The following is a 144,179-nucleotide window of genomic DNA, read 5'->3' as shown; positions in this document are numbered from 1 at the left end:
TTATTCTGCACCATTGCTGCTGCATAAGCCCCTTCCACATCCAGAAATCACAAGAGGCTTGGTCCTCATGCTGCATCAAGCTTCAAGCTGCATATAGAGATGATCACCTCTGCTCCATGACTAGACTTAAGTTACCATTGGTGGATTCCAACCTGGTTTACTTCAGATAATATTTGTCTGTTATGGAAGAGTGTGGACAAAAATGTGTAAAAAGTACTGTAACATGTTGTAGATTGGAACTACAGTATTGAAATTATTTGAAGGACACTTCAACTTTAAGTCAGTTCAATCTCACCTCTAGTTATAATGCATGACTATATGCTAATATTAAATGTTATATGTTCTGATGTAATGAACAAATAACAGCATCCCAAAAATAATATCTCAGTGGAAGCTATGTATTGTAGTGTTTGGACTGGGTGCAATGTTTATGCATCAGTTCAACCAAGACAATATGCTGTGCATTTGTTATATTTGACATTACATTAATGTGGTTTGTGTGGTATTCTGTTAACAAATTGAGATATGGAGGGGGAGACTTGTCAGAGCCTGACACCTGCTTACCATCTGCAAGAGGGAAGTATTTTAAACTGAGGAAAGCTTAAATTGAATCCCCGTCACAGATATTGTGATGCTGCCAATAGATGTAGTCCTGCATGCCTTGTCTTCCAGCAGGTTATTAGCTGTATTGTAAGTGTGAATGACAGCTGAAATAATACATTTTAATTTAAAAGCCAAAATTAGAAGCATATGAAAGCAGCAATCCTCTGCTCTGGCACTGAAAATGAAAGAGATGAGAAGAAACACTGGACATGCAGCACAGCGAGGTGCAAAGTGCACATCAAAATGCTGATGTGTAAATTGTCACTAAAATTACATATGAACATAAAGTGAATTTTATGCTAAACTGTGCAGCCATGCTGCTGCCTCACCCACAAAACCCTGCCCGACATGTTTCTGTGCTTTCACTGATTTATCAGAACTAGAATAATAAAATAAGGAATCAGACCTGGCTCTGTGATGGACTGGCAACCTGTCCAGGGTGTACCCTGCCTCTCACCGAATGATTGCTAGGTTAGGCTCCAGCTCCCCGCTATTATTGATTTGACTTAGCGGTTAAAAAAATGAATAGATGGATGGAATCAGATGTTTCTCTGAATATATGGGACTTTAAGCATTGTTGAAATGTCTTTGTGTTCTTCCTCAAATCTGTGTCTCAACACAATCTTGTCTTGCAGCTCTGTAGATAATTCTCCTGTATTCCATCAGCTCTGTGACTTTATATGGACAAGTTAGCAATAAATGGTTAATTCATTGATACAGAGGTGGATTCAGGGCCATTGATAAATTACATGCTCACGTCACAGGGATAAGGTAAAGGGTCTGAATGTTTGATGACCTAAATGGGGTATCTCCATGTATTTATTCTAAACATCTGACAAAATATATATATAAAAAAAAACCTCATGTTTGTTTCTTTTGTTATGGAGAAATCTAATTAATTTTAAGACAGCTCAGAAATGTAACAAATTGTGGAAAGGTCTGATAATATCTGTCCATTGGTACATTTAGCTAAATATGGGTTGTAATTATATGTTATTATCAATTTATGAAGAAATGTAGTTGTTTTGTTGGCTGGTCAAGATGTTACGCTTTACTAATTTGTTAAGTGTGGCCACCAGGGGGAATCTGTCAGAATGCACAAGGATGACAAGTTCCTTCTTGGTCTGGGTTGTTTATTACTTTAAACGTGGAAATAACTGTTTGGGTTGACTTGTAACTGTCGGTTTTTGTTGCATGAGTGCACGCAGACTTGATACAGTAGAAAAAATAACCCAAAACAGGAACAGTCATTTGTTTTTGTTTTTTTTTTTATTAATAAAGACTGTCCTCCAACTGCTGCACACTGTGAATCAGCTGCATCCCTCTGCCACTGAAAAAATGCTGCAGCTCCACCTGCTTATTAACGAGCATCAATAAAACCCACCAATAATGAGCACTCTTTGTTACAGTCGTTGATAAGTTATTAGTTTGGGTCAACAAAATACAGTCAGTAGTCATGTTTCCAGTTGAGCTAATCTGTGTAACTGCTAATTAAAACTACTTTTATCAACTTCTCCATGGTTTTCACTTCTCTTATCTGTCCCTGGGTACATACTAAAGCAAAGAGAAAGGCTTATGTTCTGTCTCTTTGGGTGGGCTGACTGTCAAATTCTGCAATGCTAGCATTCTGGATAATTTTAAGAATCAATTTGTCCTATTTTTTTCATTAGTTTACAAAAATTAGAATGACCTACATATAACGGAAGTATAAAATACATAATTAAAACATGCCATCTATCCATTCATCCATCATCCATCCATCCATCAATTTTCTATAACAGATTATTCCAATGCAGGGTCGTTAGGGGGCTGGAGCCCAACCCGCCAATTAGCAAGCCAGAGGCAGGGTACACCCTGGACAGGTTGCCAGTTCACTGCAAACATCCCAACTAACTGTTAGCATTTGAAGATCCTGATAAAGATCCAAACTATTTTTGTAACCTACTCATAAAGTAAATAAATAAACCAGAGCTTAAACATTGATTAAATGTGACCTTACAGTCTTTGTGGGGCTAATGCATATTCAGAGAGACATATACTCAACTTTGAAGAAGGTTCAGAAATGATTTCTCATATTAGCTGCCAAAGCAGCTAACATGAGAAAATATTAGAAAAGAAGTGTACTAAAATTTATCTTCATTATTAAATGAAAGAGTTGGCTAGTGTGTGAAAAGCTGCTGAAGCTGTATAGCTGGTGGGGATCAGTCTGCTATTGTTCGCACCAGTGTAAGTACAGAGTGTACCCTGGGCTGCCTTCGTAATCATAGTCTTAATAGATAACTGACCTGAGATAGTGCAGGTGCTATTCTGAAGTGATGGAGGATTGTATCAGGACTGTCACACACAAACACACACGTCTGGTTTATATACTGTGGAGACTCTCCATTAGAACACATTCCTAATGACTTACCCCAACCCCAACCACCCAAACTGAAAACTCCTATTGACCCCAAACCCAACCTAACAATCAATTAATTCCAGTCCTGATCCTAAAAAAAAGTCTTAACCTTTAAATATCACTCTTTCCCAGTAGGAAAGAGTTGTGTTCCCCATGTTCCCTCATGCACACACATCTTAGAGGTCATCTTTCATAATCACACTTAATGGCTTACCAGTGCTTGTTGTTGATAGTGCTTGTCTGTTTGCTAATCTAAATTGGACATAAAGCTCCAAGAGAAAATAGAAATGAATATTCAGTGTGATGAGATGTGGCAGTTTAAATAAATGCAATCTGATGAGCAAACCTGATATGCACTGTGTTGCATATATTACATGAAATGACAATGTGAAGAGTGCTTGCACCGCGAGAGAGTGCAGCAAAGGTGTTATTCCAGAAGCAAACCTGTCATGGCAGTTCACCACTGCATCTGTTTGGTTGTAATATAAATTAACCATTTCCTATTCTGGGCAACTGTTCTCCTTGGCGCATGGTAGCTTGGTAAACAGATATGTTAGCCTAAGTTCCCCTAAAGTAATTCAATTTTAGATGCAGGATATCGTCCTCGAGTGTTTCTTCTCATCCATATCAAGAATTTTAGTTCCCACTCAGGTGAAGCATCCTTCTTTTTAAACCCCTAAGGAAAAAATAAGGGTATTTACTGATCATAAAGAAAAAGCTCAAACACAGTAGAAATGGTCTCCATTCTCCCTTTCTCTGTTTTACAAATAAATATGCATTATGTTTATTTTCTTCGATTGTCACAGGTCTTCTGGAATTAAATACCAGCTACCAAAGCACCCTCGAGTCAAGTCCAGTTATTTTACTAACCATTGACCAAAATGCAGTTGTGTTATTTTGCAGGAGTCTTTGTAATTCAGTAACTAAAATTTGGTGTTTGTTACTACAATGATGTGACTTTAATGGTGACAAATTCTTTGCTTGAACAGTGTTATGCAAACAGGTTGCCTCAACTTGCTGTATTAATATTTAATTAGATTATTTATTTGATCATGCTTTAAAGATGAGCTATTTACTCTCAGTAGGCGATCGTGGTGATCTAATTTTAGCTGTCAGGTTCAGAACAATGAGTCTCCCCACAGTGCTGGTAGAGACGGAAGAGCCATCTGTGTGATTCTGTACCGTCTGGTCCAGTCACAATTTTTCTGGCTTCCAGTTTTGGGCCTATAAAACAGATGTCTTATAAGTTACCTGTCAGCTTGTTGAACATTTCAGGGTATAATTTCTGTCATTCCCGCTCCCAACCAATCTAACATGCTTTCTTTTGGTCTTTCATTCAGTCCATTTAGGTTTTCCAAGGCTTCTTACTCTTTTGCCGTTTCTTTTCTCCTGCCTACTTAGCATATTTCTATTCAGATAGGTTTTGGTTTGTGTTTTGAAGGGTCACCTGTTGCTTCTGTGACAACTTGCAACGGCTTATGAGATACTTTGTGCCCTAGGGCGTCCTTGCTTTTGTAAACAGTGTTTTGTTAACCGTGGCTGAGCTCAGTGTTTGGTCCTTTCCAATACTAGAAAAAAAGCTCTGTTGGTGCAAACATAATAAGCACTCAGATATAATGTGCTTATACTGTATGTCCTGTACCCTCTGGGAAGACTAATAACCATGTGAGAGAAAACAGAACTCAGTAAACGTGCACATGAGTTTGTTTTTGTGCACGTGTGTCTGTGTGTGCATAACAGCTGGAGAAAAGATTAATCTACATTGCAGCAATGCAGGTATAGAGAAGCAGGGGACTGTTTTAATTGTGAACAAAGCTTGTGTGCCATCCTCAGTCCTTCTAATGAGACAAAAACCCTGCATGAGACTCCATCTGAAAGTATTAAGTCATATTAGAGCCAAAGTGCCTGGCTATGCTGCACTCACAGAGGTCAAATCTGGTCAACACAGCAATGCCTGCCATAATTTGCAACACTAACCATCCATGCCACCACAATCTTTGTAGTCTTTGGTGACAGGCAGGTTCAGAGAAAAAGGGATTGATCACACAATTAAGTCCTCTTAGAGATTAAACAACAGACAGCTCTCGCCATTATCTGTCACCTGGTAACCATGGAGACAGATTTAATTCATTGTCTAAAGTTGAAAAATGATTGCATATACTCCTAGGCCATCTCAGGAAATGAAAGACAAAACAAAAGGCAAGAAAAGTTAAATATAGTTCTGCAAACTCATGACAATAATTCAAGCTTGTCAAACTGTTCTTTAAATAGAAAGGGTTGCATTTAAGAGTAGGAGAGAAAGTAGATCCACATCTGCTGTTTATTCTGGAATGCACTTTCATCGCTTTCAATCACTTTGGTACCAAAGGGTCAAGTATTACATAAACAGCAACAAATAAGTCTCATTCACCATGACAAATTCACATAATTATTTTGCTGCTAATCATAGATATGTATGCACCCTGCAATCACACCACAAAGGAACCATCAGTTCCTATTGTTAAACGGCAGCTTGCATCCTGGACCATCTATTTAAAATCAGCTGAGAGAGCTCTAAAAATATTTATCATTTACAGTTTAAATGACTGTTACAGTGCAACATGTCAAACATGTATACATGTACAAAATTTCTTTGATCAGGTTACAATTCCAATCAGACTTCTACAGTTTACATGGACCTTGAAAAAATTATTTTTTTCATGGCGTGTTTGAAATCATTTTTACAAACAAAGAATTGTATTGCTGGTGATTTCTGATGTAAAAAAAAAACAAAAAAACACTTGTGTGTTTGTGTAGTTATTGGTAGTTTATCAATTCAGCTTCATAATTTTAAATTCTTTTAAAATTTCAAGCAATGTACTTGTAGCGCCTTATGATCAGCTCTGTTTTCTGTTCTTTTCTTTATCTTCATCTTCATCTTCTGCTGCTTATCCGGGGTTGGGTCGCGGGGGCAGCAGCCTAAGCAGGGAAGCCCAGACTTCCCTCTCCCCAGCCACATTTGCCAACTCTGCGGGGGGGATCCCGAGGCATTCCCAGACCCGCCGAGAGATATAATCCCTCCAGCGTGTCCTGGGTCTTCCCCGGGGTCTCCTCCCAGAGGGACGTGCCTGGAACACCTCACCAGGGAGGCATCCAGGAGGCATCCTGACCAGATGCCCGAGCCACCTCAACTGGTTCCTCTCGATGCGGAGGAGCAGCGGCTCTACTCTGAGCCCCTCCCGGATGATAGAGCTCCTCACCCTATCTCTAAGGGTGAGCCCGGCCACCCTGCGGAGGAAACCCATTTCAGCCGCCTGTATATGAGATCTCGTTCTTTCGGTCACGACCCACAGCTCATGACCATAGGTGAGGGTAGGAACATAGATCGACTGGTAAATTGAGAGCTTCGCCTTCTGGCTCAGCTCCTTCTTCACCACGACAGACCGGCGCAGAGTCCGCATTACTGCAGACGCCGCACCGATCCGTCTGTCGATCTCGCGCTCCATCCTTCCCTCACTCGTGAACAAGACCCCGAGATATTTAAACTCCTCCACTTGAGGCAGGACCTCACTCCCGACCCGGAGAGGGCAATCCACCCTATTCCGGCTAAGGACCATGGTCTCAGATTTGGAGGTGCTGATTCTCATCCCAGCCGCTTCACACTCGGCCGCGAATTGCTCAAGTGAGAGCTGGAGATCACGATCAGATGAAGCCAACAGGACCACGTCATCTGCAAAAAGCAGGGACCCAAACCTGAGGCCACCAAGTCGGATCCCCTCAACACCTCGGCTGCACCTAGAAATCCTGTCCATATAAGTTATGAACAGAATCGGTGATAAAGGGCAGCCTTGGCGGAGTCCAACCCTCACCGGAAACGAATCCGACTTACTACTGGCAATGCGGACCAAGCTCTGACACCTGTCGTACAGGGACCGGACAGCTCGTACAAGGGGGTCCGGTACCCCATACTCCCGGAGTACCCCCCACAGGAGCCCCCAGGGGACACGGTTGAATGCCTTCTCCAGGTCCACAAAGCACATGTAGACTGGTTGGGCAAACTCCCATGCCCCCTCCAGAACCCCAAAGAGGGTATAGAGCTGGTCCACTGTTCCGCGACCAGGACGAAAACCACACTGCTCCTCCTCAATCCGGGATTCGACTATCCGGCGGACCCTCCTCTCCAGGACCCCTGAATAGACCTTACCAGGGAGGCTGAGGAGTGTGATTCCCCTGTAATTGGAACACACCCTCCGGTCCCCCTTCTTAAAAAGGGGGACCACCACCCCAGTCTGCCAATCCAGCGGTACTGCCCCCGATGTCCACGCGATGCTGCAGAGGCGTGTCAGCCAGGACAGCCCCACAGCATCCAGAGCCTTAAGGAACTCCGAGCGGCTCTCATCCACCCCCGGGGCCTTGCCGCCAAGGAGCTTTTTGACCACCTCAGCGACTTCAGCCCCAGAGATAGGAGAGTTCACCCCTGAGTCCACCAGCTCTGCTTCCTCAGCGGAAGACGTGTGGGTAGGATTGAGGAGGTCTTCGAAGTATTCCTTCCACCGACCCACAACGTCCCGAGTTGAGGTCAGCAGCTCCCCACCTCCACTGTACACAGTATTGATGGAGCACTGCTTACCCCTCCTGAGCCGCCGGATGGTGGACCAGAATCTCCTCAAAGCCGTCTGGAAGTCTTTTCTCCATGGCCTCGCCGAACTCCTCCCATGCCCAAGTTTTTGCCTCAGCAACAGCCGAAGCCGCATGCCGCTTAGCCTGTCGGTACCCATCAGCTGCCTCCAGAGTCCCACAGGCCAAGAAGGCCCGATAGGACTCCTTCTTCAGCTTGACGGCATCCCTCACTGCTGGTGTCCACCAACGAGTCCTGGGATTACCGCCACGACAGGCACCAACGACCTTACAGCCACGGCTTCGGCTGGCTACCTCAACAATAGAGGCACGGAACACAGCCCATTCGGATTCAATGTCCCCCGCCTCACTCAGGACATGTTCGAAGCTCTGCTGAAGGTGGGAGTTGAAGCTCGCTCTGACAGGGGACTCAGCCAGACGTTCCCAGCAGACCCTCACAACACATTTGGGCCTGCCAGTTCTGACCGGCTTCCTCCCCCACCATCTGAGCCAACTCACCACCAGGTGGTGGTCAGTTGACAGCTCCGCCCCCCTCTTCACCCGAGTGACCAAGGCATATGGCCGCAGGTCCGACGATACGTCTACAAAATCAATCATCGAACTGCGGCCCAGGGAATCCTGATGCCAGGTGTACATATGGACACTCTTATGTTGGAACATGGTGTTCGTTATGGACAATCCATGACGAGCACAGAAGTCCAATAACAAAACACCATTTGGGTTCAGAGGGAGGGGGACCATGCCTCCCAATCACTCCCCACCTGATCTCACTGTCATTGCCCACGTGAGCATTGAAGTCTCCCAGCAGAACAATGGAGTCCCCAGAAGGAGCACCCTCCAGCACTCCCTCCAAGGACTCCAGAAAGGGTGGGTACTCTGAACTGCTGTTTGGCGCATAAGCACAGACAACAGTCAGGACCCGTCCCCCCACCCAGAGGCGGAGGGAAACTACTCTTTCATCCACCGGGGTAAACGCCAACGTGCAGGCACCAAGCTGGGGGCTGATGAGAATGCCCACACCTGCTCGGCGCTTCTCACAATGAGCAACTCCAGAGTGGAAGAAAGTCCAGCCCCTTTCGAGGGTACTGGTTCCAGAGCCCAAGCCATGCGTCGAGGTGAGTCCAACAATATCTAGCTGGAACCGCTCAACCTCGCGCACAAGCTCAGGCTCCTTCCCCACCAGAGAGGTTACATTCCATGTCCCTAGAGCCAGCTTCTGCAGCCGGGGATCGGACCGCCAGGGTCCCCGCCTCTTGCTGCCGCCCAGCTCACACTGCACCCGACACCTACGGCTCCTCCCGCAGATGGGGAGCCCACGGGAGGTGGGGCCCATGTAACCCTTTCGGGCTGAGCCCGACCGGGCCCCATGGGTAAAGGCCCGGCCACCAGACGCTCGCTCACGTACCCCACCTCCAGGCCTGGCTCCAGAGGGTGGTCCCGGTAACCTGCGTCCGGGCAAGGGAACATTTCTGCCCGAGTTTGTGTACATCATAGGGGTCTTGTGTTCTTTTCTGCTTTTCACTAAATGTGAAATAAAATTGTGAATAAAATTTTTTTCTTGTTTTAAATAAACTATTCAGTAAAGCAAAAAGTACAAATCAAGCAGTAATGTAAAGTATGTGATAATGCTCATTTTACTCATGACTGTTGCAACAGGCATGTGCAGTACGGATCATTTATACCCAGAATATGATTGTATTCACACCAATCTGAACAACAACCGGCATCACCTATACCTCTTGATCATAGTTAGATTTTGATCTGAATTAGTTTGATCAGTTTGATTAGTTTGATCAGTCTATCCTGAGTGGTATGCTGACATGAGGCATTTTTATTCCAGTCAGGGTTTTAACCTGAATAGTGTCCATATAAACATTGCTATTCTTCCATTGTACAGTTGCATTTTCTGACATTTGATATTTTTTCAGGGATGAATGAAGGAATCAAAGATTTGCACATTCTAATTTCAAGAGTTCTGAATACACATCCATTCATACTTGTTTTCCCCCGTTCAGAGTCGCAGGTGCTGGAGCTTATCTCAGTTGTAATAGGATGGAATTGGGATACACACTGGAGAAGCTCCAGAAAACAACCATATACTGTACACATCCCCATCTATAGTTAATGTAGAATCACAAGTTAACCCAATATGCCTGTCTTGGGGCTATGGGAGGAAACCAGGGGTATCCAGAAAACACCACAGAAAAGAAAAGCTTGCACAACTCTTTGCTGAATGTACGGGGCAGTGATATGAAAATGATAACACAGGAATGGCATTTGAAATATAGAATTATGATTTAAAAAATAAACTGTGAGAAGAAAATGCATTTACTGGAGTATAAACAAAAAGATAATTTGCCATCTAAATTCCATTTTTTGTCTTTACTGTAAATGACTTTTATTACTCCAGATATCGACCATTCTCTAGCAAGCTGCTGTGAGGGAAATTGCATACTGTTATAGTGTGTGCTTTCCTATGAGAGAGTGGAAGGAGATGGAAGTCAAACTGTGCCAGATTTATTTCACATTTACATTTCAGTGCTTTGCTTTGGTGAAATAATGATGCAGAAAGCAATGCATAATTAGTAATTTTCAGTAGCAGTGGGATAGGTGTAACATTAGCTACTGTGGGAAATAAGACGTATTGACAATAATGGATAGAACACGATGCACTGTCAAGTACAAGACACTCATCTCAAACAGATCTAGGGCTGGATCTAATATCCCAATTTGTGAATAGTAATTTGCATGTCCAGTCTAGAATTTTGCACATGGGACTGAAGTGATTGCGTAATTGGGCGGCAGGTGCAAACATGTCAGAGACACCCTATCTAAATGAAGGTTTTCTGCAGGTCATCATTTTCAGCATGGCAAGTTTGGAGAGAAAACATTAAGTACAGCAAAGAAATCTGACTGCTACACAAAGAAATGCTATCTGGGAGCTAAGTTATAAAAGTGTGACAGCCTGGTTTAATTATGTTTTTCTTTTGTTCGTAGGTGGGTGTGCTATGGGCGGTTCCAGTCATCAGAGCATCTGGCTGTAGCGCACCTGCCTATATAAGGGTGTGGGCTGTTTGCTCTCGGCTCGCAGCCCACAGCTTGGTATTTTGTTAAATAAATACATCCTTGTGTATTTGCAGCATGGTCTTCCCTCATTGTTGTCACGGCCTTCCGCGCTGGTCGTGACAAATTGGGGGCTTGTCCGTTTGTTGTTGTTGGCGTGGTTTTGTGTGTTGGTTTTGTTCGGTGGGGGAAAGGTCTGTGGTTAGCGGGTTTTGATTGTGTTTTGATCTGCTTCGGTGGTGTCTACTGTGGTTGGTCACTGCCGTGTGGGGGGCTTGAGAAGCTTGGTTTTGATCGATCCGATCTGGTGGTTTGAGTTGAGCTGGGTGAGCTGTGTGGGGCATCCCTGACAGGTGTTAGCGACGTTTGGATTTGTTGCGGTTGGGGGGGGGGGGGGGTAGTGTTGTGGCCGCGTGGGTAAAGCGTTTGCTTGGGGGCACATCGTGGTTTTAGGACGGGTTGCTAGCTTGCTAGTCGCCTATTCCCTCTCCAGCTGGCTTTAGTGCGTAAATACCTCCCACAGAGCTGCATGAAGACTAGGGGGGGAGCTTACGTAGAGTCTGGGGTAGGTAGTTTAGTGGGATTGCGCCATACTGTGTGTGGTGTTGAGTGCACGCTCGATTCACTGCTGTGGATTTTGTTCTTGGGCATTTGGTGTGTGGTTGTGAAATCTCATTTGGTTATGGCGGATGTGGAGGCATTTATTGCTGATCCATCTGAGGACGTTTTGAACACATTAAGAAAAGAGCAGCTGTTGCGGTTGGCGGAACATTTTGAGATTGATTTGCCTGATAAATCTTTGAAGGCGGACGTTAAGGCTGCTTTGCGGACAACACTAGTTGGACTGGGTTTTTTGCCGATTGGTTCGGGGGACTGGGAGTCTGGTTCGGACCTTTTAAGCTCTCTGTTCCAGCGCCAGGTTTGTCCTTTGAGCAACAAAAAGAATTGTTGTTGTTACAGTTGGAGCATGACAGGGCTAGTAGGGAGTCTGAACTTAGGGGACGGTTGGAGATGGAGTGCTTGCGCCAGCAGACGGAGAAAGATAAATTGGAGCTTGAGGCGCTGCGCCTGACCCTGTGTCAGGAACGTTCATCAGGAACCGATTTGTGTCGCTGGTGGGTAATGACACCAAAGTTCCCATTAAGATCTTGAGGGATACCGGTGCGTTTGATTCGTATCTGTTGGACTTTGTATTACGGTTAAGTGCGGATTCTGATACCGGCGAGCGCATTTTGTGTCAGGGCATGGGTTTAACAATTTTACCTATTCCCATACACAAAGTCTGTTTAGATTGTGACCTTGTTCGGGGTAATGTCTCTGTAGGGGTTCGTCCTGGGTTACCTGTTGACGGCATACATCTTATTCTGGGCAACGGATTGGCGAGTGGCCGCGTTTGGACTGATGTATCTTCAGAAATGCGCGATGGAACTGAGACGGACGTTGATTTGTCTGTCGGCTGGACGTCCTGTGCACCTGTTGTTTCCATTTTACCATCCGATCAGAACACTAGCTCTTCTGCTTGTGCAGTCACCCGGGCAGCAAGCAGGGCTGCAAAGATTTCTGCTTTAACTTCCCAGCATGATGCGTGTGAGACCGGTTTAAACTTGTCCGATTTCCCAGTATCAGTGTCTGGGGATGATTTGCGACGTGAGCAGAGAAATTATGTAACGTTATAAGATTTCTTTGTCAGCGCAATGCCATCATCTGATATAAGAAGTGCCGCATATGGTTATTTTGTGCGTGACAATCTGTTATTTAGGAAGTGGGTTCCTTTGGGCGACAAGGCTGTGGGGACCCCAGTGTTTCAGTTGCTGGTCCCCAGTGTATTTCGCCCTTTGGTGATGAAAACTGTGCATGATGAAGGTGGTCATTTTGGCATAAGAAAGACACATCACAGTATTCTTAGGCACTATTTCTGGCCTCGCATGAAGCATGATATATCTGAGTATGTTAGAACGTGCCACGTGTGTCAGATGACTGGTAAACCTAACCAAAATGAGCATGTTGCCCCTTTACATCCTATCCCTGCCGTAAGTAACCCTTTTGAACACCTAATAGTTGATTGTGTTGGTCCATTGCCAAGTTCTAAGTCTGGGTGTAAGTATCTGCTAACTGTGATGTGCCTCAGCACACGTTATCCTGCCACATATCCCTTGCGGTCAATCACCACTAAGTCTGTGGTTAAGGCTTTAACTCAGTTCATTTCTATCTTTGGTATTCCTCACATCATTCAGACCGATCACGGGACTAATTTCTCTGCTCACATGTTCGCACAGGTGTTAAAGCTGCTGCGTGTTGATCACCGCAGGTCTACGGCTTACTATCCTCAGAGCCAGGGGACCCTAGAGCGGTTTCATCAAACGTTGAAGTCTCTTCTGCATGCATATTGCACTGAGTTAGACGTTGACTGGGAGGAAGGACTGCCATGGTTGCTGTTGGCTGCAAGGGGGGTGGTGCAGGAAAGCACCGGTTTCAGTCCAAATGACCTTGTGTTTGGGCATTCTGTTCGAGGTCCCTTAGGGATTTTGAAAGACACCTGGGTGCAGGGGGATCCTCCGAAGAACTTGGTGGATTATGTGAACGGGTTTAAACAAAGGCTGATTGTGGCGTGCAATTTAGCAAAAGAGCGGTTGGACGTGGCTCAGGATAAAATGAAACGCATGTATGACCGTAAAGCTGAGCATCGGGAGTTTGAGCCAGGTGATCAGGTGCTGGCTTTGCTGCCTATGGTTGGTTCCCCTTTTCAGGCGAGGTACACGGGTCCTTTTGTGGTGGCAGAGAAATTGTCAGACTTGAATTACATGATTGAGACTCCTGGGCGCAGAAAATCCAGGCAGTTGTGTCATATTAACTTTTGGAAGCCTTATTATCAACGTGAGACTGGGTTCACCTGAATGGAGTTAGTCCTGCTGTTGCTATTTGTCGAGACACTGAGGATGACGGGGTGCCTGAACTCGATGATGGGTTACTTGTTGGTCGCCTGAAGAACTCTGCAGCGCTGGGTAATCTGGAGATGCTTTCATCGCATCTCCCAGGTCTGCAACGCAAGGAACTTGGGGCTTTGATACGCCGTTATCCTGGTTTGTTTGGGGATGTCCCTTTATGTACAAGCTGGGCAGAACATGACATTGATGTTGGGGATGCATCACCGATTAAACAGAAATATTACCGTATGTCGCCTCAAAAGCGGACTTTGTTGGAACGTGAAGTTGACTACATGCTCCAGAATAATATCGAGTTGGGCATCTCCATGTATTTTAGTGCCAAAACCTGACAACACTCCACAATTTTGCACTGACTTTAGGAAGATAAATGCAGTAACTAAGGCAGATTCTTTTCCGTTGCTGCGGGTCGATGACTGTTTTGACCAAGTAGGCTCTGCCAGGTTTGTTAGCAAGTTTAACTTGTTAAAAAGATATTGGCAGATTCCTTTGTCCCAGCGTGCACAGGAAATAGCGTCCTTCATTGCTCCCTCGGGACTTTTTTCATATAAGGTCATGCCTTTTGGGCTGCGAAATGCCCCTGCAACATTTCAGTGGCTAATGAATAGAGTGGTGGCTGGTTTGGATAGCTGTGCTGTCTATTTAGATGGCCTGGTAGTCTATAGTGATACTTGGCATTCCCATCTCCTGAGGATTCGTACACTGTTTGAGAGGCTGTCAGAGGCACACCTCACTATCAAGTGCGAGTTTGCCAGGGCCACCGTTGCTTATCTTGGTCAGGTGGCTGGACAGGGTGAAGTGAAACCCATCGCTGCAAAGGTGGAAGCTATTGCAGGTTTTCCTCAACCAACTACAAAAAGGGAGCTTCAGAGGTTTTGGGGGCTGGTGGGGTATTACAGAGGGTTTTGCCGTAATTTCTCCACAGTGGTTTTTCCGTTGTCTGTGCTGTTGAAAATGAGGGCTAAGTTTGTTTGGTCATCAGCCTGCCAACAGGCTTTTGACAATGTAAAGTCTCTGTTGTGTTCATCCCCAGTGCTGTTGGGGACCGACAGCACTGGGGATGCATTTTGACCGACCGTTTGAACTCCAGGTAGATGCCAGTTGGGTTGGGGCAGGCTTATGAGAACCCCCGAGTGTTCCTTAAAAATCATTTAACCTCAGTGTCAGCGCACAATAGTAAATGTTGTAAAAAGGTTGTATTTCATGCAAAACTGTTATTTTTGTTTGTTTCTCTTTGTTTTGTCTTTCCTAAGCGCTCCTCCCATGATTCAGCATTGACAGAATGGGGAGGCCATTTTCCAAGAGGACTGATTGGTCGGGGGGGGGGGGGGGGGGGGGGTTGTTTTATACTCTCTTGTTCTCTTTTTCTGATCTCTTATTACCAGGGTGATGTATCCCATAAAGAAGTGAAACAGCGTCGTAGTACAGAAAACCCAGGGTGAATACTGAAGTTACATTGATAAGAGGAAATCCAGTTTTGGATTACCAGCCTCAGATTTCAGTCTGATTGTGATGAGATGGGATAAGCCAGCAAATTCTATTTATGAATTTCTTCCCATATCTCTGTGGAGCTAAATGCATATGTTTATAAAATCCAAGCATTAGACAACACAAGAAACTTAGGATGCATCAGTATTACATCTTTCCCAGCTGAGTACTTACATTTGAGTACTTGCCAACACTGAGTATTGTGTAGCGTATTATCATTAACGTTAACCTGGGATCCAATGTCGGAGCGACAGGGGGTGTTTTAATTATTATTTTGCTGTGTCCTTAGACAAGCAGACGATCTCAGGGCACCACCCAGCCCTAAATTTGTTATACGGTCAGGCAAGGAATACCGTAATATGACAATGATATTTGTCTAATAACAGATAACCATCAGTCTCAAAATACGCTTACTGTAAGTTCTCGTCAGAGGGAACGAATCACTTCCTTAAAGATCAATCACGCTACCACGACTTCTTAAAATATAACACACTTTATTAAAAACCACACCAGTTAAAATCATCAGGCATAAATGAAATTAATAATGTAAACCAGAAATAACGTCAGCAAGCATCAAATACTGAATTAGCCAAGATGAGAGAGAGAGAATGGAAGCTCGAGCCAAGCCAACAACAAAAATGTATAATAAAATTATTAAAGGTAAAGTTATGTAAGCAGCTTACATAACTTACACAACTAGAAAGGTTGGAAAGATGGCAAGTCTAATGAAGTTAACTAACTATGTCAGGGTAGACTATCAGGAGGATACCGGGGGAATGGATTTAAAAAGGGCAGCTTCTGCTAAGACACCAGCTGGATCGGAGACAGTGGAATAATGGGTCGGCCTTACTTCAGCGCCTTGGTGGGCGAGAGCCCGAACCTTGGGTCCAGTGGGCAAGGATTCAGTGGTTGTCCTGATACTTGTCCAAAGGGGACCTCCACAGAAGTCAGGAGCTCGCCTGGAACCGCCCGGTTCGACGTCTGAAGCTGGGCCCAACTCCGATTAGAATCCATGGGTCACGGGAGCCGGCAAAGTCCTGGGATCAGCTGGAGCAGTAACGTTCGGGTCTTCCATGCATTACTGGTCGCAGTCTTTGTGGGCCGGGAGAGCAGCTTCGATGGTGTGTCAATAGCAAAAATTGTTCAGCCAGAATTGGACGAGTTTTTTGGTGTTAAGCAGTCGAGCGAGTGAGCTTACTTAATAAAAACAAACACAACGCCAGACGGACAAAAACATGACTAAAACAAAGATCAAACGAAAATGAAAAAAAAAAGAGAGAGAGAGAAACAAAGAAAACGAGAGAGGAAAAAACAAGAGCAGAAAAAAAGACAAAAGAAGATAAGAGAGGAAGAAACAAGAGGGCGAGTTCCGGGAAGACCGGCAGTTAAATTTGCCGGCGCTCTGGGGCGGACTTTAGACTATCCAATCAGAGCGCAGGGGTCAGGACATGGGGTCTGGAGGTTTGGTCAAAATACTAAGTTCTTGGGAAATTAAACTTAACATTTTTCCAACCTCAAAACATGTCTATAAAATCCATTTGTAGATGAGAAGAAGTATGAATGATCCTTATAAACATGAACCTTAAAACAGTTTTGCTGCTGTCAAAAAGGGAAAAGGTTTGTTAACAGGTACAAGACATTTCATCAAGACATTTCAATACACTTCAACAATGATTTTCACTTTCCACGGACCTGGTGGGTCAAGAAATCATTTCCACACAACAAGTTCTTACTTTGAGTCAGAGTTGTTAATAACAACCGCATATAATGTTAATCACTGTGTATTTAATCAGTCTGAAATGCATATTGCAACCTGTTTGAGGGTGTCTGCTAGATGGCGCCATTGCTCCATCCAAGAAATCACAGAAATTAACTAATTTACTAACTTCTGTGGATTTTACATCTGAAAAGCGGTTAAAGTCTTAGATTAATTTAGAAAGGAAGTAGAGTCCATTTATCCAGGTGTGCTGAGGATACATCCAGTATTTTATACAGTTTAGAATTCAGAGCTTAAAGGTTCTGCTCTGGAATTTGGTCTTTGTGTGCTGTGGATAGAAAGGGACCTCCTGGGGTGATGGACAACAGGCTCTTACCAGGGTCCAACTTCAAAAGGGTGCCACAGTCTGTCTGTGTAGACATTTCCTACCAGGAACAAGATAAAACCAGCAGGGTTCCTGGTTTAAAGTGGAGGTCTGTCTACCCGGATTAAGAAGGATCTGATTTTTAGTGCTTTCATTGAGCTCTGTTTTGGAGATGTGTGAATGGACTTCCTTTTGAAGTAGAAAGTCCTGAGTCCCTTATCTGATTCGGGGGTTAATTCGGCCTTGGGAGGTTGCTACAATTGACATGAGTATTAATCCTGCAACAGTTCACTGGTAAGGCATGTGGACTAGAATGCCAGATGCAATATATATAAATGGGTCATCTTCCATGTTTTAATTGTAAGACTTTACAAAATAATGAAATTATCATAAATAAGGAGGATGAAGTGGCTTTGGGGAGCATTTGATCTATTGCTGTGCAGAGAATCCAGGTGCCATGAAGTAAAAATCCTGCCATGTTTTTGGACATACCTGTGCATTTAGAACAAGTTTTTTTTCTTTTTTTAGTAACATGCTCATCTACCTTGCAATAGAACTGAACTAATTAAATTCATCTGGTTTTGTGACTGGTTGGAAATAGCTGATGGACAGGATTTTTACTCTATGGCACGTGGATTATACAACTCTGTGACAAATGAACCTCTATGTCCACAATCGATTTTCCTTTCTGAGATGTTGCCTAATTTAATTATGCTGTTGTATCCTCTTCTGTTGTATTACAACAATTTTGTGAATACTGTGTATGAGTAATTCTACACAGAAACAATGTGACATGGTATCAGGCTAATATCCTATACTGATATCGGTATCCATGCATCCCTACAGGAAATCCTCTCATATCCAAGACAAATAAGCCAGTGGGGCATATTTCTTTTGGCAACATGAGCAGAAACCACACAATAATGGGTGGTTCTAATGTTTGAGGACACTATTCAATAACTTGATATTGTTGACTGTTATCAAAGAAGATATATTTAAGAAAGCAAGGAGTTAATGAATTCAAATATGTTATATGTAAAAAGTGCCTCTGCAAATTAAGCATGGATTGACTTCACCATATACAACCATAAAGAAGGGAAAAAAGCAGTAATCACGACCACCCATGCTCTGACTGTGCTTTTATACAAAGACAGTGTGGGATGAAAGCAGTGCAGGCTGTGTTGTTAAACCACATAAGACCACATCTACTCACCCACTGGAACTGGTTATGTGTTCAGTGAGTCAGTGCTTGGTCAGGGCGCAAGAAGCAATGTAGTCTCACTATTTGAGGTGTTGATGATACTTACACTTGACAGTTTATTTTAGCTCCAGGGTTCGAGGTTTTGTTTCCTCATATGAAAAAAAGAGGGCGCCACAGGAGTGCAGGGCATTACTTCAACATGGAACCAATGCATCACTGAAGCACACTCTTCTATTTGGCTCCTGTCTGAAAAGCTTTGACACTCTGAAACTATAAAAAATGAAAGAAAAAAAAAAAAAAATCTCAATTACACATAGAACTCAAGCACAGACACAAGCACAAAAACATAGTTCACTAACCTTTTTGGATCATTTCAGAGTAAGAGTTTTATAAAATGCACTTTTTTTTCAACTTTATTGTAATGTTATAAAACCAATTAGATGTATAGAATAGCAATACTCTGATGGCTGCATCCTAACTTCCACTCAACATAATTATGTCAGTCATTTGTCTTTATGAACCATCAACCTGAATTGAAAAGACTGTACTGCTTGATGACACTGATATTAACATTAATGTTTCTTCAGATTGCTCATGTAGCCTGTGATTGGTGCATTTCAGTGTATCATATCAATTCAGCACAGTCACACTGTCTATGAGGTAAAAATGAGAGCATGTGGCGTCCCCAGTTGTGAACAGAGACCCATCCTGTTTGCTGAATATTAGACATCAGTTGAGATAATAAGGGAGCCAGAACCTTTCTCCCAAGAGCAGACACTTTGAAAGGAAAACATATCATGTAAGTCATGTTTCTCAGTTAGATAAATTCTTGATGGTGTCAAACAGTCAAGTTTAGTAGCAGGGATAGCAAAGATTCATTGTCCACCTCAAGCTCAAAACAGCTCATGCTAGCTCTGTATTTCCCAGTGTTTAAAATAAAAAAATCATTACCTCAGTGTTATGTTTTGAGGACCATCTTATTTTTTTGAGGGATCTTTATATTTGTTCATCTATTTTAATCCATGGTTGGACTAAAAAATAATTGAGTGTTTCATACTGTCTGGTACAGGATATAATTTTATTTCCAGTTGCCTGGCATCAGCATCGAAATGTCACATGCTGATTATTTGTCAGTAGACTTTTTTTTTTAACTCTATTTTTTTCTTGAAGAAAAAAAAAACAGATTTGATTTGTTTTAAACACAGGTGATGTTTATTAAGAAGAATAAAACTGTCAAGATGCGCCAATGATGGCATACAGCAAAATTAATTGATTTTAAGGTAGAGTCCGTGTCATCAGAATGGCAACCATGTTTCTGTCAGTCTGCAAATTTGTTTAAAGTCCTTTGAATGCCTTGAAAAGTGCGATATAAATCTGATCCATTGATATTTTTTTTAGTTTCTATGCAAGATACACAAATGCCAAATGTACAGAAAAAAATTATTGAATACCAAGCTGGGTTTCATTAACATTTTTTTTAGAGAGGGAGTTTGAAAAGAACATAATTCTGGCAAATCTGAATCACCTTCTTAGAAACAGTGAGAAATTGCCCTGGCAAGATGCACATTCTGCACACTCTTCAAGTTTTAAACATATTATATGTCCCACACAAGGCTTCAGTTAGAGCAATTAAAAATCCAATGCAGATGTGAGTATGCAGATGAAAATCAGTGGAGTAATACTTAATTGTAATATTGAAATTGTTGAAGTAATATAAAAGTTCCCATGGAATTGTCATGGCTTTCACCAATCTACAAAAACAGTTCTACTTTACTTACAACCAAAACGTTTGTCATGTTACAATTGCTAGCTAATCTTAATGTAGCCCCATTTCAGTGCCTCCTACCAAAAACAGTTTCCAAGCAGTTTAGATATCCACAGTGGCTGACCATATGGCTGCCTAATCCCAAAATACTTTCTTTAAGACAGCAATTAGTGAAAATTTTGGGAAATTTAAAGTGGAAATGAAACAGTCAAGCAAACTAACATTATTTACTAGACTCAGTCATCATCTCATTGATAATAATATTCCAAACGTGAAAAATATTAACATATACAAGAAAACCGTAGTTTAGTTTTATCTTTTGTAGCAAGAGCGCTGCCATCTTGCATTACCGTAAACGGTGATGTCACGGGGTTGGTTGGTTTCACAGTCCTGATGAGAATCCCATTGTGCATCAAATTAAGAGAGACAACAGAGTAAACAATGGAGACTTGTGAACCAAAAGAGAAGAGGAGCCAGAAGGGGGGGGGCACTACTGCATTGCTCCCGGGTGTAAAATGAGTTTTACAAAGTTCGGGCTGAGGGCAAAACAGTTCATTTTTACAAACTTCCGCTAAAAAGAAGAACTGTGCTTCTGCGCTGGTTGCCAGCACTGAAAAGGAAGAACCCTCCGATTGGCCCCGAGTCTTGTTTGTATTTGTTCAACAAGCTAATATAAATTTAACTTAAAGGGTTTTTTAATCTTTAAACTTTATTGTAATTACAAAAGTACAATTTTTATACACTAAAAATGTTTTGACAGCAGGAAACAACTTCACACATAAGACAAACTCCTAATGTTATTGTTAGCTAACCCTAATGTTTATCTAGTAGTTAGCTAGCAGCGTTAGCCGGGAGAAAATAAATCTAGACGTTTTATTAGCTAATTGCAAATGGAAATATTGTTTGCATCTTTTCCATCATTTTACTGTTTCACTGCACCGTTTATTTTATTTGAGATTAAACCACCAGTGATTACTAACATTAGCTAGCTTTTCTAACAGTTACCCATGTTAACTGGATGCTCCAGTGTCTCCGCTCAGACATCCTTCAGGGACAGCATGGCCACCTCCAACACGTCTACATCCCGGCACAGTAGATCAAACGTGCGGACTTCAGTTATGCACGATTTGCCGCGCAAGACATGGTCTAAGTCAGCCTCTTGGCAGCAGATCGACTCCACTATAGTGGGCATCGCAGAACAGCAGCCACACCTACACCAGGTGGTAGTGCCGCCACGCCCCATAGAGACGCACCGGTTCCTCATTTTCCTCCTCCCTCCTCATCACTGCTTGACTCACCTGGCGCTCGAAAGCGCAGGCAATGGGATTATTATATTCACTCAGTCTTTCAGTTTTGTCCTCCATTTGTCTTCTTAATTGTGTTACTGCTTTAGGTAGAATAGATTCATTCAGCTCACAGCCAAAGAACCGACCGACCCTGTGTCATCACTGTTTACGGTACTGCAAGATGGCAGCACTCTTGCTACAAAAGATAAAACTAAACTACGGTTTTCTTGTATATGTTAATATTTGTCACGTTTGAAATATTATTATCAATGAGATTATGACTGGGTCTAGTAAATAATGTTAGTTTGCTTGACTGTTTCATTTCCACTTTAAGCAGTGCATCCCTTAACTAATGGTACAAGTAATTTCTGCAGTTAGGAATCCAATGAGTCAGACATGACTGACAAACACAGCTGGTCAACTGCAGGATTAAATGGACAACATTCGTTCATGCATTCATTTTCTACATATCATAGTCCAATTAAGGTTTGCAGGTAAGTCAGAGCCTGTCCCAGAAATCATCAGGTGTGATGCGGGGTACACCCCGGACAGGTTGCCAGTCCATCACACGGAAATGAGCAACATTCTGTATGCGGTGTTGCAATGTGGACAATGATCAGATGAGAAAACAGTGATGTATATTTATGAAGCTGATGGGCCCTGTCAGGTCCAGACATTTATATGTAAATTCAGTGACAGACTATAAAAAAAAAAAAAAAAAAAGATAATACTTGTTCCAAGTGAAGCTTTGCTCCACTTGCCAGAGAGAAATATCTTCTTCACAACACAATACAAAAACCTCCATTTTGTTGGCTATGATGCTGGAAAACAAGTTTATTAAAAGAAAAAGAAACATTTATTCATGTAGCACATACAAAAATGTCCAGTATGCCAAAATACATAAAAAGCAATTAAGACAAGCAAATAATAATATAAATAATAGCACTTTTACTAAATCTAAAAATAAGTGAATACTTAATGACTTAAAGGAAGCAATTACTTTGTAAAACAGTTAAATTGAGCAACTGTCTGAAGCAAACAGGTTTTGGTGTGAAAATAACTTTCTAAAAACTGACAGTTCAGCTACATTTCCTAACATTTAATGGCCTTCATGCAAATGTGTTCTGAACATAAAACACTGACAATTAGACAACATAAATAAAGTTACAGAAATTAACACACACACACTCATATACATAGACAGATAGATGGATAGATGGATAGATAGATATATAGATGGATAGATGGATAGATGGATGGATAGATATAGATGTATGTATAGATATATATTCCCTTCAAAATAGATGAATCCTCAAAGTCTTATCTCAGTAAGTTTTTCCTTACAAAAACTAAAGGAAAATAAACAAATGTATCCCACCAGCCTATTGACATTCTGTTATTTTACAGCTTACACAGTGGCACAGATAAATATGATCTCTTGAAGGAATATTCTCTAACTTAGTGTTGTTCAAGTGTTGTAGTTTAACAGTGCAGTAATGTTATAAATGGATTGGAACATGTGAATATAAAAAGTTTGGCACTGATAAATGGGTCCTTCATCGTACTGCTGATTTTGTGTTGATATTTCAGACAGTAAGCGTTGTGGTTAAAGATGCTGAGACGAAACGGAAAGCAAATCTTAGGCATTTCCTCTTGAAGAGAATGTAAGGGGGATGTTTTCTGAACAATTAGGCTCAAAAGGTATATGCAGCCAGTTATCTGTGATATCATAATGATGTTAGAAAACATAGAATAGGACATCAAGAAAGTAAGAATCTCACAGCCCCGGTCAACTATTTCCAAAACAAAATTCAAAGCAGGTTTTTACTTCTTCCTTCATGACAATTTTATTGATTTGTCTTACTCCATATTCCCAATTTTTTTCTTTCATAGTTCAACCATATGTATTAAAAAAATAACTGGTATTCTGGGCACGAAAATACATATCTTTCCTTTAAATTAAAAAAGCTGGCAAACACCAGTTTGATTCAACAAGCACCTTCTTCTATCATGGCCCCCTTCAGTGGAGAATTCTACAAACAGGTTCAAATACATCTGTAAATTAAGCACTACTTGTCAACGTAAAAATACACAAACATGTATTATGTATGAATTACATCCACTTTATTTAGACTAAACATGAAAAAACAATGTTGGTCCAGACAGTTGCTCTGTTCCCTACACAGATGCAGTTTAGGTTTACTTTCATCAGTACATCTTCAGATATTTTTTCAGAGGAATGAAGCTCATTCTTAATATGGTTGAACTGGTCACAAATATTTGTAAGGTGAAGAAATGCATGGTGGAATTTGTTATTACAAGAGTGTTTACACAAGAGATTGCAAGTTTGATTGAAGTTTTCAGTAGTCACTGTACTTCCATCTTTTTTCTTTTACTGTACTTTTACCTGAAACTGATTACACAATAAAAGTTACAAATACATGGTTAGGGGTTATAGTTAACAATCATAATTAGAGCTACATAAAAAATGTAGAAAATATGCCGTGTTACAAAAATGTATATGTCATGGCTTATAGATTTTCCAATGGATAAACCATCATTTATACCATGTGCTGTGAGCAGACACAAATCACTATTCTATGGCCTTGTGGATAAATGTATGTATTACATTTTTCCAGATGAGGAGGGTCTTTATCTCATTTTTTTTCACTGAGGAAAAGTGAAAAGGTTTGTGCAAATTTCATCTGTTGCTGTCTACATGAAATCTTAAAAAAAAACAAAACATAAAAAACAGGTAAACATTTAGAAGGCCATTATAATGTGTTAGAAGTCTGTAAGCTGCCACCCAGGTGTATGACGATGGTAAATGAGTTGCTTTCAGTATTGATCACTCGAGAAAAAATAAAAGAAAGTGACATACCCAACTCTAGTATTGGTTTCTGCAGTTGCCTGGACTGATGGCAGTTTAGGATGTTCAACAAAATTGAGGTCAGGAACACAGCAAGACCAGCCGAATTATTAAAATGAGGCCATGCCAGATCTTTGAAGTTTCATTCTGTATCTGATGAGCTACACAATAATCTGAGAGAGCACTGTTCATACAACAAACTCCTCACTTTCCTGTTGGATCTTATTATTAAAATCGTGTTTTGAGCTTAATTTCACCATGATGCACAAATAAGAAAAGGCATACTTGAATAATCTTAAGTTAAAATTGTAGGTGATTCCTTGCCAGTGTGAAGCAGTAGCTGGTTTCATCTTAGAGCCACTGGGTGTGTGTGTGCCTGTACTGACATACAAACTAAATTAAAAGGCAGTTTGAAACATGATCTTGGCAATTAGGACAAAAAATAGTTCAAGAGTCAGCTAATGTTGCCATGCCATTAGGTTACACAAATATTAGAGACTGAAGCACTTCAGAAAAAACCAGTAATGAGCCTCAGAATTTTTCAGACTTTGGACACGTAATGTCTCCAGTCATTAATCTCTTGTCGAGACATACTCAAAGTCCTTTATATTCAGGGTAGCACGGGGGCTGGAGCCTATCCTTTCTGCCTCTCACTGGATGCAGCACAGACCCAGATTATGTTGTCTATCTATCTGAGGGCTAACACAGATGTAAACAAAACAAACAACCACTCACACTCAGTCTGAAGGTCAAATTAAAATAATAGAACCTGCACATCTTCACATGAAATCCCAATCTAAGGTTTAAACAACGATCTTTCTTTCTGTGGGGCAACTGCGCTAACTTCCACACCAACATCCCTGCTGCTGTCTGTGCACCATCCATGCTGATGGATTAATTGAAGCATACCTACAACAGTGACAGTTCTTGCCACAGCAAACACACAATAGAGGCACACCATGTGTTTTAAATATCATCAGGGAAGTAAAGCATGGGATCAGAGCTTCTTATAAAACATGTCAAATTTCTCTGACAGTTCTTAATAGACTAGCTGTGCATGGGAGCTGTCAAATCACATCATATATCTACATGTTTAAATTAGCTTGGCAGGCGGTACTGGGACTCATAATGGGCTGTTTCCACAGGTTTTGTCTACTTCCACTGAATCACTTTGTTAGAAAGGAGCAATGAAAATGTCAGAATGTTTTATATTACCAAGACGTTTTCCTGTGTTAAAATTTGACATTTGTCCCACAACTGATCATGACTGCTGAGCCATTACCTCTTAAGTGAAAAAAAAAAAAAAATACAGTATGTGCTGAAGTGACTGAATGTTAACAAGAATGTGACAAAAAAGAATTTTGTCCAATTTTTCCTCATAGTACATTCAACTGGATTCAAACACTGTGATGGACTGGCAACCTGTCCAGGGTGTACACTGCCTGTCGCCCAAAGCCGGCTGGGATAGGCTCCAGCTTCCCCGCGACCCCCCTGGATGGATGCAAATATCCAAAATTACTCCAACGAATAGAAGTTGAAAAAGGCTTTAAACAGTGACCACTTCATACAATTCCATCTGCGAAACACTTGGAGGGATGTGATGGCACCATACAGCAAGTATGTCACCTGTGTCACAGGATGATTAGTATTACTGATGAGATAGAGGGCAAAGGAATATACTGTCTGCTTAGGTTGACCCAGATGCACCAAAATTCATTTAATGGTGCATCACAGAACAGATCTACAGTAACCTAAAATATAGTGAAAGCAACCCATGTGTAGCTGAAGGAAAGCAGGTACTATGTGTTTACTATGGCCTATGAATTACAGAGTCTAAACCAGAAGAAGTTGTCCTACACAGAGAAAAACAAAGCAGAAAAGAGACTAACAGATTTTTCCATGGGCTTCAAAGTATCCATACGATTCTTAAGTTTTTAAATAAGTATTAGAGTGCTAATTCCCTCCTTTGTTCCTCCAGTTTGAAAATGATTAATCAGAATTTAAAGCCAAACCTTTAAATTCCCTCCTTTGTTCATCCAGTTTGAAAGTGATTAATCTGAATTTAAAGCTGAAACTGTGTTCTTTGAACCCATATATTTTGGTTGAAGTTTAAAAAGTTTCTGCATCCAATCATTTAAAAAAAAAAAAAAAAAAAAAGAAAAAGGTAAAAAGATGCTTTGATGTGTTTAGGCCATGGTACCATTGTGACCATCTTGAACCAGGCAGGGACTGAGAATCAAAAGCTGAACCAGTTGAAAGCATCTGGAAAGTAGTTGCCAGTAAATATTAAAGCTGACTCAGGGAATTTAGTCTGAGCCAGCTGCCCTCTAGGAGATGCGGTGCATTACATATGATACATATGATTCAATCAAATGAAAGCAGGTGTGTCTCTTACATACTCTTGCCTTAATGAGATTTTTTTTTCACTTTTACAACTTTTCTTTTGCTTGAAGTTATTTCAATTACATATTGAGATAATATGGAGATGTGCATCAGCTTATTACTTTCCCCGTATCTCCTTTGGTGCAGCCGACTGTAATACATAATTTTCCTCTTTTGATGAAAATACACCCAGTGGCTCTGGGATAATTTTAATTTTACCTGAACACAGAGCATTTACTGGAATAAGCTTAATATCTGTTAAAAATCTATTATGTTTCTTGTTTAATCTCTTGTTTTTCATTTAATTTGACCAGGTGTCAGATGGTTCAGCGAATACAGCAAGCACTTTACCAGTGACAATCCCCTGAAGTGCAAGAACAATGCCACATGGTAATGTCTCTGATTAAGTCCAAGAATGCACTTGAAAAAGGAAATACATTTTCTTTTCAAATGGACAATGCACAGTAGATATGCTTCCCATAATAATAAGCAACAGCCGTTGAAGTTAGAACAATATTGTTACTCTTCGTCTGAGCGAAGTCTTTGCTGCGCTTTCATATTGACAGAAAATTATATTTTCAGCTACAATAATGTTTAATCTGTTTTTTGTTTTTTTTGGGGTTTTTTAAAGAAAAAACAAAAACACTTGCTGAAACAAGCTACTTAAACCCGTTTCTTTCGGCAGTAGTAATAAGTTTACATAACTGAACTAATGGTTTGTGTTTTCAGAACCAGCAACCTCAGTGTGTGTATTTGGCCATAGTTTCTGATAATCAAGACTTGCTGAAATAGTTAAGATGGATTTTAATTTCTCACTAGAATGCAGATGTCAGCTTCATACAGATGGATTGGCAGTAATGTGTGCTGATGAGCTAAAAAGTAAAATGAATAGATGTAGTCTCTGCTCTAAGTATTCCAGTTGTTCCCATTAGTTTCTCTGTAGCACATGTTATTTTCTAGTAAAGTTAGTTACAGCCACTCTGTCTCCACCCAGTGTGGCCTTAAAATGAGACAGAAAGCTGGAGCCAATCACTATCCATTACTGCTGCAGTTACTTGATGCAGAAATTAAGCTAATTAAACATTTTCCCCACTGTACCGCTTTTTTTTTTTTTTTTTGTTCAATTTGTTGTAGTTATCTAATTTCCTACCAGAATGAAAAGGTCCAGACAGTCCTGTGTATTAAAGGACAGTGACAGTGCATCTGTAGCTAAATGCTCTGACATTCACTGGCTACAGCCCCAGAGGCTTAGGAATTCTCTTTCCCTGCTGAAGCTGAAGAAAGAAGAGCCATTTAGGCTGCCCTTCCTCTGCCGGTGTTGCAGTTATTTTTTTTTTTTCATTGTCTTTTGACCATTATTGCACTATTCTACTCATTTCCTGCAAGTCCATCAACCCTCTGCAAGTTCCAGTTTTTGCCTCTGGAATACAAAGGATTAAGTAACGTAATAGATTTTAATAGATATTCAGCTGATTCGGGGAAATATTCCACATTTACTTGGGCAACTCATTTCCTTCTGAAAATATGATCAATATCAATATTATCAAAAAAAAAAAGAAAAAGAAAATGTCACTATTATATTTCTATTATTTTTTACTATTATTTTTCTAACTAAAACTTCTTGTTAGATGATTCATTTGCATGGCTCAAACAGTGTTTGTCCCAGTAATTCCCTCCAGTAAGTCACTGTCCACCAGCAGGAGTAAAAGGACAAACGGGATTAGATTAACCTTTTCACATAGCCTGAGGTGCAGCAGACCCGATTGATAAATTGATAATAAGAGTAAGTTTCCTTTTGCTCACTTTAGGAAAGACATACATAGTGACGCTGAGCAATTTTTTTTCAAAGTTTTTCATTTTTAAAGGCTGAAATGTTTTGCTAGCTCACTGCTTTTATTGAATTACCTGTCCAAAGTCAGATCACCCGTGAAAAGTGACTTTGAACAAAAGAAAAACAGTCTTACATCTTGAATAAGCCTTAAGACATATATGATCAGTGAGAAACAATGTTGTTATTATGTCACGCACTTAGTTAGTTTAGTTAAATTTTATTAGCCAAGCTGAATGAAGTTCAGTTGTTTTGGAAGTCTAAAGTGTGAGTGTGAATGAAAATAAAAGGCATGATTTATAACATGAGACTAAATGAGTAAATCATTAGGAATTAACCGTTTTATTTTAATTATGCCATTTTGGTGTGGTTGGAAGGCAAACTCATGATTGAAAAGGAATTTTAATTATTTGCCACCAGTGGAAATCAGTATAGACTACGATTTAACAACAAAGTACATCCAATTATTTATAAGTTATTGAAACCTGATAGCTGCAAGAAAACAAAGCAAAACAAAAAGGTCAACAGAAGTAAGGTTCCATCTTTTTGACAATTTTATCTCAGATACTGAAGAAGAAATTAAGTATAATTGCCCCCAAAATAAATAAATAATTATAATAATATTGTTGTTTACCCCCTCGAACATATAAATTGTAAATTGAAATGTGTTTTTTAATTTTTTTTTTTTTTTACTATTACACATTTACAACTTTTGCATTTGCTTTAGTATAACACACACACACACACACACACACACACACACACACACACACACACACACACACACACACACACACACAATGACAAATTAATTATGTAGTGCATGTTTCTATTTCAGAAACTGGTCATTTCCATGCTGATGATGTTTTTTGAGATGCTTGAGAAAGCTCTCTCTTTCCCAACACCAGATAATACTTTTTAAATATTTTGCTTTTGTTTTGTTTTGTACCCACTGATGGTAATTATACAGTAATATCATCATTATGCAAGATGAAGAGACGCCTGGGGAACCGAGGCCCTTCCCCAAATCTGCAGAGAAACAAGGAGATGTGATGAAAAGGAAACATATTGTTTACTGAAGATTTCACTATAATCTTTGATACAAAAAACTTTAATACTATGAAATAAACATCTCTGCATGTGCACATGTAATGGATAGTAGCTAAAGACACTGTCTGCTGATACACACTGCAGATGTTGTCTTATATTCCCCTGTGAATTTACCTTCCACATAATTTATTACATTTTTCACACCATTCACTTTAAGTTTTGTGTCCTGTGGACAAAAACTCTTTTCTTCACCAACTATTGCTTAAGTGTTGTAAAAATAAGTATTTGAATTCCTATAACCTACCCCAAGACACAATGGCCATCTGTAAAAGTGTTTTTATTTTATTATTAAAGTTTTTAACAGTAACAGACTTGTTGATGATCCAATCAAAACACACTAGAGGGGAGGGGGGAATCACTGCAAGATCATCTCAAATAGTAACAACACATGTTCAAGAAATTTAATGTAACACATGAATAAACACACAACACAGACAAATTAATTCTTTTATTTATTTATTTTTTTTGGTTTAAGAAACGTCTGGAGCCTTATGGAAAATAACCAGAAATGTAACCAGAAAGTGGTCTATTTTCAGAGCTCTTGCTATGTGTATGTAGGAGGCTAAATACAATTTTTTGTATTAAGAATTTAAGTTGTGAATATCGGCACTTTGTGTTTGTTTTTGATGTATTTGGAATGCATGTCATTTAATTTTTTATTTGAATTTAAGATAACTTGTTTAGACTAGTTAATTTAATGTAAGAATGGCCGGCAGTTTAAGAGAGGATACTGTGGCTCTACCTTGATTTGCATATTACTTGGCACGCAGTAATTAAAGAGGGACTGTAATTACCAGGGCAGACAGACAGAGACAAGTGTGAAGGAGAGCCGCGCAGTATTTTGACCTCTCATTCTCTTGTTTTATTTCTTCTCATTTAATTTTTTATTTTGTTTTCTATACTTTTATGCTACTGAACAAATTGTTGTCTAAGTTTTAAGTAAAACTATTCATCTGAATCCCGTGGATACTGTGGAGTTTTGTTTTTTTTTGTTTTGTTTTGGTTTTTTTTGGCTTTTTTGGTGTGGATTACGAGGGATTGGAGCGTCAAACTAAGGCTTTCTTAAGGACACTACAGTGTCTGAAGGGAGTGTATTCATCAGGGCCCATAGCCTCCCTGTAGTTCAGTCCATGTAAAGCACAGATTTTAGTTTTGTGAAACTACAAAGTTTATGTTGTAAACAACACAGCTTTCACGTGTCGTTATAAGATTAAGTACTCATAAATAACCTACAGCAGGCATCTGCTTTGCATGTATTGTTGGTGTGTAAATATTACAGTACTGATTACTTATCAAAGATGTTTGTTCCCCGTAACGTCTGAGAAGACGTTGTAGACACTAACAAAACCCCTTTCCTTCTGTATACTTTTAGAGGACTATCATTTATATGTTAAGGGTGGCCTTCCTCTTTCCTGTTGCTCTTCTCCATGCTCCACAAGCAGGATGAAACAATCAGTGCAGCTTGAGCTAATAACTGAATGTGTCTTTCTTTTTTTTTTCACTAAAAGCAAGAAGGAGAAGAAAAAACATGAGACATGACTTCCATCATTGCAGCTTTATCTGCATCATGATTGGATTCTTTGTCTGACTGATACCTTCGAAGAGGTCGATAGGGTAATTACCATGAGCCGCCCAAGGCATCAGTACAAACTTGACCAAAGGTGGTGTTTGTGTGCCATGGGATGATCACAATCGTGCACTGTCAGTATAGAACAACAAGGGTTTCATATCTGCTGATCTTGATTAAAACACACACAAGGACTAATTCCGTCTACATTGTTTTGTGTTATTTTCTCTTTTTTCTTTAAGCTGCTTGAAAATTTTTATTATTTGTGGTCCATATAAAGAAATGTGGAGCATGGTACTTGAGAGACAGGATACTGTTGAATTATCAACAAACCTTAAGCATTTTTTTTTTTTTTTGGCTAAGTGATGACATTAGTGACAGTTTGTTGAATTTAGGAAAAAAAACACACCGCTGCGATGACATTTTGACAACATTTAAACTCAGGACCTATGGGTGTTCAATAAAATTAAAAGAAAAAAAAAGAGTTTAAGTACTCAGTATAATGCAATCTTATAACAATATTACTGAGAAAGAAAATATAATATTATGGTAAGATGTTAATAATAAAATTTTGTAATAAAGTAGGAAAAAAAGGAGAAAAAAAACAGGGTCTTGTTCGCAGGGAGCTCTTATATCTATTCACACTAATTAGTTTGTACAATCAAATAAACACAATCAGTCATTGCTTGATTGCATTTATCTAGTTCTAATTTTGCTTTGATAGATATTGCCAAGGTGAATCTTAGGATGGAATTATCAGTATGTTCCAGCATCAACAAAGGTAGCACAAGTGAATGAGTAACTAACAAACGTCTGCAGAGCTTGATTACAAGCTGATGTAGTGATCTGTTCAACAGAATCTGCTGTCTTGGTTTAGCAAAACATCTCGTGGACAGTGTAGTGGAGGTGCAGGGGAATAGAATCAGTTTAAATGTGTGGTACTTGTAATCTCACATTTACCAAGATAATTGTATTTTCTTCTGCTCAAAAAACTGTCACAAGGGCAGAAATTCAGGGAAAATACACACTGATAAAACTGCAAATATGTCAATGTTGACACAGAGAGAGTGGAAAAAATAATCAATATCATTCCACTTTGTCGAAAAGTGGAAAAAAAAACAAAAAAAAAAAAACATTCGAAAACAAAACAACTATACATATAAATAAAAAGACAAAAACAAAAACAGAAAAAAAAACAACAAAAACATGGTGTGTGTGTATATATATATATATATATATATATATGGTATATATGGAAGAACTGTGTGAAAATGAAACACTTATGTCTGAATTTCTAGCATTTCCAAACTACAGCTTCACTTATTTTCTTTGTTTAAATTACCAAATGAAATCAGCCAAGATCAACTCATGTTCAGCATATTTCCTTACAGTTTTATTTAATTATTGAAAAAAAAAAAAAAAAAAAAAAAAGGCTAAATAAACCACAAACACTAAATTCACTGCTGCAAAATCCACTTTTCTTTCTTCCATATGGCTCTATGGATATAATACTCATATCTATGGATATAATACTCAATCCTATATCAAACAGTAGAGGACATCGTAGGAAGGTGCTAGTGGACTGACAAAATGTTATGCAATATTCCAGGTCTCATCAGGACAAGAAAGTGGTGTTGTTATAATTTATGGATCATAAACTTGTTTACATTTTAAAATGCTTTTCTAGTAAAACTGTGACAAAGAACTGCATATACAGAGGGGGACACACCAAAAGATAAAACATAAAACCGACTGAAATATAAATTCATCCGTTTTGAAGTTGAACCCACTTTGGTGTATAGTCCATAACACCCTTTGAGATTTGTTATTAAACTGTATATATATTCATTATTATTACATATTTTTTGTTGTTCCTCACTGATTTAAAACAATGTATGATTTGTGTAATATAAAGAAATTACTCCAACTAAGACTGAAGAAAGTGAGTCAGTTGTCTCCTAACTTTGAACATGCCACACATGAATATTTCACTTTGGTCCAATTAATTTTCTGCCGGCAAAGTTTTAAAAAGTTCAGATCAAAATATTCCAAGGATCAGAAAACAAAGCAACGCCTGCAACTAGGGTATCATTTCTGCATTTTAAATAGAGCTTTTGTTGGTCCCATGCTCAGCGTGTGTGGCGAGTGTTGCACCTTTGAAATGACCAGCAGTTCGGCAACTTCTTTCTTCACCTTTATTTGTCTTTCCTCAAACACGTTCATTCCAAATACATAGCCATCAGTAGCTCCCACGTCCCAAAACCTCAGCCTAGCAACTACAGCACAGTACTTACCCAAGAACACTGTTGGCCTTGTATTTAAAAAAAACTCTGAAGTTGCACACTGGCTTGTCTAGTGACTTCCGCTTACTTCATAATAGGAGAAGTTTCTTTACAATATGACTATTATTGTTCACTGTGACCAGAAAACACGAACAGAAAGAAAGGAAAATGGGCTGGCAACACGAGCGATAAACACTGTTTACAAAAACAAGAAACTGAATAACAAAAATGAAATAAATAAATCAATCAATAACAACATTGACACTCAAGCAAGACAGTTAAACATTTTGTTGAATTAATTTGAATATCTCAACAGCAAACTAAAGGCTGAAAAACTACTTGACATGTAAGCCTTTCGGATAAATAAAGATCTGTGAAAAACACCTCAAGTAGGCAACCATAATTTCAGTAAATTATCCTTAATTGCATGTTTGCAGGAATAAATTGTGAACACAACAACAAAAAACTGAGGCAATCCAAACAAATTGTTTAATCTTTCTTTTCTCCTTGCATATCATCCTTGTTATAAAGTAACTGCAAAATAAATGAGAAAAATACTAAACAAATGTGATGTTAACAGTATCACTTCAATTTTATTTTTCATTTATATATCTTTATCCTGGCCTCGGTTTTATCAGACTCACAATTATTTTACAATTGATAAATATAAAATAGCACAGTTTTTCTTTGTTGAAACTCTGTGACACAGAAGAGGTTATTATCTCACAATATTTTCCCAGAAGCATTTTTTTCCAGCTCCTCGTAGACTTTAATTACATATCTGTACTCGAAGGAGATGCCTCTCAGTGCTTTAACATGACATTTAGCCTGGAGAAATTTTAAGACAACATCAAACAACTTTTTAAAAGAAACTTATTTAAGATTGAAATTGGTATAAAATGTGCATTTCCTTCTGATCTTTTTTAAAATAAAAAAAAAGGTTGTGCGGGTTAATGAGCATATTCTTGTACTGGTGGGAATAAGGGCAGAGGAAGGGAAGGCAAGATGGGTGCCAACTTTCAACAGGATAATATAGGGCGCTTGGTATGATATGTAAAGGAAATTATGACAAGATAAAGAATGACTGAAACACAAGGGATTATTGGTTGGCACAAATAGGTTGAAGCTTTGGTCCCTTGGGGGTTGTTGAAAACGGCCCACAGTTGACTGCCGACAAGTCCGTCAGACCGCCCACAAGGGTTGCCGACCTCTGACAGTGGAGGTGGCTGATTGCAGACGGCCGATTAATATGTCTGCCATCTAGCAGTAGGAAGTTGTAACAAATTTAATTTCTCTGTCCTGGTGCTTGTCGCAGTTTTGGGGCTTTCTGCTTAAAGGGTTAACAGCACTGCTCTCCCAAGGAAACTGAAGCTTTGGTGCTTTGACTTCAGCCAGTTCCCCCATTCCCATCTCATGGCTTGTCTCCATGTATGAATTTGCCCTTTCACATGCCAGCTGCCCGGAGAGACTGATAAACAGGCAAGCAAGGAAGTGGCTTGGACTACAAAGACGCCTCAGCAACACAGGCCAGCATGAGAATGGGGCCAATTTACAGGAAATTTCAAGCCTGGTGGAGGAGTACAAATGTGCCAAAGCAAGACTGGATATGACCCTCACAGAATCCCAGAATGAATTGTGAAAGGTGCTGCTCCCACCACCAGGAAAGAAATGAAAGTCAGGCACAGCAGTTTCTGAAGCAAATACAACCCTGAAACTCTGGGACATAGTGGGACAAGCCCAATGTGGCAGATGAGACCTTGGGTTGGAACTTACAACACATACATGGCAAAAGGCTACTCCGCCTGAATTACGTCACCTGGTGGTGGTGGAGATCTGCTGCAAAGACGTCATTAACATATGTGTCACTGCTGTGTCGAAAGGAAAAGGCTGTTACCAAACTGATACCCAAACTTGGCAGCTGAAGCAGAGGACTGGTGCTGGAAATAGTTGGAGTTGGGCTGCGGGGGCTTTGTAGCCAGTTCCATCACAAGGCCACTGAAGGAGTTGGAAAGCAGAAGGCAAGCCCAAGGAAGGCCATGTAAAAACTTCCCGGTGTTGCTGAGAGACACAGTTACTAGCTAAGGCTGAAGGGGTGGAGCATGAAAAGTAATAGGCTAAGGGTTCACGTACTTTTCCACCCTTCACTGTGAATGTTTACATGTTGTGTTCAATAAAAACATGAAAACATGTAAAGTTTTGTGCAGAATCAACTAAAGCAGACTGTGTTTGTCTCTTGTTGTGACTTAGATCAGACAACATTTAAATTCCAGTTAATGCAAAAATTCAACTAAACCTGTCAGATTCACATTTCTTGCAACTGTATGATATTGGTGCTGGCATGTGGTCATTATTGATAACAACCCACCAAAATCATCTCCAACTGGCAAATTTACTTCAGGGACAACTAGTCCTAGTAGGTGTTCAGTAATAAGCTTCAGTGGATAGGATTAAAGACACACAACAGAACTTTTGCCAATTCCCATGTCATACATATCAACGGCTAATTCGGCATCTATCTTGCACCCTCCTGACCTGTTAGCTCTCTAGAGCCAGCAAAAGACGACGTTACAATAAGTCTTGTTTTGTCTTATTCTCTCTTTTAATCTTCTTGTGTTTCTGTTCTAAATCAGCAACGTTGTGTGTTTGAAACAGCCAGTGTGATTTCTAGTGTGAAGCGAAACTCTGCTGCAACATCACGCAGCGTTCCAGATGTGAAAGTTGTATCGTTTCTCAGGCTCGGAGCAGCGGCTCAAGAAATACACATCATAGATGTCACCGTGTCGTCAAAAAAGTCTGGAACACAAAGTTTTATGGTCAGAAAATTACGTAATGCATCTTTAAGATGGTTAAAATTAATCAGGACTCTAAGAATTACACTACAGTTAAAATGTTAAGATAGAAATATTCAACTAAATGATATCAAAACTCTTAAAAAACATTTGATTAATTGTGTTAGACTAATAAAAGAAAATTACAAACTGCACAGTACAACTGTAGTTCCACATTAACACAATTTACCTTTTTGCCAACCTTGTGACAGTGTACTTGTGAGCAAGGTTCACTGAGGTTACCTACTTGTGGATTAGATTGATGCTTTGATTAATTTCCTGGGTGTGGGATTAAAGGAAATCAGTCTCCTGTGACTGGAAAATAAAGAAAGCTTAAAAATAGATGCTTCCTGAGTTGATATTCTTTGGAAGAAAGAAATGTGGAAAGAGGGCAGTCACAGAAATCAATATTTCTAATTTAGTTGAAGGAAGGTTAGAAATTACACAGCATGTCTGTCAGCGAGCACAAAACCAAGCTCTTCCTACCAGACTCAAAGAAAGAAGAGCACAATGCTGCATATATATATATATATATATATATATATATATATATATATATATATATATATATATATATATATATATATATACAATCAAAGAAAACAAGCAGTTTCAACCATGTCAATACTCTTGCTGTCTGTTATGCCAGCTCCCAAATTAGCCTTTAAACTACTCATCTGGTGGTCCTTAAGGAAGGAGGTGAAACAGGTGTCAAGACCTGGTTCTTCCAGCTCCCTTGGGGTACAGATGCTCCAGCATCTAATTATCTGAGAGGATCTCTCATTAAACAAATATACACACACCGATACTTGATGCATACATATGGGTGCCGCCTGAAAGTCACACACACACACACATATGAGGGCACATTGCACCTCAAGGGATAACAGTAGCCTTAGCAAAAAATACGTTAGCAATTTCACGGTCATGAGCATATGGGAGCAAAAATCCCAAGTGAACAAAAAGCATTAACTTTGTTTTCATAAAATAGAAAAACGTGTATTTTCCAGATACGTGTTTCCTAATCAGATTTTAAAATGCTGAATTGTTAAGAGAAGTCCTTTGATTTATTTAATTCCCGAATGAGTATTATTAGTCACAGTACAATGTACACCGTAGTTTTTACTTACAAAGGTAAAAACAAAAACAAAAAAAGAAAAGAAACACATGTAATCATATAAAGTCAGTCACAAATCTGGTATATCAATCTGTCCAATTAAGAAGAAACACTTGTTGTGAACCAATTTCACTTGCTGTTTTACAAGTGGAAATGAGAGGCAGTTAGCAAGACAACCTCTGCAGAGGAATGATCACACAGGTGGTATAGTCCCCGGCCCTTTCACTACCTTCATTCCGTCTGGCTGATTTTTTTGGTCATGTTTGTGTTTTGCTAGTGTCCTCACCACTAGAAATAACATGAAGAGATGTCTGTAACACACAGACATGGATCAGAGTTGCTCACCCAGGATGGCACATCAACGTGTGCTGTAATAAGAAGCTTTGCTGTGTCTCTCATCACAGTGTTGAGAGAATGAAGGAGTTCTCTGACCAGTACACCAAGAGATGTGGAGGGTGGGCCATAGGGGGACTACAAGACAACAGTCCTTTGTGCTACGATAGAAAGAGCACTGCCAGAGTCATACAAATTTACCCCCAGCAGGCCAATAATGTGCATGTTTTGTAGTGGGTTAGTGATTATCTGGCGAGGCATTTCTTTGGAGGTCCACACAGACTTCCATGCGCTAGCCAGAGGTACTCTGACTGCCTGGGATACTGGTACTGGGATAAGTTCCTCGAACCCACTGTAGACCACATACTACTGAAATGAGACCTGCACAACTTCTGATGGATGACAGCACTTGGCTGCATGTCGCTGGAGTGTATCAGCAGTTCCTGCATAACAAATGCATCCCTACTATGGACTGGCCTGCCATTCACCAGACCCAAAACTGATTGAGCACCTTTGTGACATCATGTTTCATTCCAGATACCCCCACCACATCACACTTCGGGGCATCAGTCAACCAGGGAGTTGACTGATGCCCCGATCCTTGTCTGGGAGTAGATCCCTCAGGAGAACATCCGTCTCATCAGGAGCACGCCCAGACATTGCAATGATTTTGATTCCTATTGATCATTCATGTGTTATTTTGTTCTAAACACTTTCCACTATGTCATGAAAAAATATTATATTATTATTATGTACTATTATTATATAACAGGACTATTTCATTCATCAAGATGTGAGATTTGTTGTATCAAGTGAAAGTATAAAAATGCTGTTATCCTAACACTGTTAGATGCCAAAACTTCTCTCATAAAATCATTCATTCATTCATTTTCCAAACCGCTTAATCCAATTCAGGGTCGTGGGGAAGCTGGAGCCTATCCCAGCTGGCTTTTGGGCGACAGGCAGGGTACACCCTGGACAGCTCGCCAGTCCATCGCAGGGCCACACAGAGACAAACAACCACTCACACTCACTCCTATGGGCAATTTAGAGTAACCAATTAACCTAACATGCATGTCTTTGGATGGTGGGAGGAAGCTGGAGTACCCGGAGAGAACCCACGCATACACGGGGAGAACATGCAAACTCCACACAGAAAGGCCACAGACCAAACCAGCCAAGGATCAAACCAGCGACCTTCTTGCTGTGAGGCCACAGTTCTCACCACTGTGCTACCGTGCAGCCTCTTATAAAATCAGTAGCTTGAAATTAAAATGACTGTTGGTTTACAGTCTTGATTGGTGTCATGTCTGTAAATGTTTTTTATTATTATTAATATTCCACACAGTGAAAAATGTGCCAATGCTGTTTTATTAGGTAGTTTTGGTTGGAGATTTATTATAGTTTAGCAAGATACAGACGGTGATTAATCTTGCAAAATAATATTTCACGAGTCAGACATAATTCAAGTATTCTTGATTCTTCAAGCCACACTGGTTCCTTATACATGCAGCTTAATGAACTACCTTTCAGTAATTTCTTTGAGTGTAATGGTTCAGTGCTTCTTCTTTTGTGTGAAGATGACAGAGAGGAGCAATGAAGCTCCGTAAATTAGGTCTAATGGGGTTTTGAGACCAGCACAGGCTAATATGTGTGTGTGTGTCTGTATGAGTACATGTTCAAACTATTCTTGTGCCCAACAGCTTCTTCACTTTGTATAATTGATTATAGTTTCAGAGAAAATAAAATAGTTAAAAAAAATCCAGTCAATGACCTCTTCAGAAATACTCAATAAGCATAAAATAGGATTTTTATGTTATGATGAAAAATAGATATTTGTAAAGGTGAACCAATATTGCTGTTATAACCTGTATGAGCTATAGGGCCTGGTTTAAATGTCACAAATGCTTGTGACTGTGTGTCACATCTCAAATGCAACAGTAGATGTGGTCAGAAAACAGAGCGTCTGACTGATGCTTATTTAATGGTTGGGAAGATTGCATTGCCCTTGTGGTCACATAGCCTGCCTTGCTGATTTGGTTGAATACTGATGCTTCAGCACTGATGTCACAGAAACCCACACAAACAGTTAGTCCATGAGATTTGTGGCACCACAGAAATAAATTTGGTGTCATATCCTGTATTCTATTGGCCAAATATCAGCACGGTCTGAAAAACTGGAAATGTGCCAGAATAAACACTGTCACACATCTTGAGGCTACTGACACTGTGAAACAACTGTTGTTGTGGAAAGAATCCTTGGAAATAACCACAGTAATGTCAAGTGTTTTGAAGTCAAGCATTGCTGTATGCAAGCCAATAGCTATGCATAATGTTAAAACAGGAAAACACTTGATATAATGGTGCAGCAAATTCATTTTAGTGGATGAAGGAAGGTATAAACAAAACAAGTGACCTTTGAAAAAAGCTAAACTTTATGTTAACCAATATGAGACATAAAACTACTTCACACAATTAATGGAAAGAATTAACGCACAAAGCAACATAAGGCATAAACATTAAAACTTAATACAAATACAAGGGAGATTGTGTGGAAATAAATCTAAACAATAAACAGGGACCATTTACAGCTGGTCGACCATTAAATATGTTTTGAATAAATTGGTTTATTTTGTTCCGGTAGTTTGTTCCAGATATGTTGTAAGAATCTGAAATCTGTTTTTCCATGTGTAATTCAAGATGTGATATGAGCAAACCCATCCTAAGGGATTTAGGTCTGCCCTGTTCATAAGCACAGATCAAAATGTGTTTTTTTACCATATGGATTAACATACAACCCAGTATGAATGTAGTTTCGTCAGTGACAAACAGAAAACCAGTAAAAGACCTGTGAACAGGACTGACTTCAACCATTATGTTGGTCACAGGAGATACAGTGTTAATTCCATTTAAAATTTTCTACTGTTTGTCCAGATGTTGGCAGATCCCATTACCAATTATTTGAAGAGATAAACAGTTTCTATGTGTTATATGCTGAATCGAGGGACTTTCACGGGAGGAGAGGGAGCTCGGTTCTTCATCTTAAACCCTGATTATGCCTGCAAGCAGCCACTGGACTTCCACTGAAGCAGCATTACATGCACATTTCTGTCTGTGTGGTTCTCACTCCATGAAGGGAAAACTCTGGGAGTTCATCCAAAGCAAAGTGAGTTGTGGGCAGTCCTCCAAAAAGCTAACAGGCCATAGCCTTTGGAGTTTATGCTACTTCTAGGTAAATGCTGGTTAGTTTATAGTTTATTAGATTAATAATGGGAGCAAAACTGATTTCATAGCAACAAGGATTAAGTGTAAAAAGGAGAAGCATGGATAGAAAATAGACAAGAGCTACACTGGCAGATTTTGTCATTTTTAGCACTTAGATTGACTCCAGAAAGAAGATCTTTATCTAATATGATGTCTCTGCAGCAAGACTAAGTTGAAGAAATAGTCAGCATTTTTTTTAAAATGCCTTGCAGGATGCATAAGTGATGATACCAGGTGACATAGTCCTCATTTTAATAGCTCTGTACAGTACAGATCTCCACAAAGTGTCTGTCCTCAGGTTTTGTCAGGTAATATAGCCTCTAGTAGCCTTTCTCATTATTTTGAGCTCTGGCATAAATTATTTTAGAATATAGATGGTTTGGTCTCTTGCTGAAACATATTTTTCTGAAGAAAACACAAAATTGCATGCCAGCCTCTCCAGCCATGATATACTGGCATGAAGTCTCTCTGTGTACTGCCATTCACCCAGAGGATCGTGCAGTGCTAGTCCAGCAACTTTAATTTGAACTAGCTGAATCTTTGACAGATGTTTTTTTATTTTTTATTTTTTTATTTTTTTGCTGTACTTGACCAGGAGACAGGAGAAGAATAATCAAAATGCAATAGTGCTGCACCTTCCACAACATGGGCAAGTCAGGTGTAAATAATAGTGTTCATTCTACCAATTAAACCACAGTGAGTGGTTTTTGGTTTTTTTGGTTTTTTTTTTTTTTTTTTTTTGTGAGGGAGAGAGTCAGACTACAGAGAGAACCCACACATGCATGGAGTGAACATGCAAACTCCACAAAGAAAGACCCCCGCAGAAATTTGAACCAGGAAATGTGCTAATTACCATACCACTGTGTGACACACATGTGCGGTGATTGTGGCTATATTGACATGACTTACAATAGCTTTTCTAGGCTGATAAATTTGTTGCTACTATTCTTGAAACTAATTCACTGTAAGAGACTTAAAAGTTGTTAAATCTAGTTACTAAATCCCCAATTTGGCAACATCACCTGCTGTAGATTAGCAATATCTGTACAGATGACATTTTTCTTCCGACTGAGAGCAATTTCTTTGGTGATTCTTCCTCACGATTCTTCGTGAAACGTTTGGATGTTCATGCATGCAGTCATGCTTGCCAGTGTAAGTGCATTTGTGCACTTAAAATAGCAAGTATAAGCATGAAAATCTGATTTAGAGTAATGCAGTTTAACCTACTATAATTATAGAGAGAGCAGATACTTCCATTTATATGGCATTTGAGAAGTTGCTGCATAAAGCCTTTGGGGAAAAAAAGGAACACTCAATGACATTTAAAAATTGAACCCCATGATGGCACTTTCTTGTAGTTGTGATGGGATGCACTTTAGTGTGAAGTATGCCAAAACACTTCTTCACAGTAGAGACTACACTTTTATTAGTTGTCATCCTTAAGTTATTTAACCGTCAGCCAGCAAAGGCTTAGAGAATTATAAGTTTTTGCAAATGTACATTTAAGCAATTCTACCCCTGCCCTCCTTCCTTGAACACACACATACACCACTGCTTTGTTCATCATAGTGACTTTAAAGGCAGAAAAAAACCCCCATCCAATTTAAGTAACAGGCCATGCAGCAAAAGCTGAGGATGAAAGATAAAGAGGAGAATGGTCTTACAGAATGCATGTGCAATGTTATTTTGGAACCTACTGAGATTTGTTGCACAACCATTTTCTTCTGAGCCCTGATGATGATAGAATAGAGACCACAAAACCAGAAAAGCAGCCAAGTGTGCGGCTCTTTCATTACCTTTAAAGTAATATAACACAATGCATTTCTGTCGTTGGCATTACTTTAATAACCAGGCTGTCATGTGTCTCTTTTATTATCCTACAAAAATCATTGGGGTGGGAGTGGAGGGCTTTCATGTCCTTTAAAAAGAGCAGTCAAAACAAATCAGAGAGAAATCAGATAGGTCTTTAAACATCTCATGCTTCCTTATAAGTAAACGAACACAGAATGAGCCATTCGTAGCTGCAGATAACTGCCATGCTCCTAACAAATCACTGCAGCGAAGTCAGTGCTGTTGCACAGCGGTATGGGTCCGGATTGGTGAACATCCTGTACTCACAGCACAAGTCTGCACTCTGAGACAATTTGTTTATTCTCTTTGGGGCCTGGAGAATGATACCTGAGCATATGGAGATGTTTCTACTGCTGCAGCTTGTGGTTTCATGGGAAGAGTCTGTTTACTTAACCTTGGCATCATTCATTCAGTGGAGCTCTCATAAAATAACTACAGGGTTTTAAAGCTGAATAGAAATCACATTTCAAGGACCCGCTGGAACTGAAAATATGCATAATTCACAACATTTATAAATAATAGTTCCAGGTGTTTATAAATAAACAAAAGTGTGACAGATTTTAGACCTGCTCTGAAGTCAGCAGCTAAATTATTTCAACTTTGAAGAATTTAACTTTACTAAGTTAGATAGATAGAAGTTAGTTTCTAAGTTCAATTCAGTTTTCTTTTCTTTTGTTCTTTTTTTTCCTTTTATAATAGTTTACTAAGGATATTTAATATTATAAAAATTTTTGTGATCATTCGTATTGAATTAAATCTTTTAGCTGCTCAGCAGTCCATGTTCATCAGTGTTGAATTCTTCTTCACATGCACCATAGATTTCCAACAGCAGACAGCTCTAAGCTAGCTAATCATGCACACACACGCTTGTGTGAGTGCTTGTGTCTATGAAGCCACGCTGTTGTAAATCATGTAGAATGAGGTCTGGCATTGTCCTGCTGAAATAACCACAGACCTCCTGGGAAAAGATGTTGCCTTGATGGTTGCATATGCCTGTCCGTTATATGCCTCTTTATCAAGGATACCTTTACACGCATATGCAAGTTACTTATATCATAGATACAGACACTATGCATGTGTATACATCCTTAATGTTTTTGTTTTTTGTTATCCCTTGTGTGTAGAATTCAAAATCAGTTCTTCCCCAAAAAAAGCTCAGATGTGACATCTCACCACCGAGTATGTGTGTGCGCATTGGTGTGTCTTTTTCTGTCCATCTGAGATGAGCTCATGTCCCCAGAACCTGGTGGTGTTTCTGTAAAGAGCTGATAAATGGCAGGGGTTATCAACTCTGTCCTGGAGGGCTACTGCCCTGCATGTTATAGATGTTTCCCTGCTGCAAAACACCCAATTTAAATTAAGTGGGTCTCTAACAATGCATTGTCAAGTTCTACTCAAGCCTGTAAATGACTCTGATGTCCTGAACTCATGCCACATGCATCTAACAGTTGTTCCAAGTCCTTGACCTATGAGACTCTCTTGAGTTTTTTTTATTTTTTTGTAGTTTTGGAAGAATACATATATATTTTAATTATTTTAATTATTTTACTGTGTTTGACACAGTACAGTGAGTTACAACTTGTATTTACTTGGAAAAATTAATCATTTGGTTATTAGTGGATGGGTTAAGCAAGATTTATACCCAGATCTGGCAACTTCATCTATGATCCCTTATTCTTTTAATTGTAGGATTTTCCAGATCATTGTTACCTTTGTATTCAATAAACATTTCTATCTGTATTAGACTCTGTCCTGGTTTTCTTCTTTTTAAATAAGTTTCTGTCAATTCGAGAGTTCCGTTTGTATTTATTTCTCTTCAAGGTTCCTCTTCTACAGAAGTTCCTTTTCTAGGGAGGGTTTGTATTTCAAATTAACCCTGAAAAACAAATGCATAGTCATATATAACTCTACTGTATAAACCACTTGGTGAATATAACTGAACAAAGAATGGGGAAAAAATAAAAGAACCATCACAGATCCAATTAGAGGTGCACTACTGAATTTTGCTATGCGACCGTGAAAATCAGAGCAGAATACATCATTTATGTGATCAAGTTAGAATACCTCAGAAAACCACCAAAAAAATCAGCTTAGGATTTTCTGTTCTGTGCATACAGGCTTTGTTCAGAAAACCTCCGGAATGTGTCTTTGTTTTATCATTATTGATTAATAAATGGGTCAGGTAGATTTAGATTTTTCAGTTTGGAGCCACAACACAGCAAGTTTCTGTCTTACACTGCTTTATTTGCACCAGGGGCTTTGGTTAAAGCTTTGCACTTTATAAGTCCTGCCATTTACTCCGACTTCCTTCAGGCAATTTCTGTGGAAAATAAGGTTGTCACCCTTAATAGATTAGACTTCTTGATTTGATCGAAAAATCAAATCAAGAAGACAGAAAACAATTCAAAGACCAATTAAAGATATTAAACTAAGTACATATATTTTTAAAGTTTATTCATTTAACAATTTTCCCAGTCACTCTGTGTCGTTGGCAGAAAATAGAGTTTTGAAATGAACACATAGTACACAGGAATGTACTACTGTTGTGAAGAAATGCAAACGTGTAACACTTGCCTTCACTGTGTTACTCAGTCAACGCTCTTCTGCTTCTTTTTAATTTTTGCTTACAGTGTCTGTGTCTCAACGGCCTCAGATAGGGAAGGCAGATCAATTTAATTACCCAGTAGTCTCTAAGAGAGAGCATAATAGTAAAAAGAATTTAAAGAGGGAAGAGCCACACTAACCTCAGGGAACTCCAAATACACTGATGCAAAATATAGCACAACTCCCACAGATGCACCCAGGAGAAAAAAGGGCTTATGAAAACCTGTGAGTTATATAATGGTTACGCTGACAAAAAAAAAAAAAAAAAAATCTATACATAGCATAACGTAACTTCATGAAAGGATGACCACTTTGTTTTGGGAGATTTGGAGAAGGTGTGGTTGCCACTGTGTGTTCATTGAGATGAAAGAGAAACAGGTGTACACTTCTGTAAGAGTGAGTCGAGTCCAATTCTTTGTCAAGCTCTGAACAACAGTAGGATTAACCTGCAGCTTTGTGACACTGTGAAGGAAAGATAGGAATAAGAAAACAGGGGGGCATAGGAGACAGATGGAAAAACTGGGACGCTGGAAAGGGAGATTTCACTGCCAACTGGATGTTTGTATTGGAACAGAAGACATGCTACATTTCATAGAGGGTGCCTGTTTACTCTGTAGTGGCATATGAAGTCTGCCCCACATTCTCTGGAGCCTTCACATACCTTGATGTGAATTACACCATCTGTTGAATCTCATGGAACTCTTGATGGCAAGGCTCCCCAGTTGTTTGGAAATGGGGAGATGCGAAGCCATACTGTGATTACAATGGAGCCCTAATCAGACTAAATCAACACTCTAATTCTCAGATGCAGCAAAAGCAGCAGGGTAATTATCTGAAATAAGCTTACCAATATCATCAGCAGTCTTTTTTTTTTTTTTTTTTTTTTTTTTTGCATTCTGAAATATGCTTTTAAACAGCAGGAAAAAATAACGTCAGACGAGGGGAACTCTTCTTTAGAAGACTCCTGTGTAAAAATAGATACGGAGCCTTCTGCGTCAAAATCCCTCTGCTGCAGAACTAGTACCGCGTTTCCCCTGGAGGAGACATTTAATCAACCACTGCAAGAAATGTTACCTTCATTAGGACAAAATGTCTGCGCTGTCATGAGACACCTTTAAAAAAGGAAATAAATCAATTAAAGTGAAGCAAGTTGAATCATCTGTTTTTGCTTTATACATCCACAAGGCATTACATCTTGTTTAAATGGTTATAATCAGTCTCTTCTCAAATTCCCTTTTATGGGGCAAGAATTAGCTTCGGGGCTATTTTTAGAGCTGATGGTATTTTCAAACCTGTCAGGCACCGATGTTCAGCAGTGTTGGAGTTATTTTAATGTGCTCCATTTTTAGCCAAATCCATCTTTGCCTTTGTATAAAAAATCCCTAGCTGTGTTTGTGTCAATAAATTAAACATAATTTAAATAATGTATCATGGTAGAAATTTATTTCCTCTGCTCACGGTCAATATATTCTCTATGTTCTCTACATGTCACTGTACACAGTGTGAAGTGTAAATAAACAAATCACTTGACTTATTGCATTTATTTATGTTTCACAACATCTGAATTGGATTTATTTTCTTAACCATTTTATTTCCATCAACACGAAGCATTGCTTTATTTGTGAGAAATATTTCAAATGAAATAGTTTGTAACTTCTAAACATTTGTCAGGAGTGGAACAACCAGTGGCTGGACAGGGGGCAATTAGATTTCAGCAGGGGTCAGTGCTCTCTGGCACCATGCTCCCTAAGGCTGATTATAGGCTAATACTTATTGCTTCAACCCTATTAATGAAGCAAAAGAGTGAAATGTAAAGGCTGGAATCACATTAAGCTGGTTCATGATGCTGAGACAACAGCCAATATTCTCCCTGCAAGCTTCCCAGCAGCTCAGACCCATAATTCTATACTCTAATGTTTCTCTTCTTTTCTGTATTGCATCGTTCAACATTCATTAGCTCCCCATATAGATTCATAGACCATGCCCTGCATGAATGTGGCTTCTAGTTGTATTTAACGATTGATTTACAGATTTTATAACTACCAAGCCATGTTTCAAGGCTGTGGTGTGGTGGCACAGAAGTTGGCACTGCAGCCAAGAAAGTTGCTGGTTCAAGTCTCAGTATTCTCAGTATGAATCTTTGTATTCAGGGTGGGTTTCAAAGAACCCTTTTATCCTTATCATAATTTAATTTGACTTTATAGAATACATCAAAGAATTTAGAAGTAGCATCATTATTATGCTACTTTAATTAAAAGGTTTGCAAGAACATATTTTTTCTGTGTATAATACTCTACAATATTCATTGCTGTTGATCATGCATAAAGCAAAGAAATGTTACAGTAGGAGTGGAATGGTTATTTTGACATGTGAAAGGGAGAGAAAAAAAGAAACACTTGTTTCTGCTTTAATATAATCAGACAGGAGAAAAAAAAAAGAAAAATCAAACGTTTTCTGTGTCAAACTGTTTCCTCTGACATTTAGATGTGACTAAACCTGCAGTGCAACATGGTTTGAAATGATGTAAAGTGCCCTGTGACAACATTGTTGTGAAGTGGCACTATACAAAGATGAATTGAATTGAACTGAATTGAACTGAATTGAATTGAATTAACACTCAAATATACATAGCCATCACACACTCACTCACACACACACACACACACACACACACACACAAGGGATTAGTCTGGTCAGGGTTACTAGAAACATGCCACAGGACATTCAACTGCATTGCACACTATTAGTAAGACTTTACAACAGTGACAGGCCATAAACAGAAAGAAACAGAAAATTAATGTTTACAGTATGTGTTTAAAGTGCAAGCAACTAATTATATATAACTTAAACTCCAAACAAGTGCACTGTGCAGTTCACTGCTAAGCCAGAAAGGATGGCATCTACAATATGCTTTACAAGCAGTGTAAACGGGAACGCTCGATAGATGCCAAATTCAATACCGTTATAAAGTCCTAAATATTTATGAACGAAATAATTCAGTAATCAAATAATAAACGCCACAGTGTGTTTTAATCATCTACCCTCTCTTTCTTTATTTCTTTTTTTTTTTCTTTTTTACCAGTTTAGCATGAAATAAACAGAGAATTTGCGCGTTTAGATGAAATTGCAGAGAGAAAGACCTTCCATACTGTTTGGATGTTGGCTAGACTAAAGATCCCCAAAACTGACGTTCATTCTTAGACCACTTTAAAGTCACTGTGTTGTGGAATTATACATGGATGTTGGATCTTAGTTTTATCTGTTTGAAGTGAGGCTGGGTACGCGGCTGAGTTGCTTGTTTAGATTATTTTCCTCCCTGTTGCAGTGCCACGGTGTTCAATGCGCCTCCAAGTGCGCACGAGCCGTCTGCAGCAGCGCTCCGCAGACCGCCTGCCAGGCATCTGGATGATCTGCGTTTATTTCTGGAGGCGCTGCTTTTCGCTCAATCACCCCCAACAGGTGGATTAAGTCGACCGAGCTAAAATAAACCCTGGGGAGAATTATTTCAGCAGGAAAAGCAGGTGACTATCTGGCGAGGAAACTTGCACGATGTTTGCTCATTTTTTTGTCTCCTGGATTTGTTGTGCGGTGAGCTGAATGCGGTGTTTCTTTTTTTTTTTTTTTGTTTTTTTTTCTCTCGAGTAAGACCGAATGGAAGTCGTGATCAAAACGGACCGAATGGGAATGAACAGTTGGACAGCAGTCAAGTGTCTAAAAGCAAGAGTGGAGAATGTAGACTAGGCTGAGGAAAAAAAGGAAAGAAAGACGAGAAAAAGACTAACTGGCGTCTGAAAGCACAAACATCATCAGTTGATGTCTGCATTTGGAGCCATACTCCTGTTTCACATCTGGAGGGGATACAAAATTCATGAAGTTAAGCGGATTTTCTTTTTCTTGCAATTTGCAAAGGAAGAACGTGGATCTCCATGAGCCAAGTTCCAATGCTGAACATCCCAAAGGTTTGTTTTTGCTTGAAAATGTACATTTGGAGACATTTTTTTTGTCTCGCACACAAACATAAATAAATGTCATATAGTCATCCGAGACCACATACATCTATCTCCCACATTACGCAGACTTGTTGATTAATTTTCTCATTGTTTTAGAATCGCTGTAAGCTTTGGGCAGGCTTCACTAAATGTGCCGCATGATCTTATCAGATGTATCTTATTGTAAGTTTTACTGCTAAATATGTTTAGCTCAATACAGACTTTCAGACACATGCATTTGTAACATGATGAAGTGATTCCAGAAAGTTGAAGACAATCTATTTAAATTGGTTATGTGTTTTTATTTGTGTCTGTTTCAGTATTTGCACACAGAAATAAGGAAAAACCACTTTAAGTCCTTTACTTAATCCTGGTGCATGCAACTGTATACTGCTGCTTTGTCTGTCAAGTAAAAAATAAAATGCTGCAACATAAGAAAGAGCAAAACATACAACTGTCTGATGCCAAATACTCCAGGCTATACAGTATAATTACAGAAATACAGTCACTTTGCATTATTTTCTAATTCTTTGCCTTCTTATACTAAACAATTACCTTCAAAATGTGCTCAAAAACAGCATTTTTCATATATAGACTATATATTTACAGGTTTTCTGTTTTTCTTTTTTTCTTTCTTCTTTTTTTTTTTTTTTTTTGTCTTTCTCGTGTACATTGTCCAGACTTTAGCATAATTTTGCTGCCATTTTTTAAGCAGAAAGTTGGTAAATGTGAATCATGTGGTGGAAGACATACGCAGCTTAATGTTGTTATCACAAATCTTGTCTTTGAATCTTCATCCACTTTCTAAGAAAAAGCTGGCATTTTAAATAGCTGAGTATGTTCAGTCATTTACACTAATATTGTCAGAAAGAAAACTTTGAAGAAAATTATTAAATATCTTCATTGTTTCATATGTAAAGAGAAGTCAATGAAAGCATTTTTAAACTAAATAAATTGCATCATAAGTCTAAAAGATGACCAGTGACATTGGCTGAAAAAGTGTCACTTAGGAACAGAAGCTGGAGAATCCCCCTGTGACACTGGAAGGGAAAAACATAGCATGGCAACAAGTTAGTTATAAATGGACACAAAATCAATAATATGTGGCCATGGCTTAATAAGGCGCATGAATACTTTGTCTCTCTGGCCTGCTCTCATTCTGATGGCATCGCACACTGTCATCTCGTAAGAACCCCTGCAGTGTCAAAATGAATGCAGATGGAAGTATGGAGTGTAAATTTCCAATACCCTTGGTCAACATACTAAAAGAGTCTTTTTTCCTTTTAATTTTCCAATATGCTGTTTAAAGCACATTTATGCTCGACGCAGAAGCCCAATATGCAGACTGAGGGATGGACATCTGTTGGCTATGTGCATAATTCAGTCAGTTTTCAAGTGGCTTAGCTATCCGCTTAGCTATCTGCTAAGCCCCTTAGTGCAGAGTAATAATACAAGAAATTTTGGGAGCAGTGATGAGTTGTATGGCTGACATGCAACCAGTAGACAGAACAAGCCAAAGTAGAAGAAAAGGAAGAAGATGAAAATGGGAAGAAGATGATGCAGAAACTGCCAAAAAAAAAAAGTACAAGAAATTGTTCAGAACAGCAAGAATATTGTTGTAGTTTTATTCTTCTACTCCTTGCGGTGTTATTGGACAGTTGTAAACAACTTTACAGTGGTTTAATTATCACAACCAACCAGTCTCAAAACGTGAAAGTGAACGCTAAGCTTAGCATTGCCCACTAGTGGATTAACCGATTTAACCGTGGCAACGTATAAGACCCAGGGAAGTATGAATGTGGTGATGTATGAAAAGTTTGAAATCGACGGCCTCATTTACGTACGTAAGTAAATGTAAATGGGCTTTTAGACTTAATGAAGTGGTCTTTCTGTGCCATGACAAATAAAGTCAACTTTAATCCTTCCCTAAACCTAAACAGATTGGATTGTTAAACCTAACAGCTTTAGTGCCTTAACCTAACAACTAACCTGCATTGGATGTACTTAGCCAAGTAGGTTCAGTACCTTACCTGAGCTAAGTGAGTGTAACCTCTAAATAAATTGAGAAAAAAAAGTTATTAAAAATAAATTTAGCACTCAGTAAGTGTTTGTGACACTAAAAAAGGTAATAATTGTGTTACTTTTATAATCTCAACTTTTATTGAGTATTATTATCTAATATTGGATTTCTTGGTGACCTGAATGTGATCTATAGTCCTTGCACCAGGCTTTGATCTAGAGGTAACAAACAAAGCTGATGCACATAAGAACAGTAACACAGAATAACTGGAGAGGATATAATTTATCCTCATTGTAAAGCACCCAATGTGAAGCAATGACCCTACAGAAAGCGAAATAGTTTAAAAGCTGCCTAGTTCACCACTCAAAATGGCACCAATATACTGCCAGCGACATGATTGAACACTTGTTTTAATCTGTGATATAATAGGCCAACTGGAAAAAGCCCAGTTAGAAACAAGTTGGAATGGAGCATACTGTCTCCTGTTGCAGTAGATCATGCTTCAGTCAATACATATACCACCAATACAATACATAATACCATCCTTACACAGTAGATCAAAGAAAGTGTTTAAAATAAATGGTGCAAGCACATGTACTCATTGTCACACGAAAAAGTTACCATTAAGGCACTACAAGCAGAGCCAGTCAGCGATAAGGGAGCAACATAGCTGATTGTGATCACACCTTAAAACTGCCTGTAGTTATCAGTATAGGACACTGATTGCAGGAAATGTGTGTTATCCTCAAAAAGGATGGCTTGGACTCTAAAAATGACAACAGTCTTTTTGATTGTGATCTTACACATAATGGAAGAACAAAGTGGCTTTGTCCAGACTTTTTCATTTTAAGATGTCCACAATTTAAAGTATGCAGAAAAAATGTATGTCCTGTGATAACGTGAAAGACAACCAGCTTAATGGTAATTGAGAATATTTTCCCAACAATGATGAACTGTAGTAATTTTGCTATAACAATCATTTACCACTGGTTTAGACATAATGTTATTGTCCAAGGCAATATATGTGTTTAAAGTATTCTTATTTTCTTTTAAAGGGATATGTCTTAGATTTAAAATGGCAATTGTTTGACAGCTCTAGTGTTAAAGCATGGCACCTTTGTTTCCAAAACTAAAATTGACATATTTTATTGGATACTTGACCAAGTAATTATTCAAAACAACATAAAAAAAGATATTCAAAACATGAAATATAACAGACCTATGCAACATGCATCCCTGAAAATGAAGCGTTTCCATTTAAAATGGTGATGTGATGCAAAAATAATGTATCTAAATGTTAAGAAAAACATTTCATTTTATTTCTATGCAGATGGTAATCAGCTCCACAGCCAGCACTTACACTCCCCCTCCCCCCTCCCTTTTTTTTAAAATTTATTTATTTATTTTTAATTTATGTTTAAACCTGGTTTGCTCAAAACTTCTCAAATTCAACAGTGACAAAACTGAAGTTTCTCTGGTTGGTTTTAAATCTACCATAAATAGATGTTCTTATTCCTTACTTGTGATTAATAACTTTAAAGTCCGCATTTTCCCTTCATTTTGGAGTGTAGACTTGATCCTCGACAGTAAACTTTATTACAATGAAGGCAACAATAAGCTTTCTCAGTCAGCTCATTTTCATTTATTTACCATCTTCACCCATTTCTTACCACTAATAGTTTAACTATACTCATTTATGCTCTTGTTATTTCTTGGCATGACTGCTGTGACTCCATCTAGTCTACCCTACGAGTAAACTGTAATTGGTTCATAATCCTGCTGCTTGAACTATTACCAGAGTCTCAGTCACCGAAGACATCATTCCTATCATGAGGCAACTCCACTAGCCTCCTGCAGTTCCATTTTGTTTTGATTTAAAAATTCTCCTTTCAAAGGTTTTCTAGGTCTTTCTTTTTCTTTCTGAACGCCTCCATCCCAAACTCTCAGATCCATCTGCTTCCTTATAACTCCCCACTCAATTTGCTCAAATGCCCAAAATGGAGTTAATAGCTCTCAACCACAGAACCCCTCACCAGGTCAGGCTCACATGTGAAAGTTTCTTTCACACTTCACTTGTACCATTAAATTTCCAACTTTTAAATCATCTCAGATGGTCTATTCAATTTAGGTTAACTTAATTATATATTCATAAATGAAATATAGATTGCTTGAATACGATGCCTCTCTAATCTTCTTGACCACTCAAAAGCCTTAAATGACTGAAACCAGCCTTTCTGGTTCAAGTAACTTTAAGGCACTCACTTTAAAACCAAAACTATAAGCATTAGATACATCAATGTAATTTTATAAGGTAATGTTTTGTTTGTTATTTTTCTTCTTTTAAATGTGACTCACAGTGGACGATATAGGAAGTTTATTCCACAAGGGTCTGGCATGACATATATGACACACTTGTTGAGACATTTGGCATCACTTTATGGTTGAAATGGTCTTAAGCCTCTTAGTGGACACCATAAAGCAGAAGGATACAATATAAGAGTTTTGACATATCGCATGGTAATAAATGGTAAACATCTGGCTGAGAAACCTTTTTTTCCTTTCTGGAGCATTACCATCTCCCTTTATGGCACCATGTCACTTGCTAGCAACTGGATGTCAACACATTGGCCATTTTGAAAGAACACTGTGTTCAGTTGTGGGACTTTAATGTAATACTAGTGAGTTATCTTAAGACAGTGGGGAGAAAGAAAACATGAGGACCAAGCTAAATACCTCTTTTTTCAAAAATGTGTTTAATTTTTCTTAACTTGTAGCTATTTTATGTTGTTTTAACCATCTGTTATTTACTTTCTCTATCTACAATACCTGCTCAGGTGTTCTCTCAGTCTAGTGTTGTATTGAGCACAGGACACCAGAATGAAACGTAAGGTTTTGTGCATCATTTAAGTTGTGATGTTATCTCAGTAACAGTGCAGGTTTCAGTATGAGGTCATTAGTATTACTGGCTACAGGATGGGAGTTGAGACTTCTATGGGGGTCAGAGCTCACCACATAGTTGGAAAGTAGAAACAAAACAACAGAAATCTTTCAGTCAGGGATTGTTTATCTATGACTGCGGTAGTCTCATATGGGATTAAGGACAAGGTTGTCAATAAAAAGTTTCAGCTTTTTTCTACTTATTACATTGTGTAAACACTATTTTATTGTCGTGTATTCATGTCTAGTCTAATAAACTGTGATATATTTAGAGTGTCAGTGACAGTTTTGTTATGCTTTTAGGTGATTCAAACACCCCTAGACCAGGGGTGTTTGAAGTTGGCCCTTGAGGGTCATTGTCCAAACTTTAACTTCAACATACCAGACTAAAATTAAATGGATCCAACAGCCTATATAGTTCTACACAATGACTTATTAATTTCAATTAGGTGTGTTGGAGCGGGGACAGATAAAAAACCTGCAAGATTGTGGCCCTTGAGGACCAGAGCTGGACACCAATGGCCTAGACCATTTAGGCTGTGACAAAGGTAATGGAACAAAATAAATGGCTGATCATTTACTGTTTAGAATCATGGTAGAAAGGTCTTGGACTTGGGAAATTACAGAAGAGAAACATAAGCTTTACTTTCTTTGTCTTTGTGCTAATCATCACCAATGACTTTAATGAAGCAGTATGTCAAGAACAAATAACTTCAGCTGCAACATTATGATGCGTTGCCTGATGAGATGGATAATGTATACTTAGTTTAACTATAGAGGAAACATAAAATTTGTTCTTTTCTTTTCCTTTTGTTGTTTGGAGAAATTAAAACTGCAGACACTTAGTTATAGACAACACTGTGGTGATTTTTTTATTTGCATTATATGTATTTAAATAAAGTTCTGTTACATTTCATCTTCAGTGTGAAAGTAAAGACCAGAATATGTATAAACCACCTTTTGTGTACATCTTTACAAATATGGCATAAGACATCATCAGCCCTGAAAATAGACAAGATCTCATTTAACTTGCCTGACAAATATGTTTTACTACTTGAGACTGAAAAGATATATCCATGCAGCATCTGAGCCACTTATTCAAGCTATAAAAAAAATAAAAAATAAAAAAAAAAGCTGCTGTAACATTTCCGGTGCTTATCAACCCAGCACATCAGCGGACCATCCTTGGTTTGTCTAAAACAGGGATTACCAATCATGGTCCTTGAAGGCCGGTGTCCTGCAGGTTTTCCCAGTCCCAGCTGCAATACATCTGATTCAAATCAATGTGTATTGATCAGATATGAGCAGAGCTTGTCTGAGTTAGGGGCAGAAGTTTTCCAATCACTCCAAAGTCCATGTTTAATTTGTGATTTCTTAAAAAGCAGCTAAACTGCTTTTGTTTGTTTTGTTTGTTTTTTTTTTTTTTTTGCCTCCTGCATTGTGTTTTTATTATTATTATTTTTATTATTATTATTATGACACTTTATGATTTTTGTCACGAGAAGTGATTTAAATAAACTTTTACTTCCATGAAAGGCCATTAGAGTTAGAAGGTATCTTGGCTTCTTTTACAGCAATGCAGACTAATTTACACATTGTCTTGGGTAGATGTCTGTCAACAACGTCTGTGGAGTTTATCAGTGGTATTATGTAGCATTTGATCATTTTTCTCGATCGAAAGAAGATTATGGGTTACAGGTTGCATGGCATGTCTATCTGATATTTTATGTCATCATTTTTCAGAAGTACAAACATTTTATATATAATAATTTTGCAAACTTTTTAGCACCACTATTATGTTGTGAAGTATTTCTGCACAACTCCTGTTCTTATCACCTTCTTTCACTCATGAAGGACATTAGCAACAAGTTTATTTTTTCATTTTAACACCTTTGTCCCTGTTTCTTCTTGTGTGAACTCACTCAGCCTGGCAGCAGCTGTAGCAGTGTTAGCGGGGTGCTGGTAAGCTGAAGCCCGGGGAGATGTCACAGCTGTACTACCGGCGGACTGACAGCTCTTCATACCGGGATCGCATCCCGTTGAGAATTGTGCGGGCTGAGTCGGAGCTGTCACCTTTGGAAAAAGCCTACCTTGGAGCTGTGGAGAAGGGGGACTATGCTAGCGTAAAGCAAGCTCTGGAGGTGTGTGTGCATGCATAATTACATTGAAAATGGATATATTGATTGATCAATGGATGGATGAATGAATGCTGCCATTTGAGAGTCTGAAAATTGGAAGATTGGATGGATATTAAAGACTTCAGCTAATTAGACTGATTCAGAAAAGATTAGTAGATTGCGGGTGACTTGCAGCTATAATTGCCACTCATCTCCAATTACATGTGAGACCCTTGTTTACCACATGCACAGGTGTCAGGCTTATATTACAAGATTTTTCTCTCCCTGACATCACCTTTTTTCATTGCAAAAAAAAACCTGTGGAGCTCAAAAATTGAACAGTAATATCAAATTAATGTTTATCAATTTATTACCATTCATGATTACCTTATATAAATTCAATTCAGTTTTATTTGTATAACACGCCTTTACAACTATGTCATCTCAGGGCATTTTACAAACACATCCATTCAAGCCAATTCATAATAAATAGCCTGGTTAAGGAAAATCAACAGATTAATATGACATTTTGTTTTGAAAATATAAAATTTTAATAGTGCAATAAATCAGGTCTGCTCCAGTTTTAATTTGACTGATCTAAATACTTCTATAATCATTGAAAGGTAATTATATATTTTGGAATATCAGCTGTTGGCAAGATAACGAAAATAAGACAAACAATGACAATTTAAAAAAAAGTATAAAGCCAATTGTAATAATAGAAAGGAATTGTATAAGAACACTACACAGAGATGACCAATGGACAAAAGGCACCACTTTTATTGTCCCTTTAGCCTTCAAAACTTGACTAGTTTTGATTTAATTTTTCAACACCTTCATGCTAAATGTATGGTTTCAAAGAAATAAAACTGTATTTTGCTTTGTCAAATCCAATTTAATAATATGAAGATGCTCTTTTAAATGACTGATTTGTCGCATTACATAGTAGCCCTTGGAACCAACCTTTTTTTTTTTTTTTTTTTTTCCACAGGAAGCAGAAATCTACTTCAAAATTAACATTAACTGCATTGACCCTCTTGGACGCACAGCTCTGCTGATTGCCATTGAGAATGAGAACCTGGAAATCATTGAGCTTCTGCTGAGCTTTAACGTCTACGTTGGCGATGCCCTTCTGCATGCCATACGCAAGGAAGTGGTGGGGGCCGTGGAACTGCTGCTCAATCACAAGAAGCCCAGTGGAGGCATGCAGGTGAGGAGGGGAAATGAAGGAGATTCTATTTAGGGTGATCCAATCATGAAGATAAATCAAAGAAAACAGGAGATACTGTGCTTATGAAGGGAATAATATTTATAATATTCTGCATCGGTTTTCCATATTCTTTTTTTTTTTTTTCAATGTTTTGGGAGTTAAATTTTTTAAATAATTTCTGGAAAGTGTCCATGGCCCCATGTTGTGCCCCATTGTAGTTTTCTTTGTGTGTGTGCGTGAAAATGATAGTATAATAGTTGCCTTTTAATCCAAAAACAGTGTTAGGCTGGAGAAATGCACCCTTCATACAACATGTCATTTTTATCATAAAGTGTATTAAATATTGTTTTCTTTTATGTTTTAAAACTAAAGAATTTCATAGTAATAAAAAAAAAAAAAAACGTCAAATGCCCACAGGATGTTTTTCATCCACCTGTTTGATAAAAAAGCTGTCAGACAGTGAAATAGTCATACTAATTGTACATCCTATAAGCTGTGTGTAGTTGCCTGGAGCTTATTATAACATCCACAATAACTGAATTTGTATTGTTGACATCAGGAACCGCTCACACTGGAAATAGCTGTCTTCATAAGCCGATTTCCGTCTTGAGAAGGGAACAAGTCAGTCAAAAAGACTTGATCAGTGTATTGACTGAGAGAAAGGATTCTACATAATTTAAGCAAAATTATAGCCTTCTCAGCTCTTTCTTTTGGTTTTGTAAAAAGGAAAAATCATAATAAGCGTGAGAATGCAGCCCTTTGTGAGTAAGTCCCCTTTTGTCACAAATGATAGCTGCTTGTTTCGGGCATAATTGCACAAATCAGAAAACTGAAGAAAACTAGTTGCAGTTCTTATATTTTATCTTGTCCCTAACCCGCATCCATGAATCACACTGGAATACAAACACGCATACACATTAATGCTTCCCTTCCTTTCACCTCGTATTTCTTACCAGTGGTAACGCACCATAAACCACAAAGGAACGAATGCATTCTTGTCTTCATCAGTCACCGAAGGGGACAAGTTCCTGCTGCTCCCAATGCGTCCTCTTAGAAGCAATGCATTACGCTTTCACACAATAAAGTGAAATAATCAAAAGCATGAAGAAGGGGAAAGGTTAAGCATATTAGGGAAGGAAATGAAGCACAAGCTCAAGTAATAGTTCAGATTTGTTTAAGAAAATTACATGGAGGGAGCCAAATCACAGAGGAGAGAAACTCCCAGTCTGAACCCCTTGGACACATCAATCAGCAGCCACATTACCTCTTTAACTTAATGTCTTTGTAAGATAGTGCTTCTTTGTGTCACATGAGGAGGCTGTGAAAATAGATCTCTCTAACGCAACCAAATCACCTCTTGAGAGGCTCATAGATTAGATTAAAAAGCTGTCTGGGAAAAATGCATGCTATCTGTTGCCTGCGTCTTTTCTGGGATTTATTAATAGGTTGATTTGATGCTTTGCAGGGATAGTGCATATTTGTCTTTTTAATTTTTTAGATGTCTGATGGATGTGTTTGTAATAGCATTGTTGCTTATTTGCTGCTGAGGGCTGCATTGGTATTAGCATTTTAAACAGGTCCATGTATTATCCTAAGCATTCAGATAAGCATCTGCCAGTGGCACAGACACTGCAGCTCACGTTTTGGTTTTTTTTCCTCTTCTTTTTTTTTTTATCAGGGGATATGTTATGTAAGGATATTCCTCCTACATAAGAAAGCACAAGATGTAAAATAAGCATAGTCATGCATTCTTGACTTCCAGACTTGATCTTATTTTTCACACTGCAACACAGAAACAGAACTATTCAGTGTCCCATTTTCTGGCAGCAGCGTGTTTGTGATGTTGTAGGATGACAAGTGAAAATAGGAAGGAGGCTCAAAATAGCGCACAATGAAAGCAGAAGTAAAAGCTTAGTGAGCTCTTGCAGATGCAAATGCTGTTGTTGTATGTTTAATCAACACTGATTGTGAATGGCTCATTCTATGAGTAATAAATCTACATAACAGTGGGCTGTCATTTTTATTTCTTTTCTGTGCAATTATCATAACTTCACATCTCCCAGTTTGCCCTCCTCCTGGTCCATGCTTGGGCACAGGCCAAGGCTGTTTGATGTAGATTATGTGAAATCCCCTCCCACATGGAGAATGCTGTATATACCGTAGCATATTAGATCTCAATATCCTCTGTGAAATATGACATTTCCCAGATATGGCTCTATGCCATCATGGAAAATGGCTGCTCTAAAGGTAAACCATATTGGTAATTACAGTCCACATGATGGAATGAATTTTGGATGCAATATGGATGAAACATTTTTGAGAAAACGAATTGCCATTATAGCCATTTTTACCTCCCTAAAGGTGGTTATGCTGTTGCCCATGTCTATCGGTCTGTCTGTGTGTTGGTTAACAACTTTACACAAAATCTACTGAGCAGATTTTTGTGATGTTTTTCTTTGTTTTTCTGAGAATGAGTCTTGGTCTGACTTTGACTCTATACAATTTTGGGAGTGATGTGGAAGGACTTGTAAAGACACAGGAACTTGGAACACAGGAAAAGATTCTTCACAATATTGGTGGAATTAAGCTGCCAGTGCTTAAAATGTTGCTGCTCAGCTAGGAACTGGGACAAAGCTTCGTGAACTTGATATCTTTTCTGTTTTCACACATACAAGACAACTTAAAAATCCCATCACAGCATCTCAGCTTGTTGCCTTGTAATAACTTCTTTGAGTTCTTTCATTTGACCTGTAAAATCCATTTGAAATGGAAGAAAGTATAAAGTATAAGGTGCTTAACAGCTCCAAGACAAACAAGACTGAAAACAATAATTCTAAAACTATAATCCTACAGTAATTAGACCTGGTGGATGCTCTTGTAATGCATCTGTACTGGTACCAAAGCCGAGGCACCTTAAAATCAGGATTTTTGACATTGGGTTACTTAATCACTATCTATATAATCCAATTCAATACAATGTTCAGACCCAAAGTCTGTCAGGTCATCTATAGAGTTACAAAGAACTCAATTATGTCTAACTACTATCAAACTAGGTTTCGAAAGAACTTTGGTATTAGTTGCTCCACTAAGAGCATTAAACTTCCAGCCTACAATGAACACCTCACTCAATGAAGACAAACACATTTATTTTGAAATAAAAAAACAAAAAAAAAAAAAATCCATGTGAGAATAAAGAATTGTCCCTGATCTCGGGCTCTTCTTTTTCCCCAAAACAAAAAAAATACCTGAGCTCAGGAAAAATAAAGTGCAACATTGGGGCGCTTAAATTTGTTCCTACCACTCCCTTGGAACAGTGCGATGCTTAGCAACATCCAATATTGCAGCGTTTGCTTCTCACAGGTCAGAGTGGCTCAGTGGAGTTATCTGATGAAGATTGTCATGCAGAAATTCTTCCAACGGAACCAGATGCTCAAGGGAAGTAGGGGAGGGGGGTACCAGCCTGCACACAAGTGTGCAGAGGAGTTAACTAACTTATACGGTTCCCTATTAAACTAATTCAGTAACTCAATAACAGGAAAATCCATATAAAACAAGAGAAATTTAGCAAGAACAAATATTGCTCATGGAATGAAAACAGAATAACAAATACAATATAAGAAAAAAAGAGACCATACCGACGCACAATCTGTGGTCAAATTTGAATCTGCCGCCATATTAACGACAGTCAGGCCTACTTAAACACTAACAATCAGGCAGCCGTCTTGCTAATGACATTACATTCACACAAACTGCACAAATCTATCTTGCTACTAACCAGCAAACATTGCAGGGGTGGATTAAATTTACTACAGTGGCACAATGAACACGACATTAAAAAGAAATGCACAATGGAAGCTAATGCACCAGAGGAGTCTGTGTGATGGTGACAACCTGTCGGACTCGACACAGCTTCACGTGCACACAGCTGTGTGGCTTCTATTCTAACAACACATTAAACGTTTTTCTTTTATTATTACAACATTAAAATTTTTTGTAACTTGCCTACAGTAATGCATCTCAACATACCAAGTTTCCAAAATGTGAAGAGATCGGGAGCAACGTGTTTCTCGTGTTTTGTATTCGCAGCTGCTTTGTTCTAAGATTTAAACATGTTTGAAAAATAAATAGTTGGTAAATCTAACAGGCAAAAAGCCTTCTGCTAGATACTCTAACAAAATATCACACATGCAAAAATTACTAAACTGAAATGGAGACTTTTATTTAATTTGATTATTTGAAATTTGCTGCCAACAACACGTGCACTCAGGAAAAAAATCTTGCAAACTGTTTCGATGTTGGACAGAAAAGAAAAAATGTGTTTTTGCAAAGTTAACCACTTTGTTCAATCCAGTTTGATCAGAATAGCACCAGTTCGTGACAAAGTCATCTCCAAGCACTGTGGTAGTGCATGTGGCCCCAGCTCAGCTGTAGGGAGGAGGGGTGAAGCTGTGGTTCAGTGGGCATTGGCAGGTGAGGCAGACTGGCGCAGCCGCTGCTTTACTGTATATTTAATCATGATCTGTCTTTATCTGCAGTAGTTTACTGACATCCCAGTAGGAGACGCAAAGCTGAGAGGATACAGCCAGGCTGGTTGTCCCGGTCTTCCTCACTTACATCACAATAAAATCCTGTTAAACCAAAACCCTACTGTGCTGTTGCTGCGCTGTGTGAATCCCCAAAGTAGCGACGCTGCTACAGGCTCTCAACACATAAATTCAAACCAGTTTTGTAATCTAAAACCCATTCACTTCAGTCCAATTTATAACAACGACGCATTCATACAAAATTCAGAACTTTCACTTCTTGTTTGGACTCAGATTCATTTATGATACACTGCGGTGAAAAAAGTCTATTTTTTATCTTTTAAAATAATTATCAGTTCTGCATCCCTACAAAAAAAGAATAGAAGAAAGCTTTTAATACAAAGATTAAAAGCAAGCATTCATTAACTATGTGGGTGTTTTAATGCATTTCATATATAACTCACATGCTCAAGAAGGTACCATTAATGCTGAAAGACATTAGTTGACAATGCATTACCATCCAGCTGCCAGCTTTTCCCAGAAAGGCTTTTTTTTTATTATAGCCATACAATACCAAACCATGTTGTGCATACATTATTGAAGGGTGTCTAGTAAAAGAAAACTATAGAAATTTGTCTCCTTAAAGCTTCAAAAAAGTTGATTACAACACTATATGCCAAACATGTTGCAAGCATCGTATTAAAATAAGGTATTTTTCTAACAATAAAGCTCTTTAATGTTCAATGTTGTTGCACTATTTTCTATTAAAGACATGGCAAAAAAAAATAAATTTCCTTTTAATTAACATTTCTCACTTGATTTATGATAGTAGTTAATGTCTTTCAACAGATAGGACTGCTGAAAGAGCACGTTTTAGCTATAAATGACAGGTGAGTAAACTCCTGAATGTATTTCAGTTCTGCTGCAGCCTTTGAGATTCTAATACTAATTCCTCAGTTTCTCCCATTGTATTGTTTCATCCCCGAGAAACTGAGACCTTCAAACTACTCTCCACTCAGTAATATTCACATTGGAAATGCTCTATCTCTGGTACTAAAAATTCTTATTTCCATCTGTCATGAGTCTGCCTCAAGCTGACGTCCTTACCTATCTCACGCTCATCCTCCAACGATTCTCTAACATAAGTTCCTTCCCTGCCGGTGAATCAGATACGGGGCCTTCAATTAAAAGAATAGAAAAGAATCCAGCTTATTCCTCTGCTTCCCACAGCAGTATTCCCACTGGAAGGCATGCAAATACCAGAAGGACTTAGCTGCATAGGGTGATAAGAGGGATAGGTTGGTTTAGTTATTTTCAGAGCTTTATTTCCTTTTAACTGTGTGTAATACTGATTTATTTTGAGCTGTGGCCTGCATCCTTTTCAACTGCATTGACATGGATGGCATATTGTCCATGTCTTTGACCAAAGCCATAATTTCTTACTGGTATTTGAACCGTATTTCTATGGTTGCCAAAAGCTGTATATCCTTGTCTTGATCCTGTTTATTTCATATAACCATATTGCGAGGATCTTTAAAATCCACTTTAAGGAGAGTAAAATACCTTTTCGGCTCTGTGTTCAATAAAACAAATTACTTCTATTATTTGGCAATCTGTTAGCAGTAGATAGGCCGATGGCAAATGTGTTGTTTCTAAAGCTTCAGTCTGTAAATACCCTATGTGTGACTGAAGGTCTTATTTTCTCCTGTCTATTAAAAGGTCCCACCTATCTTATTGGACAAGCAATACTCTGACTTCACCCCTGACATCACTCCCATCATCCTTGCTGCACACACCAACAACTATGAAATTATTAAGCTTCTGGTGCAGAAAGGCGTGTCTATGCCACAGCCACATGAGGTGGGTAACCCATACATCTCTAATTTATGGTACAAACTCGATAACTCTCTGTTGAATCCTTTCTGTGTATTGTTATATAAGAATTAATTTATCATGTAAATTATGCACACGGATTATAAGGTCAATGACTCCCTGGTGTGGGTTTTAATGCCTAAATATCATACCCAGACAGGACAATATTTAGTTGATATAATGGATTGAGTGCTTGCTTAGCGAGACCGGAACATGATCCATGACTAAACACGGGGAAGCCTCATTAAAATGTGTCCATGCTTTGTTTGATGTTGCAGGTGCGCTGCAACTGTGTGGAGTGTGTGTCTAGTTCAGACGTGGACAGCTTGCGGCACTCGCGCTCTCGCCTCAACATCTACAAAGCACTGTCGAGTCCCTCGCTAATTGCACTCTCCAGCGAAGACCCTTTCCTGACCGCATTCAGGCTCAGCTGGGAGCTGCAGGAGCTCAGCAAGGTGAGGACGGGGGATCCAGCTAACAGTCACTGCTGTGAAAAATTAGGTTTCAAAGCACTGATATATGAAGTGGTAATTAATTAATTACAGTATAAAGCCTTTCATAATATTCCGATGTGGAACATGTTCCCTGTGAATTGGTTTGGTTGTAATTAATATGAATTGCATTTTTTAAATGTCGTGATAAAAACTTAGTGCACTTAATGAGTTATCGGAGAAAATGTTATAGAAATATAATAAGAACAGAAATAATCAAGAAATCTGGAGACTGGTTTTCCTTAGTTAATGACATTTAGCAAAACCATTATGAAGCCAGAACTTTCATGGCTCATTGAAGGTAAAAAAAAAAAAAAAAAAATGCTTACATTTAAAAAAAAAAAAAAAAAAGAAAGAGGAAAAAAGAAACCTTTTAAAATTGCTTTTAAAAAATCTCCCCAAGAAAAATTGGGTTTCTAACCTTTGTTAACAGGTTCATTTATTGCTTTTTACTAAAATCACTAGAAAAGGTTATGAAATCACCACTCTATGAAGATGTTCATTTAGTTTTTTCATTAATGTAAATAAATTAATCACACATAAGAAACAACATTACTTTAATAGTTAAACATTTTGGCTTTTATTTACTTAGCCCACTTATTTTTATTATTATGGCTTCTTACATTTGTTTTTTATATTATTCATATCTGTGCTGTTCTTATGCAGAGCTCCTTAATTTTGTTTTGCAATGCACAGTAAAGGCTATGCTCGTACTGATGGTAAAATGTGGCTGAGTCTGAGAAGATATTGGCTTTTTCCAGTCAGCAGTGCATATAACTTAGAGAAGGAGCAAACAAAAGGGGCAGGTTGTAAAAGAGAAACATACAAACAGACCCAGCAAGACATGAAACCAAAATGCCTTGATAGAAAAACAAAAATATATATTTAATTTGTTTTCTTTGTTTCTTCACCTCTCTCCTTTTGTTTAACTTTTTTCATTTTTGTTTCTCCTGTTGGGTTCAGTAATAATAAGTTACAGACGGAGGAAATAAATAGCAATGCAAATAAAATAATAATAAACAGGATCTAAAGTAACAAAAGCATCTGTATTTACAAGACGCTTCCCTTGGTAGAGCAAATCTTAGCACACAGAGCACAATTCTGCAATTCATGTTGCTGAACGGGATGAGAAAGTCACAAAAAGGTTTTTCTTTTTTTTTTTATGGAATTAGATAAAATGTGTCACAATATGTGGCCAACACAGGTGATTTTGTTATTTCATTTATTATTTACTTTTTAAAGTGAGGTTGGCTGAAGAAAGGCAGTCATTGATTATAAATGACTGAATAAAAATGATATTCATTTAGGCATTAATTTTACCTAGAGACAAAGCACAAACCTATGTTTGGTACAGATCTGATCAAACATGTAAACACGACTGCCTGAACAAAATAAATGAATTTCAGCCATCACTGATATGACATGTTGTATCAAATAAAGGACCACAGGAGAAAGCATAACTTCTATAGGAAAACGTAGGTTGACGTTGAATATTCAGACACCATTCTGTTTAGCTGAAGTAGGTTTTTGGGATGATAGTGTTACTGATGAAAAGGGTTTCTAACCTTTTAGTTTTTCAGGAAAAACATGTCAACTTCATTTCATTTCATTGTCAGCAAACAGTCCAGATCTCAAGGTGAAAAATATGGAAATAAAGACTTGAAGTGAAAAAATACAATTCATAAGAAAGCTCTGCTAAGCTTAATTGTCTACAGAGATATGTTGTTCATAAATATTTTGAATGAAAAATATTGTGTTTAATTAATCAGTTCCATGACATAAACTCAAACAATGATAGTAATTCAATACGTATCATGTATTTATTTACAGACAAACATTCAACTCTTAGAATTAACAAAAGAAATTCCTGTTTTGATAGTTTGCTATGTTTATGATTGTTCTTCTTTTCATATCAATGAAAAAAGCTGAACATCCTTCAAGAGTTGCTGTCCATCACTTTTGCCAGGAGTTGTAGAAGTTACGTCATGAGAAAGATGAGCATTTGAAGTCAGCTGCAGTGACTGACATGAGGGGGGAAATGATAGACTTGTCAAAGTTGGCAGGGTTATCTAAAATTAGGAGCACGTTATTAGCTGTTGGATAACAGGCCCAAGGCAAAGAGTTAATGCTTTAAAAGAGATGAGGTAAGCAGCTGCAACTAGACAAGTGGTTTAATTACAGAGATGATATTTTAGATGTATATCCTCTCTGTAATTGATTGTCAATTTTATAAATACGCACTATGTATATATGCACAAAAAGTTCAGCAAGTTATAGTTCCTATACTTTTGCAAATTTAGGAAGTTTTCTAAAAAAAAAAAAGAAAGAAACATTTGTTATAAGACCCCATGTAAGTGACCCCATGGTATAGGCAGATTAAACCACAAGGAATGGTGCATTACACAGTTATAATACACTTTTCTGCACGTTGTTTTGCATTAAAAGTGTGTAATGTACGGCTCCACGTTGTTTGAATGTTATATTAACAAGGTTGAGCGTCATGATCTAAAATATCCAGAAGCCAAGTTTGCATGAGACAAACTATTTCTTCTTTCAATTTCCCAACATAGTGAATCCTAGTTACAAATGTTGATGCTTTTTAGGCAAAACAGTATATTTACCCTGCACCTTACTGGTCTCTTCCAGGTAGAAAATGAGTTCAAATCTGAGTATGAGGAGCTGTCTCAGCAGTGCAAACAGTTTGCGAAGGATCTCCTGGATCAAACAAGGAGCTCCAGGGAGCTGGAGATGATCCTCAACTACAGAGATGACATCAACATATTGGAAGAGGAGGGCAACAATGATCTGGCAAGACTTAAACTAGCGATCAAGTACCACCAAAAAGAGGTAAAAGTACTGCATGTTATTGATTATGGAAATGACAGAACTGGCATTGAAAAGATTTGTGGTTATGCTTTATCCAAATGCAAGACAAACATTGTGTTCATATGTTGCTTGTTTGTACATTATTTGAAAGGTGGATATCCTGTTCATCTTTATAATACATACACACACTTACACACAAACAAAGATCTCACACCCTCTGTCACCTACGGAGCTGTGTGAGTGTGCAATATCACAGTTATAGCCTTTTAAATTGTGCAATAAGAACTCATATCCTTTCTGTTATTTTTTTTTTCATTGTTTTTTTTTTTTTTTTTTTTTTTATGTTCACTCGGTTTGCCTCATGATGCTGTTATGATTTGATGTTGCGTGCCCCAAGCAACATTCACACTTTGTTGTTTCAGTAATAATGCCAAGCCCGAAGTTTCTGCTGCATCAAGCCAAATTCTTCTCACAAGTGTCCCATCCAGCAATAATACTGTTAGATAAGCATCAGGTTTTAGTCGTCAGATGCAGGTTATCACCAAATTTTATCTGTTTTTGTCTTGGCAGCTCCTGTAGATGACAAATAAATGTGGAGAATGGTAGATTCAAACAAAGAGCTGCAGGCTGAGGGCTTGATTCCATATTAAAGTTGTAGCTGTAGAGTAAAATGTTTGCTGTATCAAAAAAACTATGAAAATGCAATTATGTCGGTTTCTCTATGTGAAGTTAGACATAACAGAATAGCTGAAACGTTTTTGCATCAATCTCGGCATACAGTACCTAAGGTAAAACACATTTGCATTATAAAGACCTGTCAGGTTTATTTGCAATAGTACATCTAGTTTTAAACCTGGGGAACAAAGAAACATGAAAATGAAGAGTAGAAAAAATACTCACCCGCCAGACAACCACATCTGTCCTCTACACTGCTTCCAAAAATATCTCCTTAAAGTTTGATTTGTTTTAGGATTGTTTTATTTAGTAATCTTTGATCCAGCTAGCCCATTTAGTGTATAAGTTGCTGCTGCCGTTGTTTGAATAGCAGCTCTTCAAACTCAGTTTTTCATCACTAAATCAGTTTTTGGTTATGGAATGGTGACCTGCAGGGTGTAACTTGCCTCACTCTAGCTGCTGGTATAGCCTCCAGTCCCTTGACCATGAGCTGAATTAAGTGGTTACAGAATATGGATGGATGGATCAGCGTTCTCACCATGATACTATAAACCAAATGAAAAATCAATCTGAAATCAGAATCATAGTTGATTATTTAATCAAAAATGGGGCTCAAGTTTGGAGAATGAACATTAAGTGTGCTAAAGATTTTATAACTGGAAAATATTCATTCATTTTCCGAACCGCTTATTCCAATTCAGGGTCGCGGGGAAGCTGGAGCCTATCCCAGCCGGCTTTGGGCGACAGGCAGGGTACACCCTGGACAGCTCGCCAGTCCATCGCAGGGCCACACAGAGAGACGAACAACCACACTCACGCTCACACTCACTCCTAGGGGCAATTTAGAGTGACCAATTAACCTATCATGCATGTCTTTGGATGGTGGGAGGAAGCCGGAGTACCCGGAGAGAACCCACGCATACACGGGGAGAACATGCAAACTCCACACAGAAAGGCCACTGACCAAACCAGCCAAGGATTGAACCAGCAACCTTCTTGCTGTGAGGCCACAGTGCTAACCACTGCGCCACCGTGCAGCCCGGAAAATATTCACCAAGATATTATTTGGCTGTTTTCCACAATCTACTTTACAATCCGATGACAAAATGCAGTTTTCTATTTACATTGAGTTATATTGATTCACTTTGCACAACTGCATCTGCGAAACAGCTTATAGCATGGCCCTCTTTATTTAAGAGACTAATAACTGACCAGCATCTCCATTAAAGACATTTTCTAAAACTTAAAATGAATTCCAAGACAAGGTACACAAATCCAATTAATTCTAAGCTTGAACTTCAGCATTTGTTGTTGCTGCAGTTTTAACTAGAAAAGCATTTTGACATTGAATCATGTATCACATTTGTAATCTGTTTTATTTTCCCATTAAGAGAATTTTGTCTGTATTAACTATGTAAAACTTTCATCCATTTTTTGCATTTTCGATCCATATAAACAAGTTCATGGGAACCAGTCAACACATGATCCCTAAAAAACCATATTCATTTTTACAGCCCGCTGATTTTGTGCTTTTCTGTTGCAAGATGAAAAAGTCTGTCTCTGTGGGTAGACCAATTAGTATGCAAATAACGTTGTTTAATCCTTGTAAAGTATATCAGTGAATTTTTACCACAAGTTTGAACCTCCTGTATGATAAATACTGTAGAGACATGTCGACATGATTAAGTATTTACCAGTTGATTAGACAGTGAACTCTTAATGTCCCACTTTTTTTCTTTTTTTTTTTTTTTTTTTTTTTACAGTTTTGTTACTTTTACTGCAAATTAATGTAGTAACTGCTTAGTGCTGCTTATGAAGAGAAAAGTAGTTACCATGAATTCCCAAAACTAATGCTTGAACCATAGGATAACTAGGTTTAATGGAGAATGTGGGAAGCACATTCAGAGTTATGAGATGACTCAAGGCAAAGATGACAGTTGACTATATTTCTACTGAATATAAAGATGAAGTAAAAATGATGAAAAACCAAACATTGCTCCCCAGGAGCAACCAATATTTCTTTGAGCTGTCTTTTGCTGGGAGCTCGTCTTGGCTTTCAGAGCAGATGCACCGTTGGAGGAGTCCTGGCACTGCCATTTGTTTTAGTTGTGCATCATCATCACACACATTGCAAGATGAGCAGGTTCAGTTATGACAAAACACCTGGGAATAGTTGAGATGTACAGTTGGACATAATGATGAAATGCCCCCTGTCATCTGACAAATTCTCACTGGGTTTTGCAGAAAATCCTTCATTGCGTACACTGTAAACAAACATCCCTCCTGCTGCCTCTACAACAGTTGTGCCTTGTAGCATCTCCTCTCCCCAGCTGGGTTTTAATTATCCACTGAAATCCCAATATGGCCTTTTTTTTTTGCATCCTACATGCATCATTCTTCAGTTGCACCAAGACGCTGATGGAGAGAACTGTCACACTGTGGGTAACGATCCACCCAGTTAACCTTTCCCAATGATAAATGTTCTAGCTATTATACACATGTAAAGAGTCTAAAATGAGCCCAAAATAAAGTTACTCTACATTGCTTATCTTGTAGGGGCAAGACATTATAACATCTCTCTTTTAAATAACATAGAGACACATTTTTTCTGCAAATACTGATTAGTGAGCACATTGCATCCATCATCTCATTGTTTCTAAATGAGTGGAGGAATGGAGGAATAGTTCAGTCATTCACTGAAACAGTCCGCTGCCTTCTACAAGCCATGAAGTCCAGGAAATCGTTGATAGAATTTAACATGTGAAATGGTGGGTCTATACTCCTGTTTTTGTTTTTTCCAAATAACAAGTTAAGAAGACACTGGTTTTAGTTAGGATTAAAACAAAATCAGCATCAGCAGCTGTTTTTAGACAAAAGGCAGACACCATTTGAAACAATGGCTATCTTTTTTCTATGAAATACCTTTACATTGATTCTGCGCTACTTTGACCCACCTAAAGACTCGGCAAACACTCCCTCACTCTGAAAAACAGTTCCATCTCCTGTTCTGTGGGAGCTGAGGTGGTGGAATGTGTTCATTGGTATTAGTGTTTATTATCAAGACCACATTAAAATGATCAAGACACATTTCATGAGGTTGTGCTGATTGGGAACAGACACGAAAGAAGAAGCCATTAAATTTTTTTGCGTGGATTGGGATCTATGTTGTGACAATTGCAAACACAGCATTGGCCTTGGTGGGTAATGTGCTGTCTAACTGCTCATATTGAAAATGGCAACCTAACTAGATTTACAAAGCATCTTAAGTTGCATCAACCACTTACAAAATGCTCTGAACTAAAAGCTACATTCACTTATACATACAAACTCAAACACATACATGTTTTTTCTGTCCCACGCTACTTAACACATAAGAGCAAATTAAAGGTCAAGTATATTGCCCAAGGACAATTTTAGCAAATACACTGGAACAGCTGGGCATGAAACCCCCTGCATTTTTCATAAAGTGGCACCACTTCATTATCTTTTCTTTTTTTTTTCTTTTTTTCTCTTGTATAAGGAAAACTTGATGTGCTTCAGTCACCTTATCTTGACGCAGCACAAGAGATTTAGACTGCAAGTAGAATAATAAATTAAACAAATGATAAACTGGCCCTGAAGCAACATTGCCTGTGTGATGCAATTTCCTTGTGAGAGATTATCTCTATGGCAGTCAGGAGTTTGAGTCCTATGATATGAGAGAAGGGTCTCCGGGGTGTGACATATAACCAGAAATGGCTGACCATTACACCCAGTGCCATCCCTTATTTTCTCACAACAATGCCACACGGGCATATGGTTACCACACCAAATGCAATTTCAATTATAAGAACAGTTTATAAGAACAGATGGGTGGTTACCTACTGGTCCGCAGCTACATGAACAACAGAAAAACATTGTACAGCACATCCTGGCTTGGCTTAAAAAATAAAACCAAGAAAAATAAAGTCTTAAAAAGCAAGCACAAGAGATTAAACTCAAGCCAGGACATTTTGTACTCAGCAGGTTGTCCTTCAGCAATTGTTCACCATTTGGGATGTGATACTGGAAGTGAGGAACAACACTCTAATAAAGTTGAGAAACTCTGGACAAAATGACAACACAAAAGCAGCCTGAAAACACCAACACTGGACATGACTAGAATGTAAAATTCACGTGTTACATATGCCCAGACTATAACTCTTGTTGTGATGAATGGAGGGGCAAATATACCTGAAATCCGAAGTGCAGCCCCCTTGTCTCGCATAGTATGTCACCATGGTAACTTGCTCAGAATTCAGCTGAACTTACTCTGTGAAATGGTAAACTCTGAGTTTCCTTTAACTCTGCATGAAATAGCTCTTAGATTTTAGCTTTGGGACAGAGATACTCGCAGAAACCTGTTTACACATTGCAGAGCCAAGCCAGGTGTGGGTCTGTCACAGAATGAAGAGTGAAGTGGAACAGATATTGCCTAACCTATGAAGCATTAAAGGTTTGGTGGACATTTATTTGGACTTTAAAGGCTTGTTTGATTTCGTGTTGACCATCATTTTGACCTGAATGGGCACCTGAATTAGTGGAGACTACATGTCCACGTTGCACTGAGTCAAAAGAAGCTTCTGTTTCATCTTTAACATAATGAAGGGACAGTTCTCTGTTTAACCCTCTTTTGTGTGTAGTTGTGCACTTTCTTTTTTACATTTTCTGTTTATCCTCACATCTCTGTGTATTCTGGTTTCCTGGTGCTACGCTCCCAGGCTTTAGGAAGGCAGCTCATAATGACATAAAAAGAAATCCCATAGACCATTTTCAAAACAGCTATGCTGACAGACCGGGCTCTGTGTGCTTCATTGCAGCAGGAGGCCAAATTAGATATGCTTATTATCATTAACATATGCACATTGCAGTGCTAATTGTCTCTTCCAACTTCTCTTTGGGTTTTTGTGATAGACTGTTCTAATTTTCCCCAATAAATTTGCAAAAGAAAAGAAGGATGGGCACCAGATATAGGGACTCATGTCAGATTTAAGTTACTTAAAGCTACATTCACATCCGCATTTTTGACTCGATCCCTAGTCCATTTGCTCGGAAAGTCCGCTTCATTTGGGGGAATGTCAATATGCCAAATGAATTCAGATTCGGATTAAATAAGTGGACTAGGTCTGCCCACAAACGCAAACGAATTAAACTTGGTCCAGAGTCATAAGACTTGACTTGAATGGACCTCCAAAAAGGGACTTGTGAGCTTCTCAGATGAGCACAGTAAGCACTCTAAAGATATACAGTATAAGTGGAAAGACGATGTCTCTTTAATATTTGAAACTGTCAGAGATGCCAAAGGGAAGCCATCAATTTTACATGGAGTAGTTTCAGGTTGCCCTCTTGTGATATCTTATAAAAACTGCAATTTACTATTTCAGCATGTTTAAAATGCCTCCAGTAAATTAAATCAAATTGCAAAAACTGTGTTGTTTGTTGAGTCACCTAAACAACAACACTCAATTGCTTCAACATTTTTAAAACAATAAATATCCATCTTCACAAGTCAGTTTCTAATTATGGGAAACAATATTTACTTCATCATAAACATTTTGAAAAAAAAAGAAAAATAAGATATGAGTGATTATAATAATTCAAATTAATTGAATGGCTGCTCTGGCAGATTTTTAAAAAATGTAAATTTGGTTCCTTAATTTTTCCCTAACAATCACCACCCATTGGCTCTGTGAAATTAAAATAACTACAGCACTCAGAATGGAAGAACAGAGTATAACAAGATGGCAAAGGATTTCCAGGAAGCTGTTTCCTCTTCTTGTTATATAATGAAGAAATGGAAGTTAACAAGAAGACTAAGAGAGAACAAAGTGGTGGTACATTGTTCAACTGTGTAACAACATTTGCACAAACATGATCTTCATGTAAAAATAATACATAAATAAGTTATCCTTATAAATTTGCTGGTAACGACTCTCAAGCTATTGCAGTTAGAAATAAAGTTCTGGAAAAAATTAAATACATAAGCATAATTGTCTGTCATGTAACATTTTCCATTTATATCTCTAAATTAACTTGACTTTTTTTTTTTAAGCACAACAGTATTTCAGTATTGTTTTGAGCTGGTGTAGCCAGTGGCACAAGGAATGACTCACTAGGGCAGGGGTGTCAAACTCCAGTCCTGGAGGGTCGGTATCTGGCAGGTTTTTGTTGTTTCTCTCTACCAACACAGCTGATTCAAATCAAATGGATCCAGCAGCTTCTCATCAACCTATTTATGAATTTTGGTCCTGTGTGTTGGTCCTGAGGATGGAGACAACAAAAACCTGCAGGATACTGGCCCTCGAGGACTGGAGTTTGACACCTGGTCACAAGGGGAACTAATAAATTGAAGTAATTTTTGCAAATTCAAGGCTGAAATCTGGGTTCATATTAGTGACAAATATAAATATGTATGCCTGGGCAATGGTGCCCTTCCTTCACTCTGCGGTTAGACCCCTAAGCCTCTTATTGGCAGCTGTTTAGAACAATGATCACTGAAAACCAGAGTTGATGAATGTAGTTGTATGACCACATGCAAGTTAGTAAATGCTGAACAACGGTCACCTTTAAAATGATTCAACAGAAAAGAAATAAGTTAAGGGATGTTGCCAGCTATTGATGAAACTATTTTATATAAGCACTGACAGACCTTTGAAAAAGAGCGTAAAGCTGCAGATGCATTGCTGTTTGTTGTATTTTATTATTATTTTAAAATGTGGAAGACATCACAATACTGAGTGACAAAAGAAAGCAAAGGAATTTAATAGAGCATGTCTAACTGTGCAGGACCACACATCCAATAGGTGGCATACATAGATAAATGAATGGCTAAATTTATTATCATTAATACTACTACGGGTAATGCAAATGATGGTACTACAAATACTCAGAGCCCAGACCGAGCCATGGCATTACCTGGGTTGCAACAACAACAACAATAATAATATCAAGTTAATAATATCAAGTAATTATCAGTACTACCCAAAGTGCATTTTAAGCATGTGTCTGTAAACCCATTTTGAATATTTCCCTTTGGCTGATATGAGCTCCGTGGATACTTTTCTGCTGTATAATCTACATTTGTATTGCTGGTCACAGAGAAAATATTGTTGCAGATTTTATTCCAGAAGTCAGAGTTGGGGGAGAAGGTGAGATTGTATATCCATTAGCTTTGGAAGTACCGTTGCTGTGTCTGAATTAGATAAAAGCTACTCATAGTAACTGTGGCATATATGTACACAGCTCCAGCACAGACTCAACTCTATCTAATTTTCATAAACTTCAAGAAACTAGAAAGAAATCAGATAGGTTCTGAGTATTTACATACGACGGGACTTGTCTGTACAATAAGGCCAAACTTTTCCTTTACAACCTTTTCTTCCTTGTAGTTCACCTTGCTTTGACTATTCTAATGATGTGACATTTTAATTTCATGCTGTCTTATATTCTCTTAGCTTTTCATGGCAATCTTAATTGCGGTCTTACCTCTGCGTAGCATTGATGATACTGAGTTTCATTAAAAAGTGACACAGTGTGATCATCATTACGTAGGTGTATGTAGAAATCTGGAAATTCATGTTCATCCTAGAGAGGTTAAAGCATGTTTGTAGGCTTTGTGGGTGGATTCTGATTAACTTTTAGCATATGGTAATAGTAGCTGAAGACTGTATTCTAATGTGGGATAGCTCTTTAGTCATATGTGCAAGAAAAGAGGAAAATAGGGACTTTACATCCATCCATAGTTCTGCTCTTAGCATCAGATTGTGTGATGTCAGCGTGCTGTGAAATTGGGGGAAAAAAACTTTAGCAGACCTTTCATGCCGGTAGAGCTGCAGGGGAACATGTCTTCATTGAGCTAGAAAGCATCCTCAGCACTCTCACAAAGATAAGCACTCTCCTGGCACTTAAAGACGTTTGACAGTCGAAGGTGTTTCATGGAAAGACACTTCCAGCTGGACTTGATTTGTGTGAAACAGTCACCCACGGCACATTTGGCACTTTACTGCAGCAAGTTTTTTTAAATGATTGTGACAGGCAAAAGGAGGGTGCCATCACATTGATGTTTGCCTTGTTTGGATTTTTTTCTCCTATGGGAGATGGAAAAGAGTGAAATGTTTACAGCGGAAATGGAAAGTAACTGTATAATGATTCAGCGAGTCAGAAAAGGGGTTCAAAACTGCTCTTCTGATTAGCTTTTGAAGAGTTATTGCCTAATTATTTCTCTTGCATAACAGCGAATGCATTTCCTAATTAGCTTGTTAATTGGCTAATGTCCACACTCATTGCCATCACTGTCAGTATTTAATTAAGACATCAAGTAACCCAATAACCTCTTCTATGCTGTCAGAAATTGTTAATAACTGAAAGATTTAAGCTGAAAATGAAGTGCTTTGTTTATTAATTCATCATTTTCTTGTAACTTCAAAATATCCAACATCTATCGAAGCAGATATGAAATACCTAATTATATTCTTCTTTAAATAAACATAGCAGCCCTGTGCAAAGCTGCTGCAATGTTTGCATTAGTCACTTTTTTCTCAGTTACTGTGATTCATTACAAGAGTTTGCACCCATGAGATTAAATTTTGCCTTTTTTTTATTTATTAATCATAAACTTCATGTTCAAAGTAGAGGGAAAGAAAATCAGCGGGGGCCCCCTACATTTTTTTTTGCTTCATATTAATCTAAAATATTGTCATTGGAGATCCTTATTAGAGTGTACTTACTTCTCTTTTCAATGAAATGTATTCCCTCCTTGGTTCCCTCTCATGTCCTCTTATGTTTTGTGGCATTGCTGTGGTGGAAATATGGAAATTTGAGCCATTCTGCATCAAACCCAGAAATGGATGGGGATCTGTGGTTCCCATGGAAACAAAGCTGCAGAGTTGGTGAATTGGCCCCCACCAGTGTCCATCAACAGTTTGACTCTGATGTAAAGACTTAGCATATTTCCCAATATTACATGCACATTTCTGCAATTAATTTTACTTTAATTAGAACATATCCCAGAGGTTTTTACAAGAATTATGGATTTTTTTTTATTCCATAGAAAGCTCAAGCTATATTTGGGCATCTCAAGACAAAATCGTTGTATTTCTTGACAACTGGCCGCCCTTTCTGTTGAAGGACAATTTTTTTCTTCATCAAGGATGCCAATATCTGATTCATTCTAACATGTTAACGTGTGTAAATGAAAATCCTTCAATTTTGACACCACGCATCCCACTGCTTTGTTTGTGCGCCTGTAGCTGGAGCTTACTGCAGGTGCTAATTCTGGCACATAGTCACCAGAGCGTCATGGTCTGGAAAACCAAAAAACAGCCTTAGGCTGAGAATTCTCTCTCAATGCAAGCTTAAAGGCTGCAGCCATACCTAGGATTAATGTTCCCCACTGCTTTTATTACATGTTATATATGGAAAACATCATTTTCCCCTCTTTTCTCTGTTTAAGTTTGTAGCCCAGCCAAACTGTCAGCAGCTTTTGGCATCCAGATGGTATGATGAGTTCCCCGGATGGAGGCGGCGCCATTGGGCAGGAAAATTCATCACTTGCGTCTTCATAGGCCTTCTCTACCCGGTGTTTGCACTCTGTTACCTCATTGCTCCAAAGAGTCGCTATGGCCTGTTCATCCGCAAGCCCTTCATCAAGTTTATTTGCCACACAGCATCCTACCTAACCTTTCTGTTCCTGCTGCTCCTCGCCTCCCAGCACATCGTCACCACAGAACAGGACAGGCAGGGCCCTGCACCAACCACTGTGGAGTGGATGATACTGCCATGGGTGCTGGGTGAGTATTATGTTTTGGGATGGTTCAGTCACTTTGTCTCCCTGGCCATGAATGTAAGTCTTGTCGGTGGTACACCTCAAGCCAAACAGTGACGAGACAAAGTGGGATCCAATATTTTCCAAACTTTAAAAGAAATTATCCTTCATTAAAATGAAGGCATATTCTTTTGAAGTACCTTATGCTAATGATGTTTTTAAATGAAATATTGAGAATAAAATACTGCAAAGGGAGATCCCACATCCCATGATTTCCGCCTATGACCAGGGGAAATTAATGAGCACAAAAAGGAGAGAAATCTTTACAGATTTTTTGAAGATGAGCTGGATCAAAGTGCTTAATGAACTGATCAGATTTGTACAAACTGTGGTTTCCTATTATCCCCTGGGCAGCTCGTGCAACTGAATGTTGCGCCTGTTGATTAGATGTTACCTTTCATTTTCTAGATGTTATTTCATAAAAACATATACCTTTGGTTGTGTCTTTAGAGAAGGCTCCTATAGTATTAAGGCTCAATCACTATTATCCCAGCTGAGATGCCTCAGCAATGTCTGGATCAGTGGATTTAATGTAGATTTATGTTTGTATTTCTTTAATATCTCCTTACACATTATTTTTTAGGTTTCCAAATTTGGTTAGAAGAGACATTTTGCAATGTCATCATGTATTCTCATACGCAGTAATTTGCAAATTGGTTAATAGTTAAATCCATTAAAAAAAGCAAGAGAGTCATCCTCAGATTCAATTTGTGTCACATTTATCCTAACTACATACTATATACCAGTGGAATGGCTGTTTGTTCCAGTGCAGCTTCTAATCTGTTTTACTTTTATTCCATTGACCATTACTAGCTTTTATTTGATTTTGTCTGTTAGATTGTGTCTGTATATATATATATATATATATATATATATATATATATATATATATATATATATATATATATATATATATATATATATATATATATATATATATATATATATATATATATATATATATATATATATATATATTGGGTTAAGTTTATCTATTTTAATCTCAATTTTATAAGTGAATGCAGTACAATTTTTTTTTTCTATTCCACCTCACACAACTGCATAGTTAATTTGTTAAATGTTTCTTAATACTATGAAAATATAAACAGGTATGATTCCTTATCCAAGCTAAAACTGCTCCAAATGTTGCCTTTGTAAGGAAATGCTGTCTATGCAAACAACAGACATTAATCATGAGAGAAATGTATCTTCCAACTGGAAACTGCTATTGTAAATCACAACAGTCAGAAAATCAATAGAAATCATGTTGTGATTTTTTATGTTTGTGCAAGGATTTATCTGGGCAGAGATCAAGCAGATGTGGGATGGTGGTTTCCAAGACTACGTCCATGACTGGTGGAATCTGATGGACTTTGTCATGAACTCTCTGTACCTGGCCACTATCTCCCTAAAGATTGTAGCCTACACCAAGGTAACAATTTGCTTCTGCGGGGGAATTGTGAAGGGATAGTTGTAGCATGACCTCACTGTATTCTCAATGCATCTACCATCCTTTTCCCCCCTATTCAGTACAGTGGCAGTAAACCCAGGAACCAATGGGAAATGTGGCACCCTACCCTAGTAGCTGAGGCAGTGTTTGCCATTGCCAATATATTCAGTTCCCTTCGCCTCATATCACTTTTCACCGCCAACTCTCATTTGGGGCCACTGCAGATCTCTCTGGGGCGAATGCTGCTGGACATCCTGAAGTTCCTCTTCATTTACTGTCTGGTACACACACACACACACATTTTTGCTCACAGACGGGAACCTTACAATAGATATGCAAAGGTATAGCAGTTTCAATTCTGTACATGTTGTTCTCCTTCAGGTTCTCCTTGCTTTTGCTAATGGGCTGAACCAGCTGTACTTTTACTATGAGACAAAGGCTTCGGATGAGAAAGGAAAATGCAAAGGAATCCGCTGTGTTGAGCAGAATAACGCTTTCTCCACGTAAGTTTTGGCTTGTTTGCACGTGTATTGTAAATATGGAGTCTAGCTAAATAAAATAAAGCTTTATTTGTAAAGCGCTTTGCATGCAAAGCAGCAGCACTTAAGACAGTAGTTTCTTGCATCTAAAAAAAACACAAAAAAAATCACACACCCAAGTTTAACACAAAACAAGTTACAGCACAGACGTACACTATATTGTATCTCTTACATACAAACTAAACAACGAACCCTATTTGAAAGTCCAGATTACATCTGTCCTACAGTCATTAAAAGCCGTGTCTATACCACGGTTTGTCTTAAAACCTGATAGGCATTTTTCTAAGATATTGTTTCTATTTAAAACTCCATTTAACTAAAATTTTTATCATTTTCCTTTAAAAAAAAATTGCATAAAGATTGGTAATTATCAAGAATCCTGTGATTAAATGACTCTTTTTCAAGAGGGGCCTCGCCACAGCTGTTCTATCTTTAGAGAGTTATTTATGATATTTAAATATCATAAATAACATAACATAAATAACTTTTAAAAATGTTCATAAAACATTTTTAAAAGTAATGTGGGAATTGGGTCTAACAGGCTGGTTGTTGGGTTTAGCTGGGACAAAACTCAACCAGATATCATTGCATCAAACAGGTCAAAACTCTCCTGTGTTTCTTTTGGTAAAAGGAACAGTTCAGACACGTTAAAATCTACATCTCGTTGAAATAAAAAGGTTGAATCTAATAGTTTGAATTTTATTTCTGGAGTGGTCTGCAAAGTCCTCACTTGCAGCATCTGATGAAGACTTCAAATCAGCATTTATTAAAAAAAAATATGGTGTGAAAAGGAATTTGAGATTGTTCTTATTGTCAATAATGAGAGTTGAGAAGGGATGATGTAAATGTGAGTGTGAAAGGATACGAGCAGTGTGGTTGTGTACATTTCTGCTGATATCTTAGCAGCATTTTACAAATACAAGGGTAAGAATGCAGGGCAATGACATGCAGTGGTTGGAACTTCTGTAACAACACAAATATATCTCTCACAGGTTATTTGAGACTTTACAGTCTCTATTCTGGTCAATCTTTGGACTGATCAGCCTCTATGTGACCAACGTGGATGCAGACCACCAGTTCACTGAGTTTGTTGGTGCCACCATGTTTGGCACATACAATATCATTTCGCTGGTGGTGCTGCTCAACATGCTCATAGCCATGATGAACAACTCCTATCAACACATTGCTGTAAGCACATATCAGTGTCTCTACATACATAAACAGATGATACAACACACACAGCCACATGCTGCTAAAATCTAGCTAATCTGTTTTCAGGATCATGCAGACATTGAGTGGAAGTTTGCCAGGACAAAGCTGTGGATGAGTTACTTTGAAGAAGGAGCCACTCTACCTGCTCCTTTCAACATTATTCCCAGTCCCAAATCATTCTGGTACCTTATGTGCTGGATAAAGAGACAAGTGTGTAAGAGGACACGATCCAAGTGCCATGAAACGATTGGAACTCTTGGCGTAAGTTGGTTTAATAACCGAACTAGGTACCAGATGTGTTCTACTTACTTTCCCTTGCTGTCCGTCTGTCCATGTCACTTATGTCTGACCAGTCACAGATCCAATGTACTATTAGTATCCAGTAGCAGAAGATACTCCTGTTACATCAGCAACGATCCAGTAAAATGGTTGTTCCACAAGTGTTTTATCCATAAAACCCAGTTTTAGCTGAAAGTTACAGGATTTTTACTTTTAAATATTACATTAAAGATAAAAAAAAGAAGGGTCTTTGGTTTGATTAAAGGATAAATATCAGAAATGATACCGTAGGTTTATAAGACATTGTATCACTGTGACAAACAAAGACTAAGTAATATATACATTTATCAATAATTTGCAATAACCATAAAGTGTACCAATTCATCAGGTATCAACTGTCAAAAAAGTTAATGAATGAACTGATAACTAACAAGTAATTTAAATAATTGTTCATGAAAAATAAATCCATCTGCTCATCAAATCTAATACGTTTCTTGCTCATATGTGAAATTTAATTAGATATCAACATATGCAGTTGCATCTTTGTTCTATTGTTAAACCTTCACTGATAATGGCTCCACTCCACTGAGTTTCAGAAACATCAGTGTTTAAATAGAACGGTAAACAAATGAGCTTTCTTCTCTCATCTGCTCTTTCACTCATTTAATCTGAATTTATCTGATGTCTGCAGAGGCGAGCAGCAGAAAATCTGAGGATAAACCATCAATATCAGGTAAGTGATTTTTCCTAAAGCAAACTGGAAATTATCACAGCACTCTGTGGTTGTGTGAGTGTGCCCTCATAAAAAAAAGATTTTGCTTTTCAATTGTATGTTTACACATTTATTCGAAAGATTTTGCAGCGTCTTGCGCAATGGGTTTAACAACCTTCACTCAGCGGGCACACATCATTCTTCTCTGTTAAGGGTTTCTGTTTTTCCACATTCACAGAGGGGGTTGTCATAGTATTTGTGTGGAGATGTAGCTTTAAATATGCTTTCTTTTACACATATACAGTATCTGTGTCATCTTGTTTTTGTCTGATTAGCTGTGAGGTTGATACTTTCATCTGACTGAAAGTATATATATATGTATTCTTTTCTTTTACCTTGTGTAGGAGGTTTTAAGGAACCTTGTAAAACGCTATGTGGCTGCTATGATCAGAGATGCCAAGACAGAGGAAGGCCTGACTGAAGAGAACTTCAAGGTGGGTTTAGGTCCCAGAAGACAATGAATAAGTTCCTTAAAACTTTTATAGTCTGTATTTCTGTAACAGTGGATCAAAACTATGCAGTGCCAATAGTGACAAATCCACTTTAAATAATCACAGTATACAGTTTAAAAGGTCATTTATTGCATTTTTTTGCCTTTTGGTTTCTGACCCACATCTGTGTCGTATTGATTTACTCTCACAGTTCTCATCTGTATCCGTTTCATCCAGTGTTTTTCATAAGACTTGACCAAACTACAGACAAAGTTTTGATCTTGTTCTAAAGGAATTGTGTGTGTGTGTGTGGGCTGGTTTCTGTGCGTGTATTTGAAGTCCAAGTATTGATCAGTTACATATGAGCGTTCTGTGGTTGCATGCAGTTAAACATTGATCAGAGAAAAAAAACACAATCTGAAATCAGCAACGTCTTTTCACTCGATTGGCCGCTGAAAATTAGACTTTTATTCATTTTTATTTCCTTTGTATTTCAGCTAAATAGAGAATAGAAAAGTGTTGGCACAGTCCCCCCCCCCCCTTTTTTTTTTTTTTTTTGCAATATCATATAATTGGCAGCAGATAGAAAATCTTGATGTCAAATATTTAGAATTGATTGACATCAAGATTTTTTTGTTCATATTGGCCATAGTATGACTGAATAATGACCTTGGTGATCTTATGAGTTGAAGGCAGCTGTCATATTTGATTCACATCACATATAGGAGCAGTCACTTGCTGCACGGTTGCACCGTCTCATATTTGAAAAATGAGGGATCACCACAGTATTTTTTATCCCCCTTTTTTTATTGACTGAGCTTGAATTGAATCAGAGTTTTCTACAGATACCAATGTCTGGATCTAATATTTAAGTGAAAATGCATTAATTACCTTTTTTTATGAGAGCCAAATATTATTTTGTTTTCTCAGGAGCTGAAGCAAGATATCTCCAGTTTCCGCTACGAGGTTATGGGTATGATGAAGACAGGAAAGCCTGCTCTGCAGGGTGCAATGGCGAGCAGCAGCTCAGTGGAATCCACACTTGCCTACCCTAACTCTTCACTCAAGATTTCTCCCTGCCCTTCGAGCAGCCAGGCAAAAAGCAAGCTGAACCGATTCAAGATGACCACATCCATCTTAAAGCAAAGCTGCTCTTCATCTTCTACCAGGCCCCCTGACGTCTTCAGTGGTCTACCTAATGGACTCTTGCCCTTGGCCTCGGATGAGAGTTGCAGTGAAATTTCTAGCCACCTGAGAAACCATTCCAAAGACAATGGTGACACTGGCTTGCTCCAGAAACACCACTGGAGCAGCAAAGAAGTGACATCTGGAGCAGAGAAAATTTCAAGGGAGATATACTCTTTGTCAGAAGAAGCAGGAGAGTCCATGGACTCAGATTCAGAGGAGCAGCACAAAGAGCTTGTGGCTGGAGCCAAAGCTGAGACAGAACAAGCAGGGCTGGAAGAGAAAGAGGAGTCTCCAGAAAGCATGGAGAAGTCAAACAACAGCTCTATACAGGATGGAGAAAAACAAACTGAGGAGGGAGATACAGATCCCGCCCGCACTGACTCAGAGGGGGAAGGATGTTTGTCAGTTCAGCCAGAGAAGATGCATGAAATGTGATCATGCATGAACAGAATTACGGCCAAATAACGGACCGATGACAGGGGGATTGACAATCAACGGTTCTATGAGAGAAAAATGTTCCCACATGTTTAAAAGAGCTGACCTTTTCTAGTTGTTAACATCGTGTTCAGCTTTGATCGTTGGAGACTCAGGGAGGCTTTTGGTTTAACTGAATTAAATCAGCAGAGGAAATGCAGCAAAGGTGATGAAGTTCTGAGAAAGAAATGGAGAAGATTACCTTTTCACAATAAGATCATTTCATCTTATCTCTTCCCTGCAGATGATTAGAAAACAATTATTCCTTATATTATTATTTTTGTTACATCCACCTTTTCCTTTTTTCCATATCCAACATGTGCATTTCTACTCTAATAATCCTAATATTTACCACCTCCTTGATCAATCTTTCTACCTCTTTCCTTTCCCATTTATCTCTTTACCGCTTGAGCTCATCCCATTCTTATCTCACTAGAGCAATAGATGTGTTGTTTCTGACCTGACTTTTTGCCTTACACTGTCTGTTTCTGCACTTTACACACTTTAAATTGCCATTCGGTCTCTGAAAGATATGTCAACTTATCATCATGCAGCAATTCTGTCAATGTTTTTCTATGCAAAAACCTTGGATTGCAGTCATTCTAACAATCCAACTGTACATTTAGCTCTGAGTGTGGCTGAACTTTGAAAGATACACAATATGAATACAGCCTGTCGACCATTTCAAGCTTCACATTATTTATGTTTTATTATTCCTGCAGCAATTTAATTTGTTATTTTGGTCAGATTTGCTGTTTTTAAGATGTAATGTTAGTCTAAATTAATGACATTATGAACAAAGTCCAGAATAAAACAAAAATTTTAAACTTTACAAGGATTTTTTGTCATCTTGATGTATTTGATATTGGAGTATTTTATTTTTATGGGAAAATTATCAAAGAAACATTGAAATATTTAATTTCTGAAACCATCTGTACTGGCTCATTTATGCCATGTTCTTTTATCAAACCATTTGGAACAGTGTAGATATCCACTAACAATGAAGAGTAACACTATTTCGCAGTATTTTTCAGTTTGTTTTGGGTCACAAAACTTGTTCCCATGAACAGAACACATTTCTGTCCCCATGAGTAAAAATTTGCTCAGTAATTTAGGGAAAGTGTAAAACATGCCCAGCTTGAATAAAAATTAGGGATGTTTGATACAGACCTTTTTACAGATATCCGACATACCTATTTTGACCAACTCTTAATTTTGGATACAGGAATCAGTTAACACTGCTATTTTTGGAGCGAGTTCTGCCAAACAAACAAAAATATCTGGAAAAGTATACATGGTATCTCATATTTAGTCATCCTGAGTTAGAGAATATGAAGCTGAAGAGTTTGATATATAATAAGTGCACATTGTGTAAAAATGTTGTCATTATAAAAGTAAAAATTGATACAAATCACTTTCAGTATCACATTTTTAATGTCGATACTGGCCAATAAAATCAGTATGCCGATAATAACAGACATCTCTAATAAAAATAAATTCAAATGGTTTCATGCACAAGCTGCAGCCCCTGAACCGTCTAGACATGGTGTAAGAATCAATATTATTTCTGACATTCTTTGCATGTTGTAAGCAAACTGCTTTTTTATTTATAATGTCTCTCCTTATGTGCTCTTATCTGTGTCTGAAAAAAGCAATAATTTTGATCCGATGATACTCCACCCTGTGTGTTGGAGTGGGGTGGTAAAATATCCTAGTACAGTATTTTACAATGTTTCCACAAAGGGGATTTTTCTCTTGATGAAATATGGATGCAGCCACAAATAAACTTATCTTGATTGGCTGGAAACTGGCTGGTCTTTGACTCCTCCAGTCAAAAACCAGCCAATTTCCAGCCAATCATCCAAGAACCTTGCAGAGATCAGCAGGGAGGTAAATCACTAATGCATGAAGCTCTGGCTGTATCTGTCCCTGTCACTTCAAAATGAGACTCAAATAATGAGTGAACTGATTAATTCAAGTTCCAAACTTTCAGAAAAGATTTTCCATTTTTTCACCACAACAGCTATTAAATTACAGTCAGACTGTTATTTTCAGACTACTGCTATATCATGTTGTCCGGAACAAACACGCCTCCACAGCCTAAACACTTAAGACAGGAGTAAAAACTAATTTTTTTTTTTATTTCAGCCTGCTTTAATGACACTAAAGCTTAAAAATTAAAAGACAAAGTCAAGTTTGTATAATGTTTTCATTAAACTTGTAAGTTGTCTTTTTGATCGCAGCTCAGAGTTTATTTTCCCTATCAGAGAAGATAACAGTAAGTATTCAAATAACCGTAGTTTCCCTTTTTCCATGAAATGCATAACAACATGAACAGTAGTAGAACTTTGTATAATTACTGTTTTTTTTTTCTTGAAGACACGTATCAAGGCTGATATGGTTTTAAGACCAACCTTGGAGGAATTGCAGTTATGGGCATTTTCCTATGGACTCAGTTTTCCATGATGGGGGGGATGTCCAACAGAAATATCAGGTTAAGACTTGAGATTTATAAAGAAGTCAATTTTTAACTATATACCTCTGTTCTGCTTTTTTTTTTTTTTAAACTTCATGTTCAAAATGGAAAAAAAGAACTGAGCTCATTTCCCTGTGCATTGCCTTGCAAAATGACTACTTTTGCACTGATTTGTTTTTTTATTTATGATTTGCTTGCTTTATGTTACTGTCCTTTTAGTACAGCTTAGTGACCTGAATTCAGTGAACAAGTGACACCGTGAGTGAACAAGTGATTAAATATTTAGCAGATGATGAAACTATGCTTTGGGTGTGATCAAAAGGCTCTGCTGAGATGCTCCTGGGTTTGCAATAGATCTTGCTACTGCATTGAAGTAGGCTGTCACAAATGCAGAAACACATGAATAGAAGAGACACACACTTCTATATGTACACACACACAACTGTATTTTAAACACTCTGTCAGTAACAGTGTAATGTTAACCAACTCTTTTATGACTCTGGCATTACTGTGTTTTAAAGCACTACAAACTCCTTTCACATTTAAATGCAAATGATATATTCCTGATTTTTTTTAAAATAACTTTTGTTTATGTTTACTGGAGAAGCTAGAGGTACATGAAATATTCTAATTAAATTGGTTGATGAAAACAAGCTAGTTCTGAGAAACATAATAAATTTGTGTTCTAAATGTCCTTGAAAAGGTACAGAATCCAGAATTCAAGTAACTTTAAAAATGTGCATTTGTATTAACAGACACAGAGAGATGCATACAGAAAATAAAAAAATAAAAAAAAGCTTTAAAAATTATGTTGTTAACGTGCAACATGATTTTAAACAAACTAAAGAATCAACATGAATCGGACCATTTGGTCCCTGTCATGACTGTAATGGCACTTTTGTCCACTAGGGGGAGATGTCACATCTAGCATTGGTGTTCTTGCTCGCTTCCTGGATGATTGGCCTCAATTACACAGAGTAGAAACTATAGAGGAAGATGGTGCATCGACGAGGGGAAACGCAGGGAAAATGTCCTCTTAATGATCACAAACCAAGCTTAAGAAGCGCAAGAATGGCGGACTAAAAGAAAGAGACGGTCAAGCAGCGCATGTGTTTGTCAGTTTATGAGGCTGCGTAAGCTTGCCCTTGAACGCTTGTTGAATGCTTACTAGAAACACGCATGTCTGATAAGAATAGGATTTTTGTGTGATATTTCCATCCCAACTCATCAAGAGTAGTTAAAACGAAGAATGAAAAGCAAAGCAAAACATTTTTATTAAAAAAAAAAAAAAAAAAAAAACATTTGTCAACATCCATGAAAATTTTCGAGAACAGATAGATAGATAGATAGATAGATACTACTTCTTAAATATTAAAGACAGGAAGCTGAGAGACTGGTCAGCTCCCTGCATGTTGGTGTCATCTTGAGTACCACAGATGTCATGTCTATTTTAAAGGAGTGAGTAAATCAACCATGTCTTGCTGGTTCATTAAACATTTTCAGGTTTTTACACGCATGTGTCCTGAAAAAGTTACATGTGTTCTGGTTAACATGCCAACTGAAGCATCAGGTTGTTTGTTTCAGTGGAATTTGATGAAGTTAAAAAAAAAAAAAAGTTAGCATTGATGTCCTTGTCCAGGCTTGACACCATCGGTGTATCATAAGACCATTACTGCCATTTATTGATAACAGGCCATAATATCTTGCAAAGTTGCTCTTGTTGTTGCATTGAAGGTTCCCTGGTGCTCAGCAGCTTATCTATCAAATGCCAAAACAGAAGAAACTCCTGAAGTTATTCCTGGCTTTAATAAAGAGGGGATCAACACAGTGCATGGCTCCCTGACTGTATATCCTATTAACCAAAACACATCCACACTTTTACCTGTGGTCATATTTGTGGAATATTGGACTGAATTTGCTCATAATTCATTGAATTAACAATTTCTGGCCAAAGTGTGTTCCATCTGAAGCATCCCACTTTCTTCAGAAGCCAAGACTGTACATGACTAAGCTGAGAGTGCCTGTTTAATGATGGATTTTTCTTTCTCCCTTTGAAGCTGTATCAGATCTGGCTTAAACATGGGAGATGGAGACAGCTGCAGGGGAAAAACTGGGTCTGGGTTGTGAATCTGAGGTGATGAACGATGAACATGACAGCAGGGAGGATGAACGTGGGAATAGGATAACAAAGGGGGATTTGGTGTAGGAAAAGCTGGTGGAAATGATGAATCCACATCATAAAAGGAAAAGGAAGGAGAGTGCTGTCCCAGGCGGTCTGTGATAACAAATACTCTAAGGTTTCTTTTGTGTGCTGTGTTCAAGTCAACATGGAACTTGAGTTTGCTTTTCCTTCTTTAGCTAATTAATAAAATGTAATGAAACTGCTTAATTTAGTTCTGTCTGCAGGATATATAGAGTTGTGCACATAGTGCCTCCAAGTCTTTGTTTTACTGTAATGTAAATAAACAAAATAACTTATTTACCTTTTTATCATCTGCTTTTTTAGACTGTGAAAACTTTCACTCAAAACCTCTGTTCGTCATTCAGAGACGACTGACGGAAGAAAAGCTGTCATGGATCTTGATGCAAACTCTGAATTAGAGGGTGTCCTTGGTGCGCTGGGATGTGATGGTGGTCAAGAAATCCATGTGATATTTGTGTGAAACAACATGAGGAAGGAGGAGACAATAAGTTTGTGCTGTTGGTGGAGTTTTCACGGGAGGAAGGATTTTGACTGAAATTAAGGGTGTGTGTGGGGAAGAGCAGGACGTCATGGTATGGAAAACACAGTGGGGGAGTAAAAGAGTGAAGGGGGGGGGGTGTTGGAGAAACAGACTTGTTGGTATAAAAACCTCCCCCTCTTATGCCTGTTCCCATATCTTCTGTGTGGTGTATTTGGAGGGGTGCAAGTGTGTGTATGTGTGTATTTTAAAAGACTACGAGTGTGTTTTAGTGCCCTTACAGTACAGAGGACTGATAACTCCTCAGGATGGATAAGCTGTTTGTGGTGACTTTAGTGGTAGTGACCTTCTGCTCTTTAGGAAGCGTGGATTCTTCCGCCTATGACAAGATAGTCAGCCACAGCCGCATACGGGCCAGGAACGAAGGGTAAGAGACAGAGTACAAAAGGCAACACACATTCATGAAGAAATAATGACTTTTTCTGCTGATATTCATCAGTCTTGATCATCTTGTGTGTGTTAATGTGCAGATGGATTACTATAATTTGTGTTATTAGCAACAAACTGGCAAGTAGGAGCTCATGTACAAATCTGATAATATCAGATTTAATGTTTGTTTTTCTATATAAAAAAATAATAATAAAAAGCTGTTTTGGTTCACATAGACCACTTTAACACAGTTTGATAATCTGTTGAGACGCATTGGGAAAAAAAATGAACTAAAACAGAAAATCTTTGAAGCTTTAAGTTTCCTTATATACACAAACGTTTTTATGACATCTTAAGCCATGTGCAAGGTACACTTTCATTAACCGATTTGGTCCTTTTCTCTGTCACACATGCACTCAACAACTATTATCTATATTCCTGCCTTGTTCAGCACACATACTTCTCTCCTACCTGCATCCTGTGTTTGCTCCTCATCCTGTTTTTTTGCCTTTTTTTTTTTTATTCCGTACTCACCCTCTCCCTGCTCACCCTGTACTCTTTTTACAGGCCCAATGTGTGCGCTCTGCAGCAGGTCCTAGGATCCAAGAAGAAGTACTTCAGCACATGCAGAAACTGGTATAAAGGCTCTATCTGTGGCAAGAAGGCGTAAGTAGCCCATGAACTGAACAGATCTGTTGTGTTTGGTTATTTGAACTGAAGCAAAGCGTCTAGCCAAAATACAAACTGCAGCCATCAAACTCTGCACAAGTCCTTTTAGTCGTCACTTTCTTCTTTTTTTTTTTTTTATCTGGAATATAAAAATATATACTGTAAAACACATTCTATGTCCCCGCTCACACCTCCCCTCCTCTCAGGTTTGTGCACATTTTGTTACCTGCTGGCTTGTGACATGCATCATTGTTAGCTGGGTGATGTTGCAAACCTTGATCAGTGTTGATTGATGTAAACTTACTATCCAATAATGTAAAAAAATGTAATTTTGTAGATGGCACAAAGGATGCATTATTAATTTAAGTGAATTTGAGTGATGCAAATGGGTAGTGGGACTTGATCTGTGTGTGTGAGTGGGAGTCTATGCTCGCACGATTTTCTGAGACTGAGTTTATAACGTAAATTATTCATTTTTTGGTGTAAATTATGATTCAGCATAAATATAGTACTTAATTTAGATAATGATTTGAAGTTTTGAAGCCAGAGTTTAATAATACTTGTTTAAATATACAAATCTAAACATGCTGGTGAGTCAAAATTTGTGAACCAATTTGTTTCTCAAGTCAGGGATGTATTTTCTGATGTAATGTTGTGCAGGATGACTGTATGCCACCAAATAGCTGATGGAGTGCAAGGCCCAACTGGAGCTGTTCTGTGAAACAGCAGAACGTGTTTCCTCCCCCCTCTATCATTAACGATGAAGCCCACACATGACCACACAACCAGATAGACTCACACCTTTTTTCAGTCTGCTGGAACACCTGCTGGTTGGTTGAATCTGAAAATGAGGAGGTGCAGAGACAATGAACAAAAGAGGGTTTGTTGTGAGTTTTTTTTTTTCTCCCAAAACGGTTCTGTACTAAGATTGAATTACACAGAGCCCCCAGCAATCATCAAAAGTACAAGATCAAGTAACGTGGTTGTAAATAGCAGCATGGTAATGACCCATGTCCATCTTACAAAACTTGTTTTGTTTTTTTTTTCTCCCCTGCATTACTTATATAACATGCTTAACTTTAAATAAACCAAATCTAACTGGTTTCTTATAATTTTTCTCTTGTTATTTGGGTAATATTATTTAAAATGTTCAGTTTAATTAAAGAAATATTTTTTTTCTCTTTTCTTTATTAAACTGACTTGAAAAACTTTTTTACCAGCGTTTAAAGAAAAAGAAAGCTAATGTTTGGTAAATGATTTTTAACAAGAACACCAATGACTATGTCCTCTGAGAGCCACTACTTTTCAGTCACTGGTTAAGTCAAGGCTTTCATAAGACCCTGTTAGCATAGAACCCTAAAAGGAGGGGGATCAGGTTTTAGTCTTACAAGTTAGCTTGCCGCTTACAGCTTTTACACCTTCTTAAAACTACATTTTCACTAACTTACTGGGCAGCAAAATGTGGTTTAAAAAGACATTAATGCATTTCTGGCATTAAATAAACCTTCTGTTGATATACACAAACTTAAAAGTTGTGCTGAACATAATAAAAGAGAAAAAGTCCAGTTAATTTTAAGTTGCACAAATGCAGCGGCTTTTTTTGAAGCTGTGTTTTGATTTTGATGAAAATCAACGGGACTTCATCAGTTTACATATTGTTTCTGTTTGAGGCATTCAGTGTGTCTGTCAACAAACATACAAATGCATTAGAAAAGAAATACAGAAGAAAGAGACAAGACAAAACCATAAAAATGTCACTTTACTCGCTTATTGTTTATGGTCAAAGTGTGGAAATTGATCAGCAGTAGTGCGAGAAATCCACCCTGCAGCTGTGGTTCTGCTTTAGCTGGATTTGGTTCAAGTCCACACTGAGGCTGATTGTACTTTGTGTTCACTGTGGGCTGTTGAACCAACCAGCATATAACTCCAAAAACCAAAAATACATGAAAATATTGTCTTTAATCTGATCGAAGATCTAAATCAGGGAGAATTTTCCACACGTTAAAATGACAAATAAAATGGTGAGGATTTGGTGAAACATTCAAGTCAGACCGTCATTCCTTGAGTAAAAACTACTAAAAGCAATATATGAGAATGCATTGTAACAACACACAACTTGCAATGGTCATAACTAACCTCTACCTGTCCAGCAAAACTTTACCCCGTTACACTTTGGATAGATATAATGGGACCATGGTGACCTTTAGATGCCAGAAGAACTTAGATTGAGCTGTTGGAAATGCAGGTGGAAATTATCTTCTTGAGATGTTTTAGGTTTCAGACTCATTATAAAGAGAAACGATGATTAGATAGTTTAATGAAAGTTATTTATAGGTGACTAAGGTTATAATGTCAGAGAGGTGATCTCCTGTGTCAGAATAGGATGACGGAAAAATATATATAAAGGCAATGGCAATGATGAGTGCCAAAGCAAATTGTTGATAACGGATTACATAATGCAGGAAAAAGTGTAGCATTTTATCTGTAGCCAGAAAAAACCCACCTAGTGTTTCTGCGTCTGTGTGTGTGGGTCATGTATTTACACATCTGTTCATCTGGGAGCCACATTGAGCTGCAGACACTGCCAAGGAGTCTGGTTGCAGTAAACTGGCTTGCTCTGTCTCAGGTCTCTGCTGCATCTATTATCCTGTCAGAATACAGCCAAGGAGCGATGACTTCATGCCTTTAAAACTGCCAAACATGCATAGATATTTATGTTGTTACCATTATGAAAAAACTGGAGTCAAACCTCTGAGTGATTTTTCAGCGATCAGCAGGACTATTTGCACAATAACAGCCAACTGGATGAAGCAGATTATGGAGGTTTGTCAGAGTCTTTTTAGGAAGTTGAGGGGAGAAAATGAGTAATGATGGTTCTTTGTCTGTGATTAAAGTGATATTCCTTTCCATAATATATCCCTACTGTTCATATCTTCAGAGCAAAACAATCTGCAGGAGCTTTGGAATCATGGGAAAACAAGAGAGCAGCAAACAGCAAAGCTGTACAATGAGCTCCAGGGAAACCTCTCCAAACAAATCTGCTTTGCAAACACACTGACAGCTCCGCAGCTCCAACTGGAACCCATAATGTGCTCAGGGTTAAAGCCCAGTTAAATTGATTCAAGAGCTCTGCGCCTGTTTCTCTGGTGGATCATTGTTGAGCATCTTGCATTGACTCACATCCTAATTTGTTTGAATCTTGGAAGGTGAGCGTTAACTTGGAGGTTTCCCAGTCAACCCGCGTGATTTATACTTCCATGGAATCTAAACTACTGCCTAAACTGCTCACAGTATCAGCCTTCTCACACCTCTCAGTGTTAACATCCCTAACACTGCAGTAAATTAAACCAGTAGGGATCTGCAAACTCTACTTTTTTTGGATGAGAGTTTATATCCAAGAAAACAACTCCATGTTTAATTAGGACTTTACAATCAGCATATGAATGCAGAAAGAAGTGTATTATTAAAGCTATTTCTCAACAGTTGTATGTCTATAAGTTTGAAAACATATACATGTCTTTCTTGCATTGATGTGAACATAGCAACTTTAATTAAAACCAGTCCAGTCCAGTGTCAAGAAAAACACATTTGTCTGCATGTTCAGCTTATAGTAGATGTAAAAATCACGAGGTGGAACAATGTGTACTCTCTTCATTTATACAATGCAGTGTCCATGTCACCTTAATAAAGTAGTGACCTATTAATATTAAAGCCTTAGTATATTTATTCTAACCATGTAGTTCAATTTCTAATCCAAATTATTTGGTAAAGACATGAGTGGGAGTTTCATGCGTGTGTGATCCTCAGTGTTGCCTTAGGTTATTTTTAAAAATAACTTTTTAGTTTACTGCTATTGAAAATAAGTGGTTGTGTCATATTTCTCACATCTAACAAACTGTATTTATACTCTCATTCTTTTGAGGTTAGTGTGTAAAAGGTTGGATCAGCTTCCTGTCAAGATTTTTACTAATTTGACCTTGTTTTTTTTTTTGTTGTTGTTTTTTTACAGATTTAAAAAACTTTTCTTTCCATCCCAAAACTTAAATCCATTCAAATGATTTACTGAGTTGTATACATATCAAGAGTGTTACTCAGCTCCTTCAGTAGGTTAATGACCAAGCGAAGGAGACACTCGTATCTGCTTTTAATGTTGACATGCATACTGTATCTGAATCTGCAGTCTGTAAGAGCACATTTTTGATTTCCTCAGGGATGTGGGAGTTGTTGGTTTCAGTAAGTTTCACACACTATGCTGTTAAGGCTGATGGATGTATAAGCTGCTGCTCTTGTTCAGCAGAAGAGAGCTGTTTGATAACCTTAGAGATGTCAGCTTTCTCCAGCTTTTCCTGTTTTTCCAGTCCCACTGCTATCACTTGGCTTCCTTGCTGCTCTTCTTTATTCACTGGTCTTATCTTTGGTTAGTTTTCCAAATTGGTCCATATCTTCTCTGCATCGTCTACTTCAGGGTTTATTCAGTTTCAGTTCCACCACTGCTGCGGGTTTTAAACATACTTTTTCTTTTTACCTTAGACTTTGACTAGCACATTGCCTGATTATGATCAGACTTTGGGAAGCCTTTCTCCAATGTTTTCACTGACCTCAGTCCCAACAGTTGTCACCATCTCAGTTTCCTTCCTCACAGTTTTAGTTCTCTTTAGTTGATCTGGCATGTTTCTTTTGTCCTCAAGCTGCATTAGATTCATGCTGGATCGTATTCTGTTTCATTTATTTGTTTATACTGCTGCCAAAACATTGAAACATAATGCACAGCACCCCAACTAAAAGTGAGTGAGTTCTGAAGAAACAAAGAACTCATTTTCTTCTCTCTCTTTTTCTTTTTTTTTTTTTTTAAACAGCAAGCATCTGGATAAAATAGGTTGTTTTTTTTTTGTTTTTTTTGTTTTTTTTTACCAATCCTTTCAGTCACTCACAGATCTAACATTTTTGCACTTTTTTGGCAGCACAGTCATATATGAATGTTGCCCTGGATACATGAAGCTGGAAGGCATGAAAGGATGCCCTGCAGGTGGGCCCCAATTTGCTCACGCCATTACTAATCTCTTTAAAATCCTTATTTATCTTTAGCTAAAGTTACAATTCCTCCTCTGCTTCTCCTAGTGGCTCCCATTGACCATGTTTATGGCACACTGGAGCTTGTAAAGGCCACAACCACACAGCAGTACTCTGACATGTCCAAGCTGAGAGGGGAAATAGAGGGCAATGGCTTCTTCACCATGTTTGCACCGAGCAATGATGCCTGGGAAAATCTGGATTCTGTGAGAACACATGGGCTTGACATTTTTATACACATGCAAATTTTCAATCATAACATTGGAAATTTGCAAATCTGACATCATAGCTGTCCTCTATCTAATTTTGTCATTTCTACAGACTGTACGGTCTGCCCTGGTGAGCAATGTGAACATCGAGCTTTACAATGCTCTTCACTTCCACATGGTGAAACGCCGTCTTCTGACCAAAGACATGAAGAATGGCATGACTGTCACCTCTATGTACAATAACCAGGGGCTTTACATCAACCATTATTCCAATGGGGTGAGCCTATGCAGTATTTAGACAAGCTCAATACTGTGATTATGTCTAATGCCTTTTAGCTTGGCTGAAGAACAAATTTCCTCTCTGGGAAGGTCGTCACGGTGAACTGTGCCAGAATCATCCATGGTAATCAGGTGGCCACAAACGGTGTGGTGCATGTCATCGATCGGGTGATCAGCGGTGTTGGTAATACCATCAAGGACGTCCTGGATGCTAACGAAGACCTCTCCTCATTCAGTGTATGTAAAATCCTGCTTCTAAAACTGGGTTATTGATTTGTTATAAAAAAAAAAGACAGATGACACAAGTTGTTAAATATAATGGAGTGTCTCTCGGGGACCTTTTGCATGTGAGACACAAAGTTCTTACTCTGTCTCCTTTTTTCAGACTGCTGCAATAGCTTCTGGTGTGATAGACAAGCTGGGACAGCCTGGTCAGTTTACGTTGTTCGCTCCAACAAATGAAGCTTTTGACAAATTTGGCCCAGAACGCTTGGAGCTTCTCATGGATAACAATGATGTCATCACAGGTACGTACATGAGATGCACAAATGATGAAATATACCACTGCATTAACAGAAATCCTAGTGTTTTAAAGGATTGTCTGATTTTCCCTCCGCTTGAAGCCCAGATTTAATTATTACTAAAACAGCTAAGAATGTTGCATCCATTATATCAACTGGTACAAAATATTGTGCTTATTTTTTCTCCCTGATTTGTTCAAATGAGTCTGAATCTCATGCTGTATCGCCACCAATGTTTCTTTATCTTTTCTTTCCTTTTTTTTTTAGCATGGTTGTCTAAACTTCTGGATGTTTTGCCATCAAAACATTAATGTTCCCATCATTATTAATACTCGCTTTGGTTTTAGCAACTAGATCATCAGCACTTAAGTGTTTTACTAAGTGTTTTACTTGGCGTACATTATTTGATGATTGACCAAATGTTCTATATTTCAGTGTTTTGGTTGTCCTTTGTCCCAGCTAGAGTTGCCCCATTATTGTACTGTGATATCAAAACAGCCCACAAAACCATACACAAAGAAAAAAGACTTTAATTTTTATGTTTTGCTTACATAATGCTTGTTTTGGCCCGCAGAAGAGTCTGCTTCACATCTCTCTTTTACAACCAGCCCCTTGCTCTGCTGTTGGCATTTTGTAGGAAAACTGTGGTAGAAACATGGCCAGTGATCAGCATCAGTCAAATAAATACACATTTTAAAAAGACAGAGCTGTGTTCACTAATAGTGTTACAAAAAGCTGACCTGTGACACCTGGGCCTCCTGCACTAATAAGACATGAAATTTAACATAGTAAACACTTAACCCTGTGATGGACTGGTTACTTGCTGAGAGTGCTTCCTATCTCTTAGGTGATGCTTGCTGGAATAGGCTCCAGCCCCACTTGTGACCCTGAATTTTATTGAGTAGGTAAACAAAGTGGATGACAACAAGTTACCACTTTAGCTTGTCTTGCAGATAAAGTAGCCATTAACATCTCTGCAGCCTTGTTCAGGTGCTAACAAGAATATAGAAGCACAGTTAATCTACCATGACGGAGACACACACACACACACAAACACACACACACACACACAAACACACACACACACATATACACCCACCACAGCTGGTCAGCATTCATCACATTAAAGTTGTATGTGGAATACCAGAAAGCTTAGGTCATGATCTGAACAACACACTTGTACACAGTAAAATGTGCTCCAAATCCAGATAATACTGTTCTTCCATGCAAATTTTACACTGGACTACTTGTACATATTTTGTTCTAGATGTACTGATGAGGAGGAGGTGGACATTTGACCTACAATCCCGTACACTACCAGTCTACTGTTTGGTACACTACTTTTAAACTGATGCTGTACCTTAATAGCTCTTTTAAATAATTAATATGCAAGTCTAGATTTTTGCCTGTTGGGATTCTTTGGAGACTTGTGGTACAGATGGCAATTTTTATATGCAGGGGAGAAAAAGACAAATGAGAAATGCGTATCCTCAGCAGCTGTACACCTCATGATTTCAGCACAGCTAGGTTTTACATCTGATGTTTTGCACAGCTGTTAGAAAGAGACAGAAATGGGTCTTCATACCATGTCTGGGTAGACTGCAACAGATCCAGACTACTAGTCAATTTACAAGCTTCACTGAGTGCTGTTAACAATGCTTTTATTGTTTAGATACACTTTAGCATTTATTGACCAATTAATGCTAAAGTGACCAATTTAAAGTAAACCACTGAAACTGTCTTCTAACTGAGCTTTGCACGTTCCTAAAAGGGAATGTGGGGATCTGTATATTCACTGAGTCAATAGAGCTAGTATTATGGCAGTCTAATAAGTGTATATTTTCATGTGGGAGCACACTAAACTTCTGATAAATTATCTGACACATAAGGGAAGATTATATTTTTGTCACATTTTGTCACAAATAACTATAGGCTACAATGGAACAAAAGCAAAATAGAAATTATTCTAACATTTCTCCAACCAAATCCCTCAGCCTTGGTGAATTACCACCTTCTGAACAGCGTTCAGTGTGCGGAAGCAATCATGGCCGGATCAGTGTATGAGACTGCGGAGGGTAGCACCATCGTGATCGATTGTGATGGCGACAGTCTGACTGTCAATGGCATCAAGATGGTGCTGAAAAAGGACATTGTAACCACCAATGGTGTCATTCATCTCATAGACCAGGTGCTCATCCCTAATTCAGGTAAAGCACATTCTAAATGTCTTCATTCAATAGGCTGTACCTTTTCTCTTTGATCATCAGTGTTTTTTGTTTGTATAATTCATATCAGCCAAGGAAGTTATGGAGCTGATGGGACAGTCCCAGAGCTTGTTTGGTGATATGGTATCTGAGCTGGGCTTAGCGGCTGCCTTAGGTCCAAAAACAGAGTACACACTCCTCGCTCCCTTCAACAGCACCTTCACTGGTGAGCTGAAATTAGTTCTTACACAATGAGCAGTTTTACTTTCACAGATCAAAATGTATTGCCAAATTTTCAACTTAAATTGCTTTTTGAAATTAAATTTGCCCATTTTGGATTTAATTCTGTAACTTTATGTGTCCTGGTCAGATGAGGTCATGTCAATAGACCAGAGCTTCCTGAGAATCATCCTGGAAAACCACATCTTGAAGCTGAAAGTCACACTGAGTGAGCTTTACAATGGGCAGCTGCTGGAAACACTCGCTGGCAAATTCCTCAGAGTCTTCATTTACCGCACTGTGAGATCTATGTGTGTCTGTATTATCAGAGACTCAAATGGAGTGAGAAAAAAAAATGGAGTGAGAAAAATAGGATATATTTGAGGTTAAACACATTGACTTGCAGCAGTTTCCACGCTGAAAATGTGGTATAGATTACAAGGCTTTATACCAGGTGTTAGCATTGCTTTATTCATCCATCTGTAAACAAATGTACAACAGCTAATTGCTCTAAATCATGGCAGATGAAAGGCTGGTTTAAATATTGCAATCAGCTAGGATCCGTTCTTTTCACAGAAACATGTTTAGTTTCATTGATTGCGATCAAAGCAAATCAAGCAAAAGCCTTATGCCATCAAATAAACTGTTTCTAAATTTGCCCTAAAAGTATAAGACCTTAACGCTACTTTCTGAATGTTCCTCTTTTGACAGGCTGTGTGTATAGAAAACGCATGCATGGTACAAGGCAGTAAGGAGGGAAACAATGGGGCGCTCCATCTTGTCAGGTCCCTCATCAAACCGGCTGACAAAACAATCTATGAGTATTTGGTTACTGATGGAAGATTCAAGTAAGAATAACATCTTAGTTTTCTATTGCTTCTAATGCCTTTGCTTGGTCTTGCCTATGTATTTGTTATTCTGATTTAAACATTTAGCAAATGTAAAACCAAAAAAAAGTTTCAAAAGAATGTAACATATTCCTCTTATATAAGGCATTGTGCAGTTCATTACACTCAGGGTTTTTGTAGCTGCAGCATTATGTGGTCAACTATGACCTTTATCTCATGTTAGGAGCTTTTAAATTTACTTTAAATGCACGTTGTGTGCTTTCAAAGACTAAAAAACATAAAAGTCATCCACCTCATAATAAAGAACCCAACAACTTTAAAATTTTCCTTACTCATGGCTCTTATTTCCTGTCTTTAATCCTGTTCATATGAATTCAGGATTTTCTTGTCCCTGATGGAGACAGCAGATCTGCTGGATCTGTTGAAGCAGGAAGGCTCCTACACCGTCTTCGCACCAACTGATGATGCCTTTGACGAGCTCAGTAAAGAGGACTTAGCTTTGCTGAAAAGTGAGTTCTGGAATAAAATCCAGCCTCACATTTCTCTGTTCTCAAGTTAAATTGTTCTGTTGTGAGATTATGTGATGCAGTGATGAGGAAAACGATTAACAATACATCTCCTGCATGAAATCTTTGCTGTTTTGTGTGCTTATTGGCAGGTGATTTAATTGCTTTGAGAACCATTCTTCTCTACCACTTCAGTGATGGGATCTTCATCAATGGAGGATTAGAGAGAGGAGTTATCAATCTGCTCAAAACCCTGCAGGGTAACAACCTGCAAATTAAATCTGTAAGAAGCCCGTACTCTCCATGTTTGTGTTTATTTGTTTTTGGAAAAAAATTAATTACTAATTATTATTATTAATGATTAGATGCATGAATCTGCTTTTATCATACAGGAATAGCGCTGTGTTGGGAAATACCTGTAGTGGTGCTTGGAAATACATTCCAGGAAAACCCAACAATTTTCTGCAACCACAAAGACGACAATCTATAAACACGACCCCAAAGTTATTCAAGCAGGTTTTTACATTAAGAAAGTGTTATTAAGGTGCAGTTAGTCTTTAGAGACGCATATCCAGAGCTTTTTAAAGCTTGAAACTTATATCAAAGTACTAATTTACCTAAAACTGGAGAATGTCCAGCATTCATTGGAGAGCAGCCAAAAGTAATAAAAACCCGATTTCCTGTCACTTCCGTCAACGCCTAGTATTGGTATTCATCCTCCCTCCCTTCCTACCTCTCACCCAGTATTTTTAACCTGCCATTTGACTCTATGTCTGCTTTGTTCCTGCTCACTTTTGCTCCCTCACTTTCTCTGCCACCGGGCTATTAGGTCATTGATAAAGGTCTCCTGTCAGGCCTGCAGTATTTCCTTGATAGACAAAGGAAAGAACAAAAAGGGAGTTTAAGCTGTTTAGACTGTGGTCAGTTAAACAGAATAGACGCTGATTAATAGATGTCTGTGTTTAGTTTCCTAAACGTTATCGAAAATGTTTTCATTGTGCTTTTGTAGAGAGGAGGCAGAGAAGAAATTATGCTTATTTCTGACTTAGAGAGTACAGACAGAAATCCAGCCTTTAATCAAGACAGTTACTAACTTCATCCTGACTGGAGTTAAATAGTTTTGTTTTATAATGCTAATAGACACCATACGAACACACTCTGGCTTCCTGTGCATATTTCACATGAACACCGAATACGGATGTGTTGGTTGTTCATCAACAATTCAGTTTCATTTATTTATTTATTTTTTTTATTTTAGATCTTAGAAATAATAATGTCTAGTATGTCTGGTATGTATATATACATATACACTACTCACAAAAAGTTAGGGATATTTGGCTTTCAGGTGAAATTTATGGAAAATGCAATATGTTCATGCTACAGTGATATAATATCATAAAAGTAAGACATTTAAGTAGAAGGATGCACTACTGATTTCCTCATCTCAAAAAATTCATTCAACACAAAAGGTAACAACAATGGTAGTTACACCACAACAAAAAATTTGAACGTCTCAATATCTCGTCATGTGCCCTTGAGCATCAATTACAGCTTGACAACGACGTCTCATGCTGTTCACAAGGCAACTTATTGCCTGCTGAGGCATGGCATCCCACTCTTCTTGAAGGGCAGCCCTCAGGTCGTTGAGGTTCTGAGGTGCAGGGTTTCGAGCCTCTACACGACGGCTCAGCTGATCCCACAGGTTTTCAATGGGATTCAGGTCTGGAGAGAGTGCAGGCCATTCCATTTGAGGTACACCAGTCTCCAACAGCCGTTCCCTGATGATGCGGCCTCGATGAGCAGGAGCATTGTCGTCCATGAAGATGAAATTAGGCCTGTGCTGTTCATGTAGGGGCACAATCACTGGATTAATGATGTTATTCAGGTAGTATGGGCTTGTCACTGTACCATTCACAAAGTGTAGGGCAGTTCTGTACCAAGTGGACACCCCTGCCCACACTGTAACACCGCCACCACCAAAAGCTGGCCTGGTGACAACAGTGGCTGATGCATAGCGCTCTCCCTGACGTCTCCAACATCGTTGCCGGCCATCATTTCTGCTCAGTGTGAATCGACTTTCATCAGAGAACAGCACTGAGGCCCACTGGTTCCTCGTCCAGCGTAAATGCTCCCTGGCCCATGCAAGACGATGATGCCTGTGCCTGGTGGTGTGGTCAGGTACCCGTGCAGGTCGTCTAGCACGCAGACCACGCTGATGGAAACGGTTTCGAATGGTCTGACGTGACACTTGGGTGCCTCTCACCTCTTAAACGTGCCTGGAGTTGAGTGGCATTCATCATCCGGTTTCTCAGGGCAGTGTTCACAATGTAGCGGTCATCAGCACGGGATGTGGCCAAAGGACGTCCACTTCTAGGCCTTTCTGTGACTCTTCCAGTCTCTCCATATCTCTGTTGCAACCTGCTGATGACACTCTGTGACACTCCAAGCTCAGTGGCCACTTCTGTCTGAGAACGTCCTGTTTGAAGCATCGCAATGGTAAGGGACTGTTGTTCCATTGTTAGGTGTCGTCTTGGTCTCATGATGTCAAAATGTGAACAGCATGATGAGGACAACTGTTTAAACACCAGCTCTAATTGAACCAGGACATTTATTGGTCAATTCAAGGATCACACACCTGCTGTGATTTTTGCCGTTAAGCTCCTTGTTAGAGAACAGCAACTTGTGCAAAATTTCTTGAAACATTTAACAGTTGGACATGTGCATTTAAAAGCTTAGAGAAGATCAGATTAAGTTCACCTGTACAGGTTTGAATGCATTTTAGGCTTGTTGTGAAATTTCACCCAAAAGCTGAATATCCCTAACTTTTTGTGAAAAGTGTATGTATATATATATATACATATATACATATATACATATATATATATATATATATATATATATATATATATATATATATATATATATATATATATATATATATATATATATATATATGTGCGTGTGTGTGTGTGTGTGTGTGTGTGTACATTAATTTATGTTTCATTTCTCTCAGGTGAATAACTCTATCAATGTCAACTCAGTGGATGTGCCGGACAGTGACCTGATGGCAAAGAATGGCGTCATCCACGTGGTGAAGAATGTTCTCTATCCTGGTGGTGAGAACTGCATCCATCACTGGACTTTCGTGTAATCTGTACTCTGTTCAAAGATCCATTGTGTTCATTTGGTATGATCTATGTGATACATGTGCTTACAGACCTTCCTGTGGGCCGCCAGGATCTCCTGGCTCTGCTTAAGAAGCTGATTAAGTACATCCAGATAAAAGTAGGGAAAGTTTACGTCTGTAAATGTGAAAAGTTCAAGCATGGTTTTTTCTTTATGTTTTTCACATTTTTTGTCATACATTTCATTCGGTTATCATTTCTGTCCTTTAGTATGTCTCTGGATTTTCATATACCGAGATTCCACTCACCTTCATCAGTAAGATTCCTTTCTGTTTTTATTTCTGGGTGGTGTGTGAACATTATATGTTCTTCAACAATCAGTTTTAATTTCCTGATTTCACAGAGAAGACCATCACAACTCAGTACATTGAAGGTAAGACTTACAATGACAGAATGATTTAAATCACCCTTGTTCATAGAATGGATCTGTTACGAGTTGGGATTTTATAATTGATTGCCTGTAAAGTGAGATCAATCCTTCAACCACATGTGTGTCATCATCCCATCAGAACCCCTGCGCTGTGTTTTTATGTACACATGACAGTATCCTCTCACTGCTGTCTAAGTGCACTCGAACCACAAAAGATATTTAATTAGTTCCTTTAGGGATGAGGTAATTAGCCTTCTAAAGCATAGCAGAGTCAGAGACCATAGAGGATTCTTGGATGTTGATTTCTTGAGCTGGGCTGAATTCAGTGTTTCTCCTATCAAATGGGACAGCGCTTTGACATGCTGCGTAACATGAGAGAAACAACGTTTTCTGTAGTAATTAGGCATATTGCACAAACTCCAGAGTTAGAGCTCTAAGTCTTCAGGGACTTTCATTTTCAGGTTTTTAGAATTTGTTGCCGTGTTTCTGGCTCAGATTAACTCATTCTCCCTGCCCCCTGTATTTCATCAAACCAAAGAATGCAACAAGGAGTAATGTTATTTGCCTCATCCACTTGTGATAGTCCACAAAGGAGACATAAGGTTTACTATTTCTCAAAAGAATGTCAACAAGATGTGATCATTTCTAGGTGCTGCTTCACCTTACACTTTTTATCATGCAATATCTCATGAGGAGGAGGTGCTGCAGTAGAAAAAAAAAAAGATGAAAATCCCTACAACCCTCTGAATATTATTATCAAACAGTAGAATGGACTATTCACGTACTTTTATAGCGGTTTTCTAGTAATCTTGACCACTCAAAGTACTTTAACACTACATGTCTCATACAGCATTTTTTTCCATGTATACATTTACACATTCGGGTTGGCAGATGTTTGCTCCTCCTCCTGAACTACAGTCGCCCCATTTATCCTTAATAGAAATTTAAATAAAAGTTACACTTCAGCATTATGACTAAATCGTATGAACTGAATTATTCAGAAATTAATTATATTAATTTGCTGACTGGCTCATAGACGCCAAATTGTATATACACATTGAAAGTGTATATACACAGTTTTGAGTATAAATTAGCAGCCTCTCTTGATGACGTTATTTGAAAGAGCAGACCAAGTTCTGGCTCTGATCACCAGTCTGGGCCAGGTTTCAAGAGACCTCGGGCTAAAGATTAGAGGACATCCCATACAAACACCCATCTGTCAGCTTCATCTCTTTAAGGCCTGTATAAACACTTTCAAGCCAAAAAAAAAAAAAAAAAACATTAAAGTGGTTAAACATTAGAGACTTAAAGTAAAACAATACTCCTGACAGACATTTATGTGGAAATTGATTCAAAATGGGATTTGAACATATTAAATTGTTCACACTGGATTTTCTATGAAACAAGACATCAGGATTTTTTAAACCCTGACATGAGTAACTGATGAGTATTAAAGTACACAGTTGTCATTCAACATGAGTTACTACAAGAGGGGATGGACTGTCTACAGAAAACTGCCTCCTTGACTGTGGCAGATACTAGCAGTAGTTATTAAAAGCTTTCTTCTTTCAGTGGTGCAGTCTGATCCTGCTCATTTTGTTGTATTTGTTCCACTGGTTGTTCCTAAAGCAGTCATCTGATGTTACAAGTAAAGTTACATTTGTAAAAACAAAAAGCCATTGATGGTTTAACACTTCTTAGCTGAGATGATCCTGCATTGTATGGCTTTAGTCACTGCAGCATAAACACTCATACTTCATTGATAATAAGATTTTAAAAAATGAGCCAGCTCATATTTTATCAGTGTTTCAATCCTGCTCAGAGAGATATTACCAACTATATAGGAAGTTTCTGAGATGATGCTGTATGAATGCTGAAGTTTAAAAAATATAATAGTGTTGTTGTCGAGCAGCATACAGAAGTACAGTACATGTTGCATGCAGTTGGGCATCAAAGGTTTACCTTGGTAAAGGTTGCTTTGTACTAAATATCTGTTAGAATGTGATTGTTTATTCCTGGTGTACCACCTGGCCCCCATCCTGGCCCTTCCCTCAGAGTCAGAGTCACAGACACACACAGACACAGTTGAGCTTGAAACTATTTTGCGACTGCTGCTTTTACAGTTTGTTGCATTTTGTATTTCTTATGGTTTCATACGTCTCATAAAGATATATGTTTATGGCTCAGTAATTCAATATATCCTCGTTGAGTTTAGTAAAAAGAAACAAAAGATAATGATATATTAAAAAGATCATGTTTGCTTCATTACTCAGTATCATCATGCAAAAATATAAAAAAAATCAATATTTTAATTTTCATGTTTGACAAATGACATTTCTTTTACAAAAGTATAATTAAGGAATGTTGTCAAATATCAAAATAAGTATTGTTGCCTAAATATAACTTTCCTCTCTGATGTTCTTACTGCATATTTATAAGCTCTCTCTTTTTGTAGTTCCTGAGACGAAAGTGATCAGAGTCATTGAAGAGCCAACTGTCACCAAGGTTATTGAGGGGATGCCAACCACCACAGTAACAAGGGTCATAGAAAAAAGACCAACAGTCACACGAAAGGTGGTTGTTGAGAGTGAACCTGTGGTTTCCACAGTAACAAGAGTTATCAAGGGAAAGCCGTCCATTACTAAAGTCACACGAGTTATCAGCGGTGAGCTACAAACACTCTCAGATAATACTGAGATCATTCATATTGTTGGAACTAATGATGATTCATAAAACACTGGACCTGACAAAGCTTTCAGCCTTTCCACTGATCTGCTGCCTTTTACTGCAGGGGCAGAAGTTGATCCGCTGACAAAGATGATTTCAGGTAAGTTTCTGCAACACAAATTCACTAAACAAATCCCATCAGTGCATGATTTTGCTGATTTAAAATCTTACATGCATCTCTTCAGCTCTTTTAACAAACACATTCATAGTCCTGTTAACCACTGAGCATAATCGTCTGATGTGAAAAACACATGGTGACCACCCATTTTGTCTTTAGAAACATGTTTTTGCAGGATAGACTGTAATATTTCACCCAGTTTCCTGAACAGTATTTCTGAGAAATCGTAAAAAAAAAAATTTGTGACAGAAGTCATTGTAACATTTCTGCACTGTAAAGGCTTGAAACCTTCTATAACTACTCTGTAACAAACATCCCATTATATATACTAAACAGCTAGATGTGAAACATATGTTCACATTAGCCACACTGTTTAATTTCAGTTCACAATATATCAGACTTGATGATTGACAAGCATAAGTGTCTTGCTTGTGACTTTCATGTGATAACATCTGCACACAGAAACAGCACACACAGACTAGAAACCTTTTTGCAGATATCAAGCTAAATTTTGCAATATTTTTATTAGAGATTCACAGATCGTGTTAAAGCATTGCTGCGATCATGGACGTAACAGATTCTTCTGGGTAACACAGTATATAGAGGAAATCCCATGTTTGCCTCAATTCAAAGCATTCCAAATATCCTTATGGTTTCTGTGGGCTTATTAAGGATGCCACAGAAAAAAGACATTGATTTCATCAATCTGTCTTCTGGATAGGGACACATAACTAGATAAAGATGCATCCAAGTGTTTCTACAGGCGTTTCTACTCCATGTGGTTCACCATGACTTGGGTGTATAGTCTCACCACTTCAACAGTCTTATTTCAACTCACTGTCTGTGTCCGTTTCTGTCGGAAAAGAATGCTATCATTACATTTGCTCTTATATAGATGTGATGTGTATGTTTGTGCTGTGTGTAATTCTAATGTGCTGTTTTTGGTGAGGGTCAGTACCCACTATTGGGCTGCCTTTAGGCTAAAGACAACTGCTTTAAAACTGTTTTCTGGTGTCAAAGAGTTTAGCATATGAGCCAGGACCACTAATCTGCTCTGTTTTTCTGAGCTGAATCATCCCTCTTTGTGCACTTTTATGTTGCACCTGCTCATTTGTGTGCAAGTGTCTGGATGTTTGTCTTCTCAATAATGCAACACATTTATGCTTGACTTTGTGTTGGTGGTGGCAGAGGAGGTTTGTTATCAGGTGTATGTGCCTGTTAGTCTGTCCGTGTATCAGTCAATACTGTTGCTAAGTCGTTAAGTGACTTTCAACACCCTTCTCCGCTGCCCATCTGAAGGTGGAACTGGACACACCACGGTCAACGAGCCACGTGTCATTGAGGGTAGGGTGTCCTTATATGTATACTCCATAACCAACACGCTTTTTTTTTTTTTTTAAACTATTTTATCCTTCAATCATGAAATAGTCAATAATAAAAGTTTTAAAATAAAAGTTTTTGTAATTCTGTATTTTATGTGCAAGATAAGTGACTACATCATAATTGGAGAGAGAATGTGATGCATTTTTAGCTCTGATGTAACTTTGTATCTGCTCTCAGTCCCAGATTTGTCAAAGATAACCGCCTTCAGTGGAAATCCTGACCTGCTAAACGAGGAATCGGACAAAATTACTAAAATGATTCAAGGTGAATTTGCATAACTGGAGACTTTGAATGGATTTTGTGATATACTTGTACCTGGATGACTGACAGAGTTGTCCTTATTTCCCAGGAGGAGGTAGACTTGCTGCTGCTAGGAGAGCACCAAGTAAGAACATGATTAGTTGACAACATGATCATGATTTTGTCTACAGAAGTTAAACCAAAAGCACAATGTCCCATTTTAACTTTTGCGTTTGCACTATTTTCTATCCATTTGAGTCTTACCAGAAATCGTGTCTGTCCTCCTGGACAGGCTTTGCCCTTGTTTTCATTCATTGGCCTAATCCACATGTTTAATTCTGCTTCATTTCTCATAGCTGGAATGAGGAGAAGAGCAAGGTTGGTTAGGCATCATCACAAGACAAAGGAGTAAAACCTCCAGAGAGAACAAGCACAAGAAGACTGAAGAATGCATGCCCAGCACTTCTGGACAAGTGTTGGTGTTTTAAATGGCTGTGGACTGATAGAGAGGAATCTAAATGAGCTTTACTCCGTCTGAACCATACTGTGTGTGCTAGCCATTATATGTTATGGAATGGAACTAAAATACCCTTCGTGTAAGTTTGGTGGGGTAAATGGGGGTAAAGGTGAAACATATTCAAAAGGTTTCTTTAAGTTTGCTTTTTTTTAACATGTTTCTGCTAAATAGACTCAGTTGGAGGACTTTTATGTGCTTTTTATGGTGCTTGCATTCTAAACGGGATGCATTTTAATGAATGCAACAAACTGTTTTGCTACCATTATGCTGTACTGTATGTCTGTAAATTATCACATGGTAATTAAAAGATACATTAAAGCCTTTTTCCAGCTTTTGTGACAGTTTCTAATTAATAAAACTCAACTCTTTACTTTTAAAGGGAGTACCATTTAATAATTTAGTAAATTTCTCTTGTTATTCAAAACCCCATGGGCAGCTCCATGTCTGTAAGTTTAATTTCCACAAATACCCTATACCCTGTACACCCTAAATACACTATACCCACAAACTTAAAACTGAAAATAATCAAGATGTACACAAAACTGCATTCAGTTATAGTTCACTTTTTTAACATTGCATAAAAAATATATTTGCCCTTGATTGTAGTGTTACAAATGTCTTGTTGTAGTTAGTCAGAAATTGCCGTTATATATTTGATCATTTTATTATTTTATTTAAAATTTCAAAGCTTTAAGTATCTTGCTTGATATTGAATATGAATCTATAGCTACTGGGATAGGCTGTGCTTTTCCAACAGATTAAATTAACTTTTACACATGAATCAATGTTGAAACATCATGTATCTCTAAGAATATTACCATATATGTATTGTGTGTCAAGCTAAGTTCATCTGCAAATATGTCATTGATTTTGAGGGAGCCAGCATTGGTCCAAAATAAATGTCATGCTCCTCGTATGTCAAATGCATTCAAATGAATGAATCGAGACATTTTGTTCAAATTTTAGTTTTTCATCGCTTCGAGTGTTGACAGTATGGTGAGATCATGAATGCTGCACCAAACACATGCCAGATCTGAGGAATTATGCAATGTACTGTTGCAGGAACACATTCATACACATATGTATGTAATATTAAAACATATTAAATCTCTTGAAACACTTTAAAAACTAACATTATAAAATATGTATTTATTGAAAAGGCTTGAACATTTGCAGGATCTGAATGTAGGAACAGGTATCTGTATTTATCCGACTTCCTAAATGTAAATACATTCTGGTTTTCTAGCTCTGAAACTGGGCTTTATCCCTTCCCACTGTTTCTTTCCCCCTTAGATCACAATGCCAGACATTTCTGTTGTTGGTCCTCCAACTCTAAATTAAAACCAGCCGACCATAGCAGGGAATTTAGAATTTATGGAGCCCAGAAGGGAGTCGCTTCATAGATGAGCACAAAATGCCAACCGGGATCCACGACATGATGGATGAACTGTTACAAAGAAGATTTCCCAACAACCCCGAACAAGCCACTTCAGCTAATCTGAGACAGTGCTTTTCTAGTTTGTGTGTCATAATGCATTTGGACAAAAGACAGACATGCAAACTCTACATCTGCAGGTTTCATTTGCATCATATAACACAGTTCAACAAGGTGAGAGTGTTTATTCGGTTTTGTGACACAAAACCGAATAAACAGTGCGCTGTTATTGCCTCAGGAAGATATTTAAAAGGAGCAAAAGTTGCAGCAGACCTTTAGTTCTCTGAAAATTTACTCCAAATAAATATGGCGGACAGTAATTTAAACCAGCTTCTTTTTGTTTAGTTTTAACTCTGGTGTCTGATCTGTACCGGATGAACTGAGATTCCTGGAAGGTTCATGACATATCACAAGATCTCAAATGTATTTTTGCCCTTAAGCTATTCAGAGAGAAATAGCACCATTTAAGCACCAACTCAGGACAGACAGGAGTCCATGGTGGAGGCCTCAGAGTGGAGTTATATGATCCCCTTTTGAGGCATCAGTGAGGACACAGGCACACTGTTCCAAATCAGCAGTCTGATTGATCTTTTAAGCAGACCAGTGATTACACTTTCACAGTAAGCAAGTCTACTGCAGATAAATGCACAGATCAGCTTTTCTAAGTCAATCTGAGACATTAGTCATTCACTGCTTGAATTACTCTTGAGAGGATAGAAGGATGAATTTGAAAGTGACTTGATACAGATGTTGAAATTCAGGTCGGGCTCCATAATAGCACCCAGATTTCTGGCTTGCTATGGGGTTTTTAACATTACAGACTGAAGCCGATAACATATTTTTATCCTTTTGTCCTTGGCTCACAAAGATAAAAACCTCTGCTTTGTGTTGGTTTTATTCATAGAAATTGTTAGACATTGTTTTGCTTGTTTGTTAAAACCACATAATGAGCTCTTATTTGGGATTTTAATTCCCAGGCAATGTGTGTCATCCCCGTAGATGTGTTCTTTATTTATACTTTGCTGAATCTGTTCATATTGAAACCAAAAAAAGTTCTTTTGGGGGATTTTCTCGTGGCAAGCATAGTTCATCGATGGTACAACCACACATACGTTGCAAATTATAATGTAAACAAATGACTTTAAATGGCTCATGTTGCATAATTGTTCATAATTAGTTAATCAGATCAGTTAAAAATATAAAGCTTGATTATTTGATAAAAAAAGACTTTTAAAAAAAATCACAATTCAATACTGTTACATGATTTTATTCAATAAGCTCGAATAAGGTTTAATTCTCATGAAGAGTGTAAAATTCCCAACAGAAGCTCTGCTTTTGCAGTCTTTTTCATTCAAGGTGATAAAAGGATGGAATAAACTCCCTGGATTTCTACATGGTACTAAAAATGGATTTTGATGATGTAGTGTTAACACATTAATGTGCTATAATTTTTACATGTCATTTGTCTGTCTGTAATCTGGAATCTCAGTAATGGAATATGGAACAAAAGATTCGTTTTTGTGCTGATCTAGGCTGCTTGAGAGGCACAATGGAGTGTCGTGAAAACGGTCAATTGAAAGATGATGAAAAACTTGTCCTGTCTTCTCCTAATGAATTACCTGTTCACAATCAACTATAGAATAATAATTAAATTGAACTAATTTTTTGTTTTTATTATGCTGATCAGAATTTCTTCCTGGATCTGTAAATCTTTTTTAAGGATCCTTAACTTGTGAGTGATGGGGATAATTTTGCCATTAGAGGACTTCTTTCTCAAAATTAATGCCCACAATATATGGCAAATGAAAAAATTTGGGGAAGTTTGTTAATGAGTTTATGAGTATTTATAACTGAGTTTTACCGTAGTGGTTTATTGCTTGTTTATAGGCAGTCATATTGTTTTAATTTGATTAGTTTTTGTTCATCTTCTCTGGGGCTTCAGGTGGAAATTAGCCACTATCTAATCCTGCTACAATGCAGCTTTTCTCTTCTGAGATTAATGCTTTTTGTGCATAGTCTTTGACAAAAAATTAAATCAATGTAAATAAATAAATTATCATGAGAAAAATAATTATCTAAATGACTTTGAAAGAAATTTTAATAACATTAAGTTAATGCATACATACATACATACATACATACATACACACACACACACACACACACACACACACACACACACATACATTACATACCAGCCTGATTCTTAAGACAAAATTAAAGAATGAGATTTTACTGTGACAACAACAGCAGAAAGTAATATTATTCACATCATATCTAATCAAACCCATTGAATAAACCATGAATAAGATAAGAATTTTTCAAGATCAAACATATTTTCTATAATGCAATAAATAAAACCCAGAATACCTCAAACAAAAACTTTGAAAAGACAAAACTAAGTTTCCAACCATGCAGGTGCTCTCATTTTTCAGACATGCGATCCAACAGATTCTCAAGAACGAGTCATGAGGTTTGCCTGGGAGAATTTCACATTGCTTAAGCATGACAGTGATTTCCATGGGTGAACACAAAGCAACACAACCACCCAACTATAGTGCAAGCTTGTGTGAGTGGATCCATTTGTGCTTCTGGACTTTAGTTCATCTGCAGAGGGAAAAAAAATTGATCTGTGTGTCTGTGGAGGGAATGATGTCAAGCCTTGCAGATGTGCTTTGGGAAAACAAGTATGGGTGTGTGCTTGTGTGTGCGTTTATTTCTTGCTGTCTGATCCGGACCTTTTGGATGTCAACACCATCAGTTAATCAGGAACAGTAGCCTGGCTTAACAGACAAAACATTTCTGAGGCTCTGGTCCGAGTCAACAGTTAAAGATTACACTAGTTTCACCAATCACTTGTTAAAGTTATTGTAAGGATTAGTGTGTTTGGTTAGACTGTAGTTACAGAATAATTCTCTTCTACTATCAACTACTATCAACAAAGTCAAATGACCTTCATAAGTCCCTGCATGTACAATAAAAATGAGATGGCTGAATGAAGAGAATGGACTAAAAACACACAAAAACAAGCTTGGAATTGGAAGCCACAAGGTGTGGGGCAACATATGGATGACGAGCATTGCCTTCCCTTTTGCAAAGGAAAACAGACACACACATGCAACACATATTTCAGCCTTGACATAAGAATGCTTGTTTGACTGGACTATATTGCAACATTAATGTCTTACATTATCAATTTATCTAAAAAAGAAAAAAAAAAAAAAAAAAAGTACATTTTAAGAATAGACTTTTAAACCAGAATAAACTTTTAAACCAGTTCTCAACTATTTTCACATTATGATTGGTTAGTTTATATGCACACCTGAGCTCTGGCCTGTTTTCTAACAAAAATGAAAGATCATCCAGACTTTATTTATATTGACTAACTCTGACTTCACCTTTGCCTTGCACTATTAATCATCATCCCTTTGCTCATTTTGTCATGCTAACTATTGGTCCCTTTTCTTATTTGCTTAAAAGTGCTGCTGAAACTACCTAGAGTTAATTACATGTAAACTGAGACTGACGGGGTTCTCATGCATGTGTAAAAGTCTTTGAGTAATCTATTGTGTTAATTGATCACATTAAATTCTCCATAGGAATAAATATGAGTGTGAATGGTTGTTTGCCTTTCTGTGTTGGTCCTGTGATGGACCTGTCCAAGGATCCCTGCCTCTTGCCTGATGATTGCTAGCATAGCCTCCAGCTGCCCTGCAACCCTGAAATGGACTAAGTGGTAACAAAAATGAATGAATGAACAAATGAATGAATTACCCTGAATGAAAGAGGTACTGAGGAAAAATGAAAAGGAAGATAATGAATAAATCCATTAAATTCCACCTCTTATCAACTATGAATAGCAGGCGATATCTCAGGTTATAGCCATACTAAATAGAAATAGATTTTTTCCTGTTTATATATGATTAATATGCATCAGTACATTCAATCATATATGACTACATATACACATACTACTGCAGCCACTAATATTTTGACAGGCAAAATAGTAATTTATTTTTCTTTATGTGTTGCTGTTATACACATGCTTGAATCATCTGACTTTATACCAAACTTAATGCTTTCATCTTTAATAAACTTTGGCTCAGAAGTTTTCACCAATACATCACCAAATATCATTCAGCTTAGTCATCTTTGTTTAGGTTTGATTTATTGGAATTTAGTGTTGAAGATTGAAAAAAACAGGGAAATACATGCAGGACATGAATATAACATATAGGACACCTGTAATGATGCATGCACATGGTTATGATCAACCTTGCTGTTTCTCATCATAGCATACCACTTAGCTGTCAAAGATAATGCTACACAGAGTCTCCTTAACAGCTACATGTGTTTCTAGAACATATTCAGACTTGCTGGAATCATTTCTCATCCAGTCTGGAGGAAATTTAGGCTCACTTAAGAAGCTACATAGCTATTATTGCAGGAGTGACAACAAAAACATTATTTTTATTTCAGACGAACTGCTCTTTGATTCAATCAAAGACAAAGTGGTCACACGAGGCATTAAAGAAATTAGTCTGGAAGTAGTTTTGCGACTTACAAATTAGTTTAAGCCTAAATGTCTTCTAGATAATAAAGCTTATGATTTTGCCACACTAAATCAGTATTTGGCAATGATTTTTGTCCTGACTTCTGGAAGATGAAGCAAGATTTGGAATAGAATTTTTAATCAGAATACTGCTGTCATATCATCCACAGGTAAAGAGTGCACGCACTTACCAGCCCACATCACATGAAACAAGACATCTTAAATCAGACCAAACTATCCTCATGTTTGCGCCACTGTCTAAATTTGGATATGATATGAATTAGGCACTTGTAGTAATGAATAGGTTGCAGCACTGGTTCTCTTGGCGGAACATTGTGTGCTCACAGCAAACATCATATTAGCTATTGAGGTATATAAATAAATGAGTAAGCCACTGTTCCACTCTGATAATGACCTTATTGGCAAACACAAGCTGCTATTGGTTCTGCAATTTTTTTTCCCTGGGATCACCATTTATAGGGACTAAACTTTGGATATTGGCTGTACCCAATAAATCCTGGCCAAGATAAAGATAACTGTTGTTAAAAATGCTTTCTGATTCCCTAAAGACACCAAGCTGGAGCTGGCCCGAAATTAGTCGGAAATTAGTCGTGTTGTTACAAAAATGAGATGTACTTTCATATGACCAATTTCCCTTGCTTCCAGTTCCACAACCTAAAGGGAATTTCCGTTTAACTGCAACTGTAAACCAGCCACAGACACCTTGGTATTGGTAATGACAATCCTTTACTTAAATGTGGTTTTTAATATAACAGCGAGTAGGTTTATTTGGCCAAATGCAATATTTTTGGGAGCTTTTGAATTTCTTATTAAATTTGCCGACAATCAGTGTTGTTTTGGTTTTGCCTTTTTTGCTCTTCTGCAGCACAGAAACCTTAGGATGGTAAAAACAGAGAAGAAGAGCACAGCTACAACTGTCAACAACACAATAATTACATCTAAACTGTAGTATGAGTACCAGGGCATCTTATAAGCCTCTGTACGAAGATGAGGAGCTCCTTTGTGGCGCATCACATACTCCACCCAGAATATAGCCCGATCCATGGGTGTTAATGGTTGATCTCTGTGCAAACGGGAAAGCCTCTGTATGTTCTGCCTGTAGCTGTCCTTATAGAGCACCTCCTTAATACCTTCCTCAAAAGTGTGGCCATTAACATCGGCCAGTTGAATGATCTTTGCTGCCCCTCTTTCCTGCAGACGTAGAAGGTTGTCATACTGATCAAAGAATAAGGGAATGCCGAGTACTGGGACTCCATGGTAAATGGCCTCCTGGACTCCATTGGTTCCTCCATGAGCTACAAAGACTTTGATCTGTGGGTGACCCAGGAGATCCTTCTGTGGCATCCAGTCTACGATGAGAGTGTTGTTGCCCAGTGTAGACGGGCGCTCCCCTTTATGTCTCCATATCACCTGATCAGAAAACAAGCGGCAGACAAAAGACTGAATTTAAACACCGTCCAACATAAGCTGAGAGTAATTCATCACAGACAGAATAACCCAGAAAATTATACAAAAGACATATAAAGTGGTCAACTATATAAACTTATATTTGCTGTTTGGCACTTTTGATTTGCTCATAGCATAAAACTTATTTTCTTTTGTATAACTATCTCAAGGTAAAGCAAAAAAGAAATTTTGAGCTACAGTTGTTAGTAATTGACAGTCCTCTGCTGTCTTTAAAGGCAGAGTATGTAAGATTTCAGGGCGATTCTTTCCACCACCAGGTGGCAAACACCAGGTTGTGAACAAAACCACAAAACTGCTACCTTCACAAACGACCACAAGTTGGCAGTAATGAGCAAAACTCACCCCTCACCCCTCCTCCTTGCCAGCTCCAATGAGGGCAGGAATCGCTTGTGAGCTGTAGCTCAGAGCCGCTCTGCAACAAATGGGCTTATACTCACCCTACTGGTGGAAAAAAAAGTACTTTTTTTTAGTGGTCAGAAAACATTCAAGAAGGGTCTTTGTCATTAATTCGACTTGTAATTTATTAACGCATCAAATATGGACAGACGGGAACCTACATGTTTAAAAAACTATCTAATTATAATTGTAGTTTGTTTTTTTTTAGTTAATTTATTTTTAAAAAATATTGAAAATCTTGCATACTCCACCTTTAATGTACATATGAAAGAAGTAAATGTGACAAAAAATAAAACAAGAAATATCTTCTTACCTTCTGGGGCATCTTTGCAAAGACACTGGCAATGTCGTCAGCAACCTTTGTGGGCAACACATTCACCCAAGTTCCCATTGTCATGACAATAACTCCATGCTTCCCAGCACTCTGAACAAACTTCTCCAGGTCTGCTGGTAGAGGCTGGGCTGGTTTGCACTGGAAACCTCCGATGTAGACGACGTTTGGCATTGTGGGCCGGGGGAAATCAAACACAAAATCTGACCTGAACAGCCAAATGTCTGCTTCTTGAAGCAGTGAGACGATGTCACATCCACCCTCGATATATTTATCACAGACTGCATCATAAATAGGCCCCACCATTAATTTTTCCTGGAACAGTATGATGCCATGGAAAAGCATGTTTTTGACCCTCTGGATGAAATCCATTTTGTCTGTTAATCCAGATCCTGGTACGGGGATATAAGAGAGTGGTGAGGGGGCCAAAACAAAGTGGCCCTCACCACTAGTGATCCAGCGCACATTGAGCACCATGGGCAGCTTGAGATATTTGGCTAATACGACCCCTGGTCCTAAAGCTGGATCAGTGAGAACCAGATCATACTGGGACTCTTTTAAACTTTTCACCAGATTCTGATTTTCAAAGATTTGAATAATACCCTCAACCCAGAGTGCATTAGCCTGAGTAATCATAGAAAGGAAATGAGTGGTGAGCTTGAAAAAAGTCAGCACTGAAGCTCCTTCTATTTGGACCTAAAATGAATATATAAAAAAGAAAAAAGTATCAAGTGATTGTCATCATGCATCAACACACATGAATACAAATAATCACAAACCTTCATATGTTCCTTTAAATAAACGTCAAATAAGTTCTCTAAACCCCCATCCATTTCAAGTGTAATGGAAGTGTAGAGAGGAGACTTTTCTGGGATGTACCAGCTGGTGGAGGCTCTGATCACGGTTATGTTGTGTCCCTTGGCATGAAGTTCTTCGAGCAGTATCTTCATATTAATCCAGTGGCTGCCGTCCACAGGAAACACCAGAATGTTTCCTCCTTCACACGGTGGTGTGAAGAAAGTCAGGCATAAACTGAAGAGTGCAAATATTCCACACACACGAGGCATGACTCCTAAAATGTCAGACAAAAATAAATAAACTTTAATATGTTTGTTTTTTTTTTACTTATAATACAACAAACAACTAAACAACACTTGTTGAAATTGGAATATATTTGATAACAAATATAGCATAAAATGCTGATGATCTACTTACCCAGTGTCAAAAGAGGCATCACTTTCCCTTCCTTCCTACACACTGACAGTCCATCAAAAGGATTTCTTAGATATTTGAGTTCAAACTCCACCCTCAAACATGATCTGTCATTTAACAGGTAAATGAGTTACCTATGGCACATGTCACTGGTAGGTACTACTAACATTCTGCAAAAAATGAACAGAGCAATCATTTCTTCAATGTCAAGCCTTCATTTAATAATATTTTTTATTAAATGAAGACTTTTAAATGGTAGCATGCGTTACAGTGCATTCTGTGTTCTGTACTTTTGTGTGTCCGACTTTTGTGAAAGCATGTTCAGCTATGAAACAAATGCAGCAGTGCTTGCACCATATAGACCTGTGACCTGTTTCATGAGGATAATACAAAGGGTTAAGTAAAGTTAAGCCACGTGAGTTTCATGTCATGTTACAAGTTCAGAGACCCGAAGACAAAAAAACAGCACATGAGCTCCATGAGCTAAAAAGTTAAAGAGTTGACCATGTATTTCCATAGACTTAGTTCTGAACAGAGTTCATCATTACCTGGAAAAATCAGACCGCACTTTGAGGTTCATGTTCCTTGATGCTAACTCACCTGCACTGTTATTTGAGAAGATCTGTAAACTTCAGGTAGATACCTCCACCAGCATCGATTTTTCAGTATACGAGATTGAAAGCTTGAAAGCTTGTAAGCACCACAAAGGACTGTACTTTCACCGGTGCTTATCACAGTGCACACCTCAGACTTTCATTGCATCTCTAAGCCCTGTCATCTGCAGAAACACTGATAACTACAGGTGTGGGGTATATCAGGGATGGATAAGAGGCTGGGTACAGGACCAGATCAGTCAGTTTTTGAGCTGGAGCAGTAACAATCACCTCATCTTGAACACAAACAAAACAAATGACATGATTGTTGACTTAAGATGGAACAATCCAATGTTTTTATCCTGGGAGAATAGGTGGAGCTGGTGGAAGAATACACGTGAGTTCAGCTTAGAGACGCCTGAAATGCAACAGAGAAGCATTTATAGGACAGGACACAAAAGACTCAACCTCAGGCAGCTGAGCTCATTCAATTGTTGCATCAATGTGTTGTTTATCCTCTATAAGTCTGTTGTGGGAAATGCAAACAACTTTGCAGTCATCTGCTGGGACAAGAGCATCAGAGATAAAGACTTAAAAAAGTTGAACAAACTGATCAAGAAGGCTGATTCTGTGCTAGGAATAACTTAAGCTGCTGATGCTGATTATTCAGAGGAAAATGTTGCACAAGCGGCTGAAGATAATGGATGATTCTTTCTATCCTCAACACAACACCGTGAAGAAACATTCATTCATTCATTTTCCAAACCGCTTATTCCAATTCAGGGTTGCGGGGAAGCTGGAGCCTATCCCAGCCAGCTTTGGGCGACAGGCAGGGTACACCCTGGACAGCTCGCCAGTCCATCGCAGGGCCACACACAGAGAGACGAACAACCACACTCACGCTCACACTCACACCTAGGGGCAATTTAGAGTGACCAATTAACCTATCATGCATGTCTTTGGATGGTGGGAGGAAGCTGGAGTACCTGGAGAGAACCCACGCATACACGGGGAGAACATGCAAACTCCACACAGAAAGGCCACTGACCAAACCAGCCAAGGATTGAACCAGCGACCTTCTTGCTGTGAGGCCACAGTGCTAACCACTGTGCCACCGTGCAGCCCCTGTGAAGAAACAGAAAAGTAAAATTCACCCTTTGCACAAAACAGAAAGACAACTGTTCTTTTCATGTGTGGTTACTTGTAATGTCTGATTATATCATAATAAGGAGATTGTGAACTTTGAGACATTATTTTATGTTGCACAGCATGAGGAAACCCTTTCAAATTTTTGTTCTGGATGCTGTCGGCCATGTTCTTCTGTCAGAACAAAAGGTAACACAAACTCTAGCATCAGCGGCTCGACCACACACTGTCATGATATACCTGACCTCTCCTTAGTACCCATTCACAGGATGCAAACTTGACAAAACACTCCCAAGATCAATTTTCCAGTTCCATAATAGCCAGAAAAACAAGTTTGCTAAGACCTTCTCAGTTTAACGTGTTGTAGAAACTTCACCCTGCCCTTTTTCATGCCAGACTGTAAATCGCGTTTGTAACCAGGTTTAGAATCTGATAGAAATAAATTACAAAGGGAGAAAATATTTGACTGTTATGTTTTGTAGACTGCTTGTTTTTCCTTTTCTTGCAGTTACACTACCAGTCAAAAGGTTGAACACACATTCCTATTAAATCCAGTGCAAAAATGTATCCAAACTCTTTACTGGTAGAGTACGTCTTCTTGTAGTTCACTTAAAAACCCCATTTTCAAGAGCTTAGTTCTTGAGTTAGCTTTTTTTTTTCCTACTTTCAACTCATGATCCTTTCTGCAAATTGTTTTTTAATCCCTTAACCAGCGGGGCTCTGCCCCAAGCCGTTTTTATGTACTTTTTCATATGAAATCTTGTACAATCTGTTAGATGTTTCATAATTTAATACTAATACTAGTTGACCTGCCAGTCTATTAGTAGTATTGAAATATGATTGTATTGCTGTACTATGGTATCAATGAATGTATCAATGTTTTGCTTATATAATTTATATCAACTGTATCTGTTTATTATCCACAAAGGCTGTGACAGACCTCTCTTCTGGTTCTCCACGCTGGTTAGGGGGTTAATGCAGTATTTGATTGACTGTACATAAAAAATAAATTAATTAATTAAAAAAAAAAGAAAAAATAATATTAATAATAATTACTTGTTTTTTATTTTGTTTGTTTTGAAAAAAAACTTACATTATGTTTCACTGCCTTAACAAGGTTGAATTGTGCTAAATAAAAGCTTTTCCTTGAGTATTTATTCATGAACACAATTTTTATGTGTAGTCAATAAGGACAGGATGTATTTTTCTATGAGAAAATTTTGCACTGATGTTTAAGGAGAGAGCAAGCAAAAATCAAGTTATCATCTGTGTATTAAACATGATTAAAATACACTACCATTCAAAAGTTTGGACACACTTTTTCGTTGGATTTAATGGAAAAGACGTGTCCAAAGTTTTGACTTGTAGTGTATATTGACTAAGTGACACTATACATTTCAATTTATTATACCTGCTGTTTCTTTCCTCCAATCCACTGTGGCTTCCTTGGTGTTACTGGTTTCCTCAGACAGTTGCAGGAGAAAAACATCAGCTTTTCTTTGGGAAAAAAAATGTCCGTTACACAGTTTCTGCTGGGTCCCATTGCCTGCCCCATTTCTCCTGGTGGCTATGGATTTTGTGACATTTGTAACAAAGAATGTCTTGTGACAGGCTTAAACAGAAAAACGGTTAGAAATATTCATTCATTCATTCATTTTCCAAACCGCTTATTCCAATTCAGGGTCGCGGGGAAGCTGGAGCCTATCCCAGCCGGCTTTGGGCGACAGGCAGGGTACACCCTGGACAGCTCGCCAGTCCATCGCAGGGCCACACACAGAGAGACAAACAACCACGCTCATGCTCACACTCACTCCTAGGGGCAATTTAGAGTGACCAATTAACCTATCATGCATGTCTTTGGATGGTGGGAGGAAGCTGGAGTACCCGGAGAGAACCCACGCATACACGGGGAGAACATGCAAACTCCACACAGAAAGGCCACTGACCAAACCAGCCAAGGATTGAACCAGTGACCTTCTTGCTGTGAGGCCACAGTGCTAACCACTGCGCCATCGTGCAGCCCGGTTAGAAATATTTTAGGGGAAAATTTAAAGGAATGGCAAAAGAAAGAAGAATACATACAATATGCCACAGTGGTGAAACATCCATCAGCTTTTACGTGCAATACCTGAAGGAGCTGCTTGTTTTGTTTGTAACACTTGGTTTTTACAGCCAATTTTTAACAGTGAATCTATGCCAGTTTGGTAAGTGCAGTGACTCCAAAAGTATTTTTACCTCCACCAAGGAGGTTATGTTTTACCTGGCGTTTATCTGTTTGTCTGTTGGTGCTCAAAATAACTCAAAATGTTATGGACGGATTTTCATGAAATTTTCAGGAGTTGTTGGAAATGTGACAAGGAAGAACTAATTTAATGTTGGTGGGGATCCAGATCACCGTTTGGATCCAGGAGCCATTATCCCTTGGCGAAGGTTTGCGCTTTCTTTGTGGCGTGCAAAAGTCTCATCACTCAGAGAGAGCAAACCTCCACCAACCTTTATTGTTAGGGCACAAGTTGTTACCAAACAATTAGGATTTAACCCTTCGATAAAGGTATTTTGCCAATTGTAAAACGCATTTTCTATTTAAATTGGTGAGGGAGGGTACTGGTAAATGTGAAATCTGGAATAGCTTATTCTCCTTTAACAGCTCGCTACAGAGAACTGATCTTACTATAGCTTACTAAAACAAACAAAAACTATGCATAGTGTGTGATAAAATAATTTTTGCAGGTCAGCTGAAACAGGAAAAGATTGAAGACTGAAGTTATTGCTGTTTGACAGGAGCAATAACTTCAATTCAGACATGAAATATAAAGATTTTTTATGTAGTTTTTCATTTGCAATGCTCTACAGAATGTTGACAATATTCAGCAAATGAACCAATGAAATCATGAAAAGGCTTTTAGATCTTTCAAGCAAATTTCAGGTTTGTTTGTTTTTTTTTTTGTTTTTTTTACCACAGATGAAAAAATTAAATCCCAGATTATTTATGGGTGATGTACTTGTTGACCAACAAGAATTATTCTGAGCACATTGTCTGCCATTTTGCTGGAGATGCACACATAAACACCAGAGGTGGTTCTGTGAATAACTTTACATCTGAACATACATGCTTTTTTCCAAAACCTTATAATGACAAAAAGTTATCTTCTGAGGTAGAGCTAACTTTTGTTTTTAAAACAGGATTAGCTTTGAAAGTCATTTCTGAGCACTCATCACAAATAACTCTGTTTTTAACTAAAATATTTCAGACACATTTGATGTTTGCATTAATATTTTTAGTCTAATCTATTAAGGCTTTTTGTTTCTGTCCTTGTGAAGGAGTGGTCTACAATGTTATGAATACCCTAATCAACAGAAGAGGATGAACAAGAGCATGCATAGAAAAGTATCAGAAATCCATTTTCTGCTGATGCTTTTCACAGAAGTCGATAGTAAAGGCTCCATGTAGGCGTACACTCCTAACTGGGGGATTGCAGATTTCTCGATCATCAAGCCTGAACTGTATTTGGTTACAAGGTTCCTGCATTTATTCATTTCAAAAGTTTACAAAAGGTGGTTTAAAAATAGAGGGATAGTTCTTTAAAACAAAAAATGAATTATGAAAAAGCATTTTTGATTGCATAAATTGGCTAAAATTTACTTTTGGAAACTGAACCACTTGTTACAGTAAAAGAACATTTTTGAGCACATATTCTATTACACATTATTAAAACTTACAACAGCAGAAGCTAGTATCAAATAAATTCTTTTTTTTTCTATAAAGTGCTTTTAATGCCAGCGGCAATACAAAGAGTTTTACATGATGAAAACAAATTATGCATATTAAACAAAAAAGGCTTTTACACACCTTGTCTGCAAAATGCATGAGAGGCTTTTTGTGTATGCATAGAAAACATGACAACAAAGAAAGGGGAACACATCTCGTATGACATTTGTATGAACAGTTTAGGCTGCTGCTGATATTCTGCTGTGAGAGATATTTCAATGCATGCTTCATCTCTTTAGTAATAACTGAGCATCATTTTTTTTCACCATAATAACATAAATACACCATCCCTGTATTATAACCACAGTATGCATCATATTCCAATGAAGAAGACTGTACAATGTCTAATGTGACATTTGCCATTATAACAACATAAACCAAAGAGAAACAAATAGTCAAAGCAAGTGATCCTTTTTGTTTGGTTTTTGTGCTTCTTATTCAGCACAGAAAAGTAGAAACAAAGCCAAAACAAAGTGTGGAAGCACAGTTACTATAGTCAATACAACAGATACCAAAATCTAAACAATGATATGAGCACCGGAACATCTTATAAACTTCTTTACAGAGGTAAAGAGCATCTCAGAGGGACATCACAACCCCTTCCCAGACTAGAGCCGGACCCATAGGGGGCTAATGGTTGATTTCTGTGTAACGTTGACAAGTTTAACAGCTTTGCCTTCAGATTTAGATGTACATATTCCTCAACGTAATGAGCAGTCCTGTTAAACTGCTGATGTTCTCACTGACAGAACTTATTATTTGATAGTTATTTGATAGTTGCTTTTGTTGTCAAATGCTGTTCAACACTTCACTAGTCAGTGGTTTTATTGCTGGAGCCAATTGGTTTATTTATCTGAATAAAGGATGATATATTTCTCAAACACATTGTCAACAATCAGTGTTGTTTTGGTTTCGCCTTTCTTGTTCTTCTGCAGCACAGAAATCTTAGGATGGTAAAAACAGAGAAGAAGAGCACAGCTACAACTGTCAACAACACAATAATTACATCTAAACTGTAGTATGAGTACCAGGGCATCTTATAAGCCTCTGTACGAAGATGAGGAGCTCCTTTGTGGCGCATCACATACTCCACCCAGAATATAGCCCGATCCATGGGTGTTAATGGTTGATCTCTGTGCAAACGGGAAAGCCTCTGTATGTTCTGCCTGTAGCTGTCCTTATAGAGCACCTCCTTAATACCTTCCTCAAAAGTGTGGCCATTAACATCGGCCAGTTGAATGATCTTTGCTGCCCCTCTTTCCTGCAGACGTAGAAGGTTGTCATACTGATCAAAGAATAAGGGAATGCCGAGTACTGGGACTCCATGGTAAATGGCCTCCTGGACTCCATTGGTTCCTCCATGAGCTACAAAGACTTTGATCTGTGGGTGACCCAGGAGATCCTTCTGTGGCATCCAGTCTACGATGAGAGTGTTGTTGCCCAGTGTAGACGGGCGCTCCCCTTTATGTCTCCATATCACCTGATCAGAAAACAAGCAGCAGACAAAAGACTGAACTTAAACACTGTCCAACATAAGCTGAGAGTAATTCTTGACAGAAAGAACAACCAAGAAAATTACATATAATAACATATAATGTGGTCGACAATCTAAACATGTTTATACCATTTGGCACTTTTGATTCGTACATAGCAAAAGCTTATTTTCTCTTTTGTCTTTGTAAAGCTATATCTAGCTACATCCATCCATCCTTTTTCTGCCACTTATCCACTGTTGGGTTGCAGGGGCAGCAGTCTAAGCAGGGAAGCCCAGACCTCCTTCTCCCCAGCCACATTTGCCAGCTCTGCAGGGGGGGTCCCAAGGTGTTCCCAGGCCAGTCGAGAGATATAATCCCTCCCGCGTGTCATGGCCCTTCCCCAGGGTCTCCTCCTGCAGGAACGTGCCTGGAACACCTCATCAACTCAACTCAACTCAATTCAACTTTATTTATAAAGCCCTTTAACACAACCAGAGTTGAAATAAAGCGCTGTTCATAATCAGCCAAGATAAAAACATAATAAAACAGTTAAAAGAGAAATAAATAATGCAATAAAACAAAAGGTCATACAAGGAATAAGAAATTAAAGCAACTAAACAAAATTAATAAATAGTAAATAAAACCAATAATTCAAACCAAATTATGGCACACTAACCAGAAGCAGTCTTACACTAGGTTAAAAGCCATTAAATAAAAATGGGTTTTAAGATAAGTTTTAAAAAAGGACAGTGAGGATGCTTGTCTCATGTGGAGGGGGAGCTCATTCCACAGTTTTGGACCGGCAACTGAAAAATCAGGAAGGCATCAGGAGGCATCCTGATCAGATGACTGAGTAACCTCAACTGGCTCCTCTCGATGCGGAGGACCAGCGGCTCTACTCTTAGCCCATTCTGGATGACCGAACCTATCACCCTATCTCTAAGGGAGCTCTAAGGGATCTAAGATCTAAGGGGGATCTAAGGGAGATTCTGTCTGTAAAGCGTCTTGAGATGGCATTGCCGTGATGCCATTGACGCTATATAAATAAAGCTGAATTGAATTGAATTGAAAGGGAGAGCCCGGCCACCCAGTGAAGGAAACTCATTTCAGCCGCCTGTATGCAAAATTTTGTTCGTTCAGTCACGACCCACAGCTTATGACAATAGGTGAGGGCAGTGGCATCGCCTGTCCTGGACATTCCCGGCTCAAGCACCGAACATTTCTCATCAAGCCCAGAAGAAATAAGATTATATTAACTGAGATGCCTTATGACATTAAATAAGAAGGTAGTTTTGTCATTTCCTGTCTTCAGTGAATACAACTCAGGTGCAACAATATGACCAATTATAGAAGAATTTTCAGAAAGGAGGGACACCACTGTGTTTTATTAGCTGACAGCCCAGTGTTTTAGTCCTAATCTGAACTCTGCGATTATTTTGAATTCAAGTGGACATCATCAACAGTTAAAATACACATCAGACTATTTTTCATTGAAAGAGGAGAAGCAACAGTTGTGATGGCTACCGGTGGACAACCAGTCTCTAGGCCAACAGACTTAACAGGTAAACAAAAAAGTCATTCAAACCCTATTTGTCTTCAAAATGACACGAACACGAGGCAGATCATTCATGCCAGTACTTGATACTTCCAAGGTTAAGCTAGTTATGCTAAACAATCAGCCTCGTCTTTTTTCTGTTATACACATTTGTATTAAATCCATTGGTGAAGTGTATGTGAGATTGGAAAATGTCCCGAATTTCCCAAAACCACTGAGGAGGAGGTTCTGCTGTCAGCGTGCATGTGTGCACATGAATGCAAGGTGTTGTGCTAGTTGAAAACAGCTTTAACATCAGTGTTACAAGGGTTATTTCTAAATGCTGCTTTAGTTCAAATATAGATAAAAGATGAAAAGCTTTATTATCATGTTATTTACTCATTTGTTTACCTGCAGGTCTCTGGCTGTCCAACAGTTAAAGACGTTGCTTTACAATATATCAAATCAAATCAAATCAAAGATACTTTATTCATCCCAGAGGGGAAATTCAGAAATATTGGGAATAGAAAACCAGTCTTATCATAATCTCAGCTTTGTGGATGTTTATGTATTGATGAGGATGGTGGTTGTTGCATGTGTCTGTTGCTCCTGAATGGGCCTGTTGAAGACTGGGAGGAATAAATCAGAGTAGATCACTAGACTAAACTAGTCTACACTACTCAATTAAATCAAGAGTTGTATTTTTGCTCTGACTGAGCTATGTTTCATTTTTGCTGTTATAGAGATTCGTCAAAATAATTATTACCTCTACTAATCGAAATCAAATAGGAGGGTCCAGCGTGGTTAACGGTGTGTTCAGACCAAACGCGTTTTGAGCGTCAAGAGCGGCAGGTTTCCATGTAAAGTCTATGGCGAGGCGCGGCAAGGGGGCGTTGAGCTTTCTCGCGTAGCGTTTTGAGCGTTTTGGGTGTCGGCGTTCCGCGCGGAACGCATGTCAAAAGCCAGAGATGGACAAAGCTGAACTTTGGCCGCTCGACGCGGGGCGTCAACCAATCAGAATGATCAGCTCACAGCTCCTGGAGGATTCCTGTGGTGAACCCAGACACGGGGCTGAGATGCGATTACTCCTTGCAATATTTAGGATAACCATTCCTTGCTAAAAAGCTGAATGTTACTGATTTGGCAACGTAGCAGGATACGTTGCCTAGCAACGCTTTGTTTGGGGGCTGAGGCGGCTCTCTACTGACTGCGGCTCTTGTTGCATTAACACTGACTAACTGCCCTACGACAACGTCCTCTAGCTTTATTTATTAAATAAAACCATGCCATATCTCTTCTGAATCCGCCATCATTCAAACTGACCGGAAGGAAAGCGCCGCCTCCATCCTCTCTTTTCCGCCGCGTTTGCCGCTCGCTCCAGACACACAAGCGGCGGACGCGGCAGGAGCGTTGGGAGCGTTTTGGGCATCAGACACATAAGTGGCAGTTTAGTGACCAGCGTTCAGCGTCCGCGTTTGGTCTGAACACACCGTAAGTGCTGGTCAGACTGCTGGAAGTCCAGCTGAACACATGTCCATGCGATGCAAGATGATTTTTCTTTTTTGTTTGTTGATTAAGATAAGGCTATCAGATATAAATTTTGCAACACTTGTTTTTTGACAGCAAAAAGACTCGTGTCTTGATGAGTCTTTCTTATTATAGTCCCGTTCCAGGTATGACATATTTAATTTATACTTTAATTGTCTGGGCAAATGTATGTTAAAAGCATTTTTGGTCACTGTGTGGATGTTCAAACATGTTCTGTAATATTTGTTCCTAATATAGGACTGTTTTATTAGCTGATGGTTGCTAGCTGAACCACGTTTGTTTTTTTTTTTGTTTTTTTTACAAAGTGGCATCACGCATAATGTGCGTTGTAGTCCCACAGGCCAAAAAGGTCCGGTGGGACTTCTTCTTCAGCTTGACAGCATCCTTCACTGCAGGTGTCCACCAATGAGTTCTGGGATTACCAACACGATAGGGACCAACGACCATACAGCCAAAGCTCCAGCTAGCCGCCTCAATAACAGAGGCATGAAACACAGCCAACTTGGTCTCTATGTCCCCTGCCTCACTTGGGACATTGTTTAAAGCTCTGGTGAAGGTAGGCGTTGAAGCTCGCCAGACATGCCCAGAAGACCCTCACGACACGTTTGGGCCTGCCAGACCTGAACATCCCCACCCCGACCATCTGAGGTAAAGTTGTTAGTAATTGACAGTCCTCTGCTGTCTTTAATGTACATATGAAAGAAGTAAATGTGACAAAAAATAAAAACAAGAAATATCTTCTTACCTTCTGGGGCATCTTGGCAAAGACACTGGCGATGTCATCAGCAACCTTTGTCGGCAACACGTTAACCAAAGTTCCCATTGTCATGATGATGACTCCATGCTTCCCAGCGCTCTGAACAAACTTCTCCAGGTCTGCTGGTAGAGGCTGGGCTGGTTTGCACTGGAAACCTCCGATGTAGACAACGTTTGGCATTGTGGGCCGGGGGAAATCAAACACAAAATCTGACCTGAACAGCCAAATGTCTGCTTCTTGAAGCAGTGAGACGATGTCACATCCACCCTCGATATATTTATCACAGACTGCATCATAAATAGGCCCCACCATTAATTTTTCCTGGAACAGTATGATGCCATGGAAAAGCATGTTTTTGACCCTCTGGATGAAATCCATTTTATCTGTTAATCCAGATCCTGGTACGGGGATATAAGAGAGTGGTGAGGGGGCCAAAACAAAGTGGCCCTCACCACTAGTGATCCAGCGCACATTGAGCACCATGGGCAGCTTGAGATATTTGGCTAATACAACCCCTGGTCCTATAGCTGGATCAGTGAGAACCAGATCATACTGGGACTCTTTTAAACTTTTCACCAGATTCTGATTTTCAAAGATTTGAATTACAGCATCAACCCAGATTGCATGAGCCTGAGTAATCATAGAAAGGAAATGAGTGGTGAGCTTGAAGAAAGTCAGCACTGAAGCTCCTTCTCTTTGGGCCTAAAATTAATATTTAAAAAAGAACAAAGTAGTATCAAGTGATGATCTTCATTTATCAACACACAAATATCAGATACAAATATTCATAATCACATACCTTCATTTGTTCCTCTAAGTAAACATCAAAGAAGTTCTCTAAACCCTCATCCATTTCAAGTGTAATGGAAGTGTAGAGAGGAGACTTTTCTGGGATGTACCAGCTGGTGGAAGCTCTGATCACGGTTATGTTGTGTCCCCTGGCATGAAGTTCTTCTAGCAGAATCTTCATATTAATCCAGTGGCTGCCGTCCACAGGAAACACCAGAATGTTTTCTCCTTCACATGGTGTGAAGAAAGTCAGGCATAAACTGAAGAGTGCAAATATTCCACACACACGAGGCATGACTCCTAAAATGTCAAACAAAAATAAATTAGCCAAAATATGTTATAGGTTTTTACTTTAATAATATATATGAAACGCATACAACTAAGCTTAGTCAATAGAAATCAAAATTGAAAAATACACTCACTGAAATTTGAACAGATTTGATATCAAACATAAAATAAAATGACATAACATAAAATGCTGATGAGATCTACTTACCCAATGTCAAAAGAGACATCACTTTCCTTCCTTCCTACAGACTGACAGTCCATCAAAAGGATTTCTTAGATATCTAAGTTCAAACTCCACCCTCAAAGATGATCTGTCATATAACAGGTAAATGAGTTACCAATGGCACATGTCACTGGTATGTACGATGAACATTCTGCAAATAATGAACAGAGCAATTATTTCTTCTATATAATGCCTTCATTTAATAATATTCTTATTAAGTGAAAGCATTTAACAGGTAGGACGCTTTACAGTGTATTCTGTGTTCTGTACTTTTGTGAAAGCGTGTTCAGCTATGAAACAAATGCGGCAGTGCTTGCACCATACAGACCTGTGACCTGTTTTGTAAGAATATTACAGAGGGTTAAGTAAAGTTAAGCCTCACAAAGTTCATATCATGTTACAAGTTCAGAGACCACAAGAAGAAAAAAAGCAAAACAATTTAGTTCTTTACTGGTGTCAGATTATTTTAAACTTGACTTCAACTAAATATTATCTTCATTATCAGTCACTGAGTTTATTGTTTGCAAGCAAATACCTTTTTTTTTATTTTTATTTCTGTTTTAAAAACACAGTAGCTGGAGAGACATGACCACAATGATTCAACTTACTGCAAGTTAAAGAGGGGAGAGCACCATAAACCAATTATCAAATAATTTTTTAGATTTCTTTTTAGTTAAAGAGCTGGAATGCTGTTTTTAATTAAATTGCCATCTTTCCCATTGGATTTTTTGGGAAAGTGTGTCCAAAGTTTTGACCAGTAGTCTACATTGATGAAGTGACACTATACATTTTAATTTATTATACCTGCTGTTTCTTTCCTCCAGTCCACTGTGGCTTCCTTGGTGTTACTGATTTCCTAAAACAGCTGCAGGAGAAAAACATGTACCAGGTACTCGGCTTTCCTTTTGGAGAAAAATGTCAGTTACACAGTTTCTGCTGGGTCCTGTTGCCTGCCCCATTTCTCCTGGTGACGTATGGATTTTGAGACATTTGTAGCAAAGAATGTCTTGTGACAGGCTTAAAGAAATAAACTGGTAAAACATATTTTATTGGAATGGAGAAAGAAATATGCCACAGTGGTAAGGGTTATAGACTACACTTCCATTACACATCCATCAGCTGATAGATGCAGTACCTGAAGGAGGAGCTGCTTGTTTCATTTGCAGCACCTTTGATTTTTAGAGCCAATTTTTAACAGTGAATCTATGCCAGTTTGGTAAGTTTGGTGACTCTAAAAGTATTTTTTAGACATGATAATAAGCTTTTTCATTGTTAGAGCACAAGTTGTTACCAAACAATTAAGGTTTAAAGGAGTCATCACCTGGAAATTGCACTTTTTCGAGTTATAACGTGCGTCTTGCTGTTGGGCGGAAGTGTTAACATTTCTTTTGAAGACGGGCAGGTTTTTCCGTCTGGGCGCTTTGTTCGCAGCACAACTGCCCACAAGGCTGAAGTCTCGCGAACGCCTTTTTCTTTTTTGTTTTCATGGCATGACATGGCAGTTGTAATAATCATAATGATAATTTCACAAGGTGACCATCATGTAGTCTGATATTGGCACCTATTGGATTTCGGCAGGGAGGATATGTATTAGTTTTTTCTTTTTTTTAAGTGATGTTCTACTGTGTTTTTATTTCCATCATCGGATTTATTCACCAAACCAGAATGCAAACTTTTTATTTCCGACATCTTTACGTCATGTTTGTAAAATGGGAGCTTTGCAGGATTAATATCTGCAGCTACAGCCTCTGTGGATATGGAGGTCTGACTCCTGGTGTGGATGGATCTGAAAGATATGTTTTATTTTTATCTACATACAGTGATGACACAGAGGTTAGGGAAAATTGTGTCTGTGTATAACTGTGTTAAATAAAATGAATGTGTTTTTAATATTCTGTTAATATTTTGGTGTGTGAAAACCTGTTTTATTTAATAAGCTTTAAAAAAAAAAAAAAAAAGTATGCAAGGCACTTGTGTTGTCTTTGGCATGAAAGTGCTTTATAAAGTTTGATTTGATCTATTTGTATTACAATATTTGATTACTCTTAAACTGCAGCTATTTACACCAACAATCTATTTATGTGATGATGTGATGATGATGTGTGATGATGAATTCTCGCGAGAAAAGTTTTGTAAAGAATAAAGGGTCAGAAAAGCACTTTTTAAATTTTTTTTGGTGTAATAAGTTTTTAAATAGTTATTTAAAAGAGGATAGTGGCCAAATGAAAAGACCAGGTTATGACACCTTTAACAGTTTGATATAGGTATTTTGCCAAGTGCAAAACACATTTTGGTAAATGTGAAATCTGGAATAGCTTTTCCTCCTTTAACAGCTCGCTACAGAGAACTGATCGTCCTATAGCTTACTAAAACAAACAAAAACTATGCATAGTGTGTGATAAAATAATTTTTGCAGGTCAGCTGAAACAGGAAAAGATTGAAGACTGAAGTTATTGCTGTTTGACAGGAGCAATAACTTCAATTCAGACATGAAATATAAAGATTTTTTATGTAGTTTTTCATTTGCAATGCTCTACAGAATGTTAACAATATTCAGCAAATGAACCAATGAAATCATGAAAAGGCTTTTAAATCTTTCAAGCAAATTGCGGGTTTGTTTTACCACAGATCATAACTAATCCCAGATTACTTATGGGTGTTGTACTTGTTGACCGGCAACTACATTTCTGAGCACATTGTCTGCCATATTGCTGGAGGTGAACACATAAACACCAGAGGTGGTTGTGTGAGTAATTTCACATCTGAACATGCATGCTTTTTTTTCCAAAACCTTGTAATAACAAAAAGTTACTTTCTGAAGTAGAGCTAACTTTTGTTTTAAAAATGGGATTCATTTTGAAAATCGTATGGGTTTAAAGGCATTTCTGAGCACTCATCATAAATAACTGTCTTTTTAACTAAAATATTTCAGACACATTTGATGTTTGCATGAATATTTTAGTCTAATCTATTAAGGCTTTTTGTTTCTGTCCTTGTGAAGGAGTGGTCTACAATGTTATGGATACCCTAACCAACAGAAGAGGATGAACAAGAGCATGCATAGAAAAGTATCAGAAATCCATTTTTTTCTGGTGCTTTTCACAGTAGTAGATGGTAAAGGCTCCATGTAAGCCTACACTCCTAACTGTGGGATGGCAGATTTCTTGTTAGATAGATAACTTAAAAAATCCTGATTGATCAAGCCTGAAATGTATTTGGTTACATGGTGTAATTTATTAAAGATTAACTTAATTTGTCATGCAAATAAAATGTCATTTTGATCAAAAAGCGGTTTTAATTGCAGAAATTGGCTAAAATTCCTGATAATAATTTGAGCAATAACAGAACCACATTTGCAGTCTAAATATCTCGGCAAACAGTTTTTGAGCACGCCTCATGTTACACTTCAGAAGTTATCACTACGACTAGAAGCTAGTCTTCAAATTAAATCCCATTTTTTTTATTAAGTGCTTTTCATGCCAAAGGCAACACACAGTGTTTTAAATGATAAAAACAAATTATGCATATTGCAGAAAACAGGCTTTCCCACACCTTTTCTGAAAAGTGCATAAAAGACTTTTGGCGCATGTATAGAAAACATGACAACGAGAAAATGGGAGCACATCGGCTAGTATGACATTTGTATGAACAGTTTAGGCTGCTGCTGATATTCTGCTGTGAGATATTTTCATTGCATGCTTAGTCTCTTAAGCAATGACTGAGCAAAATGTATTCACTGTTGCTGTTAAATGCACCATCCCTGTATTAAAGTCTGCATCATATTCCAATGAAAAAGAGTGCACAGTGTCTAATGTGACATGTCATACAACTTACAAATAATCACGAACTAAATTCTTGAGATGTCAGTAAGTTTAATTCAATCCAAAAGTACATCTTTGCCAAACATACAGTAAAACTGGAGATTTACATAACAAAGATCTGAAAAAAATTATCATGAACAAAGTAATGTCATAACAACATCGATCAAAGCGTTGTGAAACATTTGCAGCAGATTCTTTAATTTATGCCCGTAAGAATAAAAAGAGTCCAAGCAAGTTATCATTTTTGTTTGCACAGAAAAGTAGAAACAAAGCTAAAACAAAGTGTAGAAGCACAGTTACTATAGTCAATGCAACAGATACCAATATCTAAACAATAATATGAGCATCAGAACATCTTATAAACCTCTTCACAGAGGTAAAGAGCATCTCAGAGGGACATCACAACCCCTTCCCAGACTAGAGCCGGACCCATAGGGGGCTAATGGTTGATTTCTGTGTAACGTTGACAAGTTTAGCAGCTTTTCCCTTCAGATTTAGATGTACATATTCCTCAACGTAATGAGCAGTCCTGTTAAACTGCTGATTTTCTCACTAACAGAACTTGTTGTTCTGTAAATTATTATTTGATAGTTGCTTTTGTTGTCAAATGCTGTTCAACACTTTACTTGTCAGTGGTTTTATTGCTGGAGCCAATTGGTTTATTTATCTGAATAAAGGATGATATATTTCTCAAACACATTGTCAACAATCAGTGTTGTTTTGGTTTTGCCTTTCTTGTTCTTCTGCAGCACAGAAACCTTAGGATGGCAAAAACAGAGAAGAAGAGCACAGCTACAACTGTCAACAACACAATAATTACATCTAAACTGTAGTATGAGTACCAGGGCATCTTATAAGCCTCTGTACGAAGATGAGGAGCTCCTTTGTGGCGCATCACATACTCCACCCAGAATATAGCCCGATCCATGGGTGTTAATGGTTGATCTCTGTGCAAACGGGAAAGCCTCTGTATGTTCTGCCTGTAGCTGTCCTTATAGAGCACCTCCTTAATACCTTCCTCAAAAGTGTGGCCATTAACATCGGCCAGTTGAATGATCTTTGCTGCCCCTCTTTCCTGCAGACGTAGAAGGTTGTCATACTGATCAAAGAATAAGGGAATGCCGAGTACTGGGACTCCATGGTAAATGGCCTCCTGGACTCCATTGGTTCCTCCATGAGCTACAAAGACTTTGATCTGTGGGTGACCCAGGAGATCCTTCTGTGGCATCCAGTCTACGATGAGAGTGTTGTTGCCCAGTGTAGACGGGCGCTCCCCTTTATGTCTCCATATCACCTGATCAGAAAACAAGAACGAACAAAATATAATTTAATTTGTTTAGAACTATGAGGTTATTCATCCAATTTACACCATCCATTTGATTAGTAACCTCTGTGCTGTATTCCATTTGTAAAATCAAATAAATATTATACACCAGTATCCTCTGACGCTTCAAAATCACATTTTGCACATGTCTCTACAGCCATTTTCCACATATGAACATAGTTTTTTTTAAGGCAAAGTTTGTTCAGTCTTTTTCTGCAGTTGTTTGCTTGAACAGCTCACAGATTGAGGTTTCCTGCTGCAGATGTTTGTTACAAGCCAGAAAATGTGAGGGAGTAAGTGAATCGTAACAGCTCTTTAGAGCTCACAGGAGACTATTTGTGATGCAGGAATTTTGAGGAAAACTTTGTTTTTTCTCTAGACATATTGAAAATTGCAGAGGAGATATTTTGTTGTATTGCTACAGCAGGTTTATACATATATCTATCAGAGCAGTTGGAGAACAGAAAGTAGCATACAGGTAGCCGACAAGACCATCTCAGATGATGACTGGGCTACTTTATATTGAGCTGTAGTTTATTAGACTAAACAACATCTTAACTTTTTTTCCAATTGTGTTACTAACCCTGTTCTGGGGATTCTACTAGGGTACTGAATGGACAATCTACACACGAAGCCCATGGTAAATGTTGTTGATGTCTACATTCTCACATGCCACTGCACTTTTAAAAGTAAAGGAACCAGCTGCAAGGTTTTGTTTTCTTCCTAACAAACTCAACTGAAGGGTTCTGGTGTTGTGTGACCATGATATAACAACGTAAAAGTGAAATTACACAAGTCTGAAGCAGCAGTGGTGAGCGGCTGGGTACACCCTGGATTGATCACCAGTTCAGACCAGTCACAGGGAGTCAACACAGAGAGGCAAAAAGACATTCACACAGAAAAGCTGAGGCTTAAACCAGGTGGGCTTTTGCTGTGAGGTAACAGTGCTAACCACTGCTGTGCACTCCAGGAAGTCTGTATTTGAAGAATTTGACTTCCCCTCTGGGTTCAGGTTTGCCTTTTATATTGTGTAAGCCTTAACTTAACCTGCACGTACTGCTCAGCCAGGGTTCACACTCTGAAGAACAGTTTGTTACCTTATATAATTGATTCTGGCTTTAAAACACACTGGGATTGTCTTGCAATGGAAATTTCTTCTTGTTTTTTTTTTTTTTTTATAATTAAGATGATTTAAAAGAGATATTTTCATTATTTAATTAAAGCTTTCTTGGCTGCACTGTGGTGGTGGTTAGCACAGGTAACTCATAGCAAGAAGGCACCTGTTTCAAATGTCTCCCTTTCAGGGTGAATGACTGTTGGTTTGTCTGCGTTGATTCTGCAACACAGGACCCCTCACCTTGCCTCAAGAGAGACACAATACACTCTGTGACAGGTCAGTACCCTGCCTCTGCCCTTAGAGATTCTGAGATGGGTTGCACCACAATAGTTATTTCTACTCATAAAATGTAAGATTCTAGTTTGAGATACCGTCTTAATTTAGATTCACACAATACCAGAACACGTAACTAGAGTTTACTCAAAGCCTCAAGCCAAGCGGCTGGTTGCCTTAAAGTGGAACTATTATGTGCATTTCAGGCTAATTTATTATTATTTCTGAGCCCAGAAGGGCTGGGATTGATCGAGTTATTGTCACAAATCGCTTTATTTACTTCGGACCGACCCTCTCCGTAGGCTGTCAGATCAGCCTGTGGGCAAAACGAGTGGATTGAGACTCTTCCGCATTAAGCCCCGCCTCCCGCCACTGCACTACATTGGGAGCGCGCACCGCACCTGCTTTCACCGTCATTGTAACATCTAATAAACAGAAGGATTAGGCTAATATGAACACAATAAAAAAAGTAAATACAATGTCAACACATAGCATACAGCCCTACATGTTGGAACCTGAATCAGACCCTGAAAACGAAGTGGAAAACAGCAACCCACAGCAAGGAATGCAGCAGGATGTCTCTCTTTGGTAAACTCACCAGCCATCGTTGGAAATAACTTTATCCGACGTTTTCCACCCGCCTGATGTATTTGTACATGCCCTTGTTAACCAGTAGAAGGTAACCAATCACCGAACCTTATCCCCCGGGACGTCACAAGGATTTCCAAGTAGAAAAAACTCTCTAAAACGACACGTTTTTTGTCGCCATGGAAACTGAACGGAGCGACTGCTGGAACTCAAACTCAAACTCAAACATGCGTTTAGGTGATAAAAAACGGTGCCGTTCACATGTCTGATGAGGATTCAACAGTGAAGCTCAGAAAACTTGAAATACCACAATAGCACCCCTTTAACTTCTAACTTAACTTTTTTGCTGTTTTCACATGATTTTTCCATTTAAAACATTTTAAGTGACTTAATATTTTTCATTTATAGCACACTAACTCGTATAGTCTATATACCGGTAGTCATTTAAATGTACAGTGCTGGTGTAATCACAAATTTGTGTCACGTCTGAAATAATTATGAAATCATTTATGAATGACTAATGAGCTGATATAAAAATTGAACAGATATAACAATTCGTAACATTTCAGCGGATGTTGTAGCACGCTGCAGATAGTACCTTCTGGGGCATCTTGGCAAAGACACTGGCAATTTCATCAGCAACCTCTTTGAGTAGCGCGTTAATCATAGTTCCTAGCGTCATGATGATGACTCCATGCTTCCCAGCGCTCTGAACAAACTTCTCCAGGTCTGCTGGTAGAGGCTGGGCTGGTTTGCACTGGAAACCTCCGATGTAGACGACGTTTGGCATTGTGGGCCGGGGGAAATCAAACACAAAATCTGACCTGAACAGCCAAATGTCTGCTTCTTGAAGCAGTGAGACGATGTCACATCCACCCTCGATATATTTATCACAGAGTGCATCATAAATAGGCCCCACCATTAATTTTTCCTGGAACAATATGATGCCATGGAAAAGCATGTTTTGGACCCTCTGGATGAAATCCATTTTATCTGTTAATCCAGATCCTGGTACGGGGATATAAGAGAGTGGTGAGGGGGCCAAAACAAAGTGGCCCTCACCACTGGTGATCCAGCGCACATTGAGCACCATGGGCAGCTTGAGATATTTGGCTAATACAACCCCTGGTCCTATTCCTGGATCAGTGAGAACCAGATCATACTGGGAATTAATCATGCTTTTGAGCAAATTCTGATTTTCAAAGATTTGAATAATACCATCAACCCAGAGTGCATGACCCTGAGAAAGCATAGAAAGGAAAGCTTTGGTGAGCCTGAAGAAAGCCAGCGGTGAAGCTCCTTCTCTCTGCATCTAAAATGATGTATCAGGACAAAAGGAATGATAAGGGATTATTTGTCCATTAAATTGCACACTTGGAGGCTACTTATATGCAGATTGTACATGTTCACATACCCTCATATGTTTCTCTAAGTATTCATCAAAAAAGTGTTCAACATCTTCCCCCATCTTATAAGTAATGGAAGTGTAGAGAGGAGACTTTTCTGGGATGTACCAGCTGGTGGAGGCTCTGATCACAGTCACGTTGTGTCCCCTGGCATGAAGTTCTTCTAGCAGAATCTTCATATTGATCCAGTGGCTGCCGTCTACTGGGTAAACCAAGATGTTTCCCCCTTCACATTGGGGTGTGAAGAAAGTCAGGCATACGCTGAATGATGCCAATATCACACACACACAATGCATGGCTCCTAAAACACCAGAGAGATATAAACATCGGATGAACACAGCGCAGCAAAATGTTCTTTTACTTAAATGTGTTCAACTTGTTATTTTTCACTTAAATCCAGAGGAAATGTTTTGCCTCTGATGAGAAAAGATAGTTTTATGTTTCAAAGTACAGCAAGATGTTTGTTTCTGAAATACACTTACCCATTATCAAGCGAGATGATAGTCCTCCTTGCCTACAGACAGGACGTTTATTATAAGCTTGAGTTCAAACTCCAGTCTACTTCATAATCTGTTCTTTCCTGAGTAAATGATTTACATCAGGGACATGTCATATGACACAAATGGTAACTCTGTTTTGCCAATACAGTAAAAGATTGCTTAAGGTAAACAACTGATAATTAATTATTTGTGTAAGTTTTATGTACCTCTGAAATTAATTTGATTCATCTGTGTTTCCTTCTAAATCACACCAAGTATTTAGACTTTAAACATCTGAATTTCTAAGAATGATATCTATTCATATTATTTTATTATGATTATTTTGTTTTGTTTTGGTTTTTCTTAAAGCATAAAAACTTCACAGTCGTAGATAAACCTCATCACACAACATATGTTTCCATTTGCCACATGCAGCAACACAGAAATGGAGCCCAAAGCAAAAACATTATTTTAAGCTTCCAGACTTTGAAAGAGATGAAATCATCCATATTGGTTTGAATTGGATAATGATTTTTGTACATCAGAATCTACCCCAATGGGAAGAACACAAAACAGCACTGCTGCGCCAACTAAAACCGACTAATGCAAGTGTTTACATTTATTTTCCTGTTTACCAGTGGCATCTTCAGTGTGAGGGAGTTCATCCAACTACCGGTATGTAAAGTAGTTTGGTTGTTTAACTAAAAGAAAAACAAAAAGAAAGAATAATAGATTAAGCTTTTCACCGAATTCTTTAATTTATTGTCATTAATTTATTGTTAATTTATTGTTCATTATTCATTTATGGAGACTTATGCATCATAAATGTATGTTTAAGACAGAGTTGGCACTTTGATATGGACTAGCACAACTGGTAGCCTTGTACAGGTCAACAAATAACTCAAACAGCCACAGAACACCTAATTTAGCATTTTCAAGAGTATACAACTAGCTTTATTAGTACTGGTAGATCAGAAGTAAAGCTTTAGGGTGAATTCACATCAGGATAGTCCGCTAGACTTGGTCTGATTGGTGACTCAGCTCAGTCGTGGGGTGTGTATCCATTCAGACCGATGTTGCATTCACGCTGCACTTTGGTCAAACGTGCCAAACCTTAACAATAATTATATCCCCATTCCCACCAAAGGTGGCACTATACTGGTATTTAGCAAAAGATCCGACAAGACCAGCATGAAGAAGAAAAATCCGTTGCAAGTTAAACATGGAGCACAAAACTGTTGCTGTTTATGATTTTTTATTTTGTCTTGTGCAAGTATATCGCAGAAACACACTGCAACAATGTCCACAGTATGAACAACAGACGAGGCAGAGGACTCTTAACGTGATTGGATGTATTTACGCGCAATACAATGCTACGTCAAATGTAAGAAGAGACTTTTATTTGTAGTCTGCTTCCTGTATTTGGCCCCCTTCTTTGGTCTGAATCAAAATTCATTTGGCGCGTTTACAGCTCCCCAAATGAAGTGAAATTTCCAAGCAAACAGACTTAGATTTGAATCAAAAAGGTTGATATGAATGTCCCCTTAGATTTTAAAATATGGGTTGCTACTGGTGTACAGCTACTGTATGATTAAACATCATACAAGCTAACTAGTTCTTGAGATTACGGATAATGGTGTTTACTGACTGGGTCATTGTATTCCTGCAGAGTTGTAGATCTAGAACTTTATTCTAGATGTTCAGAAGTATTTTCTTAATGCAGTACACAAAATCAGTTTAATAAGATAAATAACAACAATAAATACAGACCCAGTCAAAATTCAATACACCCATACCTTCTTAGTCTACCTGAAGAGAGGGTAGGTCTACTGGGGTGCAGCTGGACTACCATGCAGGTGAGGATGTGCTCTACGGTGCAATAGTAAAACCTGATAAGTAGATAAATAGTCTCTGAGGAAACCTGCCGTTTCTGAGGTTCTGAGAAAGAATAGTTTCTGCCAGGACTAAGACTCCGAGTCAGGCTCTCTGGGATTTGCAGTCTTGGGAGCTTGAAACGCCACTGGAACACTTCTACAGAGTAAAAACTGTAGTGATGTGAAGTCCACACAAATCTAGTCATTTATAGCGCTTCTCATTGTAACTTACATGTGGGTACTTTTCATTCTTCAGACATTTAGTATAATTGCTTCCTTGATGAAAATGACCAGTCAATGAAACAGTTTTATAGGCAGGACATTTATAAGAAAACAAAGATAAAGACTTTATTTCTTGATGGCAGAGGAGTTCAGAGATTGAAACATTGAGTATTTGGCAGTACGCGACATAAAAAGAAGTGAAATAAATAGGTCTCATTCAACCTTTGCTGTAGGCAAGTGGCTCATGGTGTCATTATTTGAGCTGTGCATGTTTTTGACAAAACATGTATGTATAAGCAGTCAAGTAAGCTTCATGGACCATTTTGTATGTTTTAAGTCTTCAGGCTGCCAAGAGGTCACCTACACAGGCATTTGTTATTATGTGTTGAGAAAGCAGAAGGATCTCTGAGCAACGTCTTGGGCAATATGAAAAATAGTAAAGAAGCTCTAACTAATCATCTTTTACATTTTGCCTTCATTTTTAGGTGCTTCTTAAGTTTTTGTATTTGATTTTTTTTAGCTTTGTCAAAGAAGTCAAACATTTATGCATTCATTTTCTTAGCAACTGGAGCCTGTCCCAGCCATCACTGGGCAAGAGGTAGGGTACACCCTGGACAGGTTGCCAGTCCATTGCAGGGAAGTCAAACATATCTTACTAAATTGTCCTTTATTAGTACATTTGACAGACTTCATCAGTCTTCATGTAATTCTCATAAAACCTACATCCAAGTCAAATTTCTTACTACAAAAAGGTAACAAAAGCACAACCAGTTAAGCTTAGTAAAATTGTATCTGAGTCTGTAAAATTTGTCGTCAGTTTATGGACAGAATGTTTTCACAGTAGTGCAAACAGGCCATCTTTTTATCTTTCAAAGGGGGGGCTGGACGGACAATAACCCATGGATTTCTGACTCATGCATCACAGACGGGGTTTCAGCTCTACATATGTGGAAAAAAATAATAGCCTTGTTGTATACATATATTTGTCCTTCTGTCTACATACAGGCAGAGCATCAAAACACACTTTTACAGCTCAGTTCACTCAGTCTGCTTTTGCAGAAGAACTTCAGGAGTCTGCGGATGAAAGTTTGTGGTAATGGCTGGTGAGAGAGACATGCCAATGAACATAGCTAGTAATAAAACCATTAAACAAATAAACCTGAGAGACCTTTGTCACTCTGATACTATGGCAAAGTAAATAATTACATTCAGAGAAAATAAAAGTAAATGAAAAAAATCCATTAATTTTATTCAAATTCCTCTGCTACCAGGTGAGAGGTAGTGTACACCTTAGGAAGGTTACCAGTTCAGCACAGAGAAATTATTAGCATCTTACACCCAGGGTTATATAAGGGGAAATTTAGAAACATTTAGTGAACCTGACATTTTCTTTAATAACATGCAAGCTGAAGCCAGAGTACTCAGAAGGTTCCTACACACGCATAGGGAGAGAGTGTAAACTGACACCTCAAGTCATGATTTACACCAGGAATCTTCTTGCTATTAAGGCAACAGTACTAACCACCACAGCACCATGTAACTACGGATTTAAAATATACTTATCTAATATCTATATAAACTAATTCCAATCGAGGACAAGAAGGAAAACATGTTTATGGACTTTACAGTTATTGTGTGGACTGATGTTTTTATGAATGAAGAAAAACCTCAGAGGAAATTCCTTGAAAAAAAAACTCAATTGGCTTTTAAAGAGACAATCCATCAGTATTGGAAGATACCATAAGGCAATGTTTCTCAATTCTGGTCCTCAGGCCCCCCTGCCCTGCATGTTTTATACATGATCCTCCTCCAAAGCGCCTGAGTCAGATTATTGAACTTCCTTATCAAGTTCTTTGCAGCCTGTTAAAGAGCCCTTTGTTTCATTAAGGTGTGTTGAAATAGAGCTGCCTATAAAACATGGAGGGCAGGGTGCCCTGAGGACCGGAATTGAGAAACACTGCCGTAAGGGAAAAACTGTCAGTGTCAAAAAGTAACATTCCACTTTTTAGACAGGTACAGACGTGCCAAATTGTTCTGCTGACCGTCTATACGAGTCTGTGTTTTGTTTTGTTTTTTTTGTGTGTTTATTTTAATCGGGGTGTTCAACTTTCCTTGGAGGTGGAAATGATGATCTCAGAGTGTTACAACAGGATCTTACTGCTGACAGATGAAACTTTTAAAGAAACAGTGATAAAGAGTTTCTCTTGTGCCAACATGCTGCAGTTTGAGCTGCATCGCTTTTCTGGAACATTGTGAAATTCTGTCCTCACTCTCTTCAATACATACATTGCTGGGTTTTACTTTTTGTTCCTTATACAAGAAAAATACACCAGTACAAATACACTTTTGAAAAACTAATATTTAACTCTTCTAATTTCTTATACACAAGCTAAATTACAGGGCAAATAAGGTCTCAGAGACTAAATATAAACCATTTACAGGCTCCAACCTCGCCCACTTGCTTTGATTTGACTTTTAAGTTTTTTTCAAGAGTTTACTTTAATCAAACCTTGTTGGAAAACTTCAATTTGACTTTGTTGAATGTTTAATTATAGAATAAAAA

The 144,179-nt window shown here is 38.3% G+C and overlaps 5 protein-coding genes across 5 annotated transcripts; 2 read left to right on the top strand and 3 right to left on the bottom strand.

Annotated features, from left to right (window-relative positions):
- Nucleotides 1-56,407: 56,407 nt before the first annotated feature.
- On the top strand, nt 56,408-84,286 carry LOC306761261 (short transient receptor potential channel 4-like; the record flags this gene model as incomplete). Its single annotated transcript, XM_079247384.1, has 14 exons — nt 56,408-56,566; nt 57,534-57,752; nt 63,995-64,135; nt 64,426-64,602; nt 67,285-67,485; nt 77,609-77,945; nt 79,273-79,412; nt 79,511-79,711; nt 79,812-79,933; nt 80,962-81,157; nt 81,248-81,442; nt 82,152-82,193; nt 82,577-82,666; nt 83,594-84,286. The coding sequence occupies 14 exons, from the start codon at nt 56,408-56,410 to the stop codon at nt 84,284-84,286; spliced, it is 2,913 nt and encodes a 970-aa protein (XP_079103510.1).
- A 5,385-nt stretch (nt 84,287-89,671) lies between these two features.
- Nucleotides 89,672-109,310, top strand: LOC306761431 (periostin-like). The gene is made up of 23 exons (XM_079247585.1): nt 89,672-89,909; nt 90,479-90,577; nt 95,542-95,606; nt 95,699-95,856; nt 95,972-96,136; nt 96,229-96,375; nt 96,524-96,665; nt 98,654-98,866; nt 98,955-99,089; nt 99,234-99,382; nt 99,794-99,930; nt 100,309-100,439; nt 100,589-100,719; nt 103,450-103,552; nt 103,654-103,721; nt 103,832-103,877; nt 103,965-103,994; nt 106,447-106,656; nt 106,783-106,818; nt 108,136-108,180; nt 108,397-108,483; nt 108,569-108,604; nt 108,816-109,310. Exons 1-23 carry the CDS (start codon nt 89,791-89,793, stop codon nt 108,869-108,871), a joined length of 2,508 nt encoding a protein of 835 aa, XP_079103711.1. The 5' UTR covers nt 89,672-89,790; the 3' UTR covers nt 108,872-109,310.
- A 6,499-nt stretch (nt 109,311-115,809) lies between these two features.
- LOC306761260 (UDP-glucuronosyltransferase 1A5-like) lies at nt 115,810-118,245 on the bottom strand (the record flags this gene model as incomplete). The annotated part of the gene is made up of 3 exons (XM_079247383.1): nt 115,810-116,394; nt 117,161-117,874; nt 117,958-118,245. 3 exons carry the CDS (start codon nt 118,243-118,245, stop codon nt 115,810-115,812), a joined length of 1,587 nt encoding a protein of 528 aa, XP_079103509.1.
- Nucleotides 118,246-124,793: 6,548 nt separating this feature from the next.
- Nucleotides 124,794-130,275, bottom strand: LOC306761600 (UDP-glucuronosyltransferase 1-2-like; the record flags this gene model as incomplete). Its single annotated transcript, XM_079247842.1, has 3 exons — nt 130,012-130,275; nt 129,201-129,914; nt 124,794-125,378 (listed from the first exon to the last, which is right to left on the bottom strand). The coding sequence occupies exons 1-3, from the start codon at nt 130,180-130,182 to the stop codon at nt 124,794-124,796; spliced, it is 1,470 nt and encodes a 489-aa protein (XP_079103968.1). The 5' UTR covers nt 130,183-130,275.
- Nucleotides 130,276-135,042: 4,767 nt separating this feature from the next.
- Nucleotides 135,043-139,527, bottom strand: LOC306761259 (UDP-glucuronosyltransferase 1-2-like; the record flags this gene model as incomplete). The annotated part of the gene is made up of 4 exons (XM_079247382.1): nt 135,043-135,627; nt 138,234-138,947; nt 139,050-139,342; nt 139,524-139,527. 4 exons carry the CDS (start codon nt 139,525-139,527, stop codon nt 135,043-135,045), a joined length of 1,596 nt encoding a protein of 531 aa, XP_079103508.1.
- Nucleotides 139,528-144,179: the final 4,652 nt, after the last annotated feature.

This window comes from Telmatherina bonti (assembly GCF_933228915.1).
Source record: "Telmatherina bonti genome assembly, chromosome: 10".
Classification (NCBI taxonomy): domain Eukaryota; kingdom Metazoa; phylum Chordata; class Actinopteri; order Atheriniformes; family Telmatherinidae; genus Telmatherina; species Telmatherina bonti.
The sequence above is the reverse complement of the archived record's forward strand: the minus strand, read 5'-3'. Positions and strand labels throughout refer to the sequence as shown.

Bases quoted from the DNA above. Each gene is read 5' to 3' on its own strand.
- LOC306761431 (XM_079247585.1), top strand. From the start codon at position 89,791: ATGGATAAGCTGTTTGTGGTGACTTTAGTGGTAGTGACCTTCTGCTCT. The intron at 98,867-98,954 runs GTAAAGCACATT...AATTCATATCAG, and splicing joins GGTGCTCATCCCTAATTCAG to CCAAGGAAGTTATGGAGCTG. The intron at 106,657-106,782 runs GTGAGCTACAAA...CTTTTACTGCAG, and splicing joins AGTCACACGAGTTATCAGCG to GGGCAGAAGTTGATCCGCTG.